General features: G+C 44.0%; 2 protein-coding genes across 9 annotated transcripts; one reads left to right on the forward strand and one right to left on the reverse strand.

Moving 5' to 3' along the window:
* The first annotated feature begins 39,822 nt into the window (after nt 1-39,822).
* On the forward strand, nt 39,823-46,392 carry rflna (refilin A). Its single transcript, XM_079270242.1, has 4 exons — nt 39,823-40,043; nt 40,169-40,496; nt 45,326-45,435; nt 45,585-46,392. Exons 2-4 carry the CDS (start codon nt 40,266-40,268, stop codon nt 45,916-45,918), a joined length of 675 nt encoding a protein of 224 aa, XP_079126368.1. The 5' UTR covers nt 39,823-40,043; nt 40,169-40,265; the 3' UTR covers nt 45,919-46,392.
* A 4,308-nt stretch (nt 46,393-50,700) lies between these two features.
* On the reverse strand, nt 50,701-121,690 carry ncor2 (nuclear receptor corepressor 2). Of its 8 annotated transcripts, none has more exons than XM_079269567.1 (47): nt 121,527-121,690; nt 106,383-106,578; nt 106,006-106,121; nt 100,266-100,443; nt 95,405-95,587; nt 92,487-92,600; nt 88,589-88,645; nt 87,856-87,908; nt 85,398-85,464; nt 84,365-84,537; nt 84,126-84,219; nt 82,388-82,566; nt 81,703-81,757; nt 81,512-81,610; nt 79,086-79,270; nt 77,585-77,745; nt 76,472-76,534; nt 71,348-71,490; nt 71,047-71,182; nt 69,733-70,162; nt 68,186-68,306; nt 67,435-67,699; nt 66,494-66,541; nt 65,997-66,161; nt 65,739-65,875; nt 65,428-65,527; nt 65,187-65,291; nt 64,365-64,468; nt 61,871-62,021; nt 61,610-61,753; nt 61,385-61,477; nt 60,496-60,713; nt 59,938-60,283; nt 59,618-59,821; nt 59,267-59,518; nt 58,619-58,771; nt 58,253-58,525; nt 57,939-58,125; nt 57,362-57,846; nt 55,229-55,359; nt 54,879-55,054; nt 54,655-54,789; nt 53,694-53,836; nt 53,536-53,589; nt 52,548-52,754; nt 51,827-52,006; nt 50,701-51,715 (listed from the first exon to the last, which is right to left on the reverse strand). In XM_079269567.1, exons 2-47 carry the CDS (start codon nt 106,485-106,487, stop codon nt 51,513-51,515), a joined length of 7,371 nt encoding a protein of 2,456 aa, XP_079125693.1. In that variant the 5' UTR covers nt 106,488-106,578; nt 121,527-121,690; the 3' UTR covers nt 50,701-51,512. The 8 variants fall into 8 exon arrangements, with proteins under 8 accessions (XP_079125693.1, XP_079125697.1, XP_079125692.1 ...); XM_079269571.1 differs by having other exon boundaries at nt 57,476-57,846; nt 71,047-71,185; XM_079269566.1 differs by having other exon boundaries at nt 71,047-71,185.
* Between the last annotated feature and the right edge of the window lie 206 nt (nt 121,691-121,896).

Genomic DNA, 121,896 nt, shown 5'->3' on the forward strand with positions numbered 1-121,896 from the left:
AGCTGAGAACATAAACTGTTGGATGCAAAATAAGGCTGTAAAATATATTGCCTCTGCGGTCTTGGCTTTGGTGCAGGCGAGGGTCCTTGTTCTGAGACAGACAAACAGGACAGCATGTTACCGCAGTTCAACTCCAACAAATTACAAAATGTACACGCTTTACTCATATAGCAGTCATATCCTGTCATGTATTTCATAAGTAGGTCAGCCTGTAGCAGCTTGACTTATGGCATCAGTCTTTGTGTAATTTGCATCCATAGCTAACTCACAAAAGACAGATCCTTTTTCGTGCATAAAAAGTGGCCCACTATTTGAGTTAAAATTCAAGTTTGGAAGCTGACGCCATTCAAGCTCTTTCCCTCTGTCTGTATGTTTGTACAGGTGCACGTGTGATGTATGTGTTGCAGCCACTGTGTGACTGAGCACTGACCCACGCCGGCACTGCTGCCTCTGTCCTGAGCCGAGAGACCGTGAGGACGAGCAACAAACCGCCCTCTGTAACTCGGAAGAAGCCATACTTAGATTTAAGGGCTTTAAGAGCTCGTTGATGAACTAAATCACACAACTACTCATAGATTTCTAAAGCCTATGTGTATTAACATATGGATGTACCATTTGAAATTTGCACACAAACTTCAGAAAGACCTGAACTGTAAGCGTCCTATGCTATTATAGTTAACACCTTGGCTCTGCTGCTGACCCACCACCACCTTTAACCAAGCATTTAACTGCAAGGATTTTGTCAAAACACAGCCGGAGTAATGGATGGCAGAAACAATCCGCATGGTAACCATCAGGGTGAGGGGGCCTGATGAGAAAAGGAGAGTGGGGCCCATAGTCTGGCAAGGGCTTAATTAATCCTGAACTTCGGGGTTAGCTTACATTGACTCGTGTGCCAATTCCAGCACATTAAAAGCTGGAACAGTCGAGCGTGTCCCCATGTGGTCCCCACGCTGACTCCCATTCTTCAAAGCACCATTCCCATAGCATGTCACTTTTCTGTTCCAAGCTTGACAGTTACGGTTGGAGGAGGCTGAAGACATTGGCACATTTTAAAACAGCAACATTATCATTCACATATTATAATGTCCACAGGGCAGGGACATGGATTTTGATTGGCAAGATGGTAATATCCTGGCAGGGTGCTGGAGAGAAGAGACCTTCTGCTGTGAGGTGTACACTAAACCTCCCTGCCTCCTGGATCTTTCTCTTATTCAAGAAGAGAATAGAAAGAAAAATAATTTCAAATATTGCACACTTTATTTGCAGCTTGAATATGTTTGTTTCAACATTATAACAGTCATCTTAATTTCTCTGTGCCAAAATCCAAACAGGCCACCAGATGTCTCCTGTCACTGCTCACAAACACATTCAGGCTCCAGCTCACCATTACAGCAGACTCGCATGAGCATCACTGCATGCCAAGCATTGCACCATACGGCCAAAGACAGCAGATATGGCTCCATGTGCAGCAAATATATTTAAGTAGATGAGGTGGGGAATGGATATGACAGATGCAGTCAACTCTGAAACAGGTTGTCATCACCATAACAATAAGTGTGTGTCACAGTGCAACAGGCGTTCTGCACCCCATAAAGAAAAGCAGAGGTTGGATGAACAAGCATAGAACTAAAAAGAAAGAAACATAAAGCCCTCTATAAACCTATACAATATTCTGGCTGTTCTCCTTTCTTTTTGAATTTGTGTCCATATCTTACTGCTGTTTGCTGCGGAGAGACAACTTCAGCTCATGGGTCAACTGTATGAGCCTCGTGCCACACATTCAGTCACACAGAGCCACTTCTGGCAGCAAAAAAGACACTCAAAGACCGACGCTGCTAATATTGGCTAACATGGCCGAACGATGAGCATTCGAAAAATATAAAAGTAGATATACCTTGCAAACAACTTCAAAGCATGTGATGTGACCCCCTGAGGTACTGATAACTGAATCAAGTTCAGTTGGCCAGTCCAGCCCATCAGTCCACCTCACTGCCATTTCCTCTCTCCATCTTGGCCATTTAAAGCTGGGAGTGGTGTGTGAATCTGCTTCCCTGGCAGCCTCCTGTACAGCAGCCCTCAGACCTCCATACTGTATCTTAATGGTCTAAATTACTGCACTGCATTTGATGGCTGCCTGGCAAAGAAGGGGTTGCCACCCCTGAAAGCTGACAGGGCAGGGAGGCGGATTGCTGCTGGCAGAAGTTAAACATGCGGCTGCTGGACAGGGAACAGTCATTTCGGCCACAGCTTTGAAGCGATTCTCTACATTCTGGGATGACGCCAACCATTTTGGGTGTGCGCCTGTTTTCACGGCGCTGAAAGGGAATATTCTCACGAGCTGACATGCCTGTCCAAAAAAACAGTGACATGAGCGTTAGAGAAGGTTTGGTGGGGGCTTAGGTCTCGGGCTAAGTTCATTTGACCTCATACTGCAGGCGGATGGGAAAGCAGGCACAGTTCCACATCGGGGACTAAACAGACAACTTCCCAGAGTGCCTGCGACACTGGGCGGTGGTGAAGGGTGAGGCTGCAGTATATCAAATTTAGCAGTAAAATCTAAATACATGTCAACATTAAAAATAAGTCTCCCTTAAATAAAAGCTTGAGCTTGACACAACCCAGGTCCTTTTTTTGACTTACAGCAGACGTTGCATTTCGTCATGAGTCAACCTACTGGGAGGTCAGTGGTGGGAGGGAAAACGACACTCTTCCCTCCTTTAACAGCTACCTTTGAGGTGTACTAAATACACTATAATGCATTTTTGTTAAATGTACATTTTCACTTCACAAGTCCAACAGCTGGAATGGAGCGCCGTCACTCGCCATTAGTACATTTGAACAGCCAGACGCTCCTCATCCCAGCTGATCCTTTGACAAACCCTGACTGTGCATTCGTATGAGTCGAATAAATCTCTCAAAATACTGGTGACCAGATTCCTGATCTGTATGCGGTTTATCAGTGCAGCAACTAAAACCACAACTAGGTCTGCATCAGATGGAGGTCTGGCCAATGATCACTGAAGTATGGGCGAGCTCGTTCAAAAGAGGCTCAGGCAAATTGGTGTCAGCTGTTGAGATCCTCGCAGATTTGAAGTGCACCTCCAAGAACTTTTAACGTTTCTTTGGATGAAGCAGTTTTGCCTCAGTTTGGTAAGAGTGTGTTCACTGTTTTTTCTATTTGAACAAGCTAGAGTAACATTTTGTTGCAAGTCTGTGAGCAAAGTAAAGGGGTTGCTTGAGGCTGCTGGAGCACAGATTGTGTATCTGGGCCGAGGAACAGGGCTCCTTCCTGTCTCTCACAGGATGTGGGGTATCCTGTCTGGCAGCAGCAAAGAAGGGAGCCCTGGCTTCAAAGGCAGGAGGAAGTGGTCAGGGGATGGAGAGAGGTAGGCAGGACAGGGGGAGGAGGCAAACAAGGCCAGAGACTCAGCCCTGCAGCGGTGAATGGTCCGACTTAAATTCAGTACATTTCAACATGAACTCGATGAGCACACTGTGTTAATGCCGTAAAAAGCTAGTACAAATAAGGGTGATCGTTAATTTAGGAAAGAAATGTTGTGCTTTGGCCTTACTGCATTTAAAGGAAGACACAAGGATACTGATAAAGTACAATACTCTATTCAATGTTGTTAATGGCTCTACAATGCTAATAAGTGGAGTTCAGTTTCCTTCCTACAGACCCTTGTTCTGTTTACAAGTGAGGGGGGAAAGACTCTTGCAAATCTTGACTTCGAAAATATGTGCAGTTGGCACTGTGAGACGCAGCCTGTTCCACTGGCATCTGAGTCATGCCGTAGTCAGTGGCAAATGTGTCAAGAGGCATGCATGCATGCACACACAAACACACGCAGCAAACAAATGGGAGCGAAATAAAAAGTGTCAAAGGACAGATAATAGGAGGAAAGAAGGAGGACTAAAGCAGGGAACAAGGGAGGGGGAGAGTACTCCTAATTACACATGTAACAGTAAAGTATGGAGCTTTTAAACTCATTACACTCTCCTGTAATTTTATGCTTGTCTTGCAGGCTGACTTGCAGGAGATCAAAGGCTAAGGCTGAAAGAAGCAGAGTAGGATTCAAGTAATTATCACTTAAAAGATGAAGCATCTTTGCTTGCCTTCGCTGTAAACCCTTTTCCTCTCCACATGTGTTTGACATTAGCCGTCCTGCGCCCCACATTGGTAAAGACATTCTAAGACCACTAAGAGGGCCTGACTGAAAGGAGGCTCGAAGCACAAGGAATCCTATTTATAGACCTGGGTCACAACAAGCTGCCACTAATTAGTCAGGTTCATCACGTAGCGGGAAATGTAGTGAAACACAGGAAAAGAGAAAAAACACAGACTGTAAAGGAGTCAAACTGGGTTGCTGGAAACATGGGTTTAAAGTTTAAAGTCACAAAAGCGAAGCCATTCATGGTAGAGGTAGTGAAATAGAAAATATGTTATTTATTTACTAATATAGTATCCTCGTAGAATAGATATAATTCTACCAACTCCTGAGGGAAGTATCTGAGTCTTTAGTTGCTCCACTATGTTCACCAGCTTCACAAACTTTGTCTGTCTGCCATTTGGTGCTGAGCAGTTAGTGTAGAGTCTGTTTATCAGAGCTTTTTTTGCTGCTGCAGTCGAAAATTGCTCTAATGAGAGTGAACCAAAACGCTAAGTTGAGGGCAGAAAACCAAAACATTGTAAGTAAAGTAGGCACCAGGTTTTCACCAAGATGATATTTCTGGTTCTGCTGCATTGATTTGTATCCTTTTTAAACTGTCCATTATGAGGCGTTGTCATAGGAGTGCAAAATGTTACCTTTTGCCCAGTATGCTGGGCATATTCAACATCTTCAGTAGTCTGCACTGCAGTTAAACCTATAAGCATAAATATATGAAAATACATTGGGCAGTAAACTCGACTGAGCCAGAAAAATAATGATATACGTCCATTCAAGAACAGTTCCAAAATCCACTAATGTTGCATGTGGTGCGACTGAAATACTTGGCTTCATTATTATTTGGTCTGTGGCTTGAAAATGGGGGAGTTACTCTCCTCAAGAGCAGAAACGTTGGAATAACAAAATGCTCCTCATGCCAGAACCTCCTCATAGATCCTGCCAGGGTGTCAACATGCCCCACAAGAATGTGCTGAGCTTCACGCTGGCCAAAGTCGAGAGTCAAGTATACGTGTGTCTGTGTGTGTCTGTGTGTGTGTGTTCCCGCGTGTGCAGTATTCGTATGTGTGAATATGATCTCTATCTGTGGGGTTGTCTCTCGTATGAGTATGAGTGGGTTTTAAAGAGACAGCTGGAGACGTGGGACAAAGAGCTCAGGTTAAGAAGGCCGTTTGTTGTTGGAGGACAACCGCTGACCAACAGTAACCAATACAGCCAGTTACATTTTAAGAAAACATTATAACTACTGTAATAGCAGCATGAGTAATGAGACCAGGTTCATGCCATTATGTCAGCATGTATCCTGCTGAGGTGTCTTTGAGAAAAATACTTTGTGTCCAGCCCTGACCTCTGACCTGCTGACCTACGGTTCTCAATATTGTCGAGATAATCATCAAAAACTCTTACTAAAACATACTGGAATCATTTTACCTTCACAAATGTTTTTATTGCATCACAGAAAGGACACACATCTGTTTTTAGTGAACATCCTTTTTAGTGAAAAACAAAAAATCTTAAAAAAGGTAATCATAAATCACAAGGTCCCTCTGCATAAATAAAGGATAATTAAAAACAAATTGCAACATTGTGTGTCTGTTTTTTCTTACATGATCATTTTTTAATCATTCTCTGTTTTTTCATTGCAATCCGTGATAAAGTCCTATATCGTTCCATCTCTGGAATTACGAATGTTATTTGTCTCATTACGTTTACTGACCACGGCATGAGTTATGAGTTATTTGAAGTTAAATCATGAAGGTAAAGGTATTCTGTACATACATATAGAAAACACAAGGTGCATTTTTTTTTTATCACATGTAAATAATATCACAGTCCTGTTTATGGGAAGTGGGAGTGGAATTTTCAACTCCATTTTGTCCGGCAGCTGTTGCCCATAGCAGCAGTCGTCCCTGCCTGCCTGCGGTGCCTCTGCAGGCCAACTTGGCCCACACACTGTGGGGATGAGAAGCGGCACTGTGAGCTCACAGGACGATCCGGTAATCCCTGTTGCTAACAGGAATCAGTCACAGTGGTTCGAGAAAAGACAGAGGATGACCCCTGTTCTCTGTGTCAATGCCTGAACTTACATTATTGTCATGTATGCATGCAGGCATTTCACCACGTGTATGTGCGTAGGTCCCTGTGGGTATATGCACCCGCTTTGTCCAGCATGTTGGGGAGAAGATCCTTTCACTCGCGGACCAAGTCAGTGTTCATAACGAGGGGAACTACAGTAACTGCTGTGAAGGATGCTGCTCTGCACAAAGACTGATTCACAGGGCTGATGAGAACATGTGCGCAACACATGGTGAGGCTTGAACAGATTGAGAGCCACGGGCTGGAGAGGCCCATGGAGACCTGGCTACAAACAACCACCACACATCCCTCTTGCACACACACACATGTGCACAAATACCCATGTTCTCGTACATTCTCCACTTTTACAGGGGGTTGAAGCTTCGCACTATTACTTTTTGTTTACAGGTAGAACTCTGTGTGTGTGCTTGAGCATGTGTGTGTCTGTGTGTGTATGTGTGATTGAGATGTGGTGATGAGGGATATCCGGTGGAGTGCCAGCGTGTGAAAGCGTCTTAGAACACCCAGAGAGCTCAGAGAGTTGATTACAGCTAATTGCCTATAGATGAAGCACAACAGCTGGAACTGCCTAGCTGCCATTCAAAGACACAAAACACACCGACACAACCTCTCCCACACAGCAATGACCCCCTGTTTTTAATACTAGTACATAAATGAGCTCCGTCTTGCACCTCACCCCTCATTCCTCTGGCTTCCCTACTCTTGGCAGGGCCAGATCTATAGCGCAGAGAGCTCTGTAAAATGACTGAGAGGTTGTTGGAGTTGATATGAGCTGGCCCGGGCTCAAACTGCTGAGGCTGCTTTTTTCAGCTGTGGGGTTTCCCCCCTTGCTGTGGCATTGATGGAATCCTAAAGATGCTTGCAGCCAGATGTCTCAAAGACAGTGAGAAAGACAGAGGGAGAGTAAAGAGGCAGCTTGCAGCCTGCAACACGCTTGAGCTTTCCTCAAGCTCACAAAGTCTTAAAAACCAACTGCATCCATCCAAAAATAAGCTGGAGCCCATATACACACTTTAATTCAAAATATTTAAAGATACTTATGAAGCATAAAAGTCTCATGCGTGGGAATTTGTGTAAGAATTCCTGGCAGTAATAGGATTTAGCTGTGTACTCTGAAATAGCAACAACAAATTCATCAGTAGCCAAATCAGCCCCAGTTTGACCAATAACAAACGCTGAAAATGACCTGGGCTTTGTTCAAGGCAACAGGATGGAAACAGTTGTTTCTAGGAAGTCCAGCAGACTGAAAGAGATGAAAAGGGAAAGTTTGTTTATAGCAACTTCACCAGACGGTTCCGGTGCAAATAAGAAAGCCTTACAAAGGTGCTCGCTGACAACAGACACAGTCAGGCATCGCATTCCACACACACACACACACACACACACACACACACACACACACACACATTCTCTTTCCACATATTTTTCTGCCTCATCTAACTTCTCTTTCTGTCTCCCTGACCTTCTTTCCTGTCAATCCTCTGGTCTTTCTCCCAGAGACCAACTCGTGCAGACAGGAAGTGTGGCCTCCTCTGGGTTTGGTCCATCAGTGTGGTGTTTATTGTCCTAACCTCACAGAATTAGCATTGAAGACATTGGGAACAAAGTCAAGGGCATCCGAGGGGAGGGAGAGGAAGCAAAACAGGACCAGACGGGGTTGTATATTTGTTTAATGTAGAGTGTGGGGCTGCCAACAGGCAAGGGGATGACCATTAGGGTGAGGAGAGGGTTAGTCCGCATCGTGTGATTGGTGCAGAGCTACACCCGTTCCTCCAATTGTGCCCTTGTTATCTATTCTTCCATCACTCACTTCCTCAGCTAAAGAATATAGAAATTACCTGATTAGATAAAGGATGTGACTGTGTGAGCATTGCTCCATCATACTCATAAAAGTACAAGTTCAGCCCTGAATTCTCTCAAGCGCTTTAGCAAATGTGTAAAATTGTCCAAAATCCACTTATGTTGCATGGCACCTTTCTCTCCTGGCTACTGTAAGGGCCTGAGGGGCAGGGTAGTGGCTGGCAGCTACATTCCTGCCAGAAGGCTCCACCCTCTCCTTGATGAACATTGAGAGGTGTGGGAAGCAACACACCTGATCCGGATCTCCTCTTCAGGGAGGGGAACAAAAGGCCAGGAGAGAAACTGAGCAGAAAAGGAGACGACGAGAGGAGAACAAGATTGAGCCGGTATGTCGGCTCGCGGCCCGGCTGTTTTAGTTTAGTTGTGGAGTTAACTGATCGAGCTCTGGAAGGAGTTACGTTTTCTGTTGTTTTGTGTTGGTTGAGGTTTGGTGGATTAAAAACCCTTAAAAACCTGCAATACTGACTCTGCCTGTGATTGCTGCGCTGCCACTAATTTCTGTCCTCCGTGCCTTCCTGTTACACTGCTTTAGTGCAATAAAAGGAGAAGTTAACGACTAAAAGTGTGTGTTCCTCCTTTGTAAAATGCCATGCAGAGCATTTAAAGTTCCTCTCCTCCACAGCAGCAGGGAACAGGAGGCTGCAGGAATGTGCTTCGTCCACACAGAGGGAAGCAAGAACTACTTATTACAGATATAGAGAAAGCAGTGAGGAGCTGCCAGCTCCCACCGGCAATGGAGGGCAGAGTCAACATATCTAAGCTCGATTTAAATGCCTTCTTATTAGCAAAATGGTTTTATTCATCTTTAGAATCAAACAGGCAGATTACATTTTTAGGTGATATTTCAGATTATTCCCTGATGCAGCTTTTCCTGAATCGCTTCTGGTTCGGAGGTCCTAAATAATCAACAAATCACTGGAGAAGGTTTATAGACCAGCAACTAGCACTAAGGATGAGCTATAAGAAGGAAATTCACAAACATGGGCATTGTTTATGAATGCCCATCAGCGCGGAAGCAGCTGCATGTCAATAAATGAAATCCAATCAGAGGAAAGCTGGTTGTGTTTCTTAACAACAGGAGCAGGTCCTCTTCACGAAGCCGGCCGCCATGTTTATACAGTAGCACAGAACAGATGATACCTCACCGCTAGATGCTGCCAAATCCTACACACTGCACCTTTAAACCCAGTAAGAGTATAGAGATGTGCATATTAATGTCATCTGGATCTCTGGATCTGGAAATAGCATGTCGTACTTTCTCTGTGGCTAATTGCACAGAATCAGCAACACAGTATAAAACAGTATCGTCTGCATAAAGATACATTTTACAATCAGAGTATCTTGGCTGGATCTAACCTGTGAGTTTTCTGTTACCACAAGGCCACTCTGTCAATGGAAGCTTAAACAGGCAGTGGAATCCACCACAAACAACATTGAAGCCATCAGCAACAACTGGTGTAATTGCACCGCAGAGGAGGTACTATCTAAGATAAACCTTAAATTAGTGTTAAATACACTACTTTCCCCTCAATTACATCAATCAGGAACATGTGAAGGCTCCTTTTTGTGGAGAGACTGTCAACTTCTAGAATGCTTTGCAAGCCAAGTCAAATATCAATGGCATATGCAGTTGGTTCTTGGTATTATAAATTGCCAAAAGCATGAAGCCAAAGGTGGCCAGTAAGAAAGAGTACCCACATTCAGCATGAGCCAAGAAATGATCTGTCTCATTGGTAGAAGAAAACCGTTGGTGTTGTTAGTGACCAAGGGGAGTAAAAACTTGAGGTGAAACACTTGGAGGACCAAGCTCCCCTGGTTTCTCTGCAATGAGGCTCATTTTTCTTCTTAAAAAAATGCAAAAGGCCAGAAATCGACATGGTGCAGAAGCAGATCACCAGCCATGCTCAGATTAGTTACGGTCTGAGCAGACAAAAAAAAGTGTTGGACATTAATACAGCAATTGTACCTGCTAAAATCAAGTATATTGCAAATAAAATAAATGGGGTAATGACTCAGTTGCTGCAGTAATAGATTTGTCATTAATGTTGAGAATAAGGTGGGAAAGGAGACGGGAATACGTTGATTTATGAGGTGGTTTGAAAATACGCAACAGTGGTTTGCAGGTCAGCCTCTTTCGAGAACTAATTTGTGTTTGTTTGTCTTTCTTTGGCATTAAAGGGGAAATCTATGCACATAAATCCATCAGTGGTGATTGGGCCGTCGTCCAACTCAGAGTTTCACGCTTGTACCTCTGAATTTGCCAAAAGAGAGAAGAAGAAAAAAATCACAGGGGAGGCCACACAACTCCAGTTTAATGAAGGTTTAAGAAAGTGAGCAAACACAGAGTGGGACTTTGGGGGAGACTGGTTTAAGGAGGATTAGAGTTGCAGTTGTTTAGCTCCTGGTTAGGACCAGAGCTGGGAAAGCCATGCATGACAAATCCTATAGATGTAAATGATGGAGGACCGTAAGGATATGGCTGTACGGGGGCTGAAGGCCTGGAACTCTGCCATTTCATCCACTGAGCTCTGTGACACTAATCAGGAAAATCTCCCTGAAGTGGAGAACTTGAGATGAAACCACATAATGTCTGGAAGGAGTTGACTCCAGGGGAAATTGGGGTAAGGTAAGATACGGCAACTGGGCCTGCTGGGCTTAATCTTGAGTGCTGAAACGGTTATGAGGAACTGCCCTAGATAGAGGCACTGATTATTGTAAATGGAGGCTGTAGTGGCTGATGAATCAGGCTGCCTGGCTATCAAAACAAGGGACTGCGCCTGGGAAAAACTAAAAGATGGAGAGCTGTGGTGGCCCAAAGAATAACTCGGGACCTGTGTGTGTATGTGTGTATGTGTGTGTGTGTCCACAGCTTCTACCACAGCTGTCCCGTCACTCTCAAATCTCTGTGAATTCTGGCCGTTGGGTTGAACTGGCAGAGGAATGCCTTCATGTTGCTGCTGAGGAACTGGAATGAAAGCATTAAAGCAATTGAAAACATGACCCTAATTTATTAAAAGTCATCTGTTTCCTATAAGCGAGTGCTAATTAATGGCCATGGCCCAGGAGGAAAATGAAAGGTTGCACAGATCTCTCATCACAGATCTCTCATCACAGATCTCTCATCTGTGCAGAGAGAGAAAGAGGAAAATAGAGAAAGAGAAAGGGGAATTGAAGGACACAGAGATTCTATACATTATACTGTCACATGTTTCAAATGAAACGACTTCTCAAGTTAGACAAGAAGTCTGCGTTCAAAAATCATTTGCACTTTCACAATGTTTTGATTGAGACCACATTTTTCTGTATTTGTTTGGCGACTGGAAAAGCAGGGTAAACAAAAAGAGGGTGCGTTTCCTCTGTTTACTTTAACATGGGGGGGAACAGCATACGTCTGTGTACCACTTATGACAGCAATTTTCTCAATCCCTGCAAGACGCATGGAAATTATTAAAGGAAAAATGTGCACTATGGTGGTCACAGTTATTCTGGCAATTAGAGTGAGTAAAAAGATGCCGTTGAAAGCCTCGAGGTTCTTAAGATTCTTACTGCACCTGGACTCATCCTGATCAATATAAAAACATTACAGGTATAGTTTTCATGAATCAAAATGCAGTGCAAACTTTTCCCGTCTCCTTACTTCATACTGCAATAATCAGATCCAACTGGGTCAGTGGATATGACCAACCATTCTTTAAGAAATGAGACAGGAAACTGTTACATGGCACAACATGCAAAACCTGGAGATTTCCCATCCAGACAATCATCAACCAGGTCTCAGACCATGGCAAGAGGAAGTCTACTTTTCACCGTAACGTAGAGTCAAGATTAAATCCGGATGTGAAGTCTGGAGCAACACATCGTAAGACCAGGGAGCGTCAGGTAGCAAAGAGAAAGCCTGTTTCCCTGTTCCAAAGAACCTCCAACGCTCACAACCCATCTGCTCCAGACAAGCTGGAATCCATGTTTGCACAGCTGCTGCTTTCTCAATCTTTCTCTGTATTGCAGACCATTACTTACTCTCCCACTACAAGAGAATAACATTACAGAAGCCCCCAGGTACCGCAGCTTCTGCTCGAAGTGGAAGATGAGTAACCGAGCCCCTGGATGACCACGGCCTGACCGGCCCACCGGACATCCGCTCTCACAGCCAAACCGGACAAGCTGGTGTTGACAGAGAAATATGAGGACGTCTTCACTGGAAGCACAGTTGCTTTTCTCATAATTCAATAAAGGGTTCAGATTCCCAGAAAAGCGCCAACTCTTGGTTGGCTACATGACCGTCATCGGCACTTGATTTTATAGCGCCCACCAACTCAGGAAATATATCTTTGAGTAAAGCTGTTGCCCACTTCTGACAGCAATGTAGCTGTTTTATGCACCTCATAGTAGAGTGGTACATGTGAGGAACAATGTTTTCTCTAGTAAAGGAATAAAATATATTTCACTGACAAATTTGCTCGAAACCAGCTATCTGACGTCTGTCTGATTACCTGCCTGTACTGCTGCATTAGGAGAATCAGATTGTAATAGTGTGCTAGTTGAGGAGGCTTCAGATGCACTTGGCTCAACATAGCTTTGTTGGTCCCCTGATGTTTCATATAGCATCAGAATTTCCCCGTCCGGTACAGATTCATGACCAAGTACCTGCACAAATATAGCCTCAGCTGCCCTTTGTTTAATGCTAACAAGCATATATGCCTGCTTAACGTCTATATTAGCATTGTCATCGTAACTATAAAAGCATGTTGATGTTAGCATTTAGCTAAAAGCACAATTATGTCCAAGTACAGCTTCACAGCCACAATCATGGCTGTAGACTCTTGTTCTCTTGATGAAGCTGGAGTTTTTGTAGGTTGTGCTTTTCCTTTTATCTTCTTATTGTTCTACTTATTGCAAACATACTGCTGCCAGACATGTAAGACGCACCAGTTCCTGCATGAAAGAGGATCTCCGTATGTATCTTAACTGAAAGTAAACTCATACAAACTCCCTCTAATCAAGTCATATAACTACAACATCTTGATCCTTGTTTTAAAGACAACAGCAATTTGTTTGATGGAAAGTGCATTGAAATCATGTAAAAAAAATCTAAATGTTGAATTATTTCAGACCTATCGAAAGGAGAAGATCTATTTGTGCGTCCGTACAAGTGAAATAGTCATCTGGACCCATCAGAAATCATTCGATACAGTTGGTGAACAAAGACTATTGGAGTAGTGGAATCTCCTCCATTTTTTCTTAACTTTTTAAAAAGATAAACAATGTTTACATTCAGTGTTTGAAATCTACTTTGAGGGAGGGTGGTGTGTGTGTGTTAACAGAGCTGTCCCACGCAGGTTCAAGGTCAGGGTGAGATTAAGTTTCCCTCTCAGTCGACACTGTTGATAAGAACTCTGGGATATGTAAACATACTTTTACTCCCACTCTCGCCTTTGTCTTTCTAACACGCACACACACACTGAAAGACAGAGACGGATAATCACAGTGTTTCATATTTCAAGAAATTTCATCCACCGTGATTTATCTGGTCTGTCAGCTGCAGGTTTCCCTGTTTTCTCAGGGCAAACAGTTTGGTAGTCAGGTGGCTCTACTGAACTTGTTTTCATAGATTAGAAGAAACCACGTACTGTATCCCCACTCGCACCCTCCCAAACACTCACCCACACACACAGCAGCCTGCTGTCTCCTCCCGTAACAATAACATGTATTTTTGGACGGGGCCAGTGGTCCTACAGTCGGTGCAGTTGCAGGATATTTTCAGATGGACTCCCTCTTAGCATTATGTTTGTGTTGTACATTCAACGCACATGTTCCATTCCTATTCTCTGTACTTCTCGTGCCTTCCAGCTGACTGCTGCTTTGGTTTGGCGGCATGCACAGACACACAGAAAAAGGCGGCGGCACTGGCAAGGAAGGGTGTGGTAATACATGTCCAAAATTCATGGAAGGCTGGGAGTTAAGTTTAGCCCACTTGGGCTGGCAACTACCGGGGAGGCCCAGCAACAAACATATAGAAGGGAATGAAGGGAGGAGTGTGACAGGGCGAGGCAGGATTGCCCCTATGTGAGACATAGGCTTGTCGTATAATCTGTCATCAACAGCCCAACAGTGCTGTATCACGCTATCACGTCTCTGTCTCTTTGCTGTGACCAATACATCTACTACCTTCCACTGTCTAGACACATTAGAGCAGAATGTTCTGTGTCTGCAAGTGGACACTGAAGCTGTGGTTCATTTCTGTTCAGCGCAAACACAATTCAAATAGTATCTTTGTCTGAATGTGAGACAGAGTGTGCAGAATACAAATGATTCAGATGCCACACACATACAGCAGTCGGTCGATTCACCACTTTGGTATCTAAACAACTGTTGACTGATGGATTGACATGAAATTTTGGACAGACAGTCACGGTCCCCTGATGATGAATTGTACTGACTTTGGCTGACTAGTGTTACCATGAGTTTGACTTTTTGGGGATTTAGTGAAATGTCTTGACAACGATTAGATCGATTGTCATGATATTAGTTTGACGTCCAGAGGACGAATCCTAATAACTTTCTTGATTCCCTGACTTTCCATCTAGAGCACCAAGCAGGTCAGAGTTTTTCCATATTTGGTGAATATCTGGTATGACTTGGCACAATCCAAATGTTTATGGTTCCTAGACAATGAATGACACTTCTGTGAATGTGATTTTGAGAGAAATGTCTCAATAAATATCGGATGGATTGCCATGAAATGTGGTACACACATTCATATCTCCCTCAGGATGAACTGTAAGAACTCTGGTGATCCTTTCGGTTTATGACCAAATATCTGCCAAACTAAAGCCATTCCCATCAGCCTCAGCTGCTTTGTCATTAGTGCAAATTAGCAAATGTTAGCATGGTAACACACGAATCTGAGATGGTAAACAAGGCACACATTATACTTGCTAAACATCAGCATATTAGCATGGTCATTGTGCGCATGCTAGCATGCTAACAAAACACTCTAATTTCAGCACACTTCATTCAACACAGGGTTTTATACAAAAATAGCTATTAGCATAAGTCTGTCACTACAAGTTTTCCTTTCTCTCAAACAAATGGCTCCTCTGCCATCTTCCCAGGATGACAATAGAGAATGTGGGTGAGAAGCTCATTCCCATCATTCCTGCTTCGCGGCTGGGAGTGGATTCACCTCAAGTGTTTGCATCAACCTGTCAGGACTCAGATCTATTACCTCGAGTATCTCTTATGACACAGAGCAGACCTGACAGCTTTGCAGTAAAGTAGACAATAAATCGAGAACAGAAAAAGAGTTTTCATCACTGTTCCCCCGACCATAGCAGAGTCTGTCCTCTATCAAAAGTTTTGTAATGAAATAACTTTATCCCACATAAGTAGCATGGTGTAATGGCTGATGTTAAATGTGCCAGTTGTACAACCAAGTGCAAAGCATTAAGACTGTACGCCTACAGCAGCCTAACCCAAGCGTGTGCGGTAAACATGTTTGCTCAGAGCCAATATTTAATAACAAGTTATGTACCAAATTGAAATAAATAAAATCTCAAGTTTTAGTGCCATAAACCACCATGGTCCCAAAAATGAATGTGTTTGGGTTTGTGGGCTGTCAGTAGTGGTGAGGACTCAAGCTCTGTGGTGAAACACATTCATGCCCAGCATGCATAGCAAGCGGCGGGGGTGTTTACGAAGCTTGCGTTTTTCAGTCTCTCTCTCTCTTCTCTTTCCAATCTCTCTCTGTCACTCTCATTTACCGTCTCTCTCGCCTCCTTCCCCCCCCCCTATATCTCACTCACTGCCCTGACAGCGGCGGTTCATGGCCTCTGCTTCTCACTTTGTAGGTTGAGTTTGAAACCCAACACTGGCACCAGGAGTCACCTTCCAGGCATGGCTCAAATGCCCACCAACATCCCCGTGCCCTGCAGTCACAAGACTGCGGTGGGACTGGAGGTCAAGATCGAAGGCGAAGCTTTCGCAATGGGCCCAACCCCCCTCTTGTGATGCTTACGCACCTTCAGAACTTGTTGGAGGACATTGGATGGGGCAGCGCTTCAGGGCACATGATCAAAGCACATCTCCATCTGTTTGATCAGTGTTGGGGCCGGATTGCTAGGTGGGCTTCAACGTGACCTCCATTAAACCTGAGTGACCTCCCCCAAGCACTCTGCTTGCTCTCTCACTCCCATTCTGAGAGGATATTCAGTTTCAGTGGAGCCATGGAGTGGTTTCCCGTTATACACACAGGGGCAAATTAGAGGAGCAGTGAGTGAGAGAACAGGAATAGTTGCAATGGAGTCTGGAGAAGAAGAGGCACAAAGGCGTAAATAGAGGGATGAGGTGGCAGCGAGGACAGCACACGGGCCGACTGGTTGGTGTTTTTCCTGGTTGTCGGAGACTCACTTGTGAGTGTGGGCAGAGGGTGTTTGCTGACAGTAGCAGTACAGAACCTGAGCCATGCTCAGACCACCTACGCTGCCTTCCACCAGTCAAAATGGTGGCCCAGAGTCATACTGCCACAGATGGTCACGCTCGTCTTTCCCTAAAATTCTTCATGACAACTTGGGTATTAAAAGAGTTTTGGGACCGTTTCTAAGTCTATGATATAACCGTACTCATAAAAATAAAAACTGAAGTAACTAGTCAGCACTTCTACAACTAAGTCTGACCAGGTGAGAAACACAAAAAGTCAGATCATCAGATTATCGAAGCCACTTTATTTGCATTCAAAACAGAAATTCTGTACATCTAAGATGTCAATAATAATCCCTGATTGCACAGGAAAACTGTGGGCCCACACAACTAAGTTAAATACGGTTCAAAGTTTAGTTCAAAATGGACAGTTTAGGTAATCATTTTACAATTTACACTCAGGGTTGATTTTAAACCTGTCCTGAATTAACTTTGAGAGTACAAAGTGATTATTACAAAAAGTAACATGGCCAAAAGTATGAAAATAATCCCAAAACTGGAATTGTCATTTTATTATTGTTATTTGAATCTTCCCTTTAAAGTGTTCTTGACCACATACACTTAAAGTTGCATAAATCAATTTTATTATACTAAAGATAAGTCAACTTATAAAGTGTAATGTGAAAGGTGTCACTTTTAATGACAAATCCTGGATAATTATCACTCAACTCGACAACTTTAATGCTCAGTTCATTCTCACTGCTCCCATCAACCTTGTTTCCAGCCACACAGGGCTGTTTTATAAAGCTCAGATAAACCGGCTGAACGCCACATATTCAGTACCAAACGGCAGAAAGAGAAAGTTGGTGAATATAGTGAGCACTTAAAAGATTGGTGGAGACAAAAACAGAGCTAAAAGAATCATGGAAACATGACTCAAAATAAAAGGAAGGGTTGCTCCGTGCTAGATGAGTAAATCGGTAGATGTTTGCCAACCCATTTGCCTTATCAACTTTATATGCCATTATTTAGTGTGTTTAAGGTTTAAGAACCACTGTTGAGTGGCAGTGTATCCAACTGTACAGCCTACTGTAAACCTGTGTTCCTTTCTCTCTAAACACTCCAATCATACACATGTAACCAAAGAAGAAATACATACATAACTGACAGTGATTCAAACCTCATTTCAGAAGCCTACGTAACTGCTTTTCTGTATGTTCTCCAAAACTGTAAATTCTGCGAGCATGCTGCCAGTAAAGGTGACACACGCTGTCACATCAGGTTGCACTAAGTCATATACTACATGCAGCCAGTGGCCGTTGATGTAAGCTTGCACACATTAAATTCTTCTTGGTAACCGAACGCTTTGGACAGTCACGCTGGAGCCAGCCTCCGTGAACACGCAGGGAGTTATAAAAAGAGCGGAGTGCAAGCAGAAGGGCACTCCCTCTCTGTTTCTTTGCCCTCTCTCTCTCTCTTGGCCTCCATCAGCTCGCACTCGTGTGCACCTTTTACTCAGGTTTCAGAAAAAAACTGATAATAATTGATATTTGCTTTATCATATTGTGAATATGGTACAGCACACTGCTCCTAATCCTACTGATAGTGGAGGGAATGCAGTAAATAGTGGAGATAACAATTACAGTGGACTAGATGCCAGACTCAAGCAGGAGGCAGGAAGGGCTATTTGCAAATGTCTCTCCCTTTCGTCCCACAAGGTCAGGGCAGATGGCCGCCCACCCAGCACAAAGTTACACTGATAAGACTCATACAAACACTATATAAATGCATTGTAATTACCTGGTACTTATTACATTGTCCTATTGTATTTTTTGACATTGTGGAAAACCCCTCCAATGATGCATTCATCCAAAATAAAACAAGCAATATTGAGGAAGTTTGATTAACGGCTGTGGCTGCCTTTCCTTTAGGCTATGTATTCAGCACATAGTAATTAAAAAATGAAAAGGGGAGTGAGTTCATGTTTTTTTATTATTATTATTATCACCTTGAAAGAAAAATGATAGACCAGGCAGCCCGGTATTCGTGGAGACTCTCATTGATATACCGTTTTTACTGCACACTGCAAGACTTTCCTCAGCATTTTATAATTGTTTTTGCTCCTTCTGTAATGTTCATGAACATGGTTGAATAGATACTTATGGTCTTGTGAATTATTATTTTTTGAATCTGTATATGAGGTCAGACCTGAATTGAGCAAATCTGAATTGTGTCAGACTTTTTGGCTGGCAGTAGTGCATCAAGCTGTAAATCAAACGTTGACATATTGCCATGAAACAATATATACAAGAGTTGACATGGCAAACAGAGCAGATACATACTATTAGCATTCATTTTGAGTCGTGTTCCTGCCTGCACTAAAGACTGTAAGTCCAATAGTTACTCTTACTTTTTAGCTCTTTTTAGGTCTCCACCAACTCCTGATGGAAACATCTGGCTCTTACGTTTCAATGCTCCACTCTATTGACTGGATCTGCAGCTTGGTGATGGGCAGATAGAGAAGAGTGGGTTTGAACTGTTAATGAGAGCTTGTTGAAACATTGGCTAATGAACTTGTTGCATATTGAGCTTGGACATGTTCTTGCAGAATTTACAATATTTTAAATACATATACTACGCCTATAATCTGAATTTACACAATACATATTCATTATCTTATATTTCCTTTGTCTTGATACCAGGTTTCCTTTAAAAACACATTCAAAACTACCATTCATATTTCTTGTGTCTCACTGGTTTACCGGTTGATATGAATATTGAATGTGAGCCAAGAAAAACTCCCAATAGAATAAAGGATAATCCAGCTGTTATTCAAAATACTGTATAATAGGAAGTGTATGAAAGAAATCAAAAAGCACATTTGTCTGTCTAGACAGAGATAAAGAGGTACAGAGAGATGGGGTGACAAAGAGGAGAGAGGTCTACAGGTCTGCTGTCCCATGTGGATAGAGTGTCGAGGTGTTGAAATGGCCCATTGAGCCAGAATGTTCAGCTACACAGCAGATAGGACGGAGTACCGGTCTTTCCACAGCTCACAGCCACACCACTGCTCTGGAACCGCCTCCCACCCACCACCAACACTTCAGGGCCAGTGGAAACCTTCCCACTGCACACTCACAATGCACACACAAGCTTTAAAACTCCTGCGAGGAGAAGGAAGCAGCCAAGTGCATACATGTCAGACTACAAGTAAATTTGAATTGAAGTGAGTATGCTTCTTTCTTTTTTTCTGAAAATGAACCCAAGTCCACTTTGCCCACATTTTGACACACAAAATCCATTGCCATTGTGAAGCATTCAAAGGAATCTGTTTCTCTGAAATGCCACATGCTTAACAGAAAACGCATGGAAAGCCTTCACAAGGCCAACATTGTTCCTCAGGCCTGTTAAAATGCACATGGAGCAATGGTGAAGGAAGAAAGACCCTACTGTAGCACTGTGAGTGAGAATTCAGGCTGCTGGCTAATAGGATCTTTGGAAGTGGGTGAACAAAAATGTCCCCTATTATTTGCATTATTCATTATGTGAACCAAAAGTGATAAAAAAAAAATGTAGTAGGAGGTAAGTCAACAAGAAATGTAATTACTTGATAATACAAGAGCACAATGTGAGCAGCTCAATGACATTGACATATTACTCAACTTAACACAGAGTTGTGCAAGAAGCAAAACAGCGTAGGGGAAAGCATGCAAAGCCAGATATCTGTCTGTTTAGCATTAACTCCTCACAGATGTGTGACATATTTTCAAGGGGAACAGAGATGGCTGACTAGCCTCATGCCACAGCAGTTAGAAAATGGCACTCTGTACGAAGGATGAAGACCTCGTATAAAGTGTCTGCAATGCTACACCATTGGGCCTGCCGAGTGGAAAACTGCACTGCAGGTCTAATGAGGAGAGAAACAGCAATGCGTTCGACACGCTCTGTTGATGATGGAGCTCCCACTAAAGCCCCAGCTAATTAAAAGCCACCATAGTGCTGCAGGAAAGAGCCAAAATAGCCTCCAGACCCGACTGTTTGATGGAGTCAAACATGGCTGCCTTCTGGGGGTTTTCAATCAAGTAAGTGAGACGCATTGTGTGCTTAGCAGCAGAAAGAAAAGAAACGTTTGTCTCTCAGTAGCGTATGAATGAAACCCATGGGAAGGTACTGCATGAAGAGGATGCTGGCAGATGCTGAAAAGGTGTTACCTGTATCAAATACATTGTTTTTAAGGCATATTACTCAGTCAGTGAACATGCCACCTAAAGTATTGTTTTTCTTTATTCTAGTGCTGCTCAATAAAGAGAGATATCGTGACAGTGCAAGACATAATATCATGTTATAAAGTATAATACTTTGATATGTGGACTTAACTTCCCATCAGTCTAAACAATAATTAGAATGAGCTCCACCTTGATCAATACATAATAAGAGTAAAAGTAAATATTTCCCTGGAAACAGAACCATTCCATATCATGGGTATTCCTTCTTTTTGTACAGAACTTAAGTATATGTTCAGCAATCACACATTTAACTTTGTTTTTACGTGAACAATGTAAAAGGGAATACATGTAATGTGAAAAGTGTGTCGGTTGAACTGTAGAGAATAATTGCCTGCAGCTTTTTAGCGTCTTTCAGCTCATTGCTTTGGCAGACAGACTTTTAACATTTCATACACTTCACTTGGTTTACAGTCCTGTTATCTGTTTTTCTGTGCACTTTATTCCATATCCTATATTACATATCTTATTGTACATTTCAAATATGTTTCTATTACCTGCACTGTGCTGACTGTTTTTGATAGTTTATGTTATTTTGATAGTTAAGTGTTATTTGATAGTTTATGTTATTTTGATAGTTAAGTGTTATTTTGATAGTTAAGTGTTATTTGATAGTTTATGTTATTTTGATAGTTAAGTGTTATTTGATAGTTTATGTTATTTTGATAGTTAAGTGTTATTTGATAGTTAAGTGTTATTTTGATAGTTAAGTGTTATTTGATAGTTTATGTTATTTTGATAGTTAAGTGTTATTTGATAGTTTATGTTATTTTGATAGTTAAGTGTTATTTGATAGTTTATGTTATTTTGATAGTTAAGTGTTATTTGATAGTTTATGTTATTTTGACAGTTAAATGTTATTGTTTATTGTTGAATGTTATACACCTTCCGCCACGACAAATTCCTTGCAGGTGAAAACTTGCTTGGCAATAAACGGTTCCGATTCTGATTCTGACAAAGTTATTTATAAGCATGTTTGTGAGCATGTGGCTAAAAGAGAGTCAATACTTGACTTACATTCATCAGGGTTTCAGAAACACAACTCCACATAACTGCTAATGTTGCTGTGTGTCCGCTGGCTGTGTAAGTAAGCACCTGTTTGCTAATGTGTTCTCGATATCAACTTTATAAAGTGATAGTATGTCAGTGTTGTGTTTACAGCTTGTCCCTAAGTGGCCAATCATTTAATGAATGCAGGTTTACTTTAGTAATAATACATGTACTCAAGTACATTTCTGAATTTGAATGGACAGGTGAAGCTGGCAGCTGTTTGTAAGTTTTGACTCCATCAGTCATGTAAGCTCGAAAGGAATATTATGTCCACTGGCTCAGTTGAGGCAACAGGGGGAGTCGATTGCCGAGAGTGATATGCGCTACTAAGACTGTGGCTGATGGCCAAGCTCCTCTGTGTAAGTAGATGTAGCCAATGTTTCAGAAAGGCGATAACAGTTCCTTCCATGCTGCCGGTGGTGCGACGGGAGGTCGGCGGACCCCCGGGGTGTGACGTGCCGCTCAGCAGCCCCGGGCATGTCAGCGGAGTTCACCTCCCATCCAGTGCATGGCAGAGTAAACACAGGAACCACATCAAAGCAGCTTAGCCAGGCCACAGTGCCCCTGTGTACCGGTTTGTTATTCTCCTCCAAAGGTTAATTACAGTGGGGCTTCAAAGAGCCTGCTGGCCATCTGCAAGGAATTTGAAAGCTGAAGTCTGAAATTCCTGTCAGGCCAAATGAAAAAATAAACACACCAATCAATCAGTATGCTGCTAAATTACACACCCCTCCGTTGTGGTTTGTGGGGGGTAATGGCAAGTTAATGTCTTGCTTAGAAAATACCTTTTTACCATGAGGGAGAGACTTGACACTTCCATAATCCAATCTGCAGCATGGTTCATGTGACAAGGTTGTGTGAGGGCATAGCATTTGACCAAACGGGCACAAGCTGGATTAAAATTCCCTGCCGGAACATCATGAGTTTGTAGCACAGATAAACAGAGCAAAGGTTGGTCTGAGGGTAGATTACAAAGTGAGGGGAGAACGGAAGGAGAGAAAGAAGACTGATCCTCTTTGTAGAAGAAAATAGCTGAATGAGAGGAGACAAAACAGAAGGAAAAGGGGAAATTATACGGGAACTCCTTCACACCTCCAGCACTTCAGCCAGCCATCAAACTAGCCTAAGCCGTGCCATAACTCTACGAGTGGCGACAGTGCATTTCAAGGCATGCTGGTGTCCCTGGCAGCTCTTATTAGTGCTATGAATAGTCAGCTATTTGTGCTTTTGCAACTGAATCCTGGGTTTTTTATGACTGTTTACAATGGAGCGCTCTGCAGTATTTGGTGTCACAAATTAATTATATACACCAGCAGAGCTGGGTGAAACAGAAGTTTAAATTAGCCCCCCCCCCCCCCCCCACCACCTCGGAGGACCATATGTGCAGGGTTTATTATATCAGCACATTTCAAATAGAGTATAGTCAATCATATAAGAGCACCACATTACTTAAAATACACACCTCGGGTTATTATCGAAACGTTCTCTCGCTGATTGCACCACTCTGTATGGCAAAAACTGGGGCAGCTTGTAAGCTTAAACAAACCAGAAGAAATGTATGTGAATGCTGCTTGAACATGAGGTCAGTTTGCCACTCATCAACTTTCCCAAAACCTGCAAGCCACTTCTGTTTATTCTAATAAGGCACAGAGGGCTGAAAGAGAAGCATTAACTAGATATAGTGCTGCAGTACCCCTCGGTCTGTATTTATTATTCCAATATGGAGAACAGGCGTGTCTAATTGCTTGAACAGGTATGTGCGTGTGTGTGGGTGTGTGTGTGTGTGGTGCGTTTGTGTCCCTGTATTGGGCTGTGAGTACACAGGCTGAATTGAGAAGTGGGTCCCTTGCAGAGCTGCACAGCCAGTCTCACATGGTTTTAATGCTTCCTGCTTGTTGTTTTATATGTCTACATTAAATGGAACCACATGCTATCAATGGACTTCTACACGTGTTGAGGAAATATTCGGCCTTGAAAACTCTGGCCCCATTTAGCTCAACACGACGACTGGGGAAATCGATAAATGAATCAATGGAAATGTAGGCATCGCAGCTGCAGCCATTAAATGCTCCTAAAAAACCTGGTGACCCTAAAAAGTATTTCTGTGCCTCGAGGGGCAGACAGGAGAAGTCAGAAGCAGAGTTTTTGCGCAAGCTGGGTGTGGTTCAGTGACATGTGACGGCCTGGACGGCACAGGTGTCACGTTCGTTATGTGAGTCACAGTCTGCATGCCTTCCAACACAGCCAGGGGTGTGTGTGTGTGTGTGTGTGTGTGTGTGTGTGTGTGTGTGTGTGTGTGTGTGTCGATCACCCACCAAACAGTATAGACCAGCTCAGCGACCACACTCCCAGTTGCTGCATGCCTGTGCTAGCATGTGTAAGTGCACACACGCACAAACATGCGTTTGCAGACATTTTGCTAAATGTATGCAACTACATGAGAGACTACAAAAGAAATGAAATGCTGCTCAAAAAATGAAAGTATGTTTTACAGCAATTGTTTTCGACCTGAGCAGGACTTTGACTTCTAATCCATGATGTTTCCAGTTTGACATTTGGGAAACACGCTTATCTGCCTTCATGATGAGAGTTTGATGAGAAGGTTGATATACAGTCTTATGTCTGTATGCTAAATATGAAGCTACATCCAGCAGTTGGTTAGCTTAGCTTAGCATAATGACTGGAAAAAGGGGAAAACAACTAGCCTGCCTCTGTTCAAGCTCAATAAATAACACATTTTCTCTCATTTGTCAAATCCGTAACTATAGCTTCATGTAAAAATGACATGTTGGGGATTTGCAGAGGATGATTTGGGTGAGTTGGCTGGAGCAGTGACTCAGCAACCTCACAGTGACGACAAGACTCCAGGAAGTGCACTGCTCTCTGTCAAGAAATACAGGTTCTCAGTTGCTATACACTGCACTACAGTTACGCAGCTCATATGAATCATATGATAATTATGATTACAGTTTTGGCTTCAACAAAAGAAAATCTGACTTGATCTTGAACATTTCGTTTTGAGAGCCAGCTTAATATCAGTCATTCAATTTAGAGACATAAACAGCGAGAGGACGATCTCTACTCTCTGCTAGGCTCCTTATCAATTATCACATTGTCAACTCAGTTCAGATAAATCACTGCAGACAGGATACACCTCGCTCAACTGCACATTAAGGAGGAGGTTGTTATGACTTGGCAGTGGAAAAGTGATGGTTTTAAATACATCCATCAACAGCATCAGTCGTAAATATTCATCATGTTTATGGCCTCCCGGTGATGAGTGAGCAGACGGGCAAGAATGCATCAAAAATCTTTTGACTCATCAGATTCCTGCCATGGCTTTTTCAGTGTGCGGGGGCTGCCGCCTAAAATGCAAAAGTCTCGCCGGTCCATCCTTTGAATGCAAATACCAACAAATTAAAATGCAAAAAACTGTGAATTAGCTTTTGAATAATTCAGGGGAACATACCTGCGAAGCATTTGGCTCAATGATGGCTTTGTGTTCCTTTACCTCCAATTTACAGTTTTGATCAATATGCATCTCCACATCCGAGCTGTGCAGAAGTGATTTAACCAATAAGGAAACACAACCTTGCCAGTCTCTGAAGCTTGGTAAAAAAAAAGCCAGGAGACGGTTAGCTTAGCTTAGCATAAAGACTGGAAAGAGCTAGCCGGGCTCTGTCTAAACCAGACTACCGGAAAATGACTTCTCTACAGCCCAGCACATAACACATAAAACCACAAATTACCAGTTTTACACTTCATTTTTTATTCTACAAAACACGTTCTGTGGAATACTATGTCAGTTTGACACTGTAGTGACTCATCGCCATGAATAATAGTGATTTGACATAATATTTAGCATTGCAAAATTATTTAGGATTTTATTTTTCATTTCATTATATATGGGTAAGTTGCTTTGATAAGAGTGTGAATGTGACACGCAACACGTTCGCAGTTGTTTAAAACCTAACAACACATAAGGTTCTCTGAGGTGAGACCACCACTGGAGATAAGTGCCACCATTTCCCTTACTCCTGTCTGCAAAAAAATGTTTATAAGGACTTCAAATTACACAGAGGATGCAAATGAAGTGCTCTAAAGTATTATGCACAAACACCAGGCAGCCTAAATACTGTGCAATAGGCGCTAATATAACTGTCACGGCATATTACAGTTGCCTGAACGACTGATTTAGTGTGATTAAATGCAGCCTGCAGGTTCAGAATTTAAAAGTTGATTTACAGGGACCAAAAGTAAAGCTCAGACCATGGACGGAGAATAGGAGAAGAACTGACATTTAACTGATTTCTGTGGTCGTTTGATGAGTACAAAATAAAATGGTGATTGTGGACATCGCTCTGGAGATGGATGGCTGGCTTAGTGAGCTCGGTAGCTTGTCCTTCTCCAGAGCTGAGGGGAGTGAGGCAGTTGAAACCTGCGCTGCCGCTGGCCACCAGCCCGCTGGTCGGTTAATTGTCTGTAACCAGTGCAGCATTAAAGCATGGTGGAATTGGCTGACTTGCTAATTATACCGTGCTATAATGCTACACTACAGAAAATGAGCCGAACAAAGTTGTCACTCATCTGGCAATAGCAATGTGCTTTTCTGTGCTGTGACAAGAGAGTGTTGATGAAGCATTTGGTTGTCAAATTTTACTCATTTACACTTTGTAACGTTACTACTCCACTTCTCGTTTTAGTCATTCCTGCAAAACCTCACGTCAGTGAATCCGCGAAATGCCGTAATACGGTCAAGATACAGAAGTTAGCGAGCTACAATGGTTGCAATTGCACCAGTACACAGAAAAATGGCAGCTGCTCTGACCCTCCTACGTTGATTTGAATGGGAATGTCTGTTCTACTCCTATTTTTATTCGAAAAATGGTGTGTCTGAATCAGTCCCCTAAACTTTATCTCTTTTCTGTCTTTATAATACTCTGCATAGTGCACAGAAATGCCTTCAAGACAGTATTTCAAAGAAAAAGATATTTCTCCAGAACAAAAAAGGCTGGACAGTCACATGAACATGAAGAAGGGAATGTGCTGACTACATAAACCTATCACCTCAGACCTCAAGTGCCATGATAACTCTCAATCTGTCAGTCAGCAGCCTCGAGGGCTGGAGTTGAAGTATCTTCAAGACACAACTGAAATGCAATATTTCATCAGGAGCACAGTACATTTCAACAAGATGGTAAATGCAGTTTGATACAGTGATGACACAGATGAGGGGAACTAAAAAGATAATAAGACGCCCACGTGACAAAACAACACAGGCTCCCACTGCAGCCATAAATCACTTCAACTTTTTTAATCAGTCAAAGAAGAAAAATGCCAACAACTGCACATTAAATTCATGAACCGAGTTCTTACAGCAGGGCAGCGCATGAAGAGTGGCATTTAAAAAGTAATTTATAAATCCACTACACATAAAACTTGAGCTTCGTTTGAACTCCACCCCGTCCCATTTTCTTTGAGGTATTTTGGGCTTTGTGAGGGACAAAAGCAGTCTGTGAAAATGGATCGGGCAAAATGGATCAGTTGGCTCTCAGCAAATAGAAACACATCGTTCCAAATCCCTCCTCTTCAGCTCAAATAGCGCCCCGGGTTTAACGGCGGAGCAGCACTTGCCACAACATTTGAAGCTCTTCATGGCTTACATGCACAAATCTCATTATGACTTTCCTCTTTGGATGCTCAAGGGCTAATGGTTACAGTCAATGTGAAAATATTACCATTGTGGTTGAAAATGCCCCGTGAAGGGCTGACTAGGAAACAGATTTCTAACCGCTGTCTGATCTGCTGTAGCTACCCGGTCACGTCGGACAGCAGAAAGAGGCAGCTGCTGTATGTTCTGCTGCTGTTGGCTGCCTGTTAATGCCGCCCACAGGTCAGTCAGGGACAGTGGGTAGGATGTGATCTCCATCCAGCCCGACACAGCTGAACAGACTCGCTGCCAAAACCAGACTGAAGCTCAAGTTTTAACCCTCATAATCTGTGTAAAAAAAAGGGCCACAGTAACATCTCCTACTCTCTCAATCACTGCAGGATAAATTCAAGGAAACCAAAGTGCAGCGGTTTGTCTAGACAGGACATCAGAGGATCAAGTTTCAACGAGGGTTGACGAATATTTCTAGAATAATCTTGGCTTTTTTAAATTTGTGTACCAGATGTTTAGCTACTGTGTGTGTGTACTGGAAATAAGTGTCAGAAAGGGGCCAATCTAGCATACATTTCATTTTGCTGTATTGATACTTGCTGACGTAACTCCATCTGGTATCACCAACAGATTAAAGACAACACATAGTTGCCCCTGTGAGTCAGACTACATGGGTTACTAAGTCAAAATCAGTAGCTGTGGCTGGCAGCACATGACTGACGTGCTTTTAAGAAATAACATCCTGGAGCGTAGCAGCCACACTGACAAACTGCTGTATAAGTTTCACCAGATCCAGTACTTCCTCCCAACAATGCAGCACAACACCTCCATGTTCAGTAACTGTGACTCAGTGTGAGGAATAATTCAGTGCCAAGTGGTTTCGGAGAGTTGAGATTATGTTGTTTAGTGGGACAAACATTCAACATATCATGAATTATGGATTCCCACCTAAACTTTATGAACTCGAAACACATCTATCCAGCTGAGCTTTCCACTTCCCTTTCTCTCAACTTCTCTCCCTCCTTTACTGACATCAAAGAAAACAGACACTTTTATTGATGATCTGTCTTGAGGCTGAACCATGCTTCACTGGGAATGTCGACACGTTCAAATTTATTATGCATGCCCTTTAGCGAGCTACGATTACCCATAATACCCTTCTCTGCATAGATCTACAGGTGCATTTATCGTTGCAGAGTTATACATCCAGAATTGCCTGTAGTTCCTTTTTCAAAGAACATGATATGAGACACTGATATGAGTAATGAGAAGTACTGTAGTTCTGGGCGCTGACTGTGAAACATCCTGCACTGTCGTCAACTAAATTCAAGCAAAGATTCTTTTGGCAAAAATTTAAATAAAATGATTTGAAATCATGAAAGATCTCTCAGCAGTGAGCGTTAAAAGGTTTAATGACATTCAGAGCATTTATAAAGCAGCAAACAACTATTTGCTTTGTAAAGAAGCTAATGGGCCCCGCTCTGCACTGAGCTAATGCAGCGGTTACAGCTGATAATGCCGTCCTGACCCATGGTGTCGTTTCAGATGCATAGCACCCGCCCCTCAGGTAAACACTGTTAGCTCTGTCAGCACTTTCTGTTGTGTCTGTGTTTACACGATCATCGCTGTTAGCGCCATTAGCTGAAAGTCGCCGGCTCCGCCATCGCTACATTGAGAGTCGCTGAGAGGCACTATAAACACTCCCAATCTTTGTATTCCACCTCCAATGAAGAATATTTAAAAAAAATCTATCTTCGTCTTTTTGATTAGATTGTATAATACCGATTGCTTGCCATACTTCCACAGTACTGTACATCTCTGAGATCAGTGGCAAAGAGGTGCGTGTTATTATGTTGCGCAAGAGTGCAATTGTATCCAGTCCAACAAGCTGTGGCAGGCACATTTGGTGTGGCACTGCAAATACGCCCACTCCATTTGTCTTCGTTCGTTGCCTTTCTAAATATGATCCCTGGTGTTAATGTGTGTGTGTGTGTGTGTGTGTGTGTACAAGTTGAAACACGGACATATAAACACAGCCTGTTTACCCACAGCTGTGTTGGGCAACAGCTCAGAGATGTGTGTGTGTGTGTGTGTGTGTGTGTGTGTGTGTGTGTGTGTGTGTGTGTGTGTGTGTGTGTGTGTGTGTGTGTGTGTGTGTGTGTGTGTGTGTGTGTGTGTGTGTGCGTGTGTGTATGTGTGTAGGTGTGTGCGTGTGTTCATGAATGCGTGTATTGCGGAGAGGATCCTCCTGGAGGCCTGAGGCCAGACAGCGGCTGAAGAAAACAAAAACCTCTGTCAGCGTGTGTCACAGCAGACAAGTCTGATTCACACGTCTACCAGCAAGAGCTTTAAGGCACTTTCAACGCTGATCAATTCTCTAATCATGTCACACTCTGTCTCTTGACTTTTCGAAAGATTTCCATCAACGACATTAACCTCTTTAAGGGGTTCTCGATGAGATGGTAAGACGACCGTTTAGCTCTCCAGCAGAGTGAAGAGGTTTGTACTTGTGAGGAATTTGCTTTCCTTTCATTGTTACTTGGCTTTTCCAGACACCTCCAGTCTTACGTGCAACTGTAAAGCTGGGCTTTGCAAGCTGTGCCTGCACCCCACTGTCAGATGCCCATCGATGTTATCTCATAAGCCCATCACCTTATATAGCCCCCACTTCCCCGCTGCAGCCCGGAGCTCTCCACCTCCCGCCGGAGCTCCGACTGCAGGGTGAAGGCAGCAGCGAAGGCGGATCCGTGTCTGTCAGCGGTGGGCTGGTCGCTGCCGGAGGCCCCGCTTGTTTCTGGTGAATCTGCACGGTTTGTCTGATTTTGCACGGAATCCGACCCTTTGGTAGGAATGACAAGCATTAAGAATAAATACAAGTAGCCAATCTTCTCGCTGATGGTCTGGTTTACTTATGTCATAGGTCATATGGAGGAATCAGGATTGACGCTGTTTCATAACCAGTTCAAAGTTCCTCACAGTAACTTTAAGTAAACATAAAAAGTAGGAAGGTTAAGATGTGCGTAAATGTTACTGTGTTACAAAAGTCAACTTATACACAAGTGGAACAACATCAGCAACAAGTCTGCAGTCTGTAGTATGTGCATACAACTGATTACTATGAACGTGTCCCAGTATAACCAGTCCCCTCACTCGGCCTCGCTGGTCCCACTGCGCTCCTCAAATTCAAAACGTTTGGAGCTGAATGAGGCTCTACTGTCACATCAGGGATTAACTCTCAAACAGTAGAAGGTCCTCAAACAGCTCACTGAAGGTAAAAGTTCTTTAACGCAGAAGTCACCGCTGGAGGATCCACATGAGCATGTTAGCATTTAGCATGTTAGCCAGACCCCAAACATGGTGGGTGTGTCACTGAGCGTGCTAGCCCGATGATTCATGAAATCAGTCATTAATTAAGAAGTATGCAACATTTTTTTAAATTGTGCTTTGGTGCAATCATACTAATTATAACTCCACCCCCGATGTGATCTTTAATTTGATTGTGCTTGATGTGAGCTCGTCAGCCCGCCGTGAACGCAAGCTTCTTCTCTTCTACAGCTGCTTGTTTATCTCCTGTCTTCTGTTCGTTCACACAAAGTTCATCAGGACTTTTTTATTTGACTTTTGTTTTTTGTACTCTGTAACAGATGCCACTTGAAATATAGCAAAGTAGGCCACGATACTTGTGATAAATAGTACGCTATTTTAGCAAAAGTAAAAACGCTTTTTCGAAAAACACTTTAAAGATAATGTCAACCTGAAGGAAAGATATGTGTGGGCGTGGAGCTGGCGTGGAGACAGACAGAAAGTGTGTGAGTAAGTGAATGACAGGCTGACTGACTCATGACGATGAAGAAAGAATCTGAGATAGAAGTGTGAGAAAGTAGGAAAACAGTGTCGTGACAACTCAACATTGAGATAGACTGAAACACGAACTGAAAATGAAATTCTTCTCATTTTTTGTGGAGGGAAATATTCAAAAGTCCGATTGGCACCATGGCTATTTACTCATGTTTTTCTCTGCTTGCGTGTTTTTGTTTTTATTTAGACCACATTTCCCATAAATCCAGCCTCCTGAGTTTTTATGCAAGATCAAGAGTAAACCTCCCCACACAAAAGGCTTTCTGAGCGTCTCACCCAGGATGCTCAGCAAGTTGGAAACACATGTGCGGGTGTTGACTCTGCAGAAAGAAACACATGGACAGCAGTTTGTACCTCTGGAAAGCAGCCGAACCAGGAAGAGCTTCGTCGTCAGGGTGCAGACTGTCCTCCACGGCAGATCCTCTGACCTCTGGGGAACGGGAAGCTCCTGGACACCGCCTCTTGTTCACCCAGCACCTCCTCTGACTGGTGCTCAGTATTACCTTTCCAGACTCTGCAGAAAGAGGGAATGGAATGAGGGGGCATAATAATGTTGATTGCTTTTGACAGAGGCACTGAGAGTGATTATAGATCTACGATACTGCATGTAACATTGTAGGTAGAGAGAAGAAGTTGGCAAGACTCTGAATACACAGATCATATTGTTTTAGTTATTCCATTTCAAGCCAGCAGCGGCTTTCTTATGAACCTACTTCATTTAGCACTCGTAGTATACAAACAATCAATACATGGGTTTTAACACATGGTGTATTATTCAGTATAAGGGCATTTTGACTGTCTCTTAATGTCCAAAACTATAACTCCTCCTGTGTATGTTTTCATAATTAAACAGTTAAAGAGAGACTATGTGTTTTGCTGAACAGCTTCCACTATGGCTACAAGTGGCAATGTAAGATATTTCAGTCCAATTTTTTAAATTACATTTTATTTCTAGAGCCCAATATCACAAATCACAAATGTCCCTGTAAAGGTTCTCAATGCAGCATCTATTGCCTCCACACAGCTCTCAACATGCATGGTCTTACTATTTTTAAAAGTGTATTATCCCTTAATAAATGCTTTTATATACAGTCTAAAATTGAATTATGCGATTATATATTTCATTTAGATGCTCAAATTAATAAACAGGTCAAACTCTTAATAAAGCATGAGTATGAGTATGAGCATGCATAGACATTTTAATTATTTCCAACACACTCTACTGTAATTAAAATCACAAATAAGGACCTATTACAGTCCCAGCTTATTTAATCAAATATTTTAAGAAGATTAAAAATACTTTTACAAAAGCCCCAAATACTGTTTGCGGCAGCAATAATATTAACAATAATTTTCACATCTGTTTGTGTAATGAAAAAGGAAATTGGCAGTCATCAGTTATTACAGTGTAATCACTTTAAGTCTTTATGTGAACCTTTCAAAATAAGGGTTCATCACATTGGCTTAAGCATGAAAACTAGGGCTTATGGGCTTTCACACACACACACACACACACACTGAAAGAAACTGGGGGAATTCTTCAAATAACATTCAGGCCAAAGCAGACATGGGTGGTCCACGCTTGTCATTATATCCCTGCAGGCAAGAAGGCAAACACAAAGCACCATGGGAAACATAACCTTCCGTGATGGCAGAGCATTAGAGCTGCTCTCAATCTGACAACATTTGTGAATTTAGAGTGAAGCACAAATCACTTGGAGATGGAAGCTATAGGTGCATCAACCAGAGAGAGATTAAAGTATGCCCCAGGGCAGAGAGGAAGCTCCATGGTGACAGAATAGTGTCAAGAATAAATCCCTCTGACACTGAAGAGGAAGTCACAGCTTGTTTGTTCTTCTTCCGACAACTGAATCACTTTGGTCCAATTGCAGGGTAATATATAACAAGTTACTGTGGTGAGCTGGTGTCATTTTGGCATTGATCTCAAACTGTTGCATTCGATTTTGTGCCTTGAACTACCTGTGCACAGGCTGACACTCAAACCCAAACCCCAGTCCTGAGCAAACACGCTGAGCAAACAGGCAGGGCTGTTGTCAGGACCCGAGAGTGGGTCTTGTTTCGGCTTTAAAAGGCACAGAGAGCAGGGCAAAGGGGAGGGCCTCCTCTCTCTAAGTGGAGAGATGAATGCCTCTCAATGGAGATGAATGGGACCAGAAACATAAACAGCTCTTATCTCTCAGTCCTCTACCCCTGCCGTGACCTTTCTTGTCTTCCTCGACTCGCTCGCATGGCTGTTTGCTCCCCTGCTGAGCCTGGTTATCCCCGTGACCACTGTACACCTTGTTTGGACAATAAATAATTGACAAACTGGCACAGAGCACAGATTGTATCTGTCCACATTTCACTTTTCTGAGGGTGGATGCTGTTAACACTCCCATTCCCTGGTATTTGTCTGACAGAGTGATAGTGAGTCATGCGCACCAAAACCAGCGTCTGACTATCGACTGTCTGCACACAAAGTCAATTTTTTTTTTTTTTTAGGACTTTGTGCTTTTAAATGACCTCTGCATATTTACCGAAGAAGAATATAGATCCACATATACGTACATGTACCGGTAGATCCACACACTAACTCTGCCTCACTGAGCATGTCAGTTAAAACAGGCAGTGACATAAATGGCTGTTACACATTAAACATAAACCCATTCCTGTGTTTACCGACTGTATTGACTGTTCACACAAAGCTGTGAGGAAGTGAAAATGTCAGAGGACGCGGCGTGCAGGTGAATCACTGATTACAGCTGAGCGTGGATGAGCTGCTAGCATGCAAGAACAACAGCTGTGGAGCCCCAGGGAGGTCTCCGTCAGGAGGTCACAGAGTGTGCAGGCTGCACCGAGTTACACACCGATCAGAACATGGAAACAACAACTTTGTCACCCCAAGACGCTCACACTTATTCATGTGCAGCTTGTAGCCTAAACATGTGCCATAGATGTGAACTGGTGCAAATTAAACTGAAGTGCAGCAAAATATAGCACTACCAAACAGACAGCCGAGGAAATGGCACTTTTCCCTGGTTTCCTATGAGGTTTAAAGCCTTGATTTTAAGATAATAATAATAATTTGTTTAAAAGTCCTACTCTTTTCTTTGAATATTCAGCTGTGGGAGCTTGTCATTCAATCGTCAACCCTTGTGATAAAAGGACAACCTGCTTTTCCCCGCTGAGCTATCCGCCTCCAAGCTTTTGCCTGTCACTCCTAAAGCAATGTTACACTCACAATTTCACCGTACAATAACGATAACTTACTGGCAGCAGGGATACCAAAAATCCAATGTAAATTTACAGCAATTCATTACAGTGTAGGCTTGACCCAAAGTAACGCAGCAAGTCAATAAGTTAATCTAATGAGAATGGTTACTGGTGACTCAATATACTGTGCAACCATGACAAGAGTAATATCATCATTACAACCCATAGAAAAGAAGATTGGTAGGGAGGGGAGGAGAAGTCTTGGTGGTGATAGAGGGAGTTGACAGGTAAGGACTGTCTTCTTCATCCAGGCAGGGGTCTCAACACATTAAAACCAGATGCAGCCAGGCTCCAGAGAAGTGAGGTGCATTATGGTTTATACTCGAAGCTCTGGATGGTTTATTTAGAATCTGCCTGACTCATCCATCATCAAGGCAGCGCATGTTCATAACTCTTTTTTAAACAGGCCAAGAAGAACAGAGCAGAGGTGTGCGGGTCACGTGACCACGCTGAACAAGCGGCTAGTGTTTATGCGTACATTGTGTGAAAAGCAAACGGGAGAACGGTCACCTATCTGCGAGATGGAGACGAGTCATGGCCGGGAGTCTGAAGAAGAGTCGTTGTGTGTGGAAACCACAGTGACGTCCCCGCCGCCTCAAAACAACCTCCCTGCCAGGGCTGGCCTCTCTGTGCTTTGTTTACATTGAGAGCTTTTCCAGACGGCACGTGCACACGCCAACGTGCACGGCATACTGCACACCTTGGGAAAATGTGTACCTCACACTGAAAACACGGAAATCGGTCATGGGGGCAAATTATGAGTGGACTTCATTCTGTTTGTCTTACCCACTCTCTTGCATGCAAACAAACACACACACACACACACACACCTGTATTACTCCCCTCTTTTTCAGACCCGCACAGCTGGCTTGGCAACGTTATATGAATGCAGTGAGACTGAGCTAGAGTTTTGCAGATCAGGAATGTGTGTGTGTGTGTGTGTGTGTGTGTGTGTGTGTGTGTGTGTGTGTGTGTGTGTGTGTGTGTGTGGTGTGACTGTCTCTATTTCTCTGTGGCTGTGTGTGAATTTCTGCATCTATGCACAAAAACATGTTTGTGTCCTCATGTTGTGTGTGTGTGTGTGTGTGTGTGTGTGTGTGTGGGTGTGTGTGTGTGTGTGTGTGCGTGCGTGTGGCAGGATGTGAGTGATTGCCCTATGAGGGGGAAGGATGATGGAGCACTAAAAAATGAATCATCAGCAGACGGCTTGGCTGTCCTCTCCCCTCTGTGTATGCCTCAAAGCCTCCTGAGATCTCAAAGCTCTCAGGAACAGAATCCTGATTGCAGAGCTCTTCAATCAACTCCCACATCATGGGGACGGCCGCTTGGCCAAATGGTAAAGGTGTCTGTTCCATAACGTCTCGGATTTACCATCCATAATCGAAAGGTCATAGGTTTGATATACAGTGTCAAAGCAACTTTACTGAATGAATGAGGAGGATTATGTTTTCAAAGATTAATGAATTCCTCTGAAACTGTGATGGATAAGAGCACATGGAGAACACATTAAGTGAGCCTGGTCAAAATAGGACTTTTTCATTTGTTTGTAAAAGAAATAAGAAAAGTGAGCAGCTTAGAGCTAAATTGACTCTGTTGCTAATTGAGTGAAACCAAGGTGATGCACGCTGACACATGCACAATTAAAACCATATCACAGACACAGAAATAACATCCCAACTGAATCTTTTGAAAGTTGTCTTTCTAGCTGTGAATGAAGTTGTCACATGTGGAAATGTGAACATGTGAAAGAGACATTGTTGTAAAAACCGACATGTGTCCAGCAGATGATTTGAATAAACATGGAGGTTACAATGTGACTTTTTGTGTAAAGGTACGCCGTTTTCTTCCATGAATAAACAGCAGTGTCATCATAATAACAACAGAACAGCCTGCCTGTCTTTGTCAACGTAACACTGTTCCTAAACAAGACATTCACATTTCACATATCTAGCCATGCACTCCGTTTTGGCCATGTTTCGAGATGTCTCTGAACCCCAATACAATTGAGTTGAATGGAATTTCACTTGTGTTCCTCACAACATTAATCAACGCTACAAGTCTACAGCCATGCCATCGGCTCTGTGAGGCTGTATGCCAACACCTTCATGGTAACATGCTCACAATGGCAATACTTACATGCTGATGTTTAGCAGGTACTGTATAATAATTGCCATCTTAGTTTAGAATGCTAATATTTGCAAATTAGCCTGATAGGTTTTGCAGGTTTTTGGCCATAAGCCAAAGTCTAGGACGAAAATAAAACACGAAAAGTAAGGGAATCACTAAAGTTATTACAATTCTCCGAGGCTGCAATTGAGCAACGCTTCCCGTTGGCATGCTCACAGACATGCCTACGCCTACAAACACGAGAATCATCTGTGCCCCAGTATTTTATGGCTAATCTGTACCAGATCTCAACACTAATCCCTTAAATGCCTGAGGATCAACATGATGGGCTCTTTAAGGTGGACATGATGACACAAAAACACACCTGACGCCAGTAAAACTCCCAGCGCCGCTCCACAGCTTCAGCACAATAACACAGAGGAGGGAAAACAATCCTCAGCAAGCAAGATTACAGCTGCACAAGTTTAACGGGCATGCAATTAAGTATATCTTCCAGACAACAAAGGCAAACAGAGTTATCTTACTTTTTATGAGAACTAAAAAAAAACTAAAAAACATCACGCATGATTTCCTCACAATCTGTGGTAATCACCACAGAGAGCTGGTGGACCATCAAAGATACAATCAACCACTTAAAACACGCAGGCAGCTCTGCACTGGCTCTTATTTATGCTCCGATTTCCATTTTGGCAGCGCTGCTGCTGGTAAGAGTAACCGTATGAACAGAGCGCAGGCATTATGGAGAGAGAACCCTCAACAAGCATTTGATTCTTTCTCCACTGCATGCTGTGATGACTGCGGTCTGCTTTTTCTGCTCTGTGTGTGAGTATGTGTGTGCATGTCTATGCACTCATTTAGTTACTGGTGGATGCACAGCGTTCCCACCCATCTCCACCCTGTCCTGAAATACACCAGGCAGGATGGGTACAGACGCACAAAGACACAAATACACATAGGATTTATGAAAAATAACTGCAGTAATCCTTTAATAACCCTTTTACTGACCGAAAAACAAACTGCTCCCCAAAGACAGCTGACTGATGAATACTGAAACAAGTATTGACATCAGGGGTTGTTTTCTCACACAGCAGCATTACATCTAAATATATAAAATGTTGACATGGGATGAGCTCGAGGCCGAGATAAAAACTATTAACACAAATAATATGTGTTAACACACGTGGCGCTAACATTCAGCATTACGCAGATGATACAGTTGTGTATATTTGTGGAGCTTCTCTCTCTCAGAAGCACTTCATAAACAGTCCCTCAGTAATATTTTGCAGTCTCAGCTTTTTAAACTACAGCATTTCTAATGTAATATTCATACAAAGATTGTGGATATTGCTACAACTCTGGGGAATACATATTGTTATTTGGCATGTCGTCCTTTTGGGCAGCATGATAAAAACCCTGTCAGATCTTAGCTTACTTTTAGGCTGATTTTAGTAGGATCTGTTTTTAGTATTATCATACATTTTTTGCATTGTTTTATCCATTGTCTGACTTTTTATTGATTTGTCTGTTTTTAGGCTGTAGTCTTGGCCACGTCTGCCTTGGAAGAACGATTTCTAACTAACCTCAATGGGACTTACTTATAACAGTGCAGGAAAGAGTATACTATTTGTGTAAAAATGTACTTAAGTAAAAAGTAAGTCAGTTAAAATGTACTATTACATTTAAAAAGGGGGGGGGGGTGATGTATGATACTGGTAAATTAAAGAACATCTTTAGGCTACAAAATAGATTTCACTAAATGTCAACGTATACACAAATGGAACAACGTAAACAACAAGACCACGAACCAACAGATGGGCAATCTGCAGTCTGTGCAAACAACTAATTATCCATTATATGAATATACAACAGCATTAGAATTAACCACAAAAGAGACTAAATTGATTGACAATAAATAAAACATGTTGACACAAGGAGGCATGACGCTTCTTTTAGAGTTCACAGTGGAATTAAACATCAACACAACGCAGACAAGGTGGACATATAAAACATACTCTATACTCCACACTGGCTGCAGCCACCAACACATTACATCCAAAGAGAGACGGCACCGTGTTCATATTTATGTATTTTAGGAGAGACTCGGCCTCTGTGTCCCAGTATAACCAGTCCAAACAGCAGGAAGTCCTCACACACCTCACTCAAAATAGAAGTTCCTCGATGCAGAAGTCACCGCTGAAGGATCCACATGCGCATGTCAGCCAGACCCAGCGTGCTCCTACGTCATGTTAGCCAGACCCAGCGTGCTCCTACGTCATGTGGGCGTGTCACTTGGCGTGCTAGCCCGGTGGTCTATGAAATAAGTAATTAGTTAAGATCGATGTTATATATTTAAATATGGCAATATCGTGAACGCAAACTGTTTTAAAGTTTCATGCGGCCGCAGACACACCTGCAGCTGCTTATTTATCTCCATTCTTCTGTTTCATTCTCACACAGTTTAAGTAACTTTTATTTTTAATCTGTTTCATACTTGTGATAAATATCACAAAGGTAAACATGTACAAATTTTAAAAAATACTTAAAAAGTACTTTAAAAGTACTGACACAAAAAACGACACGAAAAAATGTAAATCGTTACTTCCACCCCTATAATAAACAAGTGATTGCTCTGATGTAGTGACATATGATATAACCTTAAATACGAAAGATCTGATAACTTCTAACTATAAATATTAATATAACCACACTATCATCTCCAGCAGGTAGGGAGTTGGGTAAATTGCTCAAGGGAACTTCAGCAGATCCTAAACACGAACGAGGAGGACGTGCTCGCCCCTCTCGGTTGTACGTGGAAGTGATCTCGATCATGAGGGCTGGACTGGATCCAGGTGCACAAAAAAAGCCTGGCAGGATCATTAAGAAGGAGCTCTCCACTGGAGAGCGCACACACACAAACACACACACACACACACACACACACACACACACACACACACACACACACACACACACACACACACACACACACACTCAACACACTCACACAGTGAACGCAGAGCAGAGGAGCTCTCATCCTGATCGGTACCAGACGGACGGTCGACTTTATTGCTTTTGTGCGAGTTTTACTACGTTTTAGTTTCGTTTTTTTCAACGAAGAATAGTTAATACTTCACTTTGATACACTTTGGTGTCAAGTTTGATATTTATTTTCCAAGATTGTGTGATTTTTCAAGCCTATTTGTTTGGAATATATTTCGGGATTAAAGGTGGATACTTCACGACGCGCAGGTAGAGTATTTCCAGGAGAAATAGCAGCTGAATTCATAGCAGTCTGTGAAGTCGTGTCCACAGTGTTTGGACAATGATTAAATGCATATTCTCTTAAAAAAGAATCCCATCTTCTCTACTTGCAGAAGTCATCTTGAAAGAAATCGCGCAGGATTGTTTCTTTTCGACGCAACTTCGTCAGCGCGACTTCGTCTGGGGTGGGTTTTTTTTTTTTTTACTTGAATGGTCCCAGAAATGGTGGGGCACCTACATTTACAAGCGATGGATGACAGCCTGAAAGGAAAGAACCGGGAAGGGCTGCTCGACAGTCCGGATTCGGGGTTGCCCCCCAGTCCCAGTCCGCCCTTCTGCTCAATCTCCCCGGGTCTCATCGAGTCGCGCGCCGGCAGCTGCACGACGCCCGTGGAAAGCCATCATGGATATTATAAAAAGGAGAGTAAAGAAGGCAAACTGGTAAGAAACACAGCGCTCTATTTACTTTATCATTTTAAACAATTGTGTAACCTGAAAGCATGATACTCGGGTCTGTTTTGTGTCCACAGTAAGTTTGCAGTCATTCACTTCATTGACACTTACATGATTAAAAAAAAGAAAGAAAAACACCTAATTGCCAAATAATGACGCTGCTGTGAGAGAAACTGAAGATCTGAGAGCTTTTTAATGTTTGGCCAAAAACATATTTCACTTCAGTCCCACAACATCTGGAAGCTCTCTCTCTCTCTCTCTCTCTCTCTCTCTCTCTCTCTCTCTCTCTCTCTCTCTCTCTCTCTCTCTCTCTCTCTCTCTCTCTCTCTCTCTCTCTCTCTCTCTCTCTCTCTCTCTCTCTCTCTCAGACATTCCTCAGTTGTACACTTTTGATGTTGCGCTTGTGCTGTAGATGTCACTGGCCCTCAATAAACCGGTAGAGATGTTTTCCTTCTCACTCTGGTGCATCAGCTGGGCTCTCACTACGTGGTGTCATAAGGGTCAGTGAGTTGATAAGGCCCTCTTGGGTTCCCAAAGTGAGGTCCAGGGACTCCCAGGGGTCCTTGCCAGGATTCGAGGGGCTCCCATGCGAGATGACAGAAAGCTTTATGACACCAGGTGATTCACTCAGTAGCCTGGTATCTGAGTCAAGGTGTGTGCACGATGAGCATGACTAGTGTGATCAGGTTTCTCCACCTGTAGGACAAGACAAGATATTATAATGGCCTGTGATGGATTTACACGAGGCACTGTCATGACAAACTTTGTGACGGGCTTCTTCTTCAAGGCCTGTCATGTCAGCCATGTTGATTAGAGAGATGAAATGAGACACATCGTCAGACTTTTATCTTTTTAAAACCTTCAGCAGCAGGTCTGCGTCCTCTGTTGAAACAATGTTAAATGAATGGAAAGGCAAATTGCCTGTTTATTAAATTGGCCATTGTACTTGCCATTCCCAAACGTGTTGACCTGTGACCCTTTAAAGTGACGTGATATCCACTTGCAACCCTTCTTCACATGTTGCATCTGTTTTTTAACTGGCGAGGTATTGAACCAAGACGAGTATTTCATTGTCAGATTGTTTCATTTGAGTAGTGTTTACAGTCCTTCCTTGATAATCATCATCACTTTTCTTATTTCCTTCCTTGTTTATCATCTCTGGTCCGTTGACAACCCAACCCCCAAGTTGGATGAGGCATCTTAAGTATGGGAACATTCGGGTTTTGTATTTCACCATTGTGATTCTGTTACAGAAGTTTGAAAGTTATGAAGTGTCTAGCGTGGGATTATGTTTATTACTCCTGTTATGATAATACTGTTAAGTGTCTCACTCAATCTGTGAAAGTCAACAACCAAATAAAAAGCTGAAAATAGAAGTTAAAGTTGTTGTAAACGGAGCGAATGCTGTTCAATAGATTAATCTGAGTCTCAAAATGAATGAAAAAGAATCGGCGCTGGAAGCCGGGGTCCTGCTGGATTAATTCATGTTCAACTCACCATGTCTGTGGATGTGGTAGCAGTAGAACCAGAGTAGTAACAGGACCTTTTGGATGTCAATGAAAAGTGTTCATAATAACACTCATAGATATCTGCCTCAGTCTCAGCTCATTTCACACCATCACGGACACCAGCAAATATAATCATTTAGCAAAACATTTAGTCAAGCAGTCAAATCATTATTAAGTTAATAATGTCATTAATACCAGGTTGCACCCTTTGTTAAATTTCTTAAATTGTTTCCTGAGAAAAGCCCACTAGCTCCTGGGCATTAGGAATCTACAACTCGCCTATGATAATTAAATCCTAAAGATGAAATTGCATGATATTTTTTAACAACTGTAAACTTTAAATGAACAATTAACGCAGTCAGTGCACCGTAAGGCAATATTGCTTCATCAGATGAATCATGATACTGCATTTAACAGATGATCTTCTTTATGATAATTGCTAAATGCGTTTCAATGACACTCCGTGACTTGTGTCACACGTGATGAGGCTGATTTTGATTGGAAATCATTTCCAGCTCACTCCCACTTTCAAAAGTCTTAAGAGCATGTCTGCGCAGGTCGGGGGTGGCTTTCAAAGCGCCTGAGGGAGGCCTCAGAAATGCAGCATTGCATCCTGGGAGTTGCGTGACATTGGTTCGCTGAAGCCTGAAACAGAGAGAGATCCTCTAATCCTCTGGAGGTTCAGATTAGTAGGTCTCCACTGCTTTGCGGTTTCCCTTTTAAAGATCAGTCCTGATAGGGGCTGCTGCTGCTTTCCATGCTAATCCTGTCTGTGGGCCTGTTTGTATGGAAAGAATCAAAGCTCTCCGTCACATGTAGACTTTTAGAGTTTTCGAGTTTTCCGGTTATGTGTCTGTTAGCAGGACGAGAGGAGGCATACATGTGCCAAATCTATTTATGAGTTGTTTTTGTTTGCCACCTAAGAACAATCCTCTGGTTCTATTTTTGGGTGCAGGGGCTTGTTAGAGCGGCTGCAGGACATAAGTGTTTGATGACCTCTCACTTCTAAATTAAACGCGGAGTAAAACCCTCAGTCTGTTTTCAGACCGGAGCCAAATTTATGCAGATGTGGGATACTTACTCTTGTACTTGCATGTCGTTACGTACATGTTAATTAATGAGTCCGAGTAGATGCATTCACGATATCAGTGTGATCGTCTAATCTCGGGTGTAAAAGATACTTGTCCTGTTTAAGGAAGCCTGATCAAGTGTCGGTGGATTAGACAAGAGGGAAGGCAGGAGACAGGATCTCATGACTGTGTGATACTGATGCTCTTGCATTAACGTCTTTGCAAACACCAGGATGCAGAGTCAGTTCACTTCGCCAAACAGCGAGCAGTTGGAAGAGTGTGTTTGAGTTGGCGTTTTCTCTCAGCAGCTCGGCATTGTGCATTGTACATTGTGTGGGTTGCTCAGCTGCAGACTATTTTTCCTGGGCAGAAATGTGCTTCCAGGGGGGGTTTATGCTTTGTGAGCATGCTGGGGGATCCGCTGCCTGGAGGTGACCTACCCTCCCTTCACGAGTGTTCGCTTTGCAGAAGTTGTCAGAGCACACCGTGGAGAAATACCTGGGATGCTCCCCATGCCGGAGCAGCGGAGGTAAAGACCACCACATAGCTTTTTAGATCATGATGTACCAGCAGCAGAAACTGAACCGCCCGCAGATGAATTTCTTTCCAGTCTGGCTTTGAAAAAACTAGCAGCTGTGCAAGTTCAGCTCCACCGTTCAGACAGTGCGTGTGGTGATGATCGCAGGCTGTAGGTAAGACGAGCTTCACGCAGCGTCCTGCCGTGTCCTTGGCCTGTTCTCGCTCGTCCCCTGTATTGGCATGTGCGCTTAACTGCGGCCAAACCACAGCATGTGACAGCCTCCGCTGTGTAACGTGAGAGGTGTCGGAGGAGTGGTTGAGGGGCCAGTTGATTCAGATCGGTCAGAGACACACACGCAAAGAAAACGGTCAATTACAACACTGCCCACTGTGTGTGACAGTAATCTGTGTTTCTGATTGGTGCAGCTCCGTCTGTCCCCCTATGGCTCCAGAGGGGACACTCAGAGGTCAGGGGTCAGTACAAAAACAGATCTGGTTCGTACAGTTAGTTGAGTACAGTGTATCTGTATCCCATCTGGTGTTGTGCGCTGTTAAATCACGCGCTCTGCATTAATCCCAAATGAATGCGGAGTTTGTGACACTCAGTACTGGTTTGTTGGCGCTTATTAGGGTGGTATTACTCATCTATACATCAAACACTTATTAACGCTTCAAGAAATTTGATTTTTTTGACATTTTATAGACCAAACCATGAATTGATTGATCGAGAAAATAATCTGCAGATTCTTTGGTTATGAAAATTATGATAAGTTGCAGCCCAAGAACCTAATATTTTGGTTTCAAAAGTATTTTACGCATCATAAATCATCAGACTGTGCCTCCATGAGTGTGTGTTGGTGAGCTGTGTGCAGCACGTGGAGTAATGACAAAGGTCAGGATGAGATGAAGATGCGCTCACACATGCAATGTTTGATCATTTGAACCCATAAATATCATACTTTACACAAGAATCAAGAAATATGACAAAGGCACAGCAACATATTTAGAGTCTTTTGGATAACTTGTTCCTATGAGACCTCTTACCTTTGGCAAACCAAAAAGAGAATCTTTCAGTTTCACCTCATTGTCATTTATTTGACTGTATCGTCTCCACCCAGTCTGGCTACCAGCTGCTCTGGAGATTCATAACGATCATTATTATAATTTTTTTTATTTTATTTCTGTAGCTACTGTCGGCCGAACATCTGCAAGCCTATTTTCAGTCCATTCACACACCACACACACACACACACACACACACACACACACACACACACACACACACACACACACACACACACACACACACACACACACACACGCTGTGTCATCATGGTCACACATCTCTGTGCCAGAGAGAGATTTACCATCAACACTTCATATGGTTGGACCCACACGGTGTAATTTTCTGAATTAAATTGGAAGTGTTGCCCCGACTGCTGTGCTTCTTGTCCAATTGTTGTTGTAGTAGTCGTGCCACGGACAAGGCGAGTTCTCATGAGGGCGGATCAGGGAGCATGTTTTCCTTCGAGAGGGTGGGGACTGCAGTCAGCGTTTTTAATTTGGGTTTCTGGCTCTGCTTAAAACCCCCAACCATGCTGGGATTTTTTTTTTTTTACTGGAATTCCTTGAATGAACACGTTGGCCGGCTGGTTACAAACAGTTCAGCAGTTCACGGATGTCTTTGTGAGATTGTGACTCTTGTGTTTCCTCTGCACAGCTGCCCTACCCGCTGCTAAACTCCACGAGCACAGACCCAAAGACTCGCATGTACCCTGTGTTCTTCGGAGAAAGCATCGAAGTCAACCCCAAACCAGAGCAGGAGATCAAGTAAGGGACCGTTGACACATAAAGACATAGGATTGGTTGCAATATGGAGCTTCCCTCACTCATTTTGATCAACATGCTCTTGTCAACAGTGCCACCTAGTGACCATTCTTATATGGGGTTCTAAAGAGTTCTCACCTTCTCTTTTCCAGGTGCAACTCCGAGGTCAAGTACGACTCCGACAAGCATTACCGGGACCAGGTGTACTGCACCCCCGTTCCCACGGCCACCTCCTTCAGCGAGACAGTGGTGGCGGTGCGCAACTGCACTTGGAAGAGCTACAAGTCCCAGGTGTACCTGGAGCCACGGCTGAAACCCATCAGCTACCAGAGCACCACCATTATCTACCCAAAACACGCCAAGAACTCTTACCGCACCACGCTCAACTACAACCCCACGGGCTCCCGCCGCTGGTTTGTCTCCACGGTGCAGCTGGAGTCGAGTGAGGATACTAGTCCCTGTATCATCTACACAGAGGACCTGTAGGGCCCAGACCGCACTGGGAGAGGGCTACCTGGTGATCATCTTGTTTTTTTTTGGAAGGGATGAGGAACTTGGGACCGGAAATACTTCAAGTAATACCCGAAGCCCCTGAAAACCCTACTTTGTAGTCGCCATGGAGGAAACTCTGGGAACCCTTTAGTGACATTTCACCCAAGTGTATTTAGACTTTCTACTGATGCAGTCTTTAAACAAGGGAGTCTGTCCTCTGGCAGTTTGAAGCTGCACTTCAATGGTTAATGTCTTATTTAATACAAGAGCTGACAAATTGGTGGCCTTTGCTCTTTCAGGTTGGATCGTAAGCTCAGTGAAGGTAACGGACTGTAGACGTCTGTGTGTGTAGAGAAAAGTCAAGATGACGTGTGTGGTGGATTTCAGCCGAGCCTGCGCAAACCCGGTCACACCAATGCAAAGCTTTCTAATATGGCTTTATTGCACTTGTTTTCTATATATCACAGTCCTCCCAGTGGACTTGGGATTGGGGGGGGGGGGGGGGGGGTTTCAGCACTGCATATGAGAAATTGGACCAAAGATAGTTTATCTCTTTGTAATAACTGTTCACACACTGCGACACAACACTTGTTTTTGTTTTACAGTTTCAATTAACACACGTTCAAACAGCAGCTCGTCGAGTTTGATCAAGCATTTAATTAAACTCAACCGGAGCGGCCTCTAGACTAAGTCTAATGAAAAGGAGGATCACAGGACAATAGCAACTGATTGCCTTTAGAATATTTGAAAAATGGAAGATATTTAAAGCCTTTGAACACTTGCTTTTAAATCTTAAGTTCTTTGCAACATTAAATATTCAGCCGTCTTGGATCCCTGTGGTTATGGTTTAAAGACCTGTTCAACCTAATGTCTGTTGAAACTTCCTTTGTATACTTTGGTTGAGATAATGTCAGAGTGAAGGGTGTTTTGGTGAACAGGTTCTTCTTAGCTTGTTTGGCTGCAGAGCAACAATAAATGAAGTCTGGGGAAAAAACATCTTTATTTATTCGGAGTTTAAACTGTGCTTCATCCGGACCACACGTCATCTATAGTTACAAGATGATTGAGAACATACATGTGTGTTTTCAGGGCCTTTGAGAATGCTGGCAATCATTGTACGGTTTTGAACCTGCTTTGGCGTCAGACGGTTGTCACACAGGTGCCAAACTAATTAGACAATCACGGGAAGTGTTTGACAATTTGAAACACTTCTCTGTCACAACTCTTGGTTGAAGATGTAAAATAGATTTTTATTGAGCGTTTTCAAAACTTTTTTTCTCCGTCTGTCTCTATTTAGGTTATTGAACAAGACAGATATTGAAATTTCAGAATTTACCTCAGACTTTCATAGGTATCGTTTTAACTTAATTGCAAATAAGTTTCCCGACTTTCAGTTGAGTTTTTAATTTTGCGGTCTTGTTGTTTTTATAGTTTGAAACACCCTCCAAGTAAGATGAGGGTCGGAGATACAAGCTTTAACGAGGGAACAGTAAGTAGCAATGCAAAGAGCCAGACAAGAAGAGAGCAATAAGATGAGGAACTTGTTTTGAAGATGGCTTTGTATACTGTACAGTAAGGTTCCAGGAAAGGTGATGGAGAGTTTTGCTATGATGGTCTGTGAAATGTCAGAGAACGATGAGAGAAAGTTGGTGGGTGTCGCGTTTAATATGTTGGTGGTTTTATGGGAAATACTTTTGTGTTTCCTAACACTTGATTTTGTTACTGTAAAATATTTTCCTGTTGTATATGTGGCATTGAGGCACTTCATAATTATCTTTATATTTTTGTACATCAATCATCGTTCTTGTTCTGATCAAAGTAAATAATTTAAAAAGATGTATATCCTAAATGAATAAAACAAAAAATTCCCAAACCCTTATTCTGTTGTGTTGAGTATTTGTTTCTAGATCTTGAAACCAGGAGATTGTATTTTCCTGCTTCGCACAGGTTCAGAGGAAGTTCGGCTCCTGTGACTAAATCCAAGCCAAAGTTAGGATTTATGAAAACACAGACATGAAAATAAGTACACAAACCGTTCTTTCAAATGCAACTGAAATTGCAGCACTAAATATTGGCTCTCACTCTTGTTTCTTAGCAGTAAATAATTAATTCATGACTATTTCTCTGTACTGAGCAGCACAGGAAAGTCCTAACGACATGTTTTAGAGATGGGTTACCTGTCCAAATGTACTTTTCGTCTCAGTGGTTTATATACTCTCGACAAACTACTATACATCTGTAATACCTGATCAGCAAGGATAAACCAATGTCTCTATTCAGCACAGCTCTACAAGTAGTATAATACTTATGTAAGGACTTCGTTATATGTTGTAAATTGAGAAAGAAAGGCTCATCAGTGTCAGAATTTCATAACACTGTCACCTTGTAGCGCTCATGGGAGTTATGTAAGGAGGGGGATCACAACATGCAGTCTGACCGACACACAAGCGGAGTGATTGTACAGAAGATGACAGGAGACCAGATCAGCAGCAGCTGGAATAACTACCTCCACTGAAAGCTCTGAACTTCACCATCAGAGGAACTGTTTTAACAAGAATCAGGTCTTTATTTTCTTCAATTCATGAAAAATGATTCGCAATAAAGCATCTCCTCCCGAAGTCTGTGTGTCAAAAACACATATCGTGTGTAGTTGTTAAAAAACACGCTCATACTGCCGCCTGGTGGTAATGTACATTCATTACATTTCATTAAAATGTTCCTGCAGGAAAAATGAATACAATGACGTGTGAGAAGGCAGAAGTGCAGCGATAAATAACACGACTCTGAGACCATGAATGGCAATAAGCTTTTTATTTAAACATTAAGGCAGTGTCTTTTTTGTTTTTCATTTTTACACTGCTTATCCACAAAGCTTGCTGGTGGGTATGTAGAATTTAACCATGTGAATATTTTTTTTATTTTTTTGTAATACCAACCTTGAAGCAAGCCACATAAATATTTACATCTCTTCAGTTTTATATACAATCCTTGCTATTATACAGTGGGTTATAATAAAAAAAAAAATCATTATGCACAAAATGGTTGAACAATGTAATGTTTATGACAAACCCACCCCCCATTTGACAGCCCAGGGAACACATCAGCAAATAACTTTGTCTTTTCACGTTTTGAATGATTACGTAAGATTTGGGATATGATTAAAAAACTAAATGGATGCGTTTTAAAAATCATTTCAGTATACCGTTTAAAAACTACGTATTAGTCCGTCATCTGTTTAGGGAACAGCTGGATATGGCTTAGTCTGATTACCGTAACCTTCTTAAATTTCATCAGAGGACAAATGATATACACGCAGAGTGATTAATGTACAAAGCCTGGCTGTATGCTTGCCTTGCCTGATGAAATTACAAACCCTCCATCAGTCATGATAAAACAAAACAAAATCAGACCTAAAACATGACCGAGCGTTCTGCAGGTGTGGCATCCTGGATGCTTGACCAACGAAAGGTAGAATGAATGAAGGAGGGAGAGGAGGTAGTCCTATAACAGTCATGTTTGTGAGAATCCCCTGTGACTAAATGAACTCGAGATAGAGAGGTAAGTCTGTCTAAACCACTAAACAGGCTCAATGCCGTCGCTTCAGAGTGTTCAGTCAAGAGGACAGAGATCGTCCCCCGGCAGCACAAAAGTCACAAGCCGGGAAACATTTCATTTACACAGAGGAGGACCTTTAAAATACCGCAGTAAACTGTGAGAACATGTCAATTAATGTCACGTAAACCGAGCAGAATGCTTCCGAATGCCTTTCCCTCGACTTCCTGCTGCAGTGAGCTGTCCTGTGATGCTCGTGAGTGAAACAGTTAAAAGCTAAGGCTGTGATGGATTTAGAAGCAAAGAAAGAAATGCACACAAATGTTTTTTTTTTTTTTTTTTGTTTAAAAGAAGTTTCATTTGCTGTTATGTTTTCAGATTTCCCTGCGTGGACAGTATAAACTCTGTCATGGGGGGGCTGAAAGAAAAATTGTGCGTCACTTGGTAACTTCAGAACTGTATATGTAAAATAAATGGCACTTAACACTAGGAATATCTCATAACTGTACAAAATCTGCCTGGATGAGGAGTCGGGTCTCAGCTCCTCCTCTAGGCAGTAAAAAGGTCAGAGGTCAGACCGTCACAACAGCTCCTAGACGAGATTCTAACAGGCCAGCTGAAGCTGACAGCGCCATGGACCAAGGGTCATAGAATGATGGCTTTTTTACTTTTTTGTCACCTCTTCAATGTGAACGAACTCTAAGTGATGCTGAGGAGTTTGCCTTTAAGCAGCTTTAAGGTCGGTCTGCATCTGCATCTGCATCTGCTCGAAGCGGCTTAGTCATCGTTCACCAACGTGTGATTGTCGCTTTGAGTGTGGGAGCGGTAAAGAATACCGGCGGCAAGACCAAAATAAACAGACAGGTGGGATTTCTATGCTGCTCTTGAGTCCATTTTTCACCTGCCCCAGGAAACGCATATTCTTAAAAATGCCATTGTGAACAGACTGACAACTAAGTGCTTAATATCCAAAAACTGTTCCAACAAACACAGACATGATTAATATAAAAACAGTGAGAAAGTGTCACTCGTTTCACTGCCATCCATCTGGCAAACCATCTCTTCCCCCACGTGTATGTCTGAGGTCAACAGGCCTTCGCCGTTCCTCAGGACCCCCCCCCCCCCCTTATATATGACGACATCAGCAATGAACAGCATGTTTACCCTGTAAACCAATGATATGACCCTCCCCGCATAACAATCTCAGCCCCCCCCCGCCCTCATTCCAAAAAAAGATACATCATTGCAGATAATAGACAACAAATGACACCATCAAAAGTTCACCATCAAAAGGTACTAAAGGTCTCAGCTCACGTTCCAAACACAGGACTGGACTAACTGACTTTAAAAAGAAGCAAAAGAACGAACCAAAACAAGATAAAACAGGATGTTGATTCTCTTCCCGTCGCCTCGCACGTGTTCTCGTAGTGGTAGCAGTGCACAGGCCGCCTGCACCTGGCGTTCACTTTGAAGAAACGTGAGAGGGCCCTCGCTGTGTGGGCTGCCGTTCTCGGGTCAGATCTGCGGTCAATATCCGTCACTGGAGGAGCCATCGTCAGGCTCCGGACCAGACGGACAACATGGACCCTGGAGTCCCTGTCGGCAACATTAGAGCGGTACACCCAAAGGGTGCAGGTCACTGTGTCAACATTGATAAGGCCAGTGAGGAAAAGTAGCAAAGTTTAAAAAAAGAAAAGTGATTTGTCCTTTCGAGTCGTCCTGGAGTGAATGCATAACACATAAGTGCAAACATACACGCACACGCACACAAACACGGAGCAGCAGAGTCTGAGCTCGGGCTGCTTGGCGTCTCAGATGTGTGAAAGGAGAAGGGCATGATCCTTGCTTGACGGCTGACGGAGGAAATGCAGAGTGGAATGGTGTGGGTAAGTTTGCAGATGCCTCAGCAGGTGTGTGTGTGTGTGTGTGTGTGTGTGTGTGTGTGTGTGTGTGTGTGTGTGTGTGTCTGTCTGTGGCTGCAGCAGCACAGAGCTAGTTGACTGTTAGCGGGTCTTGTGGTGCGATAGATTTCTGGGTCACTCGCTGTCAGACAGGGTCTCGTACTGAGACATGAGCAGAGGCTTGGGCTCCTCCTCCCAGGACCGGCCCTGTCCAGGTCCAGGTCCTGGCCCCGGGGGCTGGCCCCCCAGCTGGCCAGAGGAGGGCGAGGGAGCAGACACCGTCCCGCTGGGGAAACGCATTATCAACGGGTTACACGGGAAGGGAGTTGGAGTTGAACCTGCAAAAAACAAAAAGCAGAGTGACGGAAATGTCATGATGAGTTTGATGAGTTTTGTCCTTTTCCATCAACCGCTTCAACAGATTTACTATTAACTGCTGCGTTTAATACCAGTGGATGAAGGCCGATCCTCCCAGACACGGTTGGTAAGAGGAGTTCGTCTGTTGCAGTCTCCCTCAGAGTGGACTGAGGACACAGACGACGGTCTCTCCCCCCCCGACAGGCCTGGTCCTGGAGATTTGGCCTTCCGCCCATTAGAGCGCCCGCTGCCCTTTGAGGACTTTCCCCCACCTGCAAGCAGAGGAGGCCGAGCTCAAACCTACAGAGTAACAATCCTGTGCAAAACATTTCCAGCTCTGTGTGTAGAGCTGCTGATTCAACCCCAACCTGAAAATATAATCCCATAACAAAATGTTTCAATCCTTCAGCAGCTTTCCTGAATCATCCTAATTAATTATTGTTTGACAAATAATGTTACAAAAGTCTTCAAAGATAGATAAAGAATGTGCTGGTAATGTTTAAAAGGGAACGAAAAAGATGAAACCGTCAATAAGCATATCATAAAATGGGGACTAATTGGATGAAAGTAAAAATAAAATCCTGAGGCAGATGATGGCGCTGGAACAGAAAAGGCTCAGCCAAGAGATCCCTGCCTGATGATCTTAAATTGGTTGCAGGAAAATAAAAGATTTGCTAAAAAGCGTGGTACAAACCCAGACGGTGCCTTGAAGGTAAAACTGAAAGCCTTAAATTGCACATTGGGGAACGGCACATGCAAGATGCTATTGGGGTGAAGAAAAAACAAAGACAAAAGAGTCGGGGGATGTTGCACCTTGTGAGAAGAAGTCTTCAACGCGCCCGTCTGCTCCAGGCATACCAGCAGACACAGCTGATCCCATCTGGTTGGCGGCGTTGGACGGAGAGCGTTCCTCGGGCTGATCATCGTATTTGCCCATTAAGGCCTTCCTTATGATGGCCTCCAGGCCTATCGAGTTACTGGGGGTCTCTGGAGCTGGATGGCAGCAGACACTCACAGGTCCTGTGAAAGGAAGGAGTATTCAACAAGTTAAGAGGGAGAAAGGGGGGCTGCAAGTACAGACAATGCTATCAGAAGCTACTGTAATGATACAGCTACAAGAGCATGAAGAGGGGTACGGCCCTATATACACTGTAGCATCCTATGTCATGAGTGTCCCGGCAGTTTCCGCCTCGTCTCCATCATCTGGTAACTCAGGTCAATTTCCTGTGTAAATGGCACCTTTCACACCACCTCAGGACCTTTGTGAGATTTCTGTACATCTGTCACAAACAGCTCTCGTGTGAACACAAGCAGCCGGGTAGAGGAGGCAACAGAGAACTCCATGTTCAGGATGTTGGCGAACGGGATACTGTTCTTTCCAGCTAGACATTTTTCTACAAGTAAATAATTCATCATGAAAAGTGCAGGGGCTTTGAACAGCAGTGCACTGGAATTAAATTGCTCCTGTTCACATGTTACATTGGCCGGTTTGGCACCAAAACGAAGCTGAATTGAACCAGATTTTAAGCTTTCACTTAAATTTGCTGTCACTCAAAACATTGCTGCCTGCAGTTGATCAACATGACATTGCTAACATGTTGCTGTGTCATCCTTGCAAGCTTCTCACAGTTGTTTTTTGTCTGGAGAATGATGCAGGCTCAACAATCCTTCCATTCAGCCACCGTTACCACAGTATGTATGCATGTGTTGACCCTCGACATACATCCACTACGGCGTGTCACGAGGGGCCGGCTTCTCACTTCAAACCAATGTAATAAGCGATGAGGTTTAAAAAGACTACCTGTATTTGTAGACGCCGGCATATTGAAGATCTCTGTTCCTGGCTGACCAGCATCTGAACGTGGGAACAGGGTTTCTATTTAAAAGTCATTCCTCTTCATTAAATGTAAGGTTTTCATCTGAAAGTATTACTCCTGCCTGTGCTGAGAGATGACTTACTGAAATCACCGTCATTTCCCACCACCGTCATCTTCTTGATCATCTCCTGTTTCTTCGACTTGACGATAGCCGAGGTGCTCTCTGTCAACTTGCTGAAGAAGGCTGGAGGCTGGGCGGCGTTGGGGGGGGAACGGGAGCCCATTCTGCAGGAGGGAAAGGAGAGCCAGGTTAACAAACACAATCCAAACAAGCCCTGTGTGAGTACATTACATATCAATCTACATTACATATTACACGTAATATGAAGGTGGTCGTGTCAGGCTAAAAAAGACAAACTCATCAGCCACAATACGTCTAACAGTAGCCGATTATATTTGCAATGTAATTCTTGCGGTGACTGTCTGAGGCCCATGACCACAGGTGAGTGTTGGAGCATCGACTGGCTGGTAAATTGAGACCCCTAAACCATGAATAATTCCTAAAATTACGACGGCGAGTGTCTCCCTGTCTGGGCGACTCAGGTTTCATTGTCTACATAAAGCAAAGATGGAACTAAACTGGACACTGTGTCCTGTATTTGGTAATTAGCTGGAGTCTTCTTTCCAGTGTCTTAGCATCAGCTGTCCAAGGGAGGCTTGGCAAAGAAACTTCAGATAACTGGAGCCCACCTGCTGGACACCATTCTTAAAAAATGGGAAAGAGCACTCCTCTCTGGAAGGCCATTAGCTCCATCTTCAACCTCCATGCAACATAGAGGAAACATCTCAGCCATTTCTCCTGTGAGGCGCATCTCATATAAAGAGGTGGAGCTCTTATTTATGTCTGTATATTATAGCCTGCCTGTTGTTGACATAGATGTTAGCCTGTCTTGTATCATTAAACAACTACTCAAACATTTACAATGGAAAAGATCATGAATGGCAGCACTGCTAATCTAAATATTAAACAAGCTGTGGCCATCATAAAGTGAACATATACAACATTGCTTTTTTTTATTGTTTCTGGAGACGTGAGCCGTTACCCTTGCTCTCCCTGCTCGTTGGAGTAAGAGGCCCCTCCCTGGACCTCAGGTTCAGAGCTGGCTCCAGCAGGAGACACTGGTTCAATGCCATCATTTGAAACGCTGACAGGCGACGTCTTGGGCTGAGGAGGAGACCTGCAGAGAAGACAAAGAGATATATTTACAGCATGACACACAGTGTCCACCCGATACATTTAACAGATATTTCCGTTAATGATTCCTACCGGTCTCTGTTGCGTTCTCCACCGAGGCCCTCTGCATATCGGGAGCCTTGGGCAGAGTCCTGTGAGGTGGGCGGGGGCTGGGAGGCACTGGGTGGACGGGTCAAGTCCAGGACCGGAGAGCCGTGGTAGCTTTGCTGCTGCTGGCTCAGCCTGGTGTAGTCCTTCGTTATCACCTCCTGTTGACAAGAAGACACATCCACGTCACAAATGGGACAACATCGTCTGGCGTACATTAAACATCGAAATTCCTTAAAAACCACTTCAGAAATGTGCTACATAAATATGGAGATAGGAATGTTTTGTTATCGTGTTATTGTGCCATCTGTAACACAGTGGTTGAGTGAACTTACACTGATGTGCTGCGCCAGGGTGACCACCCGCTGGCTGCCTTTAACGCAGGGGGACAGGGGCTGCTGGCCTGGAGACAGTCTCTCCTCAGACGGAGGACGGTAGAGACCGTGTGGCTCCATCTTCTGTTGAGCTGTTGAACAGACACATGTATACACACATGTACACACACCCGTACACTCACCCGTACACGCACACGTACACGCACACGCACACGCGCAGGCAAAAATCACATCCAAACATGGGTAAAAGTTAGTTTAGAATTCAAGATGAAGAATGAAAACATGCATAATTCAGAAATGTCTGTGCATCCATCCATCTGAACTTGTGGTTATTGTGCAATGTAAACATTTCATGTGGCATTTGCACATGAAAGCTCAAAGGACAAGCTTTTGTACAACAAAAATACTTTACGACAGTGTTGTTGCTAAGCTACTAAAGATCTCTTAATTATTCATGAGGAACTCTTTGCATACAGCCCAAGCAAGCCTAGCTTTGACCAGAAATGATGCTAAAATTGACTGGTTCTGCATCACTGACTCATAAATGAAGAAGTCTCAGAAATAATCTATGAACACTATCTTAACTCAAAATAGACCCACTCATGCTTAGCCATGAATACGGTATATGAAAATATTGTTGGACCATTGTAGATTCCCCCCCCTCCTTGTGCATTGTGTCTCACTATGTGTTTTCTTACACAGCTCTTGCACTACAGTATTTATCTCAGGAGCGGATGATGTAAGCTGAGCGCAGGGATCAGCACCGACTGTACGGACTCCCAGAGAGGACGAGTCCCCCGGAGGGACAGGATGCTGTGGTTTCTGTTATTAGCTAGCAACAACAGGAGGGACTCTGGGCTCATTTCAACAAAGGCTAACAATAGCCTGCGTTTCCCTCAAGGTCCAGTCAACTAGTTTGTGAATGCACGCCAACATCGGTGTGACGCTGTCCTATCAATGTGTCTTTCTGAGAGGCATGCTTCCTGTTGACTTCTGCACACACACACACAAGAGTTGTTTTTAAACACTCGTTTGAGCTCAGCATGCAGTCGTCACTTGCCCTACAGACTTTGTAATATGTACACGTACGAGTGACACATTGCTCTACAGCAGGAAAAGACAACAAAACAAAATCACATTCCAAATGATGGACAAACTTCCAGAGGCTTGATTTTGAGAGATGTGTTGAGTGTTTGGCATGTGTGGGGAAAAAAATAAATAAACAAAAGAAATCAGCATAAATTACAGTGAGCCGTAAACAGGAACATGCAGAGATTTGGGAGGGGCAGAAGCTGCAGTGCCCCCCCTCCCCATCAATGGCTGAAAGTCTTTTTCACATCCTCCTCCTTATACCTTTCCCACCCGCCTGTGCAACACCGGTGCTCTCCGGGACCCCAGGGAGGTAGTCTGGTGGTTGGTAAGGCTTTCAATGACGTTTAATGAGAGGGACTGTCCAGAGCCCAGCACAATGTGTTTGGAGTAAGTCTATGAGCATCTACAGGAAAGACATGCAGTAGTGAAGTAGAGCTGCTGCATGAATCTCAGGCAGTCTCATTTAACATGGGATAGAAACGCCTCCTGCAGTGAAATGCTTTGACAAGTGTCAAAAATATTCTTGTCAGGCCCACTTTCATGTGGTGAAATATTATGTTTTAGCAAGTAAGCGAGCAGCCGAATGGGAGGGAGGAGGGGTGCCACATGTTAAATTCTGTCACATCCGCTGCAGAAAGGAAAATAAAAACAAGCAGCGAAGGATGTTTCTGCCTCATCATCCCACCATCTTTAGCTATCTGAAGACGACACCTTAAAGGACACCTAGGATCTTCTTCATGGAAAATATAAATGTGTCGAGTTGTTCATTCATATTTTATCAATGCCCCATCAGGGTTGTAAACTTCATCTTTGCTAGAGGTTTAGTTTCCCAGAGGGCACCCTTGGTGGTCTTTAAGTTTGTAAAGAAAAACTAATAATAAAACTTAAATAGCCAAAAAGTATAGCATTGAAGGAAAAACAAAAAATGTAAATGAATTGGGCTGATTTGATAATGCCAACCACCACAGCGTGCAATAGGCCACAGACTGACGGGGGAAGGTCTGGGTGATGAGGGGGACCCTGGGATCCAGAGCGTCTTACCATCAGTGGCGCTGCTGGCAACAAGCGAGCCCGTCTCTGCCATCCCCGTTTCACAAGAAATTTGACGCATAATAATCGCGTTTATGAAGTTGGCCGCAGTCATGGTGGTCTTACCGAGTGCTCGGAGCTCTTGTTCCTGTTTGTTTTGAGTCTTTTCCCTACTAGGAGTACCGCTTTCTCCACGGCCAGGAGGGTTATCCGACTGGGGAGGGAGCAGGTGCTGGGGCCGGCCTGGAGCCGAGGGGTAGGAACCTGGGTACATTCCTCCAGGGCTGGGGCAGGACAGCTTGGGGTCAGATTTACTGGAGGGCCCGTGCTGGTCCTGCACGTGCTTGGGTAGACCCCCCCTGTTTTTGCCTCCATCGCGACTCTGCTCTTTGGCTACATTTGAGTCCATGGCAGGCGGGTAGGCCTCAGGGGGCACACCTGTCCTTTGGAGGTGGCCAGGATAAGCTTGGTAGCGGGCCGGCCCTGAGGACATGGACCTGGCAGGGCCAAACAACATATGATGATTAGTAAACAAGACAATCTAATTAGCTGTCGTCCTTGTATAAAACCGAACTAAAATGCAGTTTACCGGAACACAGACGAGCTGGAGTGATCGTTGAGAGAAAGACTTTTGCCCCCGGTGTTGTGCAGCACACTTGGCCTCTGCTGCACGTTCTCCTGGTTGCGAGGGGACACTGGGGAGTGCTGGTGGCTATACTGTTGGGAGGAAGGTCTCACACTGCTGCTGCTACTGCTTGCCAAGCTGTGTTCTGTACCTGAGTGGAAAAACAGATTTGTTTCATTTAACAAATGCGTTACTCTTTCCCCAAACTACATTTGTGCTGCCAGTGTTTTACTTTTAACTTGTACATTAAAAAATGTAAAACGCTATCAGCTACACACCTGGTCGCCAGATGGGGGCGTGCTCCACATTTCCAAGTGACCCGCCCTTCTCTCTGTCTCGCTCTCTGTCTCGGTCTCTCTCTCGGTCCCGGTCCCTTTCCCTTTCGCGGTCTCTCTCCCGTTCTCTCTCCCGGTCGCGCTCACGTTCCCTCTCTCTCTCCCGCTCTCTGTCTCTCTCCCGGTCCCTCTCCCTCTCTCTGTCACGCTCACGGTCTCTTTCACGCTCACGCTCTGAAGAGGCGCCCTGCATCTTGTTCATGTGTGAGGACCCAACTGTATAGAAAAAGGTAAAAGAGATTGTAAAAACAATCAGAGTTCAACATATTGAATACGTAGGCGTGTTTGCGTGTGTGAACTGAATTGTACCAGGTGAGATGGGGGAGGTGGTGTAAGGCCTGCCAGGGAAGGTGGCGGTTCCCCCGGGGATGTAGGTGATGCGATCCATCGGGGAGCCGGCTGCTCCTGCAGAGGGAGGGACCAGGACAGGTAAGTGTGGCACCTGAGAAAGATCGATGATCCCTGAGAGACAGAAAAAAAAAGAAGGGTAAAGAAAACCCGGATAGCTGCAGACGTGTTTTGGTTTCGAGGATAAATAAAGCCCAACGTTGCGTTCTAATACCGATCATTCAACTCTGCTTATAATGTGAGGAAAATGAAAACATGGACTTTCCACTTGGTTCAAAATAGAAGTGAACGATTACAAAGCACTAAATTGAGAGAATATAATGTAACAAAACAAACTGCTCCGTCATTGACTCTACACAACAACTTAAATACATTTGAACTTGTTTGTATAATCTTGATTTAGTCAAAGACAAATGGATGCCAAATGTCACCAAAGCTGAGCATGCAACATATGCTGCTTAGGATAGAAATCTCACCCAAGTAACAAAAAACGTTATAGAACACTTGATGCCAGATTTTCCGTTTTCCAAACATCTTTAATAACCAATGTGAACACAGCCTAAGAGAATTATGAGTAAAAGTCAGTGTTGTGAAGTCAGTTCGTCTCACCTCGTGGGGCTGCAGAGTAGGGCATGGGAATAGGCTGGTCTCGTGGAGTAAGGCCCCTCAGCAGGTCTGAGCGCTGGGCAGCCATGGCAGCGGCTGCAGGCCACTGGTGCATCTGCTGGGAGGTGATGTAGTCGTTGAGCAGCGTCTGGCGGTTTTCCAGGGCCGCAGTGTCAGGAAAGCCACGGATGAGGTAGGGGTAGGGGTGAGGGTACGCCGGGTTGGGCGTGAGGTGGCGAGGCAAGTAGTAGGCAGCTGTGTATGAAGAGTAAGAAACGTCCGTTATTCATATTGCCATTTTTTGTCAGACTACTGCGTTTAAAAAATGTCAGTCTAACTTGACTGTTGCTGTACCTGGGTCAATGGGGATGCCGCGGGGCAGCGACGCAGGGTCGAAGGCTATGGGGATCTGACGGTACACGTCTGCAGCCCCAAGACCCTGCAGCAGACGCTCATAGGTCTGTTGATCTGCAACACCCTGGAGGGGTGATTTGGTGGCACTCATTTCCCTGGGGGTTGGCGTGGATTTACGCTCCTGAGGCGGATTCTTACTGGAACCTGGCGTTAAAACAAGGACACAAAAGAATTTCACGCACGGTCTTTGTGGTGCGTGAAGAGTGAACTATCTCGTTCTGAAACATTTCAGCTGGCTTGACTGTACGGTGTGTACCCACCGTCATGCTGCCTTTGGCTTGCCTCCCTGGACAGAGGGGAGCCGCGGTGTGAAGGCCCGGGGTAAGGGGCCCTCAAGGCGCCTTTTTCCTCGTAGCCCACTGGACTGTGATGAGCCTTGCTTCCCTGCTCTGAGCCCAGTGTAAGCGGAGAGGAGCGGGCTATAGTGCTAGCCGTGCTGACCACCGCGCTGGGCCGCCCTTTTGGTGCCTCGTCGTAGCGGCCCCTCTCGGCGCGCATCTCCATGTGGGAGGGTGCATTGTGGTAGGAACGTGGTGAACTGGCTATAATGGAGCGGACATCATGACGTTTCCCCGAACCAGTTGCCTCCTGCTTCATGGGTGTTCCCTGAACACAACAGGAATTCATCAGTTAATTGTAGAGGGCCAATAACAGTAATAATAACTTTATCTATAAAGCAACAGTACTACTATGACAACAAGAGGCCAAACAGTGACGTCCAACAAACGCAAGACAAACTAAAGTGACATTTAAACACTGATAAAACAGTACAATGGATGAAACAAAAAAAAAAGAGATGTTAGCGTTAGTGTGTGTACCTGTGCCATGATGCCCTCCTTGCCAGGCTGTCTGAGCTCCTCCCTGGGAATGAGGTGGATGGAGCGACCAGGCTCCTTCACCGTAGGCACCATGGCCTCTCGGCCCTTCATCGGGTCGGAAAGCGAGCCGGGCCCGCGGGGTGGGGAGCCCTCTCTCTTCATCTGCTTAGCCTCCCTCCTCAGGTAGCCATCCTGAGGGTCCAGATGACGAGGTATACCTAAAATCATTAAGATCATCGTCAATCTTATTGGGCAGCGTACTTCAAAATGCTGGTTCATAATTTAGACAGAATGGAACTGAGAAAAAGTGAAAGAGACACAAGAGACGTGAAGAAAGGCTGTGATGAAGTTATATCAGCTCAGATGAACCAGTGAGGGTTCTGAACGCAGCTTCATCCACTACCGTCTCTGGGCAAGATGAAACAAGATGGTGATCTGACGTTACTGCTGTCAGATAAATATGAATATGAAATCAACATGAAAGTACTCCTGCCAGCGGGCGAGTTCTGGTAAGCTGGCACAGTCTGCTTCTTGAAAGGAAATAAGGAATAAGTCTAATGACTCGAGAGCACCTGAGTGAGCCCCTTCAGGAAAACAGACGAAAGAACGATAATAAACAGCAGAAACAGATTCAGTTCAAAGATTTAATCTGCTGCAACATCTTTAAGACTTTTCTCTGTGCTGGTGTCTCACTTGGATCTGTGATTGGCAAAAAGATGTCAGCCTGTTTCTCTTCTGGAGGAGATTAAATGTAGACATAAATGATGATGCTCAGGTTTTTAACAGAACAATCTTGGTTCTCGCCCAGCAGAAGGAATGAGAGTTTTAAAATAAAGGAGGAAGAACAGAAAATCACATGCTGATGTGTGTTAGTGAGGCGTCATCCTACCTTGTGAGATGGAGCCACGGATGTGATGAGCATCCTTGTAAGGTGTGTGGTGAGGACTGTCCCTATCGTGAGGCATGGCTCGACCAATCAGACCTGAGGGAGGGAGGAAGGAGCAGTGAGATGTAAGGTGAATGATTTCATTGATAACGGGAGTTAAATGTGATTAAACGAGGGTAAAACAAGGGATTTCATACAGGACACAGGGTTAAGACGGTCGTCTCTTACCTTCACAGTTGGCTGCAGACATGGAATCCCTCAAAGGCAGTCCTCTTACGATGCCTCCCTCCATGATGTCGTACGGACGCTTTAGGCCGAGAAGTTCCCCGGACTGGCCTCGGCCCTCATCTTTAGGGTTCTGAGAAGGTGGGCCTACAGATGACAGAGGTGTTACTATAATAAGTTAATCAATGCGTCTTAGTGTGGGGCAAGTAGCCGAATCAAGGAGACCTAATAATTATTTATTCATATAATTTAAGCTGTACTTACGGTCATATGTGAGAATGTGCCCACTGATGCCCTCGTAGACCACATGGCCTTTAGACAGGGCCTCGTCCCGTTCCCTCTCAGCTCGACTGGCGCTGTCCTCTGTGATCAGACGGCTTATGGTCCCCTGATACAGCACATCAGCTGGCGTCCCCTGTGACCAAGAGAGGAGACGTACTGGCACTTAATCAGAAGTCTACGTTTCTATGACAAATTGCAGCGATGGACCACGAAATTCATTTTTGGTCAAGCCGGTCTATCTTCAGAACTTTACATTCCAAAGTCGCGTAAGACTCAAGCCTCGTTCTCAGCAAAACAACTCAAACTGGTTTCCTCAGGCAGCACCAGGTTATGGAAACAGCACTCATCCATGCTGACTAACGGCACAGGCCTGTAGCAACAACAGGCAAAGCCCACAAGTACACTGTTGGATGGATACTGTGAAATTCACTGAGAGGAATATATTAAAATGTCAAAGAGATTACATTAAAACGTTTGTTGTGTGGCCTAAATATCCCTTATTAGGGATAATCACTATCATGAAACTTTACAGTAGATACGATACACTACAAAACAACAGATTGTTATATAGCTACAGTGCTAATAGAATAATGAAGTAATGTCTGTTATAAAGGCCCTCCACAAAATGTGTTTAGATAACAGCTTCAGAGGGCTTTTAAAGAGACAGAGCCGGACAAAAACAATGCTGACTGATACTATTATGGCACAGATGTGTACAAGTGACTAGGAAGGTTGAATTGGAGCCGACTGTAACGCATAATACAAAACATTTATTCCGTTTCTTCAAGTGTTTGTGCCCCAGAAAGAGCTTTTGTTACAGTGTTGACAGATAACAGTGATCCAAAATAAGTAAACAAACAAAACAAACAGCTCTGAAATACAAAGTGGTGCTCTCTGAAGAAGCGGAGGTGCAACAATAGATGACAACTGGCTTGTTGTTAAAACCTTGAGTCACATCACTCGTACCCCGAGCGTGAGTCATATTTCTACCCTGCGGGAGGGGGAGGGGGGGGGGGGGGGGAGAGCAGCAGACACGGTAGTGCCTGAGATCACATTTCCTGTCTATTAGTTGCAGCTTTTCCAAGAAGACGCTGCTAAAGGTTAAAGGCCAGAATAGTACGTTTCTGTGTAACGGGAGTGTTTTGTTGTTGTGTTTACAGGATCAGATGGCACTGACTAAAGCGGTCCTCATCTACTCCCTGAGCAAGTGCAACATTGATATATCTCGGTGGTAATCCGGCTGCAAGCTAAACAAACACATGAGCTTCCCCCTCCACGACGGCACTGATTATGCTTCATCGCCTTCTCCTTACTAATCCATTGCAGTGGATAACAGCCTTGTTTTCTCTTGTATATCAGCTGGATGTGATATTAGAGTGAGCAGATCAATGACTAGCTTTAGCCAGAGTCTGGAATAAATAAAATAGGGGAACAGACGCCGTAGAGTACCTGTTGCTAGAGCAACTGGGTCACAAAGTTTGGTGGTTATGTCACAGCAGGAGGGAAATTCAGCAGCCACAGCAGTTAGCTCGCCAAATGACGTGTAAACAAACCTGCTGCTCTCTTTATCTTTAACCATCATAAGTAATAAGGTATAAAACGCCCAGTTACACAAAGGCTGCTAGTGTGATAGACTTGGCTTTAAACAATATGGGGCAGGGGCCAAATGACAAAGGATTTGAGCAAAACTAGTGCAAACCAATCAGAAGCGGTGGATAGCAATGAAACACTCTTGAGGGTGGGCTGTCTGTGTTCCAGCCACATTTGCTGCTACTATCATGAACTGTGACACAGTTTAACCGTCAGTTTCAGTTCACTATTTACATCCATCAGACCCTGGCCGAAGCAAACCACATTAACCTGACTGAGCCACTGCTGCGCATTGATCTGAGGGGAAACACTGGGCCAAATATACACAGTATACTATTAGTTTCCTTTAACAAGTCTCTCCTTACCTTTATAACGGCTCATTCACAGCAGTTTGTTTTTAAACGAATCTGAATCAATTTAAAAGGTTGTTCAGAGGTTCTCCAAATAAAAGGGGAAGTTAACTGTTTGCCAGCAGTCTGTCGTAATGTACTACCGGTACTCACATTTGAACTCTGTCAGCAGAATATTCATAACACACTCGCACCAGGATTGCCACACCCAACACATCGATAGCAAACTGCACGAATGGGAGATTCTGTTCTGTTACAGAGACAGAAATCACTGAAGCAGAAATCAGAATATGCCTGAATCAACAATTACTAATATCTATATATATATTTCCTGCATGTCAAGTTACTTGCTCTCAAATAGACTAAATTTGATGTGGGTCTATTTTAACTCAAGTGTACACTGTGCAGTATAGTATCCACAGCAAAGCTCAACTGTGATCGTCAGAGAGAGAATTAAAAACGCGGACATTCCTCACTCGTGTATCGTACCACAGCCTTAGCGAGCACCACGGATCTAGACTCTGATCTGATCTCACCTGAGTTATGGAGCCCCCTCGGTAGGAGATCGAGGAATCTGGATGCATTCTGGTCCCCGGGATACCCTTAGTGATGCTCCCGCCTTGAACAGCCGGAATAGAACCTGTGAAGACAGTATAGTTCGTGAAGATGCTAAGAAAGAAAAACGGCACTGAGAGCATTTTATTTGGTCAAAAAGCCTGTGAGCATGGCTGGAATCAAGTCACATGCTGTTGTATTTACAGTGTTATTTACAACCAACATTCAGTCTTAACACTGTGTTTATTGATGTAAGAGTGAAAGCGTGGCTTTATTAAGTTCCCCAACTTTGTATAAAAAGGAGAACTGTGTTGAGACACCACTGGCAGTAATTACGGCTTTGAATATCCTCGAGGTTGCGTCTACTAGCTTTGCACACATGGATCTGGGCAGTTTCTCCCATTCTTCACATCCTCTCAAGCTCTGTCAGATTAGGTGAGCTTCGGCAAACTCAACTCTCCACTGATATTTAGGTTTATGCCTGGGCCGCTCAAGTATATTCAGAGACTTGGATGTGGCTCCAGTGTGGTCCTTGCTGCGTGCCTCGGGTCACTGTCATGCTGAGGAGGTTAATCTTTTCAGCATGACCAAGCTCAACCAAACATGTGGGAAAACTCATGATTTTACTTTGTTATTCAAGGGCGTATGGCAAAACAGTCACATTTAAATATGAGTGTTTTCCAAGATGCGTGATATAATTGGTAACACACTACACCGGAAAGGGGAAAAGATGCAAAAGCAAAACACTGATAACCAGTTTACTGTAGATGGAAATCAAATGAAAGACAAGGCGAGGCACCCACCACGTCCAGCATCATGAGGCGACCCCTGGGTTGGCAAATTGTCGACTTGAGAGGAGGCGCTGCGAGGGGACAACTGTTCCTGCTTTATCACGGGAAAAGGACCGGCTGCATAGTTTGGAAAAGCCAAGGGACAAAGAGAGACAGTGATGAGGGAGACGTGTCTATAGGGATGCATCAGACCTCAATATCAGTTGTGATGAGAAAGTAAAACTTTTTTTTCCTTCTTTTTTTTTTTACTCACCCACTTTCCTTTGATCCATCCACGACAGCCCCATCTGCGTGGGGGTCATCCTCCCATGGTCCAACCCATGAGCTGGGCTGTGCAACTGCACCGGGGTGCCCTGAAGAAACGTCAAAATGGTGATTCATATTATTGTTGCTCTGGCGTAGAAATACGTGTGTCAGATTCTACTTATTTTCATCCATGCGTTAATATTTTTTGTAGCATGAGATTATAGATTAAAAAAAAACTACTAATATTAAATGCTATGGTTTCTGCGGGCCAAATATAACCATGTAGATGCCCTGGTTTTCATTTCTGTGGTGCTGTACCTGTGTGATGGAGCCGCCTGGCTTGGAGGAGGAAATGAGTGGCGGAGGCTCTGGCATCGTGAGGGGCCTCACTGCTGCTAGCCTTCCACTGTCCTGTGGCAGATTAGCGAGTGAGGGGTGGCCGGTTTGCTGGAACGCTGGAAGGCGAGAGAGATGATGAGATTTGACTATTGTGGAGGTTTTGTTCAACGTTCTTGCAATGACGTCGGAGGATCGTTAAGAATATCGAGACCGGGCCGGACAGAGAAGAGGACTCACAGTTGAAGTGGAGCAGGTGTTGGTCGTGACTGATCTTGGCCATGTCTCGTGGGGACATGGGGTACGGGGAGAGAACCGGTCGGCCCAGGTTGGAGGTCCTCAGGTCGTCGGGGCCCAGCGCCTGCTTCTTGGCTTCACCGTGCGGGGAGAAAGCCCGGGACTTTTCTGCAACAACAACACACAGAGTCAGGACAAAAAGCGCAACACTCCGCGAGACCTGCCACTAATCCAAGAAGCTGTCCTTCAGCCACAGCTTCCCTGATGTTGTCGACAACATCAACACCAATGTCATCGGTGTCTACGAGCACACAGAACCCCTCACGCCACTTCCCAGCGAGGGTGATATCATCAACACTGAATTAATACGCCAACATACACAACAAGCCACTGCTAATATTTTAAAGTACACACAGTAAAAATCCAACAGAGGAGGTGATCACCCTGCAGTGTGGTTAAGGTGTTATTAAAGGGAATGGTGTGGCAAGGGGTGAACCTACTTAATCCCTGCAGGAGGGTCAGTAACCACCTCTCGTTGCCTTCCAGCTCTGAAGGGACACAAACACACCACAGATCATCGCATCCTCACAGATTTTTCTCTCTCACACAAAAAGAACATGCACTAACTACAAAAAACTTCGCTACTGTTGCAACATGGCGGGACTTTTGTTTTCACCAACAGCCACATGTTAGTAGATAGTGGCTACAATGGAGCGTAAGAATATATCACACCTGCCTCCGAGTCAGACACCATATAAAGAGCTTTTTAAGATTTTCTAAAAATGGCATGTTAAGAGTTCCCAGCAGCTGCTGCTGCGGTGCCCAGTTGGTTGTAAAAGACACGTCTTTGTCTTACACTGTACTCTCAGAGACTCACATTCCACAAGCTCACAGTAGCTGCACTGAACTAGACTATATTCCCTTCTGGGTCAATAGCAAATACCAAATCATTTATCAGCTCCCTCTCTCCACGAGTGTCCCAGAAACACTTGAATACCCTAAACACTAGAGAACCCAGAATCAAGGTTAGAGCATGTAGCAAGGACCAACTAAGTAAAACTAGATCAAACGCCACTAAAATGGCAAATTATGCAGCATTGACCTCCGTTTTCTTTTAAACTTTTCACGAGTCCTCTGCTCATCTTGTTGTCGTGATTCCATTAATCCTTCATTGTAAAATTGACAACAATGTACCATGTTTACACGCATGCATACAGCCTGCAGAACGGTGACATTGGGGATCACAGAGAAAGAAAATGACGACATGGGGGAAAAAAAGACAAACGCTGGCAATTGTGAGAGGGGTTCCTGTATTTGTAACTTTAGCTTCCTAAACATCCTATACTATCTCTCAATCCTATCGGATTGGTGAAGTATTGACGTGACGGGTAACGTTGGTGATTTATCAGGGTTTTTTCTGTCGTGATGCAGGTGTGCGTACCATCCTTGTCACTGGTGGAGGGGCTGCGAGGGCGAATACGAGGACTGCCGCTGTGAAGGGCCTCCCTGTCTCTGTCTGCCTGCAAGGTGTACGGCTGCTGTTTGCCCGGCTGGCCTGGAAGCTGCTGCTGCTGCATTTTGACCTCCTGAGATGACTCCCCGTGAGCCATGGTGATCTGTTGCTGGTACAATGCCAGGGCATGAGGGGGCAGCACTGCCTTGCCACCTCCGCTCCGCTGACCGCCTTGCATGGAGGCGTCTGGCATCTACACACACACACAGGATGAGGGGAAAAGAAAAAAGGTTACAGTCACACCTCACACATAACACAAGGCCACTCCTTCCTGGCATTCAACAGATTGTTAGCCACATACAGTATCTGATAAACATGATGGCAAATAAACAACTCTTATTTCTTGGTAAGCTAATGTTTCTCTAATGCCGGGGATCTAATTTCTTCTCCACAAAGCAATCTCTCCCATCATCCTCCATCTGGCTGGCTTATTTTATACAAATATGACTTAACAATTCCACCTGCTATGCTGTTATCACTGTGAGGAGAGAAACAGAGATAGCATTGATACCACTGCAATGGAAATGTGTGTGTGTTTGTGTGAGAAAGAGGGCTGGGCAACTCAGTTTTCTGTTACGAGACACTTTCCACGGCTGGAGAAGCCTGAGATACTCTGTACCCATCTGTTGTGTGATGGATGAGGGGATGAATGGAAAATACAGTTTCAGTAGTGACTCACAATAGGTGGTATAGCAGCAGCCCTCTGTTTGAGCTGCTTCAGGTCCATGGGCTTCTGCAGCGGGGATGATATGACCCCATCGTGAGTGTAGTTCAGGAGACTTGGCCGTGGAGAAGTCATTCTATACACACAGAGAGAGAAAGGAATAACTTTGTGTGCCTTCTCTTATTGGCTTCTGCCCGCTTCATCCCAAACACATTGCGTTAGAGTTCATATTTCTTTTAAATCGATTAAGAAAAAGAAAACATTTGAAAAAGAGGGCAGAGGTTCTGATTGTGTTTCCATCCCACATGCCTGCCTAACAATTCCCACAGAGGACACAAATCCTCAGTCACAAGGTATTTAAGTGATCAAATGATGGCAAAAGAAAAAAGACGAATACAAGGGGTGTGTGTGTGTGTGTGTGTTGATCGAGGCTGAGACTGGAAACGGATTGCAAGTAAAAATCCATATCCATGTCTATCACATCTGTCGAAAGCACACAAAATACTCGGAATCAGGCAGACACACACTTTGATGCACAACAACACAAAAGTGTGTGCACACACACACACAGTCCCTTTGTTTGCTTTGGCAGGGAGAGCAGCTTTCCCCCGGCTTTGCCAGTACATGCAGTCTGCTGTCATGGAAAGAATTGAACAAATACCGTGCAAACAAGAGTAATCACTCCTCCCACGCACTTTGACACCCATTTCTTACGGCTTCCTTCATTCATTCATTTATTTTTATATATATCTATCTATATCTATATATATCTCTATCTATATATCTCTATATCTATATCTATATCTATATATCTCTATCTATATATCTCTATCTATATATATAGATATATATATATATATATATATATATACACACACACACACACACACAATAACCTTTTTTTTCTCGTAAAAAAAAAGTGTTAAAATATTGCACAACAGGCATTATTCATCAGGTACAAAGATAAATTGTAGGTGATTTAGGGGGGTTTGTTTAACAGGAAATTCAGAGCTACTGTCGGGTAACTGTGCATGTACATGAAACCAGAGTTGTATTCAAAGCCTTTTTCATTTGCTTCTATAAAACTCTCTAGAAACAAATAAATAACATCCTGAAGACTGGACAAAAGCATGATCTAGTGTTGTTCTGATGTGTGGTGTACATATATATATGTATATATGAATACATACATATATTTGTACAAACTTATATACTCACACACGTGTATGAATTCATTCATACAAAGTAAAAATAAAATCTCTTGATAGAAAAGAGCAACCTGTGGTGCACACACACACGGCTCACCAAATATGGCTTTCCTGCTGTTCAGTGTAACTAGGCAACCAACAACACTTCAGAACCCTCGCTGCTGTATTTTCTGGTATTTGAGTCACGCCACAATAGTAGGACACCAAGTAACCTACTGCTCAAAACCAGAAGACCTTTGACTCTAATAATCTCAAGCAGGCCCAATCATGGCACTGATTTTTTGTAACGTCATCTTTGAGCTTAATAAAGAGCTGAGAAATGAATGTTTTATGTCTCTTGCTGCAAGCTCTTACCTATTCTTGTCCGTGTTGTCCGTCTCCTCCATTTCATCAGCGCTGCAAGTGGCACTAGAGTCACTGTCCCCATGGGACCCTGTTCTGGGCCCGTGGTCCTTCTTGGCGCTCTTGGTGGAGCTTTTACCTTCCTCCAGCTCTGCAGTAGGAGGTTTTTTATCGATGGCATCGCTGGGGGAACTTGGCTGCAGCTGCTCCTTGCTGGTCTCCCCCATCTCCGTCTTTATCTCCTGCTTGATGGCGGATTCGGCATCTTCCTTGACTGGAGGTTTCTCATCCCCTGCCTGGCCCATGTCTGACCCGGACGCCTCCTTGTCCCCGGTGGTGGAGCTGGCCTTTGACCTGCCCGAGCCGTCCTCCTTGGCCTTGCTGTCCTCGGATGAGTGTGGCGAGGGCAAGCTCTCCGTATCAGAGCTGTTGTTGGCTCCACCTGGAAGGGACAGGAGACAAAAGGAAACGCGGATCAGACGACAAGACTGGGATTCTACTGTAAATCATGTTATATCTCCTTGTCCCTTTTTCTTTCATCTCCCCCTCCCCCCATCTCTTTCTGCGCAACCAGATTCTTCACAGTGCCAGTCTTCTCCCTAATCAGGTTTCACTGTACAATAAGGAGGACCTCAAAACCAATTGGGATGATGGACAAAATCCCCCGGGGCTTTAGCGCTCTATTGTGATCGTGCGGTCTACATAGTCTACTTCTACAGCGGGGTTTTTGAATCTGTCATTTCAGAGTATACGTCTTCAGGCAAACAGGGAGCTACTCCAAAGGTTTTGCCGTTACACAACATTACATATTATCAGCGGACGTTGTATTAGGTAAACCTGTACAACAGCTGAGCCTTACATGCTGCCATTTCAAAGATAATAATGTTTAGTTCTGATCGACAGAAAGGTATTAATTCCACTAAATGTGCTTTCGTTTGCAGTGGTGTTGAACTGGACTGCATTATATGAAGGCGTCTCTAATGCCGTGCCCACCCCATTTAAATATATGAGGGGTTAAGAATATTAAAAACCCTCACGATAATGCACTCCTGTACACCACCACTAACTTCAACCATAACAATGAATATAGTTGGATGAACACGTCTCGGAAACAACAACAGGCCATTACAGGCTTCATGAAAAGGTTACTTATAAAGCGTCCAGGGACTGTACATTTTGTACACATGCAAATGTTGACGCAGAACTGTGTTTAAAGCACGGCACTACTGTAAAACCTCAACTATCAAGTGAAGGTTAAATAGACAGCCTTTCGATTGATAGTGTTTTCTTTTGGCTGTTAGCATGTCGCTGTTGGGAGTAGTTTACCTTCTCCATCTTCAGGGGCCTCCTCTTCATTGCCACTGGCTCCGGAGCCCTCCATCTCCTCCTCCTCTGCTGCATACGGGGCACTGGTCTCCTCGTTCTGCAGGGCTTTGCCCTTACGGCGGGCCTTTCGCTCTTTCTCCTGGGTCAAAGCAAAACCACACTAAATAAAAAGAGCCTGGGGAGTCAATAATCTTCAAAACCGGACACAATCGTATTGCTTGGTTGTACACAAAACACATCAATGACTTCTTGAACATCACATGGAGCAAATATGACTCTCAAAAACTGTCCCTGTGTTTACCGATTTCATTTTATGCTGCTGCAGAATCTCATCCAGTTTCTGCCTCTTCTTGTAGTTGAAGTAGAAGTTCTTGCACTGTGACACGGTTTTGGATCCCACCATCTTGGCGATGGCGGACCAATTCCTACCATACTGGAGAAGGCCTGGAAATAACAGATGGGACAGGCAGAGGGTTAGGACAGGACAGCTGCACATGGTGGACATGCGGCCTTGCACAACTACTACATCTCCACTCCACAATCAAATGATATTCTCTCTCCAGTTGTAAAAAAAAAATAATGATGCAAGCTGGGCATAGTGCACTTGTTGTAAAGATTGTAAATGTAATGGTTATTTTTGGTTTATATACCATGATCAATATCTTAATAATCTCTTCCAAGTGCACCGTATGGAAGTATCTCAATGATAAGTCAATAGCCATAAGCATCTGTCTCTACACAGCTGTTAAAACGGTAACACAGCCTGGGAGTTTAGCTCAGGGTGCAACATAGACACAGTCCCACTCTCCCACCAGCAGCGTGGCTTAATGCCATATGCTTCCTAAGTAGAGACAGGGGGGAGAGAGAGATACAGAGTGAAGGGAGAGCGAGTGTGGTGGCTGAGCCGTCAGTCATACCAATGACTTCACCAACTCTCCCAACTGGGGGGGGGGTCATATTCTGACTGACTTTGATGTGACTCAGTTCCAAGAAGCCCTGGTCCTTTGCTCAGTCAACCACATGATTGTGCCTCACAGTGTACATGCACCCGCTGGGCCGGAGCTGTGATAGATCAACCAGTCACGAACCACCCACACCCACACACACACGCACACACACACACACACACGCACACGCACACGCACACTGCATGTGTGCTACAAGAAGAGACGTATAGAGCAGTCAGTGTGTAAGAGCAAGTGAGTGAGAAAGACTGATAGCGTAGACTTTGCTCCAGTGTTGTCGTCGTCCCCCAGAGTCTGCTGTTAGCTAAAGGCAGCTCATTAACAGTGTGTGTTGTAAGAGGCTTAGCTTACACCACCCACTTGTTTCCTGTGCCAGCCTGACAGGTCCTGGCAACAGGACAGCTTCTCAAAGGGTTGTGAGGTGGTGGAGGGGGTGTTATTAACAGGCACAGAGCCAACACCTCCTGGGATAACCTTGGACACAGGTTCAGAGGTCTCTGCATCTCATCGCTTAATGGAGGCAGTAGGACAACGGGCACGAGTCCGAGCCAAAGGAGAGGGAAGGACAGCCGTTTTACAGCCCGGCCATTTCAGCTCTTAGATTAATCAGAAAGACTGACTCTGATGGCAACGCTCTACTCAATAATGCTGTCAATAAGTAACAGCTGCAATAAAAGCTGGGTCGCTTAGTTTAACTTCTACAATAATATTCACAAGACTGTATTTATTTATGTGAATGATGACCAAGATAGGAAGATAAACAGATCACGTGAAATATGAACGAGCATGCCAAAAGGGCGGTAAAAGCTGTGCATCTTCCAGACGTATAACATTCACTGTCATTCGGAGAATTTAATAACGTCAGTATAAAACGAACTGTAACAAGCAACGGTGATCTTCAAGTCTGAGCTGCTGGTGTCTAAAAGCTGCTGTGCACCTACAACCTGTCAAGTGTTAAAGTGGAAGAGCTGTTTCAGCTGAAATATTCATCGCCGCCACTAAAAGGTATCTCTAGGAAAGCTTCTCCGAGGAAGACAAGAAGAGCGAGTAGCCTGACTCGTCCCAATAGGACTGAGACACATGACTGACACTTATTAACCTTTTACAGCTGTCCCACTAGAGGGCAGGGGGGGTGGACTGCCATACAAGCCGGACGCCCTCCACACAACACACAAACAAGAACAGTAGCACACACACATTCAAACAAGACAAACATCTTGCTGCTCCCACTGAACCTGAAGCAATATCAAATGAATTCACTTAAAGTCAACGGTCCCTTTGTTATGACCTCAAGCTATATCCATTATATGCAAGCACACAAAGTGCAATCCTGAAGCAGCTCTGGTTGACTCGGGGCCTTAGTTGCTGGAGGAAACGCACAAGGAACAAACATCCAATCAGCAGCAGCGATACTGAAGCAGGTGGTAGCCTCACGGCCAATCAGAACACGGTATTCCCATAAGCTCCTCCCAGAGAAAAGTCAAATCAACACCTGGTGCAGCCAGAAAGTGGTTGTTCCTGTCTGTCACATGCCTGTGACTCCGGCCGTCGTCTCGTGGCCCCGCGGTGGATAACAGTATCAGACGGTCTGATCTCTAGAGGGGCCGGCCGGGAAGCTCTTCAGGGCTGGGCCTTCCGATCCAGAGCAGAGGAGGTGAAAACAGCTCAGACTCTGCGCTCTTCCTGCCAGCTGGCTTAATACTTGAGCCGGTGTGAGGTCGACATGCTCCGAAACAGCACATGCTCCTGGCCTCTGCCCTCCTTTTCCTCTCACTCCGTCCTCCCTGAGCTCCGGTGAGCGCCTGGTCTGTTCTTCTCCGCCGTGTCTCTCCCCAATGGCGGTCGTCTGGGAAGACTTCCACAGGAAAGTGGGACTGTTGGGCGGTGCTATGTGCTCAGGCTCTCTCTCCCCTCATCTGATCTCTCCTCTATCTCTCTTTTTTTTCTCCTTCCTCCCTCCCTCCCTCCCTCGGTCGGTACGTCCCTCCCCCTACCTCAGTCTGCCAGCAGGCACCGCGGCACGCACACACACACACACGCGCATGAGTGAGTGAGTACACACACACACTCGAACCCTCTCTCTCTTGTTAATACTCTAGCACACAGACGCAAACACACACTCGGGCAGTCCAAGAGTAAACAGAGAGCAGTGCGAGAGTGAGAGAGAGCGAGCCACTGAGCCAGAGAGACAATGGAGAAAAGGAAAGGATACAGAAGTGGAGAGTAAGCAAAGTGAGAGGAAGGGGGAGACGGGGAGGAGGGAGGAGGGGTTTAGTTGATGTTGATACCATGAGAAAGCATAAAGGCTTTCACATTTTTCCTGACTGACCTGCTTTTCATCTTGAATGTGACCTCTCTCTCCAGTCTATAACAACACGGAGTGAGGGGAGAGACAAAGTGAGGGGGGGGGGGGGGGGGGGGGGAGAGGCGCTTGCCAAATCCTCTACAGCCTTTGCCAATCTGGGCCGCTGCCATCTCCCGTCCGAGGGGACGTGGACAGAATGAGAGGCGGCGATGGAGCAACAGTGGAGGTGAAGGAAAATATATAAACATGGCATTCTCTACCTGCTGCTCCTTTAAATGTGCTCTTCCAGCGAGCAGAGCACAGGGGCCATTATCAAGCCGCCTGTCTGCTTGCACCCAAAGCAAAGCCTGCAAGATTAGTGCACTTACATAAACGCAAGCCAAGAAGGGTGCACATGCAATCACACACACACACACACACAACTGGTGTCTTTAAGCGAGGGGCTTTACAAAGACCGGCCGCCCCTCGTATGAAGTAGCAGTCTTTACGAGCGGTGAAGACAAGAGTGATCTATCCACGCCATCCTTTAAGGCAGCGCTGGCTGATGCTGCCATGCCGGAATGCCGATGTCCTGCCAGGCACTATAAATGCCATTATTCTGATCTGTTTAGCTCAAAGGGATAAACACATTAACATCAGGACACCTAAGCCTCCTTAAAACATATACATGCCAAGCACCTGCAAGGGAGATACTATGAGGAAATTGGGTGGGCGGAGTTATGATCTTGGAGTGCGAGTTCTTGGAAGGGGAATCTCCCTTTTGGCAGGTGTGGGGGTGGTTGTCAGAACTGATGAAAAAAAGCGAGAGCAACTCCTCCCCTTTCGGCCCTCCGGACTGTAGCTGGGGTTCTGTGGTTGTGGTTACATAAGCCCTTCATAGAAGCCCTGCTCCCACCAAGCTAATCCGCTGGGATGGAGAGCCCCACTAATCCCACTGCAGGATAATGGAACTAAAGACATTAACCAGGATTACTACACAGGACTGTGTTCCAAGCCAGGCCAGCACCAGTTTCGTAAAAAATAACCTGAAAAAACACACAAACCCATACGTATACACAGACCTAAAATTGCCGGAGACACTACACACACTTAGCAGGAGACCGATGCGATAAACGATGACCAAATGTGGCTTAAATATCACGCTTAAGCTGCTGAGAGCTGCTTGCTTGCAAGAGGCCCTTCATCCACTGTTGATTACAAGGGAAGACAGGTTAAGTTAGTCACAAGCAGAACTGAGAGTCACACAAAGAAAGATGACTCATCATCTACTAATATGGCCACGAGGCAGAAGCCATGAATTTGCAATGAAATTGCGTTGAGTCAAGTACAGAAAGCAGGGCTCCACATTACAAAGATGGAACAATATTTACAAAGACACAGCTTGTAAAGAAAAAGAGGCATGTAAATACACAGCTGAGGCCAACGTTTGGCAATACGAGGAGTCAAAGATAAAGATGTTTATAAATATCAACATGACGGACTGCAACACAGATCACATTTACTGGGAACATGTAAAACTAGCCGATCAGATAAGAACCAGATCTGACCCTCAATCTGGTGCAAAGGACCAGTGGGGGGGGGGGGGGGGGGGGGGAGTTCCTATCCAAAGAGCAGGACGCATTAGAAACCACTGACGGCGAGGAGCTGATTATTTCAGTAACTGAGACTCACGGACCGAACGCAACAAACACCGTGGAACACACTCGGGCAGAGCGCTGGCGATAGGAAAACGGGCAGGAGGTCATCGACCTCTGTGAATCAGCTATGGGCCTCTCGGTAATCTTCAGTCATGTTGAGTTAATGGCTGCTGCATTTACAGGGGCTGGCTGATAGAGGTAGACTTTACAGCCTGCGTGATAAAAAAAAACAAAAAAAAAGACAGGCCGCCTTGACCCAGAGCCACGGCTCTAAAGAGCAACGGGTCCAGTCCAGGCAGACTGACACATAAGCGCATAGACACAACCTAGCAGCACGTGGTGGTAGCTGCCTCACTGACAGGAAGTCACAGCCGCATCACTCGTCTGTGCTTTCAAAAAAACAAAACTGTGCTTGAACTGCTGCGAGTGTTCTTTCTTTCGGCGACTCTTGTTACAATACACAGCGACTAGATTACATTTATACTTCAGAGGGAGAAGAAAGGTTTACACTGCATTACCTTTTTTGGCAGTTTCCATCTCTTCTTCAGTCCAGCGAGAGCTCTCATTCATCTCCAGATTAGCTGTTAAAAAAAATAAAAAATAGAGAACCACCAAGTGAGAGAAGGCGGGAGGAGAGGGGAGGGGGCAGTGGGCAGTTGCCACAAAGTCAGTTAGGGAGTGACTGACAAGAGGAAAGGAAAGAGAGAGAGAGAAAAAACAATAAGAGGGTGGTGGTGGTGGTGGGGGGGGGCAGGGTAGCTTGTGCTGCTTGCCAGTGAGGCACTACAGCGTGGGTCGCTGGGGACTGTTTGTTTTAGATGGAGGAAGCAGGAAACCCAAGGAGAGAAGTCGGTTAATGATTATAGACAAAACAACTGGCTTCTTTCCCCCCGCGCAGCCCACAAGCCAGGCCGACCCTGCCTGGCTGACAGCAGAGTGAGAGCTTCTGTGTCCTCTGTAAGGACCTGTGAAGGGCACCGTGGGCCAGCGAGCAGTCGAAGTTGGGGGGGGGGGGCCTACAGTCAGAGTCACCAGGGGATTCCCTGTGACTAAACCTGTGCTGCAGGAGCGACGGCAGCATATACACACACAACTGCTAAAACATCAAAAAAAAATCCCTGATAGCCTGCAGCGAGAGTGTGCATGGCTGACTTGCCATCTGCGTGGAAACAAAGAGCTAAGCGGGAGGGGGGAGGGGGGTGGGACACTGCTGACACAGTGAATATTGTTTGTCCTCAAATAATACTTTCGTCGACAGGGGGGATTGAAAGTGCAGATCATAAACGTTTCGCCGTTTGGATTTCTTATCATGCCACTTTGTGTCACTCGAGTGTCACTTGGTGGATGAAGACAAAAGGAACAACAGTGCACTCTTGTGGTGTGGGGCAGGAGGCCACAACTAGATCAAAGGTGACAAAGTCAGTCCTGCACGATGGTCGTGAAATACTCATCCGTAAACCTGACACGTTGTCCTACATAACTGCCTTTAGCCATTATATTATCTCAATGAATGAGAAATAAGGTTTCTTGTCCTGGCTGTGTGTTCATCGGGTATATCACAGCAGTTTAATTGTGCGACATGCGTCTGTAGCCGAATGCGAAATGGATTTAAATGTCAAAAAGAGACTGACCGAGCTCATTGTTGAGTGGCGGTGTGGTGGTCTCCTCCACCTCACTGGTCATTGAGCGGGTGATTCGGCCCTTGCGGCGCCCCTGGCTGTTGGCTGTGCGTCGACCCTTAAAGGCCACGGTGGGCTCTTTGTCCTCGGCGTCTTCTCCAGAGGTGTCGTCCCTGTGTGTGAGAAATGTCAACACGGTCAGCAAGAGAAACACAAGAGGGTTTGATGATGGCAGTTTAGCAACTGCAAAAAGAGACATCTCACCAGTGAAATAACACCCATACAACCTTGTCTGAGACTCAAATATGGGCCATGCTGCTATTCAGTTCGTCCCAAAAATGTCATTCAAACGTACTTGTCCATCACTGTCCCTAATGCAGCCTCTACACTGCATGTTTGTCTGCAGGTGACTAGAGGATTCTGCAGACTGAAACACAATCTTGAAAGACAAAATGTTAAAGTGTATACAGACTCTGCTTTTTCTGTCTTTTCTTTTCGCCCCCAAAGATAATTTATCGAGTGTCAGCACAATGGCATGCCAGGAGACAGCCACAGAGTTTGAACCTATACTGCTCCTGCATTCATCTTCCCCCAGCACCATTAATCTTGCTGAGGGGAGCCGGTGGCACTCTAAATATAGGCGAGCCAGCTGTGCCAGCGACAGGCAGGCAGCAGGGTGCACTGGGAGTCACACGGTCCTCTGGACTCGCCTCAGAGCAGGGAGTCAGTAGGCAGTGCCTCATCTTCTTCTTCTTCTAGTCCGACACTACTGCTAATAAATAGGACCTGCCATCGCTTGAAAACTATTGCAGTGTACAGCCTATAGCGTGTGAACACATACAGACATAAGACTGTCATATTCATTGATGAATTATCAGGCTCCAGATAGCAGTCATATTCCATCTGTTGTTTTGCATCCTTTGCTGGCCCAGTGCCTGAAAACACTGTAACACACACACACACACACACACACCTCCTTACACACTGACGTTTCTAATTTACAGCTCGGTTAACCGTACTGATTATTTTCCCCCACCAAAACAAATCCAGACTTAACAGAATTTAAAAAATGAAACTCTGCATCCAATTGGGAAGGGGAGACGCATAAACAGGAAAACAGCTGTTTTAATGGAGAGAATGAAAGAACACTTGAATTTGCAGTAGGTGGAATGTCTGGCTGGAGGTGAGAGGGTTACAGAATGATTGGATTCACAGAAACGGTCCCTGCTCACCAAAACTTACTCCTCCTCCATCTGACCGGGAACAAATCTAAAAGTGTGCGTCGGAGAAATGGGGAACGGGAGAAGATAGCTGCAGCTGTAGAGGTCAGGCTCATACAATGTGGCAGACATGTTTTCACTGTCTCACTCTGTCAGCGTGCTTCTCTAATGGATCAGTGCGTTGAGTCATCTCTGCAGCGCACAATGTTTGGACTGACAAATTCAAGAGGAGTTTGACGCAAATGAGATGACTCCGGGCAGGACGTTTTGGTCAGTATTAATAAGAGACTCACTTCATTCCATCTTCCTTGTCTTCGGGTTCATTTTTTTCTTCATCCCTCTCTCCCTCCTTCTCTTTCTCCTCCTTCTCCTTCTCCTCTTGGCTGCCCCGGTGCAGTTGTTGTTGTTGCTGCTGCTGCTGTTGATGCTGCTGCTGCTGCTGCTGCTGCTGCTGCTGCTGCTGCTGCTGCTGGCCGTGCTGCGACGAGGGAGACGGAAACAACAGAAATCAATCCCGGGTAACTAGATCTACAGATTCACCAACAAACACCTTCACCTTCCCTGTAACCTGTGCACCTAAAAAACATACACTTCAATGTGTGGATGCACACACATGAAAGATGGAAGTGATCACTTAATCGTTTCGCATAGCATTTAAATTTAGTTCACTGTAGAAAGTAACCGTTTCACTTCAGCAGATTGCTCCAATATTTCTCTGTAATTACCAGCCACAGTGCCTTTGAACCATATACTCAGTGAGTGACGCCGCTCTTCCTGTGGCAGATCTGATAACTAAAACACTATTCAGAGAAATGTACTTTGGGCACACAGCTGCAGACCGTATGATGTCTGGCGGGGTTTTTTTTGTTGTCGTTTGTTGAAGAGATAAGACAACAAACCGCACCATTGTGTTTTGAAAAACATGAAACATGAAACCATTTCTATCTTTGACGTATGACTGGTTCACTTTCTTTTTTAAAGTACAGAATAGTTACCAACCTAAAAGATTCTATTCATTTTCTGCATAAACAAAACAAAACAGCATACGAAAGTTCAAAAATATGCTCTTTAAGCACCCAGAACCACTTCCTTACCAATTTCCTGTGTGTCTGGGCTTTTAGGGTTAGAGTTCAGATCACACCAGACATGCAGTGTGACCACAACAACTTTAAACACAGCTTAATGTTGACCAAGCAGACAAACTAAAACTGATCAGAACGTCAGCTCCAAGTAGTTGCTGATCGCCATCCAAAGAACCCAAACTTTTGTTGGTCTCTTTACTACACATCTGCTCTATAAAAGGACACATTACATGTGGCTCCTGGCAAGGGAACATAAAAAGGACACAAATGGAATGGAGAGAGAGTGAGCTACCGAATGAAAGGAGGGAGAGAAACTATGAAAAAAAGAGGGAGATTAGAGAAAGAGGGAAGGCAGAATAGCCAGATCACCTTTCATTTAGAGAAGCTACTTTTATCTCCATTTGCTCAATATCACTAATGTCCTCTCTCTCCCTCCCTTTGAAATGAACTCAGGCAGAAAGCAACAAAAACAACGCAACTCAAAAGGACATAATGGTCACTCAGCGTCACAGTTCTTCCTTCCTCCAGACACATCATCAGGACAACAATCTCCATCCATCCTAACTATAGAAAAATGTTCGCACTGCCCTATAGAAAGTGTAGCTACTCCACGACAGCACTGAGAAAACAAGCCTACAGCTGGAAACGCATTAACATTCAGCTATTACTTCCCCTCCCTCTCTCTAATAGCATTTGCAGTCGCTCTGACATATTGCACTGCACTTTGTGCTCCTCCTCTCCAGCGACCTCCCTCTGAGACAGCAAGCTATTAGTGTTAGCTGCTGCTCAAAGAGATGTGGAGGCAAACCGCCGGGTAATGAGCGAGAGATTTCTTCAGGAAGGATGAGGAGACGCCACCCTCGTACCCAGAGGAAAAGGTCAGCAGTAAATTAATGTGCCATTTCTTTAGCACCCGCCACCACGAGGTTTAACAGCTAGCACCTGATCTGGGGCTAAGTAATAACTGGGAGCTCATTAGCAATAGAAATGAGCTGCGTTTAAAAACTGTCATTATGGAAATAGTGCTGGCGTGATGGGGTTGAGCAAATTGTGGCAATGGATCAGCACACGTGTGACCTTTGCCGTTTTTGTTTTTTTGAACTCTTCATTGTGGGAGTGCTGTGGCTTCGACGAGCTCACTGTTCTGTAAAGACATCACTAGAACTCCAGTGCTTGTAGTGAGAACAAGACACATTTATAAGCAACACAATGTCCCATTTTCAGTAGTTTAAGGATTTTAAATCCTATTGCATGTGCTGTTTTTGCGCAGCACAACGTTGTCTGCTTTGCAAAGTCAACGCATATTCATATCTCCATAGAAAAAAAATTATCTGCTGTCCAACTGGATAAAATCAGAGGAAAGTCTTTGTCAAGTTAAATTCACTGTAGACAAGAAAAATAGGGGAAGAGTAAATACTGGTAGTTCCCGACAAACCAGTTTGATAACAGGGAAGTGCATCAGCCCTGGTGTGTAATGACATGAAATAGAAAACAAGTTTTTGGCCAACTAGCAAATGTGTGAGTTAGCCAAGTGACTGCCGCTGACAACACGAGGCTTCTTAAAGCAAGGGTTCGTGATGCCCTCGGGTTTTCAGGCCAACAAAGCTCATGTGCGATTGGGCTTTGATTTAAAGTACCTGGCTTCTTCCTCGGCGTCTGTAGTTCCTCCGCACTATGTTCTTATAGTTTTCATTCTTTTTGGTCAGGTAGTAGAAGAGCACACACTCCGCCACCGTCTGAAACATTGAAGAAATGAGTTTTTGAAAAATCATTTCCTGAGAAGACTGGATTGCCTAGAAAAAGCAGACAAAAATAATTGTGTCACTACCTTTCGCTCCAGAAAAGATGCAATCAGACCAAAGTTTTTGGGGTGCTGGATGAACCTGTGGGAGGAGAAGAGAAGAAACGCTAGCAACCCGGCACTGGAACGACTCAAAGTCATTGGCACCGACACAAAAGAAAAAGAAAATGAAGACTACGGTTACTTAAAAAAACATTGATCTGACATACATCTAACAAATTATAAAAAATGACACCAAACAATTACAAGTGATCTAATATCTTAATGTATGTTTTGGATCAAAATTATAAGACAAAGAAAGTGAAGCTCTATCTTTGCCTGTGGGTAGACTTTAAAGTCAACTGTGTGGGTTTAATCCGATTCGTCAGCTTGAAATGCCTCCTCTCGTTTCTCACGAAAGGGGAAGATTCACTTCCTTACCAACAACTCACTGACCCACTATCAACCACTCCAATACCACAAGATAACAGAACAGGACATGCTTCAATCCTGTCGCTTAAAAAGAAGCTCATTTGATCATTAATAAAGATAATTTGGGATAGAATGTACAGTTTAGTGTGAAACGCTTTCTGTTCATACATTGTACTCTTGGTGGAAAACAATTTTAGTGTATATTTGGCCAAAGGAAACCCAATCTAGCTGCTCGGGAAATAAAGATAAAAAAAAGGAAATGAAGTCTGCCACTGTGACTTTACCGAGGTGTTGAGCTTACTTCTCTCTGAACGTGTCCTTCTCCTGCTCGCTCCACATGTTCATCACCTGCCGGTCCTTGTACACCTTCATGGGGTCGGCCATCAGTCCATTCATGTTGATGAACTTGATGCGCTGCTGCTCAGCGTCGAAAAGCATCGGAGGGATGACCGCCAGCTGCCGCATTTGCTTCTCCGTGTTCTGGCGTACACAAAGGACACACAGAAACCAACATGGAGTGAGTGGGTCGGTCATTGTCTGACAGCATGGTGCTTGTATTGACTTGGAAGTTCAAGGTGTCTCGTTGGCTCAGCAGTCAATGTATACTCTCACTTTGCTGTCACTCTTCAACCATTACCCGATCTTAAAAGTGAGATGACGTCTGAGGGTAGGAGGGGGATATGGGAAAGGCGCTGTGCTATCTGGAGAAGGTAGGGAGCTTTTCTTGAGATGAGACAACCCGATTGGACACGGTGCTCAGCTTAATGGGACCGGGAACAGGTCTAACGTGCGAGTAGTGGATATCACGGCTGTCTGCTCAGAGCGTGCTCCTCCTTAACACTGAGAGCTCCCAGTGCAAGAGTCTCACGGCCCAACAAGACTTTTAACATGAATTATAAGCAAGACATTTATCTGGTTCTGTCAGTCAGCGCCATCGCAATTCTTATGAAAATTATAGTTGGATATATAATATATTTTTTTTGTCCTAAATTGAATCAGGCAATCGTATTTGGTTTCAACTGGATGTGAAATGTGTGAACTATCAACTTTTAAATTATTGGAATGCAACTATGGCAACATGTGAGCTGAAACAGTATGAATTTGGGAGGTATGTTTGAAGTCAGGTCAAATAAAAGTTAATAAAAATTTTACACAGCGGGCTTGAACAACTGCTAAAAAAATGCTTTTCTTGGACGAGACGGACACCGTTGATCATTCCAAAAGCAGCTGAATCTGCAGGCTACGACATGCAGGTGATTTTATATCCCATGCTGATATTTATAATTTCACAGAACTATAATACAGGGGACGAGTACACAGAGAGAAATATTACTGTTGCACCAACCAATGTGTTGGCTGCGCATGTTATAAATGGAAAGAGAAAAGAGGGACGACAGTAGAAAGACAGACGGGCAGTGAAAACAGCCAGAAACTATCAAAGTTTTGGGAGCATTTCAATTGAAAGCAGCTGCGCTGCTGTGCCTGCCACTGGGCTGCGGTGGCCTTAAAGAGCTAGCATTTAGCTTAGGCTATCCCTGCTAGCTTAGCTACAACACATACTCCAGTGGCATACCATCATATCTGAATAACAGCTGTATCATATGCACATATCGAGTGCCATATGCCTCTGAAACAAATCTACAGTAAGTTGTTCCTGTTTACTATTGCTTTACTTTACTATTACTTTATTACTATGCACTGCCATTAAATAATATTCATAAAGATGATTATATATGGTTTTGAGTGAGGAAGCCAAAAATGACTCAATTTAGAGACTTGCCCAACTTGATTTCTTTTAATTACTGTTTTGCCCTAATTACTAAAGAAACAGGCACATTCATATTTACATGTTATACAAATAAGCCGAGTGAGTGTTTTGATGCACCAGCGTCAGAGTCTTCAGGTTTCATTCCTGGCAGCAGCGCCAACCTCAAATACAAATCAGACGATTTGAACTTCAGGAGTGCGACAGCGTGAATACACCCTGAATGTTTAGAAGAGGAAGTAGAGGGGCAAACATCTTGGGCAGGGGAGCTCACCTCATGCTCGGATATTCCATCGATGATCTCGGAGACCTCATGTTCACTGCGAGCTGCAGACGAGGCCAGCCCGCCTCCTCGCTGCCCAACACGGCTACAGCAGGAAGAACACAGAAGACCTGTCACTCAAAAGCCCACCCACATGTCTGTGACTGAATCAAACCCACTGTTGTATTTCCAATAGGATCAGTGACTAGGCACCTCCAGAAGTGAAGTTCCTTATACTCTTGTGACCTCACCTCTGCATGCGCTCCTGTAGCTCCCTTTGCTTGCGGATCTCTGGGAACTGTTTCTCGTAGTAATCCCGCACCTTGTTCTCCTTGGCTCGGCGCCGCGGATTGCTTTCGATGCGCTCCACCTTCTTCTCCCAGGCTTCCATCAGCTGGTCATAGCGCTGGCAAAATTTCTGTTCCTGGAGCACCGCAGGAAGATAAAGATCTCTCAATCCATTGCAGATCTGCCTAAATATCAATAATCCCTTCCCCGTTTCCCCCTTTGATCTAAAGACAGAACACTAATTGACCAATACGTCTGAGAAACTAAGTGAATTACATTCAGAAATCTTCCTAAGCTCTCTCTACCTTTCCGTCGTGTCCCACCATGAACCTCTACATGTTCAGAAGAGGGCAAAGTGATATGTTGGTATTCTACAGGGAGTCTGGCCTTGAGCCGACAACAGACCACAGCTTCCACACAGGCGGGCTGTAAAGCAGACCATTAAACCTGGCGGAGACACGACCCTCAATAGGCTCATAAACCACAAGGTGATGTCTCTCTACACTCCGCTAACCCCCCCCCCCCCGCAGGTGCGGCATTTGATCTGTTCTCTCTGGCCTCACATCAATTTGCAATAAATATATTGCCTTCTTGTGGATAGATGCAAATTCCATAGCAAGAAACTTGATTTGCTACAACGATCTTCTGTCGAGCTAGTGGATTTGAAGATGTCTGCCTGTCTCTGGCATGCGAGTTCACCTCATTGATCCCGGCTTTATTTATAGTCGTGCTCTTTGGCTCAGTCTACCTCGATCACTGGAATCATTAGAAGTGCTTGCCTGACATGAGAATTCAACAGATGTAGGGGTTGGTTTTTTTTTTGTCGAGGTGTGCGAGAGATTTTTGTTTTGTTTTTCAAAAGCAATCTATTCCCCAAAGCACAGTAAGAGCACTGACAACAGATCATGCTCGGAGCTTTATTCCTCTCTGGTCTGCTTAAAATGGCAACTCACTTCAGGAGCAGCTGGCCCCAGTTTCACACGAGCAATTACTTACCCACTGCTTACGAGCATGGTTTCTCCTCTTGAAGTACAGGATGAGCTTCTTCCTCATCGCCTGGTTTCTAAGAGGGTTGAAGAAGGAGAGGTGTGGAGATTACAGCGGGGCAGAGGGATACGAACACAAGGACACGGTGAGGACATTCACAACACTTCATCACGTTTTCCACTTGATAAATCGATGCATGTGATGTTATCTAGATCCTCGGGTACACATGGTTCTACCCTCTGCAGTCTTTACCCAGTAAACAAACAAAGACCACACTTGCAAACAATGCCTGTCCTTGTGTGCCACCGCTCGATAAACTTGCTTCTGGGTGGAAAGGACAGCGAGGTGAGCCAAACTTATAAAAACTTGTCTGAGCTGGAAACAGCCAGCCACAGTGCTTCAAATAAAAGGTCAGGGCCAGTAATCTCCTCAGGCAGCCACTCAGTTTGTCTCTTTCTGTGCCGCGAGACAGAATTGTATTCCCAACACTACATCTGCGAGCTGTAAGGTCACTTTCCGCACTGATTAATGTAAGATTATTCTAGATTAGTCACTTCAGCTGAGCCGCAGGGGCCCTCGGGTCACAGGCAAGGACAGAAGACAACCAAAGTGGGATACTATTGGAGTTTTGAAGTTTTGAGAAAATTAGACGATGGCATGATAACATTCATGGGTCGGGAGGGATAAACACACAGGATGACCTATTCTCCATTTCCCAAACATGTTAACTGCAATAACAAACTCAAGTTAAATCTAAACAGCCTTAACCCCCAACCTACATAAACACTCCCACACAAACAGACATATTTAGCGAAGCCATTGCAGCAGAAACGACAAATACTGTTGAATCCAGCTAGATACTGTTGATGGCCACGCTCTCCGTGGGGGCATATAATGTGTGAGAAATAACTTGGGATGGCAAAAACAGGACTGATAAGATGAAGCCCCGCAAAGACAGAGATGGTATTGTCCTCCGGACGGCAGATGGCAAAGGGAAAGATTAGCAACTCTGAACCCGTACGAAAGGTTTCCTTTGTTCTCTAAGCCTGCGCCACTTCTGAGATACCGGAGAACACTGTAATTTGGCATAATACCTCTAAAACACGATGGCTGAAAGATTCATTATACGCACGCTTGTGACAGATGTTCCCCCAGAGGTACACGCACGCTCAGCAAAACCTTTTTCAGACTTCAAAGATTGCTTTTGTTTTCATAGCAGTCTAAATATGCAAAGGCAATATCATCAGCTGTGTGCAGTAGATGAACTGGGATGGGGACTCGGATGCCGGGAGCTCCACAGAGAAATCGGCACTCATCTAACCCCAGCAGGGATGAGTGCCAAGGTTAGCAAACCGGTTAGCAAAACAAAGAAGCCAATTGTGCTGTCTCAAAGTGACACAGTGGTATTTAATAACACACACACAGAGGAAGAGTTTTCAGTTAATTGCTTTGAGGCAATAATACTGATCAAACGGTGCAGGGATCAAAAGGGGTGACGACAGAGCAGCGTTCTGGCGAGAGGTCAGACATCTTGTGGTTCGGCACTGTGCCCACACCACAGTGCCGACGAGCTCTGGTGCTGCCCCTCGATGGGCCACAGTGAGTTATACTCAAGATTACAGAGCCTTATTGATAAGACACGGCAGAGTTGTGTAATCTCTGCATAATTCCATTAACATAAGAAATTGACATGATCCATTAAACATCCTCCGAATGCAATGTTGGCTGCCGAGACAGCCATCCTGAGGAGTTAAAGCGCTGGCAGCTGGTTGTCACATTCCGAAGCATACAAAACAACCACTGTGATATTAACTCACACGTTTAAGGTCCTCAAAACGATACAACAGTGAGCTTCCGTACCATTTCCAAGTTGTTCAAAACGCGACTGAATGGACTCATATCTTCAAAACAAGCATTCAAAGAGGAACCAGATATGTTATAACATTGTAATGACAAACTAAACAAAGAGGCATTCATGAGGACAGTTACGTATTCTCCTGTTTTCAACAGTTGTCAGAACTACGACAACCACAGATGCATTCGGGCTGAAAGTCACCGGTTAACAGAGTCGGACAGTTTTGCCCGGTCCGCTGGGTGCTGCCGCCGACTGGTGGTCTGTAGTGCGGACAGAGCGGTACAGAAACACAACATGTGCAGATCTCTGTCACAGCAGAGGTGTAGCAAAAAGGCAGCCATGCTTTGCAAATAGTTTTGCTACAATAATGGCCCCTATAACAGCGGAGGGCCTTTTCCATAAGGTCTTTGGCATCTTTTCACCCTTTGTCGCTGCCCTCGTTAATTACAGAAAGTTTCACTGCTAAGTTAACAAAATGATATATGCATATGCCCCAATATACGTTTATTAATTTGTACACTCCCGTATAAACTCTCTTAGAGTTACTTGAATGGCTGGATACAAACATTCCTTAACATGGAAGCATGTAGTCATACGTAGTGACAGACTCACATTTTGATGTTCTCATGGTACTGCTTGGTATCAGAAGGCTGATTGTACAAAGGCTGGAACACACAAAAGGAACAAAAAACATTAGCCATATGTTCAGTTGTGCAACAGATTGTAAATGAACAGATTACAGAATGACAGAGTTCATGCAAACATCTCCTCGACTCTTGACCGTGCCTGCAGGATTGAAAAATGTTTAGCAAATAACAAGCTGTGACTGACTGAAGCCCAACAACCCGATCAAATTCAATCCAAAGAACTAAAGAAAGAAAGAAACGTCATCCAGGACAGAGGAACCCGTTTCATGTAGCATCTAGCATGAGCTCAAAAGGTTGAATAGAACTAAGTGATGAAGATCACTGTGTGTATGAGAGTAAGACGAACAGATACATGTGTGGACAGATATCGTGTGTGCAAGCAAATTCATGACTAAGTGAAAAATATTGCAAACAAAGGCAGTCTGGGAATTTGTCTAAAATAAAAAGTGGGTTTGGGTGCAAGCGATCCTTTTCCATTGCACCCTGATGCGAGTATATTAAGCAGCTTTGGGTACATTAATAAAATATTTCGACTTTGTTACTTTACACCCCTGCTGAAGAGCCTTGCACCTATGAATGTGGTCCTGGTCTCTCCCCTAAGCATCCTTTATCCCGCTTCAATAAAACGCTGCTTCAATAATGCAAAAGCACGAGCAGGGAACAAAATACATACATACGAAATCAAAGCCTCCACTCACCAGTTCTACCCTGGGTCCCAGTCCCTCCAGTACCCTGTGAGCCTCTTCTGCCTTTTTCTGGTGAGGAAACACAAACAGAAGAAGTACATTAGCCGGCCGCATGCGCCTCAGCCATCACCACAGCAACGCTGTGAGCCCGCTCACTTGATCACTGAGCCCACGCTACCGCTCACTGGACGGACGGATGGAGAGATGGATGCAACGACTATCATTAGAGCTTTTAACTCAAGCTGGGCCACAGCTCCCGCTTTCCTCTCCCAGAAAAAAAAAAAAAGGTTACTCACATCCCCTGAGCAGAGAGAGAGGAAGGTAGAAAGAGCAGGCAAGGCAGGCTAGCAGGTGGGAGTGGAAGAGAAAGTGAGTGGGAGAGACAGAGCACAAAAACAGGGAAAGGAGAGAGGGGGGGGGGGGGCTAAAGGGCTCTGGCGCTCATCTCAGAAGAGACAAAAACATCTCACCTCCAGCTCACTACATACAACAATCAGCTTTTTTTTTTGCGTCTCTGGATGACCTCCATCACAGCCCTGCTCCTCCAAACATTGTTATATTTAGCTCCAGCAGACAAATGTGTGAGCAGTGTCCCAGAATACCCCACTCTGTACTCTCTCTCTGCTTCATCGATCAGACGGACCCTCCTTGGTGACACACCACATGCTCCGTTGCTTTCCATCTCACTCCATCTCCTTCGGTGACCTCGCAGACCGACACGTTCACGGAGGGGATGGAAGGACGGCGAGGGAGGGGTTTGGATGGAGAGGGAGATTTTCGAGACGGAACCTGCCGGGGTGGTACGTGTGTGCACGTCAACCTGTATTTCTTCACCGCCCACAATGTCATGCTGCTTCCTTGTCACTCCCGTCTTCACTGCAGACGTAGTAGCACAGGAGGTGTTTGGGATCTACTCCTAAGTTTATACGAGAGTCACGCTACCGGACTTGGATGTAAAGACTCCGGAGGAGCTCACGCACACACAGCTTAACTTTACTCAACGCGGGCTTCCAACTGGGTCACCTGTGAGTGAAGCCAGATGACTGGGCTCCAGTTTTTTAAAGTGCATTTTCTCTATGACATCAGGGACCACTGATTTACATGAGACCATGACTTTGCATATTAGTCAAATGCAGATACAGTAACATAATGCGATCACTCTTCCTTAACTCGCTTTGCATTGATTTCCTCATTTGTGTTGATGCCTCACCAGTGAGTAGGTGTATTGCCTCAGAGAGCCTGCTTACTACAGAAGCAGTTCATGAACAGCAATTATTAGAACCAGCCTTTCATCCTCGGGGAGTAGGGAGGCTCACGGATTTCTCTTCTTTTTCTTAATGTAAATTAAATTTAAAAACAAGACTGCACGATACGGACATCGAAAACTCTTGGAATATTTCTTCACATTAAAGACTAGAAATGAATAATTTTGCAAGAATAAGAGGGGGAATGGATGCAATTCAAAGGTAGCTGTATGGGGTATTACATTTTCTCTGAAAGTGGGAATAATTATAGAGAGCTTGAAAGTGCACACTCGATCCGCGCGCACACGCACTCGCACGCACACACGCACGCACAAAAACAAAAGAGCGAGGCAAGGGGAAAGAACTACAAGGCCATCTTAATACGACATGTACATGAGAATTCAGCATAGCTCAACAGAATAATGATGCTGCGCTCTCAGAGGGGCTTTCTTCTCCTGTGCTCAGGTCCATAACAGCTATGCCCCAAATATGAGACGATTGAACTTCAGTTGAGCCGTCCCCGGGGTTTGACAATGGGATGTCGGTAGAAATGCTCCTGTAACCCTGTATGGGAAAGCTGGTGACACCGAGCCCAGAGGGGACAGATGACACCATAGTGACACCAGCTCAAAAAGGTATGCGCGCGCGCATATGTATATATATACGCACGCACACACACACATAAATAAATAAATGGCTTGGCATGTAACACAAAGCTTTAACATTACACCATTTACACATCACCACTTAATGTACCTTTGGTAGATAGATGTCACAAAAGCAGATGTTGAAAAGACTTAAATACATCCGTCTCTCAAGGACGCATACGTAATCTTTACTCCTGAAATTGACCGATTGAAAAAGCCGTTTTAAAGCGACACTGAAATGAGCCATTGTTCTTCTTGTTGCACATAAAGCATCAGAAAGAAACTGCAGCGGCAATTTAACAAATGCAGCCATACAGACGGGTAACAGGCCATCGTAGCTTTCATCAGATCCATGACAGCCAAAGTACAGTCACTGAATTACCCGTGTGGGTGAGAGAGAAGCCAATGGAGTATATGAGGCTGAATGTAAACAAGTGTGTTAAATCTTATTATGCTATGTTTCAATGTAGCACTGGGCTGAGCGAGAGCGAGAGCGAGAGCGAGAGAGCGAGAGCGAGAGCGAGAGAGCGAGAGCGAGAGCGAGAGCGAGAGCGAGAGCGAGAGCGAGAGCGAGAGAGGGGTTAAGGGGGCAGGCAGTAGGCCAGAGTACATCCTTCCCATCAGAGGGAAGTGGAAAGTGTTACAGAGGTCAAGCTACATTGTGAAGTAAGCCAGGATGATTTCAGATGAGTCTTGAGCAATCTGCTGTTGCATGGAAGTGTTTGTGGTTTAGCTGATCACGGTGATGGTAATAGTCAAAGTCATGCGGAACACTCCCTGTGCTGTGGTTTTCCCTTTGAAAAGGTCTTCTCGGGATAGTTTGGTTCTTATCTGGGGACATCTGTGCAGCTGTTCGGGATTTAGTCTCCAGCTCAATTACACTTAACCATGGGGACTGCGTGTTGCCAATACGTGGGGTTTTAAAACCAGCTTCTCCATTTGCTGCATACTTTCTCAGCACACTACTCTGCTTTGCCATTGTTTGAAAAGGATCTGCCTTGAATGTGTCAAGAGACGCTGTTTGAATACATTCAAGAGCTCTTTGCCTTTGAACTGTGAATTACTTCTAGCTCCCCATAGGGGGCTCGTGTGGGGGCTGGGGTGTGCTCCCAGCGGAGGAGTTCCCAGCTTTAAATGGCAGTTCTAATAAAAATATTTTAAAAAGGAGACGTGTGCATTTCTCCACTAGGGGGACTGAGAGCACTGAGAATGACTCCTTTAGAAAGGTGAAAATCTGCACAGAGCACTCCTGCATATAATGATCGCTGTGACTAGGACCAACTAAACACTTCAAAGTAGCCGTATGTGACCTCCCGGCTGCTCTCTTTATCTTTTTCTTGAAAGGATGAGTAAGCTGCTACACTCTCATAGCTGACAAAAGACAAAGATGTGTTTCAGTGTGCGACTGCATAAGCTGCGAGTGTGTGATTCATCGTGCCTGCTGCGATGCCCTCATGTAGCTTATAGTTGTGCCCGGCAGTAAAGAGTGGGAGGCTCAGGTCGGATGACACCTGGTGGCATTCTCTGCTATCATTGACACGGGTCGTTGAGGATTATATATTAAATAAAAGGTAAATATAAATGACAGAAAAAGACACCAATCTCTTCAGAGCCCAACGTGTTTTGCTCAGTATTTGAGTACGCCACACTACGTCTACATCGTCAATGAAATATGTGACATGTGGGGCTTCACTCGTGGTAAAAGTCTCTGTGGTTTGCACAAAGCTGCACCTGCTGGTTAATCTAGTTCACATCTCCAACACTGACTAGCTGCCCTGTCGCTGACATTATAACCTAATAACCAAAGTAGGCAGTAGAGAATACTCAGCGGATTTAACAGCGTTTGGTTTTTTTTATACCAGTGAAACAATACTGAACTATTAGGGAAAAGCTACCAGCTCTCTCCAACTCGGACATTTGCTTATGGTAGTACACTGCATATATGATCACGTGAAGGAAGTTGGGCTGGAGCTGTGGGCCACAGATGGAGCGAGTGGTGCTTATCTGTGATCTACTGACCCTGTTCTCATCGTAGATGATCTGCACCAGGCTGCGGTGCTTGGCCTCGCTGGGTGGTGGCGAGATGGGCCGCTCTGGCTCGTGTGGCTTTGCAGCCTCCTCCTCCAGTTGATGCTGTAACACACACACACACACACACAGATGAAAGTTGTGGCTCACCAGTTCCTGCTGCAAGGTTAAAGAGTGTGTGTTAGATCAACAGCCCCCCCCCCCCCCGGAACTCCAGCAGGGACGAGACTAACTGTCCTATTAGCTGTAATAGATATTAACTCCCCAGGGCCTTGTTAATCAAAGAGTTACTACAACAGCCTGTAAACAAAGCCAATGCCTGCTGTGTGGCTGGAACCTCCAATGAGAGAGAGAGAGAGAGCGAGAGAGAGAAAAATAAAAAGTAAGGGAGGGAAATGTGGGAAATTAACACCAGACACAAACAGCAGTGTTCCTCTAATTTACTAATCACCTTGGCATGTAACTGCTAGGAATTAAAAGAGTGAATTCGGCATGGTTGAGGTGCATCAACCTTCACGTTTCACTGCCATTTATCTAGAGTGCAGTCGTTGCTTTTATGTCCGTCAAGCTTTCCCTGAAGGAGCACAGGTAGCAAAGACGAGAGGCCTGATCTGACATTCAGCACATAGAATGAAAAGTTGTTTGCCTCTCGTAGGCCATTTACATTTACAACCGTCTTTGCATCTTTGGCAGATTGGATTGCTGTCCAGATGTTGAAAAGGTGTTGATGGACCAGTCAGGATCGTTAATCCTCCCACACTCAAGTACCTCAATGAGCAGCATGTGGAAGTAGCCACTTCCTTCTGCCTGTGATAATGGCAGGCCATAATGAGATATTCATTTGAACATTTCAATTATTTATACATTGAATTTTCTAAGGAAACAGCTGTTTCAACATATGCGCTCATAAAGAAGCCGGCGGTGCATCTGTATTTTGCGTATGTACGTAGCATATATTTTTTTGAATTTGTAGTAATTTATCACCGCTGAGTGGCGTGCATATAGCTGATCTACAGTTAAGTCAGCCCCCCCCCCCCCCCAGCAGGACGGATCCTCGTGTGGCATGAAAGGCCAGGATAAGCATCTGGTGCTGGAAACACAGACATTCCCATAGAGACCCCCCTCCCCCCCCCCTCTTCCATTTCAGAGTAAAATAAAATAAACCAGCCGTCCTGAGCTTGGCTGACATGACACAGGCTGGCGGTAACCTAAGCCCCATCCCCCGCCCATCCACTAACTCTGCCACAACTCTTTAAATAAAGTTTTACCGTGCCACTTAATTAGTCCAGATGTTTTAATGGTTGAAGAGAGCCGGACTGTAAAAAATAAAATACATATATATCCAGAAAAACACAGCGTGTGTATCGAGGGGTCTTGATTCATGCTCGTAAGCAGCAGAGTTTAGTCTCTTGATCATTCACAAGTTTCAACCCTAACGGTGGAATCCGATAGCCAGCTTTGTTTTGGTTCCTTTTGCAATGTGGTGAAGAACCCAGATTAATTATATACCAAGTCGTTTCTATTAACAAAGGGCAATAACAACAAAAACACTTTTGCATTTGTCTCATTAGCATGTTAGTTCAGAGTAATAAATAAATAAATGTATTCCTTTACTGCAAATAGTGTCTGTTGTTATTATCAATGTAATGTGATGTTGTCATGGGGGAGGGTAAAGGGTTAATGCGGTGTCTACAATATTAGTGTATTAATATATACCCATTAAAGTGTGTCTGTTGATAAATAATCAGTGGGTCTGAAAACACCACATGGAGCCGGCATCAATACATTCACCTTATGCTACTTTTCAAAGATGATATTTCTTTGTTTTAAATGAATCAATTAACATAATTTAAACATAACTGCATGCGTGATGGAGGAGAGAGTCTGGTGGAAAAGAAAGAACTTAACATCCAGTTTCTCTACTAAACATGGCAGGCAGCCAAGAGGGAGACAGTGTGGCAGGGATGCGAGTGGTTTAGCAGTCACAAAACCTCCGCCATAATCCTCCTCCTTCAGGGAAAGTGGTATTTATAGCCCTCTATATTTTTAACCTACTTTTCTCCTAAATAAGAAGCCAAAGAGAAGGGGGGGGGGGGAAGAAGGAATGCAGCTGCCTGGAGGAGTGCGTGTACAGAATGGTGCCGCATTGAGCAAGAAACAGCTACAGACCTTGAATGCAGCGATTACAACACTGCGGAGTCTGTTTCAGACTTTATTACATGGATGCCAACTGCAGCCTGGCAGGGGAAGTCACACTGGAGAAGCCACACATGAACACTTCACACAAGCCCAACGCTGCCACCAAGAAAATTCAACAAGGACGCCAACATTGGCAAAGAGACAGACATCTCGATGCGTGCTGGATTAAAAAGGTGCTTCATAGCGCTTTCAGGTGTGCCCGCCTGGTCAAAATATGTGCAGAACGCACACGAATGACATCACAAAGTGGCACCGACTACTCGACTTTCTTCACTGTTACACATCACTTCTTCTTGCACGGTGTGCACAAAATAACACCTCACGAAAAAGAACGTTTGGTGTACCTAAATCATCTTCCAAAAGCTGCATGCCAAGCAGTACTCGGGAAATCTATCAGACTAAATCCACTGGAAAAACAATCCTTGTTGGGACTGAATAAAAGAATATATACACAATCTGTTACTAGATAAACTTGTATTTTGTAATCTAGTTTACAAATCCCTTTCTGGTGCATATGCTCTTACCAACACATCCATCTAGTGCAACAACTATCAACAGGTTCTACAGCAGAATATCTCCACAAGGAAGCAGAAATCATTCTAAAATGAGGGAGTTAAGCAGGAACACTTGACAGCATCAGTCTGCAATTTCTAAACAACACAAGCCAATATAATCTCAGCGTTATGACCCGGATCCATAGGTGTGCTGACCTGTTTTTTGCGAAGCTTGCAGATCTGCTGCTCCACCATGGTGATCTCCCGGTCGACGCGGTCCATGTTCTGGATCAGCTCCTCCTTGGAGAAGCGAGCCGGCACCAGGTCCAAGTCAGGGTCCATGTGGACCGGGCTGACCGGGGAGATGGGCTCCAGCTTCCCCATTCCACCTCCGCGCTCCTACAGAAGCACAGCAAACAGAAAAGGGACACGCTTAGACGTTTATCATTTTATGATTAATTTTACACTCGAGCAAAAGTCAAATGATAAATTCATGTTGTTAAACTCGGAAGGGAGCGGGAAGAATGCAGAGAGGAATATGTCAAAGGGGAACTTCATATGGTAAGATATGTCTATAAATCCAAATAAAGCAGGTTAGTGTAACGTATCTGCCAAACAACCGAGAATAAAGAACCTCTCGGTGTGTCCTGACCATCTCGGACAAATTAACTTGCAGACCGCATGAAGGTTACTTTACAATAAATCATCCAAACACAGTCTGTGTATCCTGTGGGACGGGAACACAGGCCAGTAATGAGGTCTTCTGGGTCATGAGGGCCAGCGTAGTCACTAGACCTCACTAATGAATATGAGCTCACCGCCTTTCTTGGCAGGATTATGCATAAGATCTCTGGCAGCTGGCTCTGTTTAAGATGTGAAATACTTTTGAGGATGTGTGTGTGTGTGTGGGGGGGGGGGGGGGGTCTGAAGGGTGGAATAACGTGTGTAGATTAGATTAAAATCAGGTACATATCAGCCAGTCTCACACAACACAAAGCACGGCTCATCAGCTGAGCAGCTGTACTGATGACGGTAGAGAGAAAAGTTTCATCAAACCACTGCAGCTGGTAAAGGTGGAGCCAATTTTACTTTATATATACATAATAATCAGGCTACATACTACCTACTAATACACTATAGTTGTTCACTATATGTACAGTACCTTGTTTACAAAAGCACAATTCTTGCTTCTTAATGTTGCTCTTAAAGTGCACCAGATTGATGCATTGAACTTAAAATGTGCAAAATGTTGTACCCGGGGAGCATGAAGGGTTTACCGTGGACACTTTGAGTGTCCTGCTTCTAAAAAGCCAAGCCCACGTAATACTTTTTTTTTTTTTCATAATCTGGCAGCTCATACTTTAAGCCAATTCTCAGTGATCCGTTCGGATGCAAGGCAGGAGTGGAAATGGAGCTGCGGCTACACGCGCCTGTTTATGTAACAACACACACACACATATATGGTGAGAGAGGGCCCACATGTTGTGCGGGGGCCGGATCTTTTCCTGATCGGCGAGTGTGATGTGCGATCCTACTTTCTGCACGTCGCTCGGCATTCGTGAGTTCTAGCCTCGGTAAAATGATTGCATGTGTGATCCAGCTTGGGTTATTTTTAAAACGTCTGAAATGAAAGTTACGCAAGCGAGCTAATCTGGACTAGGCGGGCTGCATTGTAGCCCCGCAGACCTGCTGGGATTGAAAATGTCAGCGCCAGAAGATGTTGAGGGGCTGTCCTAGATCAAGAAGCCCACGTTGCCAAAGACAATTAGTCACAAAAACTCAACATAATGTTTAAAAAATGGCTTGACGATGTCATTATTGAATGGTGGCTTTGTGAGAGGGGACCGATGTGTTCAACCGTGCAGGAGTTGATTGATATGAAACTTAAATTCCTTTCATTCATTGCAGCAGTTGTCTATTTTATTTTTACTGTTGCAAACTCAAGGACAGTTACGTGTGTGCACATGTGTAGAGAGTGTGTTTAAGCACGAGGGATTTGACAGTCGGCCTTCTGATGTTGTGCCCTACGCCGTCCTCTGTTCCTGTCAACAGTACCGCAGCACATCAACAGCTACTACACCTGTGACACAGTGTGCAAGAGTCACAGGCCAATAGCTAAGCCCTTGGCCGGCACAGCTTACATCTTATGTGACCTCGGCGACCTCGGTCACATAAAGTGTGACGGAGTCCTGTAGTCTGTAGTGTATGCACTCTAGACAACAGTTGAATAAAGCCACAGACGTCCTGTTTTCAGGTGTAGAAAGCTACTGAAACAGAGACTACTGAGGTACGATTTGCTCAAGTTTGAAAGCCGAATGACATCATGAAAGGGAAATAATTTTAACTACAGAAAATAAAAATGCACTACGGAGTGAAACTGGTCTCAATAAGGCTCTATGGTCTGGGCAAGGTTGCTAGAAGTTTTGAGATGTAAAGCTAAATTAAACTGTTGCAAGTTGTGTGGACGGCCTTGCTAACATTGTTCACTTTAGCAGACTTGATGTTGCTGCTATCCTTTTTATGTTCAGTTCCTAGAGCTAAAGACTGATTATGAACATCAGTTCTATGTCAAGTTACTAAATGTCAGGGCTGCCTCCCTCTTAGTCGATTAGTCAGCTGATCGGCCATGTTGGCCTTAGTGGAATAAGATTTCTTCAGTTGATTCGTCATTTTTAAGTCCTTTTCCTTTCTTGATCACTTATTCCCATGAATTTATGAGCACATCTCTGGTAAACAAGATGGAATGTGGCGCTTTTGCATGAACATCGACATGATCCGTCCATTAGATAAACAAATCAATTAGTCGCCAAAATCGCGTTGAGTGTTCGAGGACCAATGATTTCTTTGGTCGAGGACGGCAGGATTGTGGATTCCTGCTGCTCAATGGGTGTGGTCTTAAATCATGGCCAGCAACGATTGATTATTTTCATAAATTAACGACCTTTATTAAGAAAATAATTCAAGTAATTGGATAAAAAGAAAAAGTGAAGGAACTCAAACGGGTGTGTCTTATAAATAATGACCGGTTTCATATTACAACTAAATAAGGTAAATATATATTTTTACAGAATAGTTTATTTACATTTGAAACAAGTAAGATGCACACATCTACAAGAATGTGGCTTAAGCCGTCTTAAATTACTCCAATACACAGTATTTGCGTTGTTTTGGTGACATATGACATGTCTCTGCTGTTCTACGCTCTGATGAAAGGTAATGAAAAGAAACTATTGAATCCGTGCCATCACTTTCTGGATGAAGTCTTGTTCAATCCAATGTGTGTTGACTGCTGGCATGCGTCGTCTCTGAACATGCGCCAGTAAGGTCATCAGTGCCGATACGGAGCTGCTGATATTATGACTAGAAATATTGAACATACAATATTGTATTGATACCGTGTGACATAGAGCAAGGCCCTCCATCTACACCAGTCAAAATATCTATAAAATACAAAACACAACCCATTCATTTACTCCAGCTGTCACAGGGTAATTCTCTGGTTGCCTACATTAGTCTCATGTTTTACCTGAAAGACCCATGTTTTAAAGCCTTTGTTCATCATCGGTGACGTGAAAACATCAGATTTCTCAGACAGTCGGAGAAAGCAGACGGGAGTCGCGCTGCCCTCCGTTTCTCATTACCCGTCTCCACTTTCATCACAGTTCGTATTTTGGGTTTGGGTCATTTTGATCTGTGTACGACAACGCAGCTAAGTACAACGACGCATCAAAAAACTGCTTTAAATGACGATAACCCGATATCAATTTATCTGCGATAAACTAATCCCGACCATGTCAGCCCAGCCTATTCACTGGTCTGGGTTTTGGTTTGAATGGGCTACTAGTCAGGTTTGTCACATGTGGGCTTCCACAACAGTATAAATATCACCAATAGCACTGCTCATTCTTTGAGCCATATAAGCCGAGAGTGACATTCATGGAAGAAATTTGGCGAGCACCAAAAAAAGGACACTCCAACTCATTGTAATCTGACCTTATTCTCTTTATAACGGCACAGTACCAACATGTTTCTCCTCCTCTGACTCGCTGTCCATGCGAGTCATGCTTCAGGCGTCAGCGTTGTCTGATACTACTGGCATGCTTCCTCTTTTCTTGTCGGTCTTTGTCTTTTACTCCTCCCTTTTCGCCCCCTTCACCTCCATCTGTGCCTCTACATTTTCCCATTTCATTGTTTTCAGTCACATCTTTCCCTCCATCCACTATCATGTAGTTCGTTCGTTCCGTGCAGCGATTGCATCTGACACGACTTATATAATGGCTTTACGTCCGTCTGTGCTTTGGGGGGGAATTACTGGCATTCCTGAATATTTCCCTGCTAGCTTAAGAGTCGATGTTTTGGGTTTTTATTTCCTGTACCCTTCCATACCCTTTGGTGTATCTATTTACCATTCCTTGGCTGTCTGCCTCCCATGGCAGTTTGAAGCGCTCTGTGTGATGGCAGGAACACCGCCCCATCAGCAGCTCTCGACACTGCAAGCAAGTCGTTTTGATGTGCAGTTCACACAGTTTCACTCTCAGTCTTTTGAAATCTAGGTCAGCTCTATTATTTATTAATTGCTGTTTCACAGCTCCGTTATAGTCTTTCCACTGCTGCTCACAGAGCTCCAGCTCCTGCACTGCAGGATCTCCTTCTGGTGTGGCATGTCTAATAAAAACTTTGTGGCTCTGAAGGAGGCTGACAGGTTTAATAAAAAAACGCCATAATATTTCAGAGAGGTGTCACCTTTTACACATTATGAATCATAATATCCTAAAATCTTGTTTTAAAAGTCCAATTCCTGAGGCAAAAACAGTGATTTCCCAAGGTACTGGCACAAAACTGACATTACAGTATTTATTCTACATTTTGTCTTTTTGTTTGAAGCTAAACATAAAATAGCTTTGATGGAAATCTGTTAATAGACCAAGCAAGCTGCGTTGGGTTGATGGCGTGTTGCACTGTGTGGCTATGGAGAAACGTACATCAGTCAACGGGAAATACACTTCGGATGAGATTTGGGGCTCATTTATTAAAAATATAAACTGTTATAAACTGTATTTCTATCGTGACTACTGACCTTTGCCATATCGTCAGCCGCTCCCAGAGGCAGCTGTGGCCGGTGGGATGAAGGCCTCATCAGAGACTCTGGTCCCATCTCCAGACGAGGCCGTTTGATCTCCGCATACTCCACCTCCGATTGGCCGCTGTGCTCTGGCAGGTACATGTGTTCATAGCGGATATGCTGTTCTTGCCCTCTGCAAAGTACAAATGCAGCAGATTAGAGAAACATATGGAAAGCTACTGAAGCGCTTCAACGAACAGTGAGCGACAGGCAGCAGTCATCAACATAGAGCTGGTGGTAAGTTTCTAATGTAGAAGCTGAGGAAAGAAAATCGCACAAATACTCTATTTAAGAAGAGTGTCTTCCTCGCTACAGGGGTGTACTTTCATCAGGTTTTTAGCCAAATCAGCATTGCGGATGATTCTCTGAATTGCAATTTCACACAGACAGTCGTGTCGGTCAGAAGATGAACTCTAATAACTTTGATGACTTTTGGATTAGCAACGTTTCCAGCTGGCCTGTAAAATTAAGGCTAACGTGACAACAAGTGTAATCTTAACATGGTATATATCAGCATGTTATAATCCATAAATTAACCAAAGGTAGCATGGAGTTACAACTTAAACAGGTGAAAGCAGAGTTCAATTTGATGTTGGCGGGACAGACGAGTCACAAAGAAGAACCAACGAAAGATCAGAACGATGTGTAAAGTTTCACCGTTTGGATCTTTTGCCTGAAATACTCTACCAGACCTCAGTATTAGAAAACATACTTCCAAAGCATACTCAAGTAATAATTGCAGGGCTCGAAATACCACAGTGCACATAAAAGTTGAGGTGTGAATGCAATTCTCAGCTCTACAGGCACGGTGAACATAACTTAGTGCAGAAAATATGTGGAGTACAGCTCCACTACTACCGATACAAACAGGTCATGTAGAACCCCTTCGTAGCAGAGTGGTTATAACGCATTCCACACCCCTCTCTTCCCTCGTTTTCAGTCCATGTCTCTAAAACTGTCAATTAAAAGGCAAACATACCCTAAAAAAAAAAATCTTTGAAAAATAAAACTGAATTCAAAACATAAGACCCGTTACTTAAATGTTGTCTGGATTTGTCTTTTTTGTAGAATTTGAGTAAAAATGTTGGTGCTTAATTAATTAAAACCATGGCCGTGGTATCACGCAATGACACTTCCAGGTTCCGCCTACAGCCCGGTTGTTTATTTATTTATTTAGGTTGGATCTGAGCCACCTTCACTGCAGGCCTCTCCAAGACGACCTGGAGGCAGTTGCGGTGAACAATATTTTCGGTTCGTTATGAAACTGTGGCGCGCCGCGGGGTCTCGCTGATTAATAGGAAACACGGTCTCCCGAACGAGACTTGGTGCAGGTTTTGTTCAAACACGACGGCCTAATCACATCCCATTATTACAGGCTACATTTAACCACACAAAGACACATTTGTACTGAAGCACAAGGAGACGGTTACAGTCGGAGATTAGGCTGACCTACATTTTTACCGCTGCCTGCTGGCTTGATTTGGTTCAAACAGAATCATCGTCAAGTAATCACTGAAGACTATTTTCTTTCTGCAAAATGGGAACATGTAATGGGTCACTCGGTAGTGGAAAGAACGGGACGCACGGAAATTGGAAATGGTGACTCACTGTAACACTAGAATCTAATAGTTTTCAATCTAGCAGCATATGGTAGAGCTGCTCTTGTGTGGGGGTTTTGCAGGCATTGCTGAGCAGTCAATGGCTACACACACACACACACACACACACACACAGCCAGAAAAGTGATTTGTTTAGATTTGCAGTCGGAGCGATGACACTCCCTATACTGTACCCTGAAACTAGAAACTGATCTGGCTGGCTGGGAATGCTAACAATGAACCCAGCCACCAGAGAAGGGGGACGCACCATACTGTAATGTGATCTGCTCATGATTTACTGCATGTGTGACGTGAGCAGAAACCGCATTCTGCATGTGTTCATCATTGGGGTTAGCAACATGCTACAGCGCACCAGTAAAATTGACCCATGGTGTGTCGTCAAATGACCGCTTCTGAATGTTAACTGCACTGGCTGCTTAAGATTTAGGGACATTTTATTAGCCCACATGTAAATGTCTATCTGTTCTTTCTGAGGGGACCGTTTTCTCTCGTCAGATGCCAGAGCGTCGGTGACTTTGCCGCCACTGTCATAATGGCTGTGGCTTCTGAAGAGAAGAGGGAAACCACAACCATAATTGCTGGTCCAGGTCCATAATGGCCTAGTGTGTGGTTTCTTTATGTGCCAGAGAGCATGGCGCACGTCTCTGCCTTCGTGGGGTAACGGTCGAGACCATCCTCGGACTACGGCAGAGCTTTATACAAGGGAGATATGTCGTGTCGCTTATGTAATATGCAGGGGTAAATCTGCATGTTAAAAGATGTCATGTGGTGGTGAGGAAAGCGATTGATTGTAGATGTTTATCTAAACAGTACCTCGAAAAATAAGGTGCCAAAATGAATACCCAGATGGTGTGCGACCCCCCCCCCCCCCCAAAACACATTTTTCTCACTCATTCAGTCACACACTTCCTCATCTCCATAGAGGGTTGGCACTTACATCATCACGCTCTACCCCCCTCCCCCCTTCTATTCACCCTCCTCCCCCCTCTTTCTTTACCCCTCTCCCTCTTGTGAGCGTGCAGAATAATCTGATCCCTGTGGAGGATTTGTCTGGAGGATGAGAGAAAGAGATGTGTGTAGGGCACAACAGCTCCACAACAGCTCCACTACTATCTTTACTGGTTTGGGCCCTATTACAACAGGGAACAGAGATCATGTGTGTTGATAGCAGCGGCCTGGTATGGTGAAAGCACTGTGGCGTTTGCGCGGCTGCCCGATCTGTTCGCTGCTCGCCGGAGGAGCGGCTCCACAGCTGTGCGCGATGCAGGGACGGCTAACAGAGAGAGAACTGCACCACAGCTGGGATGAATGAAACCGGCTATGTGCACAGAAGAGGAGGGGGAAATGGGTGGAGTCTAAAAAAACTAATGCCCTCAACTTTTCTCTTGATATTGCTGAACAAAAAACACGTTAACAAGTGTGAAAAGCAATCAATTCCTCGCTGGATCATAATTTGCTTTTGAGTGATTCAGAACTGAGACTCACAAAAACATTAGGTGTGAAGAGGACAACAAACGTACATAGCTATGTCAGTAAACACGCAAAAGGTTACTAAAATCCTAAAACAGTAATAGCTATTTAGGACCATTTGTACAAATATTTGAAAAGACTACGGTCTGAACGGAAGCCTCAGAATACTTTGACTACATTTGTCAAAGCTCACGGACACCTGTCAAAAATAATCACCGCCACAAACTCATTTCGCATTATTGCACCAGATTTGTTAATCTGTTAAGTGGTTTCTCTGTCTTGTTGTGCTTTTTCTAAAATGTATTCACTCCCTTTCTCGAGTAGCCTGGGTGATCTCAGACAGATGGGAGGAGGCGGAGTGACTGAGATATCGCCTGGAGTAAAGAGGAGGATGAAACAAACAAGCAGCACCGTGGCTCAGCAATGATTATGCTGACCTGTAATCAGGGTACATTTGGAGCAGTCACTGAACTCGCACATTTCCACCTCGTCTTCAGAACCAAGACAATTAAAGAGGAGATGATGGATACATAGATCTATCACACTGAGAAAGAGAGAATGCCGTCCTGGTTCAGCTTCCACGGCCATGTTAGTGGTTATATTATCTGTCAGAACGTGAACAGCCCTCAGCTTGCTACAAATGGAGGCAGGGTGTGCACAGACGGAAGGATTGCCATGGCCAGAGTTACGCTATTCAGACTCTGAATGAGACGGTAGAATGAGGGCTTCAGACTGGGTTTTAAGCCCTCGAAAGGAATGCTGAAGGCCTGACATATTCAACTGAAAAGGACTCCCTACCCACAGACGCCTGCCAGCAAGACCAGCGTTATATTTCACAGCCTCCAAAAAGAAACGTGGGCCAACTGCTCGTCTCCCCTTCTGATATGATGGTTATTTTTTTATCAATTGAAAAGCAACCTCACTTCTCCACCGTAGAAGTTTCACAAGGCATCCGTCTGTATGCAGAGTGTGACTGCCAAAGCACCAGTGATTGAATGAAGGGTGTCGGCAAATCAGGAGCTGGTGGGTAGCAGTTGAACAGCGAGGTGTGTATTTCTGTATCAACCCATGACCCAGCGTTGCCCCCCCCCCCCCCTGTGGGCTAGGCTATGCTAACTGTTAAACAGGACCGACACACAGCTCTGGCCTTTACATTGAAGACCATAATGAATTAATGAAATTTATGAATGAATGAATGAAATTTATTTATAGAGCGCTTTTCACAGACATAACATCACAAAGTGCTTAACAGAGCAGAAACTTAAAAGCATGAAAAACACAATGTGACCCTAGGGTCAATAAATACACAGAGAAAAAATAAAAATAAAAATTTGAAACATATTTTAATAGCAGGTCTAGGACATGGGTCCCATCTTAAAGACGCAGACACAACACGCAACGGCCACACACTGTGACAGAGTCATTCTACCATCTGCTGTCTGCTGCTACATAACGCCTTTTCGTTCCAGAGACTAGGGGTACACTAATTATCTGGCATATTTGGAAAGACGGCCCTCACTCCACATCCGAGATACGGTGCATGTAACAAATATCTGCCAGCTGATTTCTAGGAAAAATCAATAAAATTACGTTTTAAGATATGCAAGAAAATCTGCCTCGACAATCAAGTGAGGAGAAAAGAATTGAGACTTATCCTCTGTGCAACATGCAAAATGCATGGCATGCACATAAATTATTCACAAGAACTCATCAAGACTCATCCTCAATGATATTTGCTGGCTTTTATCCCACTGTTCTTGTCATCCTCTTGTTGTTATGTCTATGTATTGTCTTAATATTGTCTCGTGTCCTTCAATAAAAAACTTATAAAAAAAAAAAAAATTAAAAAAAAGACATCCTCAAAAAAAAGCATGGCTATATATAAATAATGACCAACTGTGGTAGGTACAAGACCGGAGTCTCCAGAGGGAAAGGGCTATACATACAATGCTCTGCCTGACTTACTGGTGGGCCATAGAAGATGGCTAAACTCTGCAAGCTCCATTGCCCTGCAGAGCCGTTTAACACAACATTATGGAGGAACGCCTTGCGGATGACAATTACGTGAGGATTACACTAGGGGAGGGTTAACAGGCAGAGGTTTGATCAGAATAATACTGCAGAAAAACGCAGCATGCATGACGCTTTGTCCCTTAGGCGTCAAGACTCAACTAGGACAAGTACATTAAAGGGGCAGCACTAACATTGTGAATGGTATTTAGTTCTGATATGGACAGCCAACACCACGATATGCAAATAGCCTGTGAAAAAATGTATGAAACTAAAAATGTCACGTCATCTATAATCCCCAGTAGAGGAGGATGTTGAATAAGATTAATAACAACATCATGGTGCAATACTTTAATTTAAATTCGACAGATTGTTAGGCTGGCATATTTGTTTTAATGTTTACATGTCATGATGGTACTGTAAATACTCCCGCACAAATTCATTCATACAACAAACAGCAGCCAGTAAAGTATGTCATTTTAAAATCCCAATGTAATTAAAAGCATGAGGAATCTAAACAAAGTGCCACCTCAAACAATGACAATATGTTGCTTGTGAGAGAATAAGCCTTATGCACATGAGCACGGTGCACCTACCTCTCATTGCCAGGCTGGAACTCTGACAGTAAGGAGGGCCGACGGCGATGGGGCTGGGCCAGGTGGGAGCTGTAGTCCCTGGCATGATGGGAGTGGTAGTCAACCAGTCCCACTTCCTGGAACACAAACAAGTTGTGAGCATGGTGCAATAGATGCCACGTTAATGAAAAAGAACATTTCTTCCCATTCCCTGCCTCGTTTCTTCTGTAATATCCAGTCATTTTCTCTCCTGCTTTTATTTCTCCCTCTCCTTTATTTCTCTCTAGTGCCCTGTTTACCCAATATTCAAGCATGCATAGCAAGAGCTACAACTCCAGTAAAAAGGGCACCACACTACAGGTGGTGCCATTAAACACATGGTGTGCCAGGCCCCTTACCGCGTGTGCCCGTTGCAGCTGCAGCGGTAGACTCGCCGGGTTTGGCAGGTGCCGCGTGTCCACCGTCCTCCGGCCCGGCTGCACAGACTGGGGGTGAGAGGACATGCTGGCACAGCCGCTTCCTCTACAGGCAGGAAGTGGGTGTGGCTGCAGAGCCGATGCCGCGCATTATTGGCCGTTTCGCTTAGCCAGCAACCTGTAGAGAAAAAAAAAAAAAAACATGAGACAGTATTTGTAGATGAGCAACCCCTGTGGAAGTGCCCTGGACGATTTCATACCTGCAAAGAACAATGCATAAAACATTATGCAATATGCGCCACTGTTTCTTGGAAACAATTGGATGTTTTCTGGCTAGCACCTACAGAGTAGCTAGAGATGAAAGTGTGCGTGTCTCTGTCTGCACCGGATATCAGAACGTCATCACAGCTGCTCTCCCCTCCATCGCTCCCTGCACCTGCTAGACTGAACCCCTCCTTCACTGCGTACTGAATGGCCCGACTGTCCTCACACTGAGGGCTCTCAGACAGAGACCAGCCAAGTCAAGCAGCCATCCCATGAACCAAAAATACTCTGAGTTTAATGGGGCTTTACAGGCAACACAAATAACTCAATGACTGATAGAGATTTAGGCCTTGGGAGTCAGCCACGAGAGCAGGGGTCTCCTACAAGTAGCTTGCTACCGCTTTCTGAGCGATAAAGGTTCAAAGAATATGGAAGTAAATTTGACAACACAAAAGTCACTTTGTGAATTTGATTGGATAGAAATTTAACAGGTTTACAGACATTCTTCTGACGCAAAATTATTATTTGCCAATTAGTTGTCAAATAAGTTGGAGACCCGTTCCTGCACAAGATTTTAACTCCAGATGACGCTATGCAAACTAGAGCTGCCTCGTCTACAAGGAGTGTGTCTTATATTGACCAATAGTAAAGATATAAGTAAAACCAGGCGTGCACCAAGCTTGGGTTGTCAAAAAAATAGTTATTTTGTATGAAGGTTTCTTTGTTTTGTTTTTTTACATGGACAAGAAAACGCCGTACAATGGTTCAACCAGACTGACGACTCAAAGGGAAACAATGAATAAGAACTGAAGGAATCACCAGTACAGTAGTTAGTAAAATAAACTGGAATCTTCTCATCAAAACGTAGCACTGAGCAATAATTCAATATGATTATCTTCTTTCAATGGAATCATACCGTAATGAAATGAAATTGAGACATTGTGATACACAATTATATTGTCTAAATTGACAATAACAAGCAGATACTAACTCAGTACTTTTCAAGTATATAATTCAAACAGGAGTATACAAAAATAGACATACCATGTGGTGATCTCATATCGAGTATTACTGATTGAATTAGCATCAAAACACGCTATACGGCAATATATATATATATACGGCTCTATCATGAGAGAAGGTCTGTCAAAACATGTAGAGATTTAAATAGGAACAGGTTCCTGTTTCTTTGTCAAGTGAACAATAACAAAAACAGGTGTGGTGCTTCACTATAGATAGATCTCAGGGTAGGGTTAGCACTACTATACTATACTGAGATGACTGCAGAAGGCCCAAAGAAAAAATGGCTACCCAAACTATTTAGAGTCCACTTGCACAGTTGTGGTTCAACAATGATCTCGGGTCACATATGCTTTTTCCGGACAGGAAAACACATTCACTATCAAGGGGAACATGGGAGAACAATGTTTATTCTTCCCCGTCATGCAACACTTTCATTTTAATCGGCTGTAGAGATGTGTGCCTTCTCTCGAATATAATGGGACTATATGGCACTCTGCTTACATTTGAAATACTCAACAGAAATGTCTCTTTCCAGAAATCATGACCCAGTTCCTCACCGGTACTGATGCCAGGTCAGCTACCTCCGCTGGTGGCCACAGTTCCTCACAGTAATGACTTCTGCGACTAGTAAACAAGAACTTTTTATAGCACCATGAACGTGATCACTGCAAGGTCACCGTCTACATCGTTGGCGTAATGTGACCTGTAGTAGTGTGCCAGTCTCCGTTGTCTGACTCCTTATTGCCGTACAGAGAGGGGCACTATCTACCCTTCCTTCCTGCCACACTGTCACAAACACAAAGGGTCGCTTGATTACACAGAGGGCTCCATTACGAGAGGCTGAACATGGCTCTGGCGTTAAGGAACAGAGGAGCTCTGTAAACACAGAGCTCATGAGAGTCCACGAGATAGGATTTCGGTAGTGCTTTCCTAACACCAGCCCGAGACTTTGTCTGTGTGTCAGGTAGTCTGAACCGTGGCGTGAAAACGTTCAAGGAACTGGTGCACGCAGACCTGGATAAACACACAAAGGGAGGAGCTGAAGTCCTCGAGCAGACCTCGCTGCTAGTGAAATACTAGATGAAGAGAATTCATATTGCATGCAAATATGCTCAGCAAAAAAAGGCAGAAAAAAAAGACAAAGGCCAGCGAGACAAAGGGAGGGTGAGATAAGCCATCCTCTCCTCTTTGATGACCAGTCAGAGAGAGATTCCCCCCGAGAGGGATGAAAAAACAAGTCTGAAGGCAGTCACGAGATCTGCAGAGGACAAAAAGAAACCTGAATCAAGATGAGAGGGCCAAAACAATGAGGGAGCTTTTGACAAACTCTGAGGCGAATGGGGCCTTTCCAGACGAGAGGCTAAACACATGCAATGGCACCGTTACAGACACCCACAGGCGAGTCGGTGGCTCGCTGCCAACACTGCGAATGAACTCAGTCAACTCACTCTAGAGGGCTTTTCTTCTCCCCTCTCCTTTTGCTTTCGTCTTCTGCACAGAGCCGAGTGGGCCTCAGCCAATATTTCATCCTCACTCCCCCCCCTTCCATCCCTCCATCTCCATTTTAGGAATGGCTGTGAAAATACGAGCACGGAGCACACAGACGGCTTCCAGCCCGCCAAGGAAAGCGGGACGCCGAGTTCAAACAACAAGTTAAATTCTGCTGACAAAAACAGTTAATCAGATCTCTGTGTAGTCTCACTCGGTAGCTTGACAGTCGAGCTTTAAGAGTAGCAGTAAGAGGAAGTCAACAGCTTGTAATATACTATTTGATAAGAGCCTCGATAGCATGGCTTGGACCCTCGGCCCCACACCGCAACAACTTCCTGTTCAGTCATATGCCCATAAAATATTATGGCGGTATTTACAGGAAGAAAAAAAACAAATTTGAGGATTTAGCTGTCAAAAAAAGTGCTTCTGTAATTATTACGACAGTCAGAAGAGACAATGGCTTCACTCAAAAGCATGGGAATGTTTTAAAAGGGGCAGATGAGTGAACTGTAATGGGCATAAGGCTCAGTCTGGGAACAACATCAGAAGTCTATAAAGCAGTGCCCTAGAGAGCTGAGTTTAGGGGGGGGGGGGGGGGGGCGAGGCTGCTAGGACTCTCAGCCCAGGAATGTGGCACCCTGTCAGGTCTCATAAGGATTTATCTCCCTGGAGCCTCATTACCAAAAGGCCCCGGACAAGGAGGCTCTCACTTGCTTACCCTCACCCTCAATACTGATCATCAAAATATGTATTTAACAATACATAATGTTTTATTTGCAGTTCTTGTTACCTTTTCCCCCCTAATACATTAATTATGGAGAAGACATGACGTGTGAAAGTCAAGTAAATATGTTGTGGACATTGCATCTACATCTACATAAATGCATGATTTCACATTCACATAGTGAAATGGGTAGACGTAAAAAATAAATGGTGTAGTTTACAGTGTTAAGAGTATTCGTCCAGTGTTTTTGGAGGTAGAGAAAAAAATGATTATAAATCATCGTCATCGCTCCGCCCTACACTGAAGTGCTCACAAACTATCGGCATGCAAACACTTGCTTTCTGGAAGATTTTCCATTGATCTGTATCTCTACTTGCAGCATGGGTGGTGTTTCTAGAGAAACTGGAAGTCTTTTCCATCAACAATCATAAAGTCACCGACAGCAGCAGCCATTACCACTCAATCCTGAGGAACGTCTGCATTGGCGTCACCGCTCAGCAGCAGACATGTGGCAGTAGAGAAACCAGCTTCACCCTAATTCAACAACAACAAAGATTCTGCAATTAATACCCTGGAGCTTCAGTATCGGGGTCCCGAGAGGTCTTTTAAAAAGGTCAGGATTTAGAAACAAGGTTAATCTGTGTGGTGAGCAGCGTTTCTCAAGAAAACAGCTTTAACGCTTAAGCCTTCTCCGACCTGACCTCACCCATTGTTTGTGTTATCAAAATGATCCGTGAAGTTTTCTATGTTTACCCTGGGTACCATGAAACAAGAGAAAAACTAGGTTCCTCGAAACCAAGCCAAGTGAAGAGGAGGAAGTTGCAGATATATATACAATATATATAGTCGGGGGTCCCTGCTCCATCTCTCTATCAGCTTGGGGGTCCTTGGCCTGAAAAACGTTGAAGACCCCTGCGCTAGAGAATGAGTTACAAACAGGAACATCAAATCAAATGTCGGGTGACAGAGAGAGGCTATAAAAGTCAGCAGGTGATGTAATGATTCCTCGTGTGCCAGCTTGATATATAGTGCAGCTCCTGGCAGGCAGGTGGCTAACGCTACACTATTAGCACCAAACAGAGAAAGAACACCCCGAGCTACTCTTTGCCTTTACCTCCGCTCAACTTTCAGACAGGATATCAGCGGTCGCTACGCACAGCCAGTGCGAACACCCGCAGTCAACTTTGACACGGCTGTAATTTGTGTGACAGAAAGAGAGACAATCATCTCCCCAAAACCACAGCCTGTCAAAGCTTTCATTTTGAATCTCACTGAACAGCACGCTACCCATCATGTTGACGACAGTGCGATGGGCAAAGAAACACCTGCTGCACCGAGAGAACAACAATACAAGTGATTGTGAAACCAAAAATGGAAGTAGTAGTATCGGGATATAAACATGTTAAACTGCAGTACATACACCCTTAATTTGGAACAGCTTTAATGTTGTCAGACATGCTGCCACTGAATCAGAACAAGACAGATGTATTTAACATTTCCAAACATAACTGCATATAATTAATAGGGCTGTGCAAAAATATTTATGGAGCTTACTATCTCGAATCTCTGCGTGTTTCAAGCAACCTCCTCTGCCGCTCCCTTAGCTCTAGATGTCGCTGCTTATTGCCTTCTAGGCTCACATGATTCCCGCAAATATCCCAACATGGCATCGCACAAGCAAGCAGCCGTAAACTGTCGAGTGGCGCCATGCGATCCCAACACATGACGGATATAGCCGTGTAGCGCCCCGTATTACGAAGAGATGAAAAAACGTGTCAAAACATCGCTCCCCCTGCAGAGAAAGGACTATCCCACCGAGTCGTACGTTGCGATTACGACACACCACATATCTGAGGAGTGGGATATAGTTTTACATGTTTTACAGACATGGTCAATGCACTAGTACTATTTTAAAAGGTTAAGTTGAAAATAATATGTATATATATTGCATAATTGTATTGAATTGAATCGTGATACGTATTGCATCGTGAGATCCTTGCCAATACACAGCCCTCATAATTAACGTATAAACACGGAATGTGGATCAAATGGGTTAGATCAAATACAGCCTGCGGGAAGGCTTACTAATTCAGCCTCATTAGTACGTTATAGTATGCATTGAAAATAAATCTGATTCAGACTTGCTTTGAAAGACTTAAATCATTTCATGCAACAAAACATAAAAACACCTATCATAGGATTTCCAATACACATGAGATTGTTACAGATCTGCAGTATATACAAAACAGCTGAGATGTGATGTTTTTTTGGTTGTAGGGTGTCTTCTTAGGGCTGCAGCGATTAGTCAGTGTAAACAATGACATCGACTCTGAAAATGCATCAACATCAATATTTTAAACCAACGCATGCACCACCGGGGAGTTTACTGTAACAAAAGGGGGAGCGTATGTTTTGCAGGTCAGATGATAATCACAGATAATGGACGAAAGTAAAATGTGAATGTTACATGAAAACATGAAACTGAAAAAGTAAGCTATTATAAGTAAGTTATAGGAGTTGTGTGTGGGCCGGCTGCTCTGCAGTAGTGTAACTGGGTGGAGGACGTTAACACAATTCTTCTAATAGTAAGTCAGGTTTATCAAATAAAAAAGCAACAAATATATACCAAATGACCAGTCTAGAGGGAAGTATTAACTATACATGCTGTCTATCATCATACCCCTAAAGACAACGGAAAGACAAATATTCCTGCCATGAATCATCAACTGATACTTGTGTCATATTCTAAAAGAATAAATAAATGTTGGTCAGGCAAAAATCACATGGCATATTTCTATTTTTCAACAGATCATATCTATCATTAGCATGGGAGGAAACAGAGGCGAGATGAACGGGGCCAGTGATTGGTGGGCCTGTACCTCCAGATGTGCTCATCCAGCTGTGTCCAGGCTGGACAGCAAAGCAGCGATTGGATTTCCTGCCTGTTCCCCTGCTGCCGGCCCGCCTCAGCGACACTGTGTTAAAATGACATAAGGCTCTCCCCTCCCCCGCCCCGTTGGCCAGTGTAGAACTGAGGCCTTCACTGACTGCACTTCACACAGTACTCGTTCTTGATTGCCAACTTCACAAAAACAGGTTTCGACCGACGAATGACTCCTCTGGGATTCATTTCTCACATACAAAACGCATTTAGACCACAATGTGAACGCACAGAACGATGGAGTTTTGGGGTATTAGCGAGATGGAGCACATATTTGATGAACAGCAAAGATTATAGCCAACGTCTAGGTGACAGCTGAGATACACGCATGTTCTCTGCTTCCAAGAGGCAACAAAGAAAAGTGAAACTGGACTAAATCGGGAAACTCATTCATTCACGAGGCTGAAAAGTGAGTCAGAGGGCTTTCTGAAACAAACTAAACATGCTCCATTAAGCCCTTCACCACAGTTTGCTGATGGTCTGGACTACGTCTGACCAGGCTGAGTCAAACCTCAAGCACATATTTTCCGAACTTAACTCACATAATGAAAAATAAGGTTTGCAAGCTGTAGACATGAACATCACAAGCTGCACGACGATATTTAGATTGCGCCTTTATGTTGAGTTGAATATGACTCACACGGCAAGGAGTTGTGTCCGTTGCAATTTAACACTTACTTACGCAGAAGTTGTTTCATGGCTGTTACTATTTGCACTGATGCATTAGAAAAGTTTGAGTGCATTTAGTTTATTAAAGGTGTTTCATTGATTAACCCACAAAAATTACATGAATGACAAACAGTCAAACATCGTCACTGTGACTGATTATTAGGTAAATATTGATGCCCAAAATGACTCTCTACAGACCCTCTTGAATGGCTACACAATGTGACAGCATTCCTCTTTATTCCCCGTTGGCTCGGTTCTTGAAGCCCACCTGACATTCACGCCTCCATGGTGAAGAGCAGGACATAACACGGAGGAGTGCACTCGTCTGCTGGGCTGACCTACTTCCTCCTCACTACTACTTAATAATTCAACAGCTTTGAAATGTTCTTCTGTACGGCAGCGTGCAACCCGAGTGCCTGTTTGCCCCTCATGGCAGCAGCCTCACAGAGCTTCTATGCATGAGAGGGTCTAACAGTATGTGTGTACCGTTTGAGATCGTGCATGCGTGTGCAATGCTAATGGCCATAAATGCAGGTGTTGTTTACACAAACACACCAAACAACACATCCCGACTAGATTTGATACACAAGGTTTTGAATTATGGACAGGAGGAGGATTTAGTGGGGGAAATACCCATTTTACACAACAAAACATCACACCAGCAGCTTGATGTTGTTGTTGATGTTGTTGGGCCGTCATACTAGGGATGTACCAATAACAGGGCAAGTCATTCAATTTGAGTATTTGTAGACACAGAGTACCAGAGTACACAGAGTATATGAGAACCTAATAATACCATTACAGATCTAACAATGACTTTGAAAATATTGTATCTATTTTCATGACATGTTTTTAGATAAAATTATTTGTTTTCCTGCTATAAACACATCATCGTTAGCAGTAGGACTGTTAACCGTAAGAGCACTTGAGTTATTGTTGCCAATTTCCTAGCTAACCCCCCTTTACTTTAAATCAGCAGCTGGCTGACAAGCAAGACTTGGGGACTTAGCTTGGGTCTCCTCGAGGGTCTCGAGGAGCTGTAGGATTTATTCACCGACAAATAAACTAGTAGTATCGGGTGTGGTTGTACGAGAGTCATTTTATGAGTATGAGCACATTATCGGACCACTACCTACCGGTACTTCCTACCTGTCGCAGTTGCGCGACACCCATATTTCACCTGCCGGATCATCCACCCCGAGGCGTGTGCCCTCGGCGATCCTCACTTACATGTGTTCCAGAATGTGAAAAACACATTCCTAGAAGATAAGTTATGCTAATCGGCGAGATAAATAAAACGCCGTCCACAGTTGTAGCCCACACATAAACACGAGTCATGTCCTCTGACGTGCTGTCGTCTGTGTTGCGTAACGGAGTGGAGTGAATCATTTACCACAGAGCCACCTCTAATCTCTGCTAATCCGCTGCCTGCCTCTTTTTGAGTGTGTTTCAATATGGGTGACTGCTTTTTAATAAGAACTCCATTTCATAGCAATGGAAATCAAAACAGAAGAGCTTATGAAAGATAAATGGCTTTAACTTTTAATCGATTTCTAATAACACACAAAACAACATGCAATCAAAGGGATATTATATAAAGCTTTTGAATAGTATTTTGGACTTCCGAGTCAACACAATAAGAGATGCAAGTAACTATATTTGTGGTCCATTTATCTAGTGAAGTCTACCTTTACCAATCGGTTTTCTAGGCGTTATCAATGAAAAAGTAAAAGATGCCGTGTAGGATGATCTCCAAAACCCCAGAATAACTAAGAAACTCCTTCACAAACTGTAAAGGTCAACAGGAAGAAAGAACCGCAGTCGACAACTATAACATAAGTAATAACAGGCTGTAAAGTAACTGACGCAGTTTGGATTAATTCTATTAAAGCACATCAAGTGTAGAGGATGAAAGATTTCTGGCTTGATGAACATGTTATAACACGTATTCAAAGGAGTAGAAACACACATTACCACATCAGAGCACAGAACTGTTTTTAAATACTGTTTATACATAAAAGCAATAGCTTAAAAGCAGACAGAAAGGTCACAGAGTTTCACTGGTGCTGCTGTTAACTTGTGCAAATTAAAATGCTCTATTGAAACAGTACTTGTAGCCTAAAGGATATAGTCTGTGTTTGTGCAATAGTGTAGACCTTTTTTGAATAGAAACGGACAGATGACAATCAATTTTACACGCGTGCCAAATGATAGTTTTGTGTCGCACACACAGCTGCCCAGACAGTAACGTCACAGCCACACACACAACATATCAGGGTGCAGAAGTTGTGAGAGAAGAAGACACAAAGCTTGCATCTAGTCACAACTGCAAGTCCAAAATAAGACGCAGAGGAACAAATCTAAAAACAATTCCAACAGCTAACTTTAGACACTTATTATACTGTAATGCATTCCCATGCATGTCGCCGACTGGCTCGTCTGCAGCTAGCACGAGGTCCCTCACAAGTATTAACTAATATTAACGAATCAATTGAGTTTGCATTAAGTTGCGTTAAAGCTCTATTCAGTGAAAATGAGTACTGGACAAAGCTAAATTATAACACTAGCATGATGTGTTCAAATGAAGGCTAGTCTTGTAAAATGTAGTTTTTGGCGAGAAATTTGAATAAAACCAGTTGTTCACAGAAAAATGAAATAGATATTAAAGGGGTAATTATGACCCGTTTGAGTTATACAAACAATATAACACATATATATAAACATTTATGACATTTAGAAGCAAAAAATAAATAGAACTAAACTTGAACCTAACTTAAGCTCCAGATCAAAACTAACGATCAGACAGGAATCAGTTTAGTCTCTGGACTGGCAAGTCTTTCCCACAGAAGGGACATGCAAGGCCAGAAGAAAAATGTTTAGAGAACAGAGATAGTGAAAATATATTATACACGTCTGTGTTTAAGAGCAGCTGGGGGTCTTCAGATAATCAATAATAATAATAATAATGTATAATAATATACAACAAACTATCAGAAAACCAGATGAGGAATACTAGTTTAATGTCTCTCTTTAAATAATTAAATAAGAGATTAAAATCATGCTCATTAACATCCATATGTTCTCTACTGTTTCAGTACCATCTCATGTTATTCTAACAGTGAGGCGTGTCAAAATGTGCTCGTAAAAAGATAAGTAAAGCAATACATTTTCAATGTGCAGCGGAATGAAATTCAGTTTGTAAAGTGCCAAATTAAAGCAGCCTCAGGTAAACATTGTAATTACCACAGAGCCGTATTGGTTTGCTGGACAAACGTCATGATTTCTCAGTTAGATTCGTGTTTGTTGAGGTCACAGATTGTGTATAGTTCATGTAAACCAGTAACGATGGTTTTGAATTGGATTTTATGCAGGAAAGTGTGCCGATTAATGAAATTAGTTTCATTGTGATTTGACTTTGTCATGCAGAGAAGTCGCATCGTCGACATTGCTAACAAATATTGCGGGGATACATTGCATTTGATTATTGCGAGCAGCATCACAGATTCCTGGAGGGACATGTAAATCTTGTTGTGGCCCTTTGGCGCTCTGACCTATAGACCCGATTAACCCTTAGACGAGCAGCATCAACTTGCTCTCTTTGACGACTGCATCCTGAATATGAAAGTCTGAGGCTACTGGCTACTCGCAGGATCTGTATGAGCCCATATGAGAGAGGCGCTTTCCTCAAAATAACACGCCACAACCCTGGTTTTTCCACTTGGCGATCCCAGAAAAATGGTACAACTGCTCAACCTCAGCCCCAGGGCGGCCACTGGAACCGAGGTGGTACCGTGTCCAGTTCAATGGCAGTTTGATTGGGAGTAATTGGAGGCACTGCAACAGACCGACTGGGCCTGATCCTAATATTCCACCACAGCGAGTCGAGCATAAAATGACCCACACACGAAACCCACCAGGCGCAGCCCACTAGTGAGCGAGAAGTGCTAGACAGCTGTTGTTACTCATTCCTTGAGAGGGGAATGGGTTGGGAGGAGGGGCCGGGCCTGGGAGGTTTCTGCGCATTAACTTAAGGGTCTACAAACGTCCACCGCAGCATTCCAGAGTTGTGTTATTTCCGTATGATCATTGTTTCGTGTGCTGTGATTTCAGTCTGCTAAATATAAATTCCGGTTGAATATGCAGTGTGAAATGCTCATTGGTGGAACGGTTTCTTTTTAACAGATCCATGACTGGATTTGCCTAAATAAAAAAAAACTCAGAGGCGCAGATTACTAGTGTATGCAAATTACGAGGATGTGGATTTAATGTCACGTCCTACCTACGAATAAACATCCAAAATTCAGGTTGAGATGTCAACAAAGGCTGTGTTCATAGACAAAATCATTCGGCCGAACATCGCCTAAAGGGATGTTGATACATAAATTTTGGTGGCCATTGTCTAAACATGCTCAATTCAAAACAAGCCTCTAAAAAATGCAACCATTTATAGTACAAAAAAATACATTTCTGGATAGTTCTTTAACCGAGCAATTTTCTCTCATATTCACAATTGCGCTTTAAAACATACCTAAACTATTCTTGTCCGATGGAGTACTTGGTTGTTAAAATAACAACAGATAGTTGCAGACCTACCTAAGTGACTAGTAGTTACATTGTAATGGATGTGATGCTTCTCTTCACTGTGAGGATTTTTCTTTCAGACAGTAAATGAGTGAGGACTCTCCCCTTTCCAGTTTCGTAACCGCGTTGTGTTTCATAACACGAGCAGAGACTGAACTAGCACTGAAGCGGTCTCTCCCTGAGGCACCACACTGAGCACAGGATTATCTTTGCCCCCATTACCCCTTTGGATAAGTGAGAGAGAGAGATCTCCTCATTCTCCTTTAACACTTTACAAGCCAAACAGCTATGCTGATATTGTACTACGAGTGCACAGAACTCATGTCAGTAGAGTCACAACATAATGAATAATTGCCACACTTTGTTCTCTCTCGGGTGCTTTGTCAGACTCCAACTGTCTCCAGGCCGTATGACTTAACACCTGAATACTTCATGTTGGATGTTGTGTACACACCGCAAATTATGAAACCTGTCAACTTCCAAAACATGGAGCCAAATGTTTGGTCATAATTCTCAGTCTGTGTCTCTTATTCTTGGGTCAGACGTTTCCATATTTGAATCATTAATATTTAGTTATTGCAGGGGTTCTTGTTCCAAATAAATCTTTACTCAACACAGAGCTAATTCTAAAGCTAGCTTGTTGATGTTGGTTATCAGAAATATAAATACTTCATTTCTTTAACGTAATGCCCACCCCTCATATTACAAATGTCCACAAAGTAAGGATGCTTTTGGAGTAGCCAACCATGTGTTGAACCAGTGATGTGGGCACAATACAAGTGCTTCTGGCTGTGGTCATTTCTATTTCTGCCAATTCCTCTTTGCAATGTAAAACTCAGCTGACAAATAAGAAAAAAAATGCATTTCACACACGAAGGGAGTGGTAATTGTTAATGTTGTTGACTAAAGCTTCAGGAATGTGTCACTGATTCACAATAAGAACCCTTATGGTAGTCGGAGGACGACTTTATTTATGTAGCAACAACAGGAAACGTTATAGTTGCAAGGTTTCCCCCACAGTGTTTTATCTTATAGCAGAAGCGGGCCGCAGCACCTAAAACAAAGACCACCTCCGCTAACCTCATAAAATTGAATACACTTCTGTGAAATGACACATTAAAGGATCTCTATTGATTATTCAGAGCATTATCATAACAGCTTCGTAAAGAAATAGTGGAGTAATGTCTACCTGCCTACCTAAGCAGAGAATGAAGTTGCTCTCCCTCTGTGTGTAATCTGAGTTTCTCTGTAGTTTGTTTACATAGCCGGGCTGCCTTCGCATGCTCTTGAGAGCGAGCCTCCGCAATCATGAACCCGAGGCGTTTGTAATCTATGCGCTGCATTATTCTCTGAAACGCCGAAAGGACGTACAAACAAAATTATGTGAGAAATATGAAGAGCCAAAAAGACAATGAATGTAACTCATAGATATGACCATATAGACTAAGTATAACTGGCAAAAAGCCATACATTTGGGACAGTCATGTGTTTGCACATGACTGTCATGAATGTCATGAACATGAATGTTTACAAAATTCAGAGGTGCACGACCCAGCATCGCGGCCACTTCCGGAGCCTACATACCGCCGTGATTATGTCTCGTTCTGGCAGACCCGCCTCACGCCAGCTTTACTATGGCGAGAATAAAAGTGCATTTTAGCATGCCCCCCTGGCTAGCTCATGTCCCCCGCTCTGCACCGCGCTCATATGGCTACTACAGCTGATAACACCATCCCCATCAACAATGTCGAAGTTGCAGAAGCATAGCGCCCTCCCTCCGGTTTTCCCCAAGGTAAACACTGCTTGTTTGCACTGCAAGCTGCGAGCAGCCGACTCTGGAGAAACGGGACATAAATAGGGATGGACCCGAGGTTAGGGTTAGAGTATCCAGGTGGTATACAGCAAGTTGTATTTTCAGCTTTATTTGCAATAATCTGTATTGTATCGTAATACATACCGATATATCGTATCATGACACGTGTATCACGATACGAAACAGCAGTTTCAGAGAGCGATATCTCAAAGCCAGAGCACATAAACCTAAAACTTAACCCCACAGCAGCTGTCACCCAATCACACATATTGACAATATCTTAACCTTGTAAAAATTCCATCACAAAAACGTGTAACACCCAACAAACAGGATACAGATCAAACGACAGCGCCTACGCATGATTCATACATAGTTTGAGTATCTGTAGCCCAGTGTGCTTAACTATTATAACCATACCAGTGTTTCTCAATAGCATACTAAATGCAGCAACACAACAATCAAATCTGTGGCTGAAGGTACAATGCTGGATTTAGTTACAAGTGCATATTCATTTATAGGCACCGAAGACCACATTTGGTTATGTCACGATTTAAATCGAGGCACCATCATTTCCAGAAGCAGTGATAATGAAGAAGAAAATGTTCTCAAGCTGTTAAGCGACAGATACAACATAGAATGTATGTGAATGATAATCATGAAGGTGGTTGAAAAAAACAGACATCCACTTCTTTCCACAACACATGGTTGCTTTGTTTATGTTAATGATCACCTCACATGGGGTAGTACGTTTTGGTTTTTCTATATAAATGTCAACTATGTTAAAGCTGTAGCTGTTCACTAAAGGTTTGAGCATTCACAAGAACGCATGCTCACCGGCAGATAACTATTAGCTAAAATTAGTAACTCTAAAAACAGCCCACCTAAAAAGCAACGCATCTATATCTGATACACCACGTAACGTTACGTTAACTCACATTACGTCTCGTGTCAGTGACCTGACACCAGAGCTTATCGCCCATCTGACAACAAAGCGATGCGTTACGAGCTAACGTTAGATTAGCTATCGCGAGAGCGCACTAAGTCAACTTCTTTGTAAAGATAATGTATACAAACGCAAACAGGGCGCATCTGTGCGTAGCCAAGTTAGCGGGCTAACTCGGTTAGCAGGATAAAACAATATAGAATTCGATTATTGACACTTATTAGGGAATTGACATTTGTTAATATAGAATATTGGTAACGTGGTGTGAGAATAGTGTGTGTAACTTAACACGTACAACACGATAAATTCGGTTCAATAAAATGTACGTTAGCTACTCAATGTTTCTGACAGCTAGCTCGGGTAGCTAGCGCCGTTAGCTTTTAGCTAGCTTAGCCTAGCCATGTAGCACGTGTTCATGATTTATAAAATAATTAACTTACTGACGATAGCCAGCAGACTATGAATGCTGCGGTTGTGTGGGGAATAGAGTAGTTAACCGGTTCTTTGAATAACTACGTTTCCCAAATGTTCGACGAACCATGTATTGTTAGTCACAGTCATATAATGTATAGCCTCGAAAAGGTCAATAATGCTATGTGTGTTTCTACTCCAAAGAATAGCCGGACCCCGTCGACCAACAGAACAGAACAGACAACCAGCAATGGAAGCTAACTAACCTTAGCGGCGGAGATACCATCCGGCGGTGTTATTATTATTATTGTTATCGTACAGTAGCCAATGTTCCGATCCTCGTCAGTCAATCTCGATTCGCTTACAGAGCCCCTCGCTTCGATTGAGTGTCTCGCCCTTGAAATAATCCACACGAAAGAGTACTTTTCGTTTTCATTTGTTCCGCTGGCGGTTTTCAGCTGTCGTGCCTGTTCCTGCACAACACACACAGTGGTCTATAGCACTAGTCTCTAAGCCGCTGCTGCTGCTGAGACCACAGCGGAGATGAACCGCCTCTCTCTCTCCCTCTCTCTCTCAATAGGTCCGCATGCTCTCTCGCCCCTCCTCTTTACTCAAGGGCTATGCTTTTCCCATGGC

Source organism: Melanostigma gelatinosum (genome assembly GCF_949748355.1).
Source record: "Melanostigma gelatinosum genome assembly, chromosome: 6".
NCBI classification, from domain to species: Eukaryota; Metazoa; Chordata; class Actinopteri; order Perciformes; family Zoarcidae; genus Melanostigma; species Melanostigma gelatinosum.

Excerpts from the sequence above, each read along its gene's own strand:
- rflna (XM_079270242.1), top strand. The coding sequence starts at position 40,266 with ATGGTCCCAGAAATGGTGGGGCACCTACATTTACAAGCGATGGATGAC. Across the intron at positions 40,497-45,325 it reads AGAGTAAAGAAGGCAAACTG|CTGCCCTACCCGCTGCTAAA; the intron begins GTAAGAAACACA and ends TCCTCTGCACAG. Across the intron at positions 45,436-45,584 it reads AAACCAGAGCAGGAGATCAA|GTGCAACTCCGAGGTCAAGT; the intron begins GTAAGGGACCGT and ends TCTCTTTTCCAG.
- ncor2 (XM_079269565.1), bottom strand. The coding sequence starts at position 106,487 with ATGTCCTCTCACCCCCAGTCTGTGCAGCCGGGCCGGAGGACGGTGGAC. Across the intron at positions 60,284-60,495 it reads AGGAGGGCATCATGGCACAG|GGAACACCCATGAAGCAGGA; the intron begins GTACACACACTA and ends TGTTGTGTTCAG. Across the intron at positions 54,790-54,878 it reads GGAGAACGCAACAGAGACCG|GTCTCCTCCTCAGCCCAAGA; the intron begins GTAGGAATCATT and ends TCTTCTCTGCAG.